The sequence below is a fragment of the Mauremys mutica genome, chromosome 9 (assembly GCF_020497125.1).
Source record: "Mauremys mutica isolate MM-2020 ecotype Southern chromosome 9, ASM2049712v1, whole genome shotgun sequence".
Lineage (NCBI taxonomy): Eukaryota > Metazoa > Chordata > Testudines > Geoemydidae > Mauremys > Mauremys mutica.
The window spans coordinates 49,798,502-49,931,123 of NC_059080.1; the positions used below are offsets into that span (position 1 = coordinate 49,798,502).

General features: G+C 46.6%; 5 protein-coding genes across 17 annotated transcripts in view; 2 read left to right on the forward strand and 3 right to left on the reverse strand.

The window, feature by feature from the left end:
* Positions 1 to 18,807: 18,807 nt before the first annotated feature.
* On the reverse strand, positions 18,808 to 46,050 carry RNF168 (ring finger protein 168). Of its 4 annotated transcripts, none has more exons than XM_045031211.1 (8): positions 45,905 to 46,050; positions 35,265 to 35,608; positions 27,358 to 27,434; positions 25,378 to 25,554; positions 23,018 to 23,142; positions 21,735 to 21,822; positions 19,949 to 21,018; positions 18,809 to 19,659 (listed from the first exon to the last, which is right to left on the reverse strand). In XM_045031211.1, exons 2-8 carry the CDS (start codon positions 35,563 to 35,565, stop codon positions 19,554 to 19,556), a joined length of 1,944 nt encoding a protein of 647 aa, XP_044887146.1. In that variant the 5' UTR covers positions 35,566 to 35,608; positions 45,905 to 46,050; the 3' UTR covers positions 18,809 to 19,553. The 4 variants fall into 4 exon arrangements, with proteins under 4 accessions (XP_044887149.1, XP_044887146.1, XP_044887148.1 ...); XM_045031213.1 differs by lacking the exon at positions 45,905 to 46,050 and adding an exon at positions 44,719 to 44,881; XM_045031212.1 differs by lacking the exon at positions 45,905 to 46,050 and adding an exon at positions 37,478 to 37,559.
* A 3,008-nt stretch (positions 46,051 to 49,058) lies between these two features.
* SMCO1 (single-pass membrane protein with coiled-coil domains 1) lies at positions 49,059 to 79,601 on the reverse strand. Of its 4 annotated transcripts, none has more exons than XM_045030368.1 (3): positions 79,481 to 79,601; positions 53,459 to 53,608; positions 49,059 to 49,940 (listed from the first exon to the last, which is right to left on the reverse strand). In XM_045030368.1, exons 2-3 carry the CDS (start codon positions 53,551 to 53,553, stop codon positions 49,517 to 49,519), a joined length of 519 nt encoding a protein of 172 aa, XP_044886303.1. In that variant the 5' UTR covers positions 53,554 to 53,608; positions 79,481 to 79,601; the 3' UTR covers positions 49,059 to 49,516. The 4 variants fall into 4 exon arrangements, with proteins under 4 accessions (XP_044886303.1, XP_044886304.1, XP_044886302.1 ...); XM_045030369.1 differs by lacking the exon at positions 79,481 to 79,601 and adding an exon at positions 66,761 to 66,794; XM_045030367.1 differs by lacking the exon at positions 79,481 to 79,601 and adding an exon at positions 53,807 to 54,435.
* Positions 66,892 to 85,382, reverse strand: WDR53 (WD repeat domain 53). 5 transcript variants are annotated; one of them, XM_045030363.1, is made up of 3 exons: positions 85,315 to 85,382; positions 79,481 to 79,976; positions 66,892 to 69,432 (listed from the first exon to the last, which is right to left on the reverse strand). In XM_045030363.1, the coding sequence occupies exons 2-3, from the start codon at positions 79,958 to 79,960 to the stop codon at positions 68,848 to 68,850; spliced, it is 1,065 nt and encodes a 354-aa protein (XP_044886298.1). In that variant the 5' UTR covers positions 79,961 to 79,976; positions 85,315 to 85,382; the 3' UTR covers positions 66,892 to 68,847. The 5 variants fall into 5 exon arrangements, with proteins under 5 accessions (XP_044886298.1, XP_044886299.1, XP_044886296.1 ...); XM_045030364.1 differs by lacking the exon at positions 85,315 to 85,382 and adding an exon at positions 84,736 to 84,783; XM_045030361.1 differs by lacking the exon at positions 85,315 to 85,382 and adding an exon at positions 84,672 to 84,736.
* FBXO45 (F-box protein 45) lies at positions 85,225 to 91,755 on the forward strand. The gene is made up of 3 exons (XM_045030365.1): positions 85,225 to 85,482; positions 86,962 to 87,318; positions 89,450 to 91,755. Exons 1-3 carry the CDS (start codon positions 85,225 to 85,227, stop codon positions 89,633 to 89,635), a joined length of 801 nt encoding a protein of 266 aa, XP_044886300.1. The 3' UTR covers positions 89,636 to 91,755.
* A 37,735-nt stretch (positions 91,756 to 129,490) lies between these two features.
* Positions 129,491 to 132,622, forward strand: part of NRROS (negative regulator of reactive oxygen species) — an 8,645-nt gene continuing 5,513 nt past the window's right edge. Inside the window, exons 1-2 of one of the 3 annotated variants that reach the window (XM_045029246.1) lie at positions 129,491 to 129,661; positions 132,244 to 132,367. In XM_045029246.1, the coding sequence (XP_044885181.1) occupies positions 132,260 to 132,367 (108 nt within the window). In that variant the 5' untranslated portion in view covers positions 129,491 to 129,661; positions 132,244 to 132,259. Of the gene's footprint in view, positions 129,662 to 129,947; positions 130,492 to 132,243; positions 132,368 to 132,622 lie in introns of those variants that run through there. The other 2 variants (XM_045029245.1, XM_045029247.1) reach the window with 2 other exon arrangements.

Below are 132,622 nucleotides of genomic sequence, written 5' to 3' on the forward strand. Positions count from 1 at the left end.
TTTGGTGGCCCCTAGTTCTTATATTATTGAAACAAGTAAATAACTTTTCCTTGTTCACTTTCTCCATACCACTCATGATTTTATATACCTCTATCATATCCCCCCTTAGTCTCCTCTTTTCCAAGCTGAAAAGGCCTACCCTCTTTAATCTCTCCTCATATGGGACCCATTCTAAACCCCTAATCATTTTAGTTGCCCTTCTCTGAACCTATTCCAATGCCAGTGTATCTTTTTTGAGATGAGGAGACCACATCTGTACACAGTATTCAAGATGTGGGCGTACCATGGATTTATATAACGGCAATAAGATATTCTCTGTCTTATTCTCTATCCCTTTTTTAATGATTCCTAACATTGTTTGCTTTTTTGACTGCCGCTGCACACTGCTTGAACGTCTTCAGAGAACTATCCACGATGACTCCAAGATCTCTTTCTTGATTAGTTGTAGCTAAATTAGCCCCCATCATATTGTATGTATAGTTGGGGTTATTTTTTCCAATGTGCATTACTTTACATTTATCCACATTAGATTTCATTTGCCATTTTGTTGCCCAATCACTTAGTTTTGTGAGATCTTTTTGAAGTTCTTCAAAGACTGCTTTGGTCTTAACTATCTTGAGCAGGTTAATATCATCTGCAAACTTTGCCACCTCACTGTTTACCCCTTTCTCCAGATCATTTATGGACAAGTTGAATAGGATTGGTCCTAGGACTGACCCTTGGGGAACACCACTAGTTACCCCTCTCCATTCTGAAAATTTACCATTTATTCCTGTAATTGCCGGGATCACCTCTAGAGCCCTTTTTAAATCTTGGCATTACATTAGCTATCTTCCAGTCATTGGGTACAGAAGCTGATTTAAAGGACAGGTTACAAACCATAGTTTCACATTTGAGTTCTTTCAGCATTCTTGGGTGAATGCCATCTGGTCCCAGTGACTTGTTACTGTTAAGTTTATCAATTAATTCCAAAACCTCCTCTAGTGACACTTCAATCTGTGACAATTCCTCAGATTTGTCACCTACAAAGGACGGCTCAGGTTTGGGAATCTCCGGGTATGTCTACACTACGGGATTATTCCGATTTTACATAAACCGGTTTTGTAAAACAGATTGTATAAAGTCGAGTGCACGCGGCCACATTAAGCACATTAATTCGGCAGTGTGCATCCATGTACCGAGGCTAGCATTGATTTCCGGAGCGTTGCACTGTGGGTAGCTATCCCGTAGCTATCCCATAGTTCCCGCAGTCTCCCCTGCCCATTGGAATTCTGGGTTGAGATCCCAATGTCGCAGGTGATTCTGGGTAAATGTCGTCACTCAATCCTTCCTCCGGGAAAGCAACTGCAGACAATCATTTCATGCCCTTTTTCCCTGGATTGCCCTGGCAGACGCCATAGCATGGCAATCATGGAGCCCGTTTTGCCTTTTGTCACTGTCACCGTATGTGTACTGGATGCTGCTGACAGACGCGGTACTGCACTGCTACACAGCAGCATTCATTTGCCTTTGCAAGATAGCAGAGATGGTTACCAGTCATATTGTACCGTCTACCATGCCATTGTAAATTGGCGATGAGATGACGGTTATCAGTCGTTCTGTACCATCTGTTGCTATCATGGGTGATCCTGGCTGGCCTCGCTGAGGTCGGCCAGGGGTGCATAGGCAAAAATGGGAATGACCCAGGGGTAAATAGTGAGGTAGCAAATGTCCCTGGGTCATTCCCTTCCTATGTTTTGTCTACAAATAGAGTCAGTCCTGCCTAGAATATGGGGCAAGTGTACTAGAGAACCAGAGAGCACAGCCGCTCCGTGTCAGAGCCCCAGAGATCCCGCAGAAATGATGAGCCTCATGCCATTCTAGAGGGTGCCCCTGCAACAACCCCACCCGTTGCTTCCCTCCTCCCCCAACCCTCCTGGGCTACCGTGGCAGTGTCCCCCCATTTGTGTGATGAAGTAATAAAGAATGCAGGAATAAGAAACACAGACTTTTTAGTGAGATAAAATGAGGAGGAGGAAGCCTCCAGCTGCTATGATAGTCCAGGCAGGACATTAAAGGGTAGGTAGGGAGAGGAGACCAGCCTTCCGCTGCTATGATAGTCCAGGCAGTACAGAATCTTTTCTTTATACATGACAGGGGAGGGGCTGATGGAGCTCAGCCCCCAGTTGCTATGATGAGGACGGTTACCAGCCGTTCTGTACCATCTGCTGGGAATGACCAGGAGTCATTCCTATTTTTACCCAGGCGCCCCCAGCTGACCTCACCGAGGCCAGCCAGGAGCACTCACGGGCTGATGACGAGAACGGATACCAGTCCTTCTGTAGTGTACCGTCTGCCACCGGGGAGAGGGGAGAGGATGGTGCTGTTTAGCTCTCCAGCACCCCGTCTACCAGCAGCATACAGTAGACATAGGGTGACACTGAAAAAAGGCGAGAAACTATTTTTTTCCTTTTTCTTTCGGGCGGGGGGATGAAGGACATAAATTGACGACATACACCCTGAAACACCTGGGAAAATGTTTTTGACCCTTCAGGCACTTGGAGCCCAGCCAAGAATGCAAATGCTTTTCGGAGACTGCAGGGACTGTGGGATAGCTGGAGTCCTCAGTACCCCCTCCCTCCCTCCATGAGCGTCCATTTGATTCTTTGGCTTTCCGTTACGCTTGTCACGCAGCACTGTGCTGAGTCCCTGCTGTGGCCTCTGGAGATTTTTTCAAATGCTTTGTCATTTCGTCTTCTGTAACGGAGCTGTGATAGAATAGATTTGCCTCCCCATACAACGATCAGATCCAGTATCTCCCGTACAGTCCATGCTGGAGCTCTTTTTGGATTTGGGACTGCATCGCCACCTGTGCTGATCAGAGCTCCACGCTGGGCAAACAGGAAATGGAATTCAAAAGTTCGCGGGGCTTTTCCTGTCTACCTGGCCAGTGCATCCGAGTTCAGATTGCTGTCCAGAGCAGTCACAAAGGTGCACTGTGGGATACCGCCCGGAGGCCAATACCGTCAATTTGCGGCCACACTAACCCTAATCCGACATGGCAATACCGATTTCAGCACTACTCCTCTCATCGGGGAGGAGTACAGAAACCGGTTTAAAGAGCCCTTTATATCGATATAAAGGGCCTCGTTGTGTGGACGGGTGCAGCGTTAAATCGGTTTAACGCTGCTAAAATTGGTTTAAACGCGTAGTGTAGACCAGGCCTCCCTAACATCCTCAGCCGTGAAGACTGAAGCAAAGAATTCATTTAGTTTCTCCGCAATGACTTTATCGTCTTTAAGTGCTTCTTTTGTATCTCGATCATCCTTCCCACCCCCGCACGACCTGTTCTGTCCTTCCGATATATTTTGTACACCAGAATGATTGTGTCCCATTGATTGTCCCCACTCCGCCAGGTTTCTGTGATGCCTATTATATCAATATCCTCCTTTAACATGAGGCACTCTAGTTCACCCATCTTATTATATAGACTTCTAGCATTTGTGTACAAGCACTTTAAAAACTTGTCACTGTTTGTCTGCCCTTTTCCGATGTGTCAGATTCTTGTTTATGTGAATGTTTCTTGTCTGATCTGGCCCATACTTTATCCTCTTCCATCCTCTCCTCCTGACTAAAACCTAGAGAATTCTCTATCAATAGACTCTCCTCTAAGAGAAGTCTCTGTCCAATCCATGTGCTCCTCTGCAGCAATCGGCCTTCCCCCATCTCTTAGTTTAAAAACTGCTCTGCAACCTTTTTAATGTTAAGTGCCAGCAGTCTGAATCCACTTTGGTTTAGGTGGAGCCCATCCTTTCTGTATAGGCTCCCCCTATCCCAAAAGTTTCCCCAGTTCCTAATAAATCTAAACCCCGCCTCTCTACACCATCGTCTCACCCACACATTGAGACTGGGATGGGTTGCAAGTGCTTTGGAGGATAGGATTAAAATTCAAAATGATCTGAACAAACTGGAGAAATGGTCTGAAGTAAATAGGATGAAATTCAATAAGGACAAATGCAAAGTACTCCATTTAGGAAGGAACAATCATTTGCATACATACAAAATGGGAAATGACTGCCTAGGAAGGAGTATTGCGGAAAGGGATGTGGGGGTCATAGTGGATCACAAGCTAAATATGAGTCAACAGCGTAACACTGTTACAAAAAAAAGCAAACATCATTATGGGATGTATTAGCAGGAGTACTGTAAGCAAGACACAAGTAGTAATTATTCTGCTCTACTCTGCGCTAATTAGGCCTCAGCTAGAGTATTGTGTCCAGTTCTGGGTGTCACATTTCAGGAAAGATGAGGACAAACTGGAGAAAATCCAGAGAAGAGCAACAAAAATTATTAAAGGTTTAGAAAATATGACCTATGAGGGAAGATTTAAAAAAGTTGGGTTTGTTTAGTCCGGAGAAGAGAAAACTGAGAGGGGACATGCCAGTTTTCAAGTACATAAAAGGTTGTTACAAGGAGGGAGAAAAATTGTTGTTCTTAACCTCTGAGGATAGACAAGAAGCAATGGGCTAAAAATGCAGCAAGGGTGGGTTTAGGTTGGACATTAGGAAAAACTTCCTGTCAGGGTGGTTAAGCACTGGAATAAATTGCCTAGGGAGGTTGTGGAATCTCCATCATTGGGGATTTTTAAGAGCAGGTTAGACAAACACCTGTCATGGATTGTCTAGATCAGACGTGGGCAAACTACGGCTCACGGGACCGTCCTGCCTGGCCCCTGAGCCCCCAGCCCGGGAGCCTAGTCCCCAGCCCCTCCCTCGCGGTCCCCTCTCCCCTATAGCCACACCGCCGCACGGGCCGCACTCTGGCCTGCCGCTCCCGCTGGGCAGTGTGGGGAGCGCAGTTGGCTTTGTCCGGGTGTCATGGCTGCGAGCTCCTCCTGCTGGTAAGGGAGTAGGGAGCAGGGGCCCTGGGGGGCAGTTAGGGAGGAGGGGGTGGTTGGATGCGGTGGAAGTTTGGGGGTGGTGGTCAGGGGATGAGGAACAGGGAGGATTGGGAGTCCCGGGAGGCCTGTCAGGGGGGAGGGGATGTGGATAGGGGTTAGGAGGGCAGTCAGGGGACAGGGAGGGTTGGATAAGGGAGTGGGATCCTGAGGGGCAGTTAGGAGCAGGGGGTACCAGGAGGGGGTGGTCAGGGGATGAGGAACAGAGGACAGTTGGATAGGGGGTGGGAGTCCCGGGGGGGCTGTCAGGGGGCATTGGTGTGGATAGGGGTTGGGGCAGTCAGGGGACAGGGGGGTTGAATAGGCAGCGGGGGTCCCAAGAGGGGGTGGTCAGGGACTAGGAGCACGGGGGGTTGGATGGGTTGGATGTTCTGAGGGGGGCAATCAGGGGGTGGTAAGTGGGAGGGGGCAGATAGGGGACAGGGGCCAGGCTGTTTGGGGAGGCACAGCCTTCCCTAACTGGCCCTCCATACAGTTGTGCAACCTTGATGTGGCCCTTGGGCCAAAAAGTTTGCCTACACCAGTGTAGATAATACTTAGTCCTGCCTTGAGTGCAGGGGACTGTACTAGATGACCTCTCGAGGTCCCTTCCAATTCTATGATTCTATGTTGTGAAGGCATAAAGTATAACTGGGTTCAAAAAAAGAATTAGATACGTTAATGGAGGATAGGTCCATCAATGGCTATTAGCCAAGATGGTCAGGGGTGCAACCAGATACACTGAGTGTGTCTAAACCTTTGATTGACAGAAGCTGAGAGTGGATGACAATGGATGGATCACCTGATAGCTGCAGTGTTCTGTTCATTCCCTCTGAAGCATCTGACATCAACCATAATACTTAGTCCTACCTTGAATGCAGGGGACTGGACTAGATGACCTCTCGAGGTCCCTTCCAATTCTATGATTCTATGACAGTTGGAAGACAGCAGACTAGGCTTTATGAACTATTGGTCTGGCCATTCTTATGTTGGTTACTCTCAGAACAGTTCACACCTCAGACCAGTTGCTCAAGGCTGCCTACAGACTCAGGGACACATCATTACATACAGGATGTCCAGGTCATGGTTTGAAGTGTTTAAAATATTTTTTTAAACAACCACAAAATCTAAACCCATTATTAAGTTAAGCACTGGAATAAATTGCCTAGGGAGGTTGTGGATTGGAGATTTTTAAGAGCAGGTTAGACAAACACCTGTCAGGAATGGTCTAGATAATCCTTAGTCCTGCCATGAGTGCAGGGGACTGGACTAAATGACCTCCTGAGGTCCCTTCCAGTCCTATGATTCTATGATTTTTTTTAATTGAACTTGAGATTCTATAATTAATCCGGTGATGAATCATAGAATATCAGGGTTGGAAGGGACCTCAGAAGGTCATCTAGTCCAAACCCTGCTCAAAGCAGGACCAATCCCCAACTAAATCATCCCAGCCAGGGCTTTATCAAGCCTAACCTTAAAAACTTCTAAGGAAGGAGATTCCACCACCTCCCTAGTAACCCATTCCAGTGCTTCACCACCCTCCTAGTGAAAAAGTTTTTCCTAATGTCCAATCTAAACCACCCCCATTGCAACTTGAGACCATTACTCCTTGTTCTGTCATCTGCTACCACTGAGAACAGTCTAGATCCATCCTCTTTGGAATCCCCTTTCAGGTAGTTGAAAGCAGCTATCAAATCCCCCCTCAATCTTCTCTTCTGCAGACTAAACAATCCCAGTTCCCTCGGCCTCTCCTCATAAATCATGTGCTTCAGCCCCCTAATCATTTTTTTAAAAGAACAGGAGTACTTGTGGCACCTTAGAGACTAACAAATGTATTTGAGCATAAGCTTTCGTGGGCTACAGCCCACTTCTTCGGATGCATGGAATGGAACATATATTGAGGAGATATATATATCACACACATATAGAGAGCATGAAAAGGTGGGAGTTGTCTTACCAACTCTGAGAGGCCAATTAAGTAAGGAAAAAACACTTTTGAAGTGATAATCAAGATAGCCCAGTACAGACAGTTTGATAAGAAGTGTGAGAATACTTACAAGGGGAGATAGATTCAGTGTTTGTAATGGCTCAGCCATTCCCAGTCCCTATTTAAACCTAAGTTGATTGTATCTAGTTTGCATATCAATTCCAGCTCAGCAGTTTCTCGTTGGAGTCTGTTTTTGAAGCTTTTCTGTTGCAAAATTGCCACCCGCAGGTCTGTCATTTTCGATTACCTCCGCTGGACTCTTTCCAATTTTTCCACATCCTTCTTGTAGTGTGGGGCCCAAAACTGGACACAGTACTCCAGATGATGCCTCACCAATGTAGAATAGAAGGGAATGATCACGTCCCTCGATCTGCTGGCAATATCCCTACTTATACAGCCCAAAATGCCGTTAGCCTTCTTGGCAACAAGGGCACACTTGACTCGTATCCAGCTTCTCATCCACTGTAACCCCTAGGTCTTTTTTCTGCAGAACTGCTGCCTAGCCATTCAGTCCCTAGTCTGTAGCAGTGCATGGGATTCTTCCGTCCTAAGTGCAGAGTCCAGAGACTCTGCATTTGTCCTTGTTGAACCTCATCAGATTTCTTTTGGCCTAATCCTCTAATTTGTCTAGGTCCCTCTGTATCTTATCACTACCATCCAAGCATATATACCACTCCTCCCAGTTTTGTATCATCTGCAAACTTGCTGAAGGTGCAGTCCACACCATCCTCTAGATCATTAATGAAGATATTGAACAACACTGGCCCCAGGACCAACCCTTGGGGCACTCCGCTTGATACTGGCTGCCAACTAGACATGGAGCCATTGATCACTACCCGTTGAGCCTGATGATCTAGCCAGCTTTCTATCCACCTTATAGTCCATTCATCCAGCCCATACTTCTTTAACTTGCTGGCAAGAATACTGTGGAAGACTGTATCAAAAGCTAAAGTCAAGGAATAAACACATCCACTGCTTTCCCCTCGTCCACAGGGCCAGTTATCTCATCATAGAAGGCAATTAGGTTAGTCAGGCATGACTTGCCCTTGGTGAATCCATGCTGACTGTTCCTGATCACTTTCCTCTCCTCTAAGTGCTTCAGAATTGATTCCTTGAGGACCTGCTCCATAATTTTTCCAGGGACTGAGGTGAGACTGCCTGGCCTGTAGTTCCCCAGATCCTCCTCCTTTCCTTTTTTAAAAGATGGGCAGTACATGAGCCTTTTTCCAGTCATCTGGGACCCTCCCTCCAATCACCATGAGTTTTCAAAGATAATGGCCAATGGCTCTGCAAACACATCCACCAACTCCTTTAGCACCCTCGGATGCAGCACATCTGGCACCATGGACTTGTGCTCGTCCAGCTTTTCTAAACAGTCCTGAACCACTCCTTTCTCCACAGAGGGCTGGTCACCTCCTCCCCATGCTGTGCTGCCCAGTGCAGTAGTCTGGGAGCTGACCTTGTTCGTGAAGACAGAGGCAAAAAAAGCATTGAGTACATTAGCTTTTCCCACATTCTCTGTCACTCAATTGCCTCCCTCATTCAGTAAGGGACCCACACTTTCCTTGACCTCCTTCTTGTTGCTAACATACCTGAAGAAAGAGAAAGTTACTCACCTTGCAGTAACTGAGGTTCTTCAAGATGTGTCCCCCTGTGGGTGCTCCACTCTAGATGAGGGTGCGTCCCAGCGCTGTCGATCGGAGATTTTCGGTAGCAGTGCCTGGTTGGGGCACACGCACCCAGATGGTATCTCCCGTCTAGTTGGAATCTTCCTGAGTTTGTGCGCCCCACACCCTCCTCAGTTCCTTCTCTACCATGGAGAGTCATCACAGTGCTCCAAAGTAGAGGGGAGGAGGGCGGGGAGTGGAGCACCCACAGGGACACACATCTCGAAGAACCTCAGTTACTGCAAGGTGAGTAACTTTCTCTTCTTCTTCGAGTGCTGTCCCTGTGGGTGCTGCACTCTAGGTGAATGTGTAGCAGTACCCACTATGGCTGGTGGGACTTTGGAGATGCGGCAGGGAGTACTGAAGATAGTACTGTATGGCCTACTATTGTGTCTGCCGTGGTGTCTTGCGTGAGGGCATAGCGTTTTGCAAACGTGTGTTCAGACGACCATGTAGCTGCTTTGCAGATATCAGAAATGGGAACGTTGTGTAAGAAGGCAATGGATGCCGACATGGCTCTAGTGGAATAAGTTCTAATGTCGTCGGGCGGTTGAAGATTCTTTTGACGGTAACAGGATCTGAAGCAGTCAGAGATCCACTTGGATAGACGTTGTTTAGAGATAGCTGTGCCTTTTGATCTTTTGGCAATGGAAACGAAGAGTCGTGGAGACTTGCTAAATGGTTTAGTCCTGTCTAAATAAAAGGCAATTGCTCGCCTGATGTCGAGAGTATGCAGGGTTGCGTCCTGCGGAGTTTTGTGAGGTTTGGGATAGAAAGTAGGTAAATATATAGGTTGGTTGAGGTGGAAGGTCGATACCACCTTAGGAAGAAATTTAGGATGTGGTCTCAAAGTGATCTTATCTTTGGAGAAGATTGTGTAGGGAGGGTGGGCCATCAGGGCACTCATTTCACCAACTCTCCTTGCTGATGTTATGGCAACTAGGAAAGCCACCTTCACGGACATATGGAGATGAGAGGAGGTAGCCAAGGGCTCAAATGGAGGTTGCATGAGAGCATGAAGAACGAGGTTAAGATTCCATGTAGCCACTGTTGGGTGAATTTCAGGGTAGAGATTTTGTAGACCAGAGAGAAAGCGTTTAATGGTGGGGTGTGTAAAGAGTGAGTACCCATCCAATAGTTCATGGAAGGTGGTAAGCGCCGCTAGGTGCACTTTGATGGAGCTGAGCGAAAGTCCGTCCTGTTTTAGTTTCAGGAGGTAGTCTAGAATGTTAGGGAGGGTCACACGTTGTTGGGTGCTAAATGTTTATGTGAGCACCAAAGAGCGAAACGCCTCCACTTCTGAAGGAAGGTTTTACAAGTGGAGTCTCTCCTATTGTGCAAGAGGACATATTGGACTTGCTCGGAACAGACTAGTTCATGGGTTTGGAACCATGAAGGAACCAGGCTGTGAGGTGGAGCTTTTGGAGCTGGGGGTGAAGGACTCGTCCGTTGTCCTGGTAAAGGAGGTCTGGCCTGTTGGGGAGAGCCCATGGGTGACGGGAGGACATGCAGAGAAGGTAGGGGTACCACGTCTGTCTTGGCCAAGCCGGGGCAATAAGGATGACCTGGGCCTTGTCGTCCGCGATCTTCCGAATAACCCTGTGTAGTAGAGGGATAGGTGGGAAGGCGTAGAGGAGGTAGTTGTTCCATGAGATGAGGAATGCATCCCCTAGGGATGCAGTCCCGAGTCCCGCCCTGGAGCAAAATGGGGCATTTTCGGTTTCGGGTCGTGGCGAAGAGATCTATTGACGGGGTGCCCCAGTGGGAGAAAAGCTGTTGGAGTACTGCGGGGTGCAGTTCCCATTCGTGTTCTGTCGAGAAGTGCCTGCTGAGTGCGTCGGCAGTAGTGTTGTGGCAGCCTGGTAGGTAGGAAGCGATGATCTGTATTCGATGTTGTATGCACCAATTCCATAGTCGAATGGCTTCCATGCAGAGGGAATGTGATCGGGCTCCCCCTTGTCTGTTTATGTAATACATACATGCTATGTTTTCTGTTAAGACTTGCAGGTATTTGTTCTTTATAAGGGGAAGAAAGTGAAGGCATGCTCTCCTTACTGCTCTGAGCTCTAAGAGATTTATGTGTAGATGCGTCTCTCATGCAGACCACCGGCCTTGTGCCCTGTGTTCCCCTAGATGTGCTCCCCAATCAATCAGGGAAGCGTCCGTGGTGAGCATGAGCATTGGGGATCGTTGCTGGAAGGAAACCCCTGTGCAGAGGTTTTCTGGACTTGTCCACCATTGTAGGGAAGTTATAACATTGGGAGGAGGAGTTAGCAGCATCCCTAAGGGATGTCTGCTGGGTTTGAAACTGGAGTTAAGCCAGCCCTGGAGGCATCTCATATGTAGCCTGGCGTGTTGAACCACGAAGGTGGTAGCTGCCATGTGACCAAGGAGCTGTAGGCAGATTCTTGCTTGCGTCCTGGGACGAATAGAGAGCGTGCGTATGAGCTGCGTGATAGAGAGAAATCTGTTGTATGGGAGCGAGGCCCTGCTCAGGGTTGAGTCGAGATGAGCTCCGATGAACTCGATCTGTTGCGTGAGTATCAGGGTGGATTTTTGGATGTTTATTTGGAGGCCTAGGCTGTGAAAGAGGGAGATGGCGAAACGCGTGGCTTGAAGTGTCTCGCCATAGGAGTCGCCCTTGATGAGGCAATCGTCCAGGTAGGGGAAAAGTGTGACCCCATGTTTGCGGAGGTGAGCCACAACCACGGCTAGGGTCTTGGAAAAAACTCTTGGAGCCATGGAGAGTCTGAAAGGAAGAACTCTGTATTGAAAATGATCCTGACCGATTGTGAATCGTAGGAAGCGTCTGTGAGCTGGATGAATTGATATGTGGAAGTAAGCATCTTGTAGGTCGAGGGCTGTGAACCAGTCCTCTTAATCCAATGCAGGTATTATTGTGCCCAGTGTGACCATCTTGAATCTTTGTGTCCTCACAAATTTGTTCAGTCGGCGTTGGTCTAGTATAGGCCTCCATCCCCCGGTCTTTTTCCGCGTTAGAAAGTAATGGGAGTAGAAATCTGTCCCTTGGTGTTGCGTCGGCACAGGTTCCACTGCGCCTCGTTGCAGAAGGTGAGCCACTTCTGTGCAAAGTAATTGCTCGTGAGAAGGGTCCCTGAAGAGGGACAGGGAAGGGTAGGAGGGTAGGATATAAAAGGGATGGCGTAACCGGTCTGAACTATTTCGAGGACCCAGCGGTCCTGTGTAATCCACTGCCAAGCATGTTGGAAATACTGGAGGCGGTGGCCAAATGGACAAGGAAGTGGTGGAATCAAGGGGTGGTCGTGCAGACCCTCGACCAACATTTCAAAACTGTTGTTTATTGCCCGGTGGACAGAAGGTGGTGGCTTGATTTTGATTTTGTCTGCGTTTGCGAGGTCTAGTACGATTCCTAGTTGTGTCGTATGGTCTGGATTGAGGACGATAATACTGATGTGTGCGTGGTCTTTGGTAGGGTTGGTATCGTTGTCTCCTGGGAAGAGATGGATGAATGCCCAGGGTGCGCAGTGTCGCTCTCGAATCCTTCATGGTGTGGAAGAGTTCATCAGTTTTTTTTCGAGAAGAGTTTGTCCTTATCAAAGGGGAGATCCTCCACTTTGGTCTGGAGTTCTTTAGGAATGCCTGACACAGAGAGCCATGAGGATCTGCGCATAACCACAGCAGTTGCAGTGGTACGGGCTGCTGTGTCCGCCGTGTCTAAAGATGCCTGTAGGGCCGTTCTGGAGATCAGTTGTCCCTCAGACAGGATTGATTTGAAGTCTGCTCTTCTGTCCTCTGGAATGTAGGAGGCAAATTCAAAAAGCTTATGGTAATTGTCAAAATCGTAGCTGGCGAGGAGAGCAGAATAGTTTGCAATCCTGAATTGTAGTGTAGAGGATGTATAAACTTTGCGGCCCAGGACATCAAGGCGTCTAAGGTCTTTGTCTTGCAGGGTGGTTCGATTTAGGGACTGTTTGGTCCTCTGTGCAACTGCATCGATGACAAGAGAGTTCGGTGGTGGATGAGAAAATAGGAAGTCTGCGTCCTTTGCAGGAACGTAGTATTTACGTTCGGCCTTCTTGCAAGTTGGTACTAGAGAAGCTGGGGTTTGCCAGAGAGTGTCAGCTGGCTCCATGAGTGCTTCGTTTATAGGGAGTGCGATTTTCAAGGGCGCAGATGGTTGAAGGATTTTGGGGAGTTTGTGTTGCGTCTCCTGAACCTCTTCTAAGGGGATATCCTGACTGAGTGCAACCCTCCTAAAAAGTTCTTGGAATTGTTTGCAGTTGTCCACGGTCTGTGGAGGTGAAAGGAGGATGGCTTCATCTGAGGCTAGTGGAGAGTTAGGATTAGGCGAGTCAGGATATGGTGCGTAGCTCCCAGGCTCAGGAGGGGGCTCAGGCACCCTGGAAGTGGATGGAGCAGGAGATTGAGGCACAGAAGGAGGATGATTGGTAGGAGGATGTTGCCACGGGTACCACTGAGGCCAAGGCATAGGGTAGGAGAACCCAGGTGCTGCCCACGGAGGGGCAAAGTAGGGAAACTGAGGATGCTGAGTTTGTGCCATGACCTGAGGTGGTAAAGGTGCCTGTGGAGGAGAAGCAGGAGGGGAGAGCTCCGCTTGTTGCTGTAGCTCAAGGTCACCGTCAGTGAAAGCCAGTTCAGGTGGAGAAAGTGGCGGTTTAAGAAAAGAGTCTTCTGTATCTAGGAGCGGAGAGTGAGGCTCAGGTGGCACTAAAAGGTCACTGAGTGAGAAACTGCTGCTCCTGCTCCCTAGGCTGAGCTAAGTCTGCTCTCCGCTCTAGCTCATTAGTAGGAGAGAGAGACAGAGAGTGTATTGCTGTATTGAGTGTAGAGGTGCCCTGCAGGGGGTCTGCTGCTGGTGCGCGGGTAGAAGAGTGGCTGGGTGCCAACACTCTTCTCGGTGCTGAGGCTGATCGCGCTGTCGGCACCGCAGCTATTTTCGCTGCTGAGGCAGAGCACGCTGGCGGGACTGCGGCCGCTTTTGGCGCTGAAACTGACTGCGCTGTGAGTACCGTTGTTAATTTTGCTGTCGGTGCCGAACACGCTGCTGGCACGGCGGCCGTTGTCGGTGCCGAGGAGGAACGCGGTGCCGGTGCTGTAGACGAGCGCAGTGCCGAGGAGGAGTGAGGCGTCCGCGCCACAGTTGTTTGCGGCGCTGAGGGGACCAAATCAGCAAGTACCCTCCCCACGCGGGAGGTCGGGTCTCTGCCTCTGTGCTCTGTCAGAGCCGTTGCTGAGGCATTAGAGGAGGCTGAGGCAGCTGTCTTTCCTGCTGTCAGCACAGAGGGTAGGGATCTCACAGGAGACCCCCTACCCTTGTTAGAGTCTCTTCTGTGAGACTGTTGTGCTTCTTGCCTCCACTCCAGGGAGGGGGAAGCGACACTCCCCACCGGTTCCGATCTGGCTGGGGAGCGTGTGGGAGCGGGTTCAACCTTTCCCGTCTCTGACAGTGGCTGCAGGGATTTTTCCATCATGATGATTTTGAGCCGCAGATCCCTGTCACGACGAACTCTTGACTTGAGGCTTGCACAATGTAGGCACTTTGCGGGGATGTGGGTGTCCCCGAGGCACCTCACACAATGTGAGTGGCCATCTGACCATGGCATGGAGTCCTGACAGGAGATGCATCTTTTGAATCCTGAAGTTCCTGGCATCATGAATTAGAGATGGCCGAGGAGAGTGAGACAAGCCTGAGGGGCTTTTTTTTTTTTAAACTAAGTAACTAACTATGCAACTATACTAAAGGAAGGGAAACAACTGGGAAGTAATTAATTATTTCTATGTTCTTTGTTACTGTTTCCTATAGAGACCAGGGAAGAGAAGGCAGCACTGCCCCGAGTCCCGTCTTCAGCCGAGGACGGTTGAGAAGGAACTGAGGAGGGTGTGGGGCGCACGCACTCAGGAAGATTCCAACTAGACGGGAGATACCATCTGGGTGCATGCGCCCCAACCAGGCACCACTACCGAAAATCTCCAATCGACAGCGCCGGGACGCACCGTCACCTAGAGAGGAGCACCCACAGGGACAGCACTCGAAGAAGAACCCTTCTTGTTACTCGTAACATCTTTTGGTAGCTGCAACTCCAAGTTTGATTTGGCCTTACTGATTTCACTCCTGCATGCCTGAGCAATATTTTTATACTCCTCCCTGGTCATTTGTCCAATCTTCCACTTCTTGCAAGCATTTTTTGTGTGTTTAAGATCAGCAAGGATTTCACTGTTAAGCCAAGCTAGTCGCCTGCCATATTTACTATTCTTTCTCCACATCGGGATGGTTTGTTCCTGCAATCTCAATAAGGATTCTTTAAAATACAGCCAGCTCTCCTGGACTCCTTTCTCCCTCATATTATTCTCCCAAGGGATCCTGCCCATCAGTTCCTTGAGGGAGTCAAAGTCTGCTTTTCTGAAGTCCAGGGTCTGTATTCTGCTGCTCTCCTTTCTTTCTTGTGTCAGGATCCTGAACTCGACCATCTCATGGTCACTGCCTCCCAGGTTCCCATCCACTTTTGCTTCCCCTACTAATTCTTCCCTGTTTGTGAGCAGCAGGTCAAGAAGAGCTCTGCCCCTAGTTGGTTCCTTCAGCACTAGCACCAGGAAATTGTCCCCTACACTTAAAAACTTCCTGGATTGTCTGTGCACCACTGTATTGCTCTCCCAGCAGATATCGGGGTGATTGAAGTCTCCCATGAGAACCAGGGCCTGTGATCTAGTAACTTCTGTTAGTTGCCGGAAGAAAGTCTCATTCACCCCATCCCCCTGGTCTGGTGGTCTATAGCAGATTCCTACCACGAGATCACCCTTGTTGCTCACACTTCTAAACTTAATCCCAGACACACACAGGTTTTTCTGCAGTTTCATACCGGAGCTCTGAGCAGTCATACTGCTCTCTTACATACAATGCAACTCCTCCACCTTTTCTGCCCTGCCTGTCCTTCCTGAACAGTTTATATCCATCCATGACAGTACTCCCGTCATGTGATTTATCCCACCACGTCTATTATTCCAATCACATCATAATTCCTTGACTGTGCCAGGACTTCCAGTTCTCCCTGCTGGTTTCCCAGGATTCTTGAATTTGTGTATAGGCACTTAAAATAACTTGCTGATCATCCCGCTTTCTCAGTATGAGGCAGGAGTCCTCTCCTCTTGTGCTCTCCTGCTCGTGCTTCCTCCCAGCATCCCACTTCCCCACTTACCTCAGGGCTTTGGTTTCCTTCCCTGGTGAACCTAGTTTAAAGCCCTCCTCACTAGGTTAGCCAGCCTGCCTGCAAAGATGCTCTTCTCTCTCTTCGTTAGGTGGAGCCCATCTCTACCTAGCACTCCTTCTTGGAACACCATCCCATGGTCAAAGAATCCAAAGCCTTCTCTCCAACACCACCTGCGTAGCCATTCGTTGACATCCACGATTCAACGGTCTCTACCCAGGCCTTTTCCTTCCACAGGGATGATGGATGAGAACACCACTTACGCCTCAAACTCCTTTATTCTTCTTCCCAGAGCCATGTAGTCTGCAGGTCATTCTTGGCAGTATCATTGGTGCCCACGTGGAGAAGTAGGAAGGGGTAGTGATCTGAGGGCTTGATGCGTCTTGGCAGTCTCTCTGTCACATCGTGAATCCTAGCTCCTAGCAAGCAGCACACTTCTCAGTTTTCCCGGTCAGGATGGCAGATAGATGACTTAGTCCCCCTGAGGAGGGAGTACCCGACCACCACCACCTGCCTCCTTCTCTTGGGAGCAGCGGTCGTGGGACCCCCATCCCTAGGACATTGCATCTTGTGCCTTCCTATCGGTGGAGTCTCCTTCTGCTCCCTTCCCTCAGATGCATCACCTAGTCCACTCTCCGAATTAGTACCTGTGGAGAGAACATGAAAATGGTTGCTCACCTTTATCTGCATTGCTGGCACATGGATGCTCCTTTTTCTTCTTCTGGAGGTCACATGCTGCCAAATTTCTTCACCGTCCTTGTGTCCCTGCTGCGCAGCCTGCTCTGATTCAGGATTCCAGTAACTAGGGCTTTAGGCAGGTACCTAGAGTGCTATGCTTCAGTGCAGACCTTGGAGGCCCCAGGCACATTGAGGCTAAAGGCCTCAAGCATACACCTGCCTCACCACATGTATCAATGGTGACACTTGGGCTTTAGGGGGATATGCTCAGAACTTCCACACCTCAGCAGGCCTACACATTATAGTCAGGGCTACAAGGCACAGGCATTATGAATGCAGTGTGTGCTGTAGGTGGCATAGGTGCTGAGAGGTATTGAGTTGGGAAGTGCTACAGGGACAGCAAGTGGTGCAAACGTTGTGGGTGAGGCAGAAGGTAGTAGTGTAGTACCTGTGTGTGGGCAAAGCGATGCCATGAGTCAGAAGGAACTGAAACAAAACACTGCAGAAGGTATTAAGGCATAGGCAGTTGGCCTTCAAATGGAGCTGAACTACCGGTGCCTCAGAGAGAAAAAGATACTTTGGAAGCTAGAGGAATTACGGCTGGTGCACGCTATGGAGAGCAGGAATCCAGTCAACATTTTGTTTTTAGAGAAACATTTTAATGTAGGAAAGGTTTAACAGCTTTGGGCAAAGGTAAGATTAGTAATAGAGTAAATACATATCTAATAAGTATAAAAATTGAAAGGAAAAATTAAGGGCTGGACTGGGATAGAATATAAGTTAGGGTATTTGATAAAGAAAAATATAGTGAGTGAAGGGTTGAGAAAGCAATAACCTGGGCAAAGTGGTGAAAGGTTTTGTTTTGGGTCTGGTGTTTTTTTGTTTTCAAATGTATCATCTCACTTATTGTCTTCATTAGACTGAAAAGCTCTTCTGGGAAAGTACCATTTATTCATGTAATGCTCATACCATGCTGCTATTATTGTCATAAACATCAGAAGACAAAAAGTCACACACAGGTTTTTGGCTTGTCCCACTGCTTATGCTTTCCAAAAATTATTTTAAAATGCTGTTTACACCGGGAGTTGTTTTTCAACCAGGGGTTCGTGGCCCCCGGGGGGGGGCTGTGATCAGGTTTCAGGGGGCCACCAGGCAGGGCCAGTGTTAGATTTGCTGGGACCCAGGGCAGAAAGCTGAAGTCCTACTGTGTGGGGCTGATGCCCAGGGCCCCCAGACCTGCCACCTGGGGCTGAAGCGTGAACAACTTAACTTTGTGGGGACTCCTGCGGTGTGGGGCCCCAGGCAACTGCCCTGCTTGCTACCCCCTAATGCTGGTCCTGGCTTTCATACGCAGAAAAACAGTTGTGGCACTGGCAGGCCATGGAGTTTTTGTAGCATGTTGGGGGGGGGCTCAGAAAGAAGGTTGAGAGCCCCTGGTTTACACCCAAAATTTAAACACAAGTATTTTTAGTCTTCTCTAGGAAAAAAATGGCCAAATAATTAATTCAAGCTACATAGTGATGAAAGCCATTTTAATTGATAGGGATAAATATTAGGGAGGGAGAGGAATTATTTAAGCTTAGTACCAATGTGGACACAAGAACAAATGGATATAAACTGGACACTAGGAAGTTTAGACTTGAAATTAGATGAACGTTTCTAACCATTAGAGGAGTGAAATTCTGGAACAGCCTTCCAAGGGGAGTAGTGGGGGCAAAAGACATATCTGGCTTTAAGACTAAGCTTGATAAGTTTATGGAGGGGATGGTATGATGGGATAGCCTAATTTTGGCAATTAATTTGGCAACTGATCTTTATCAGCAGGTAAGTATGCCCAGTGGTCTGTGACGGGATGTTAGATGGGGTGGGATCTGAGTTACTACAGAGAATTCTTTCCTGGGTACTGGCTGGTGAGTCTTGCCCACATGCTCAGGGTTTAACTGATCACCATATTTGGGGTCGGGAAGGAATTGGCAGAAGCCCTGGAGGTTTTTTGCCTTCCTCTGCAGCATGGGGCACGGGTCACTTGCTGGAGGATTCTCTGAAGCTTGAGGTCTTCAAGCCACAATTTGGGGACTTCAGTAACTCAGACATAGGTTAGGGGTTTGTTACAGGAGTGGGTGGGTGAGATTCTGTGGCCTGCATTGTGCAGGAGGTCAGACTAGATTATCATAATGGTCCCTTCTGACCTTAAAGTCTATGAGTCTATGATAGAAAGTCTGAAGAAACAGCAGCTGTATTGTGGCTTGGGAACGTCTCGCACTTAAACCATGAAAAGTGCTTGACCTTAAAGACTAAACTCAGAGCCAAAACACACAGTTTTCAGTTTTTGTTTTAGAATTTTTCGTTCCAAGTACACCCAAACTAACTGTTCAAACAAATGTACAGATCAAAATAGGATCCAAACATTTATTGTAATACTCATTCACTAGGAATGTGAATATACACAGAACAGCTTCATCAGTATTACTTTTACATTTAGGTTAACATTTGGCAAGTCCAAACAAAACAAAATTGTTTATTTTTGTTTCCTCACACTGCAAACAAATAGTAAACTGGGAGTTTCAGAGAAGTAACGAGGAGGCAGCAATGTGGGCAAATGAGAACCCTTCATCTATCATTTGTAGCCTGCAATAACTTCTCCTCACAGGCCTGAGGTTTCTCGCATTCTAGACAAACAGCAATTCAGATTAATTATAAAGCTCTGATATTATTTGCTTATTTGAACATAAATATTTAACAGGTATCAAAAAAGCAAAGCAGGAGGAAAATGGTTACTGACATAAAGGGATGATATCCTACAAAGATGACAAAAAGAAAGGGTAGTCTTATAACCAGACAAACCTGTAACAAACTGGGAATAAACCTAGTCCTTATTCACACTTGTTGATTCATTAATTATAATTTACTCCAAATTATAGTCTATCTTGACTTTTCCTCCCCCACCCCACCCTTTCTGGCCTGGTGATTTTGTATATTATATACTTTTAATGAAATTCAACATGTAGAAAAAGAAGTAATGCTAATTTAGCCAATATTTTCTATAGGAATCTAATTACAGAACTGTGAGAGGAAAAAAGTACAATAGACGTGGTTAACTGTCATATCTTCATCAGCCAACACAAATCAAGCATGGTGAGGTTTGAGTCCAACCCTTCAACATAACGCACAGCAGCTGTGCTGATGGAAGCCTGTAGTGCTGTAGCCCTGCAGTGAGCAAATAATTAAAGATACAGATTCATTCTATATTTAGTTACGAAATTAACTAAAACTGATAAGGTCTGGGGGAAAGGAAGGCATTAGAGGCTCCTTGTCTCAACAGCACTGTATAATTTTGAGTGCATTTATTCTCTAAAATGATCCTCCCTTAATACAATCAACTTAAAACTAGCTGTTTACAAGAAGCTTTATCTGATACAGGGAAGGATACCGCTTTATTTCCCATCCACCCCACTGTGCCTTCATAGTTCTATTGATCTTTTACTTTGAAACAGACCTCTTAAACATCTGAAGGATTGTCTTTTGTTTATTCTTGGTCAACAGTGATTGGATATCCTTTGAGTCACAGCTGTTGACACAGTTCAACACTTTTCCTCCTCTGACACTGGGCGATTTCATCTGGAGCTTGCTGGGAGGCTGCCAGTTCTCATTGTGGGAGCTTCTTCGCGGTTTCCGATGACTAATTTCAGCTTGGCTCTTGGGAGATGTCAAGTCACTTGCCATCTTATTACTACCTCTCCCAGTTGGAGATTCCTCCAGACATGGAGATGCTTTAGGACGCAGAAGGTACTCATCTGGAGAGCCTTTCTTTCGGTTTAATGTCTTTTGCTCCCTGTTTATCTCTCTCTGAAGTTGCAGAGCCAGGAGCCTGTCTTGCTCCTCTTGCTTATGCCTCTCATAAAGCTGCTTCTCCAAATCTATATGCATTTGCACACTAAGATCATTTACCTTCTCCTCTTGGTCTTCATAAGTTTCTGGAAAAGTTTTCCTCCTTTTATCAATCAAGCATGAATCAACTGCTGATTCAGTTGGAGATTCCTGAGATTTTCTTTTTGGTGTCTCCTTACTGTTCTGTAAGGCATTTTGTTTCTTTCCTTCAACTGAGCAGTTTGCAGCCACTTCCATGAGATTATGGGATGCATCCCTGTTCTCTAATTTGCCAGACGTCACAGAATCAACTGCTTCCTGAAGAGAAGAGCTAGTTTCTGCACATTTTTCAGAGTCTATGTTTTCTGTACATGTAGAGTTATCGTTTTCAAAGGCACTTCTGGCTAACTCTCCACTGGAAGAAGAAAGTCCAGGATCAGGCCTTTCCTGTTTTGTGACATTGCGAAGTGCATTTGTAATTTTATCTACCTGATAGTTTGCTCCTGACAGACCTTCCCACTCAATGGGATGAGACCCCACTACAGGAGAGGTATTTAAATAAGTCAGACATGATTCTAAAAATGAATCCTTAACATTTCTGTCTTGAACAGTGGAGACAGTTTGTGGAGACAGCGTTGGCATTTCCTCTCTATCCTTTTCTTGCCACATTAAGATGTCATCTTCAGTGCTATTATTTTCCTACAAAAAAGATAAGGCAAAACTGAAAACAAACCAATCAAATACAGCTTGGTGAAAAGTTAATCTTCCATAAACTTTTACTTCTGTTCAGAAATGTTTATTGTCCTCTGATAAGTTTTTATATAAATAGAAAATTTGATAAAATAAAAAGCAAGTTTCATTTCTGTTGGCCGCATTAGCTCCGAAAACTAGAGGGTATTAAGCTGGATTCTTTTCTGGCCTGTGCACCAACAGAACTATTAACCAAGTCACCATTGTATAATCCTTGTTGGGGATGATGCACAAGTCAAAAAGAATAGAAGCTTGCCTTCCAGATGCCATGTTGAGTTTGCAGTTAGAATATTTTTTTTGGTCAGAAAAGTAAATGTCTCATACATAAGGAGAAATTACTCCTGCTTAGCAGACCTCAACAGTGAATTTTCTGGCTCCAATACTTGGTATCAGAGAATCAGAATACATATTCGGATCTTGCAATTTTTCACAGAGTAACAAAAATATATTTTGCCTAGTCAGTGATACAGATTGGATGAAATGCTTTCTAAGGCCATTTCTAAAATTCTACTTAAATACAACCTTTACCTTTTTAAGATGCCAGTGTGTTCATTTTTATGGTTATAAATGTACTTCCAGTCTATATACCCTCAACAAAAAGAAAAGAACCTGCAGTTACTAATAAATAGTGCCATATATAACTTCAATATGGAGACATGGATTACCATAGAAAAGGAGTTATTCCTGCGTTTCTCTGCTTTTTTAGAGAGCGACGTTGGTACTGAGGCACAAGGCGGCTTTGGAGATAGATACCTTAAGGGGGGGAAAAAAGCATATATTAAGACAAAACTTTAAGCATCAAATTAAAGTTTGAGAGTCCTCCACATTTCTCTGAACCTTCAGATCAGTGTAGGTGAGTGTCCCACTATTATCTTCCACATTATCCTGGGCTGAAATACTCTAACATTCAGTAGATTCCAGTTACCATAGATTACTTAAAAAAAAAAATGGTATGCCAAAAAAGTAATGCAGTTCACCACTCGAATCTAAAGACTAAATGATAGCTTATTTTACAAATAAAAAATCATTTACCTATAGTCATTTTGAAGGTGATTTATTGCATCAACAAGAAACAAATGTTTGGCATTATACTTTCCAAGCCTCCTTGAAGCCATGAGAAATAGTTCATATTTACTTTAAAAGGCAACAGTGATTATGCAGTGTGGCTACCAGCCACAGCTGGAGGACCATAAAGGGTCATGTTCTCTGATCCTAACTGGAAGACTGGATGGCATACAAGTCTATAAGGACTGAATAACACTTCTCTGAAAAAGTGAACTTAAAAAAGAAAAAATGTTAACAGAAACTGATCTGCCAGGAACAGAACTAAAGTTGAGTAACAAAAGGGGCCACAGTGATAAAATTTAAAGAATATATCAACATAGAATAAATTCAGGTTAAGTAGGCCAATGAGACTACAATAGGATATCGAGGCAGAGCACAGTGATCTTAAAGTGAGGTTAAGAGTCGAAAGAGTCAACTATGCAAAGGCAGCACTTGTTATTCAATAGATCTATCTGAATGTGTCAAATCTGATCTGTTTACTGACATTTTCACTATTTGCATTGCAGCTGCGGGAGAACAAGAATGATTCTATTCTTGGCCATACATCAATAGAATTACTAACTGAGCTCCAACTGCAGAATCTCTATTGCTATGTCATCTCAGAGAAAAAAACAGCTTGACTTTCAGATTCAAGGTTGAATTTGCTCTCCTGACAATTACAAAATCCATCTTTTTATCTGTTACCTGAGCAAGTTTGATAAGGAAGTAGTTGAGAGAATCAACACAGAATGCCAGTGTGCTCTTTTACAGTGGTACTTTTCTAAGTTTAGAGTTTAGCCACACTTAGTTCTTTCCAAACTAAAAACCGTATTTCTCCTTTCACATGCTGTGTATTTTGTCGAAGTGTACCAACAAATCTTGGACAGAAAGCTGCATTACTTACCTTTGGATGTCTCCAGAGTTGCTTGATTTGTTTTTTGTCTTGCATGAACTAATTGGAGATGGGCCAGACGTGTGACTGTTTGCAAGTAAAGGAGTGCTGAACATGTGTTCATCGGTAGACTTGTTCTTTAATGCCAGGAAACATACAGAAATTAGACATAATTGAAAATAAGTGTGCTTCTGTAAACAGGTTTAGTTATTTGCATGAATTCTTTGGAGCAAACAATAAGTATAGATAGGGAACTGCACTCAGCATGCATTAAATTTATCTGTAGAAGCAGCAAAGAATCCTGTGGCACCTTATAGACTAACAGACGTTTTGCAGCATGAGCTTTCGTGGCTGAATACCCACTTCTTCAGATGCAAGTCACTTGCATCTGAAGAAGTGGGTATTCACCCACGAAAGCTCATGCTGCAAAACGTCTGTTAGTCTATAAGGTGCCACAGGATTCTTTGCTGCTTCTACAGAACCAGACTAACACGGCTACCCCTCTGATACTTAAATTTATCTGGAGGCAGTGGTATCAGGAGAAGAGTTTTTCATTAGTATTACCACAAAATGGCAGGTTATATCAAATACAACTGAGCTATGTACATCCCACATCTATATATTTTTCAATGGTTAGGATTCTTCTAAGTTACTCTCTCTCAAACACTGCCATTGCATTTTCCACTCCTAAGCACAGGCTACAGACATTAACCTCCTCCAAAAAAGCATTTTTTAAATGATGGGAAAAAGAGAGGAGCTCCTGGTATTCAAGAAGGTGGTTACTATGGAGGAGATTTTAAATCAACTACTGGTAAACACTCCAAGTGTATTTTAAAAGTGGAAATTTTTATTCTCTCCTCTTTTTTGTTGGATTTTAAAACTTAATGCTCAATAAGTTATTTAAAGCACTGAATATTTAATGTTGGGTTCCAATCTAAAATTTGAAGAATTTTTTTGAAATTCTTCATGCAACCCCCAAGGAGATTACATAGATTCCTGCAGCTCTGTCTGCTGGCCACTCAGGGAGGAGGAGCCAAGGCAAACTCAGAGTCTGCCTGGCAACCAATAGGGAGTGAGATGCCCCTCCCAGGGAGTTGAGGAGAGGGGAGAAGCATTTTGAAGAGGCGGGAGCCAGTGAGGGCCAGGGCAGGACTGGTTGTGTGGGGATCTGGTGAGTCCCAGGCCTGCAAGCAGGGTTCCCCCTGCGAACTGGCCTCTAGGGACCCGACCGCAGATCCCTCAGCTGGGTTTTCCTTCCCCACTGGTGATTCCCAATTGGTAGCATTTGCTGAGAAATTTCCCCAGCCAGGCTGGGTTCACCTCCAGCTCCCCTGGTGAGACTAGTCACCACGTGGTCAGCTCTGCTAGTCCAGGGAAGCTGCCTGCTGAGTATGTGACTAGAGGTTGGGCTAGGAGGCTACAGTTTGGATGTTAGGGTAGTTGTATAACCTACACCTTGAGCCCTGCGCCCCTTTGTGATGAGGGGAGATCCTAGGACCAACGCAGCCTGATTCCTGCTTGAGAAGGATCCCTGACAGCAGACAGCAGCCCCTCTGCAGAGGCTGAGGAGTCCAGCGTCATCTTCAAACCTGAAGATCATTCATGGAGTTCTTGAGTACACTGTCTTTACTTAGTTAGTCAGGGAATTTGTTTTGGGGACCCTCTACTCCCTGAACTGTGTCCTCAAGCCAGGGAGTAAGGGTTTGAGGATTTTATAACCTACTGCTTATTACACCTGTGGAGGGATTCACCACCTCCTCCCACTTGTGGGTCCTTTGGGCTGTACTGAATCCAGTCAGCCACACTGCTAAACCACTGCAGAGAATTTTATAGGTCATCAAAGGCCCCAGCAAAGTACGCGTACCAACATGACACTAATTTTACACTTGTTACATCAAGTCAAGGGTATTTTAAGTGTGGGCACCAGTGACCCTAAAAATAGTGTTTCACCCTGATATGTTGTATTTGTTGCCTGTTTAATATAATTGTTGTGTTGAATATATTTTTATGTGTTGTGTTATTTCTTGGAAGTCTTCAACTATCTGGCAAGTAAGTGGGGATTCCTCTGTAGTTAGAATTTTCCACCCAAGCTGCCCTGGTGACCCTGCCAGGAAGGAGCGAGGGGGGTGGAGGCACCACCAAATAATTTCATAACAAAAAAAGAAAATAGATTCACCCTGCTGAGTGGGTGGCAGAATCCAAAAAAACCCAGACCTGTCCATCAGAACCTGTAAGCGGATTGCCATTAAAGGAGGTAATCAGGTGGAGAGGGGCACTACATTCATAAGGATTTTTGCATATGCTCTGGAAGATATAAAGATCACTCACTTTGAGAAACACACAGTTCTAATGCCCCCTAGAGCCAAACTCACCAGATTGATACTCAGCTCCCATGCCAGCTCTTCATCTTGTTTAAGCTGTTCCTTCATCTCTCTTTGCCTTTCTTCTGCCAGCCTGTGCGCTTCTTCTTCCTCTGCTAACAGCCTTTGAATGTACTCCTCACTTGCTTTGCTCTCCTCTTGTTCATGCGCCCACCTCTCTGCCTTCACCTATAAGAGAAGTTTTTTAAAGATCTGAAATTTAATTTCAAGTGAACCTGCAGACAACACATTATTACACTAGAACCTATCTATCTTGCACTTCATTAATATGAACATCCCATAATTCACAAAAAGGCACTCTTCATATTTCTCAGCAAAAATTTAATAGCAGAGTGCTGTGAAACTTCACTATTAAGACTTCACTAATTTTAGCATATATACAGGATGCAATCTAGGATACTATTAAGTATTAAAGCTTCAGTAATCAAAAGAATTAAGTACACTAATGAGCTACCTTTTGGTTCTTACAAAACTGCATTTGTAAACTTGCTAATTTGCAAGATTCAGTGACTTGCAAAGGGTCTCCCAGTCAGTGTGAAAAGGTTATCTGCAGCGAGAATTCTCCAACTATGTGTATCTACAGAAAACCTTGAGAAAAACATGTGCCCTTGATACAACAGACTGGAAACCATCCATATTGCAATGACTGCGTGAAGCTGTTCATTCTCTCATACAGCTAATCATTTAATGCAGGGATATGGAAGACAGAATAGCACTCATCTCTTTCAATTCCTTTCTAACCCTTTAGAGCACTAAAAAACTCTAACATAGTAGGGTGGGTGAGTATGGCTCTCTTGATGCAATATACGGAGAACTCTAGTTATGGGTTAAAATCTTTTCTTCCTTTAGGAATTACCTCTCCAGACTCTCTTTCTCGGGAGATCAGCCAGCAGAAACCACTCCAGTCAGACTAAAGGCACTGTGTTTGTTCTGCATTACCAGGACTACAGACTGGAAAAGCTTGAACTATAGAGTGGAGGTGTAGAAGTGGCCCAGGGAAGAATATTTTAAGGTGCTCTTGAGTGTCTGACCCTGGCAAACCCTCGTAGGGCTCTGGGCCAAAGACCGGTGGAGTGGGAGGGCCCAGGCTCCCCTACCACCCTCTAACCACTAGGCACCATCTCTTTCAAGTGCCAGCCATTACAATCCTTCTCCATTCTTCCATTAATGCCAGCCTTGACATCCCTATAATCTCCTTCCAACACATACTGTAAGAGGAAGGTCGCACATGATCATTGGGCTCACTCAACTTCCTTATTGTCATAATGAAAAACAATGCAGCCATCAGGAAAAGGTGCTACAAGAGCATTCAGACATTGGTTCAAATTGAAAAATCTATAAGCTTTATTAGTACCATGTTTAATTCCATTTAGAAGGGTCCTAAAGTCGAGAGTAAAAAAGAAGCAAGTGATCAAATAATTCCTGCACTGAGCCCAACAATTTGTGGTTGAACAAGAATATATCTTTAGAGAAACATCCAATCTTTATTGAAAGATAAAGATTGAGAATTAGTCACATTCTCTGGTAAACTATTCCAATGGTCACCTACACTAACTTAAAATTGTACACCTTATTTCTTGTTTGAATTTGTATAGCTTTGACTTCCAGACATTTGATATCGTTATGCCCTTGTGTGCTAGATTAAAGAGCCCAGGGAGAGTATCAAATGTACTCTCCCTGGGTAGCTTCTTGTACATCATGATCAAGTCACCTCCAAACCTTCTCTTTAATAAGAAAAACTGAACTCGAGTCTCTCACTGTAAGGTGTGTTACCAAACCTCAAACCATTCTTGTAGCTCTTTCCTCCTCAATTTTCCATTACAGCACTAAACTTACGTTCTATTTTAAAACAAAGAGGAAAAAGTTATTCTAATTAAATAGTCAAATACTGGAGTCATTCTTTACATACAAGATTCAAATAAATCCATACTCAAGGCAGTTACTACTTTAAACAGGATTTTCTAGACTTACCTTGCTAATCTCCGCCTCATATTCTTGTCTCAGTTCCCCAGGCTTGCTTAGCTGATGCAGTGGTTGGGACATACAAACTAATCCACATCAAAAAAGAAGGGAGTGTGGGGAAAACAAAATGATCACTTTAAATAGCTCAGATTTTTATAGATTCTTTTCATACCACAGCCCATTACAATTTCATATTATCCTAGTTTAACTTAAACCTAAAACATGCAGAACACAACCATATCCAATACTGCACCTTAGCTCAATTGTGTCCACCTAGTGGGAACATACAGTATGTTCCAATTCGTTGAGAAAGCAAATGAATCTCTCAATCACTTCCAGCTTCCCTCACCCTCTATGAGAAAAATGACCAGGCTTCCTTACACTGTAGGATAGTGACACAAGAAATGTAAAGATCTTAAAAGCTGACCTTCAAAGGAAAAAAGAAAGAAAGAGTCTGTGCTCTCTTTTGTTCTTTATAGTACACCTCTACCTCGATATAACACAACTTCGGATATAACGCGGTAAAGCAGTGCTCTGGGGGGTGGGGCTGCGCACTCCAGTGGATCAAAGCAAGTTTGATATAACATGGTTTCACCTATAACGTGGTAAGATTTTTTGGCTCCCGAGGACAGCGTTATATCGAGGTAGAGGTGTATATAAAGACAGCCTGAAATGTGTGTTGCTTTGAAGCTATTTAACAGGATTCTCACTCTTGGGTGTAAACATTTTTGACAGGATAGAACTCTCAAAGCTCATGTGTTGCAGGGCTTCACCCTCACATATCAGAGGGAACATTCCCATCCTGGACTGGCAGTGATACAGTTCACTGGCGTCCTCAAATGTCAATTTCTTTTTCAAACAAATGGAAGAAATTTATCAATTCACAGCTGTACAAATAAAGCCACTCAAACTCTGATGGCAGTGAATGGACAAGTGAGATTCCTGTAAGAATATTATTTTCAGAGAAGCAAAATTAAGCATGTCTCCCTCCTTCTTGATGAAGGATATGATGCCCTGATTACTTGTTTGAAACTTCTGGGATATCAGGCTCTGAAGGTTCTCAGAGCACTCAGTACTGTCCTTATTTTGCAAACAATAATGTGCAGGTTTTATCAGTGCAGCAAGTTTATAGCATGTGCCTATAATTTTATTACTGCTTGATCTAGTGTGTATTGTTACTTTTTTTATTAAATGGGACATTTCTTGAGCTACTTACTTTCCAAAAGTAAGAGTCCTGTAATTTCCTTTTTTAAAGATACCATTATTATTATTTAAAGGTACCACTCTTGATTAAGTAGCTTAAGAGATGTCCCATTTAATAAAACATTCTCACTAGATCAAACAGTGATAACATTATAGGCTCCTGCGCAAACAAACCAATTTGATCTTTTTAAATAAAGAAAGAGAAACCAGGCCCTTTCAACCGCGTAAGGTAAATACAAATGTTTCAAGGATACTCTACCACAGGGGTAGGCAACCTATGGCACACGTGCCGAAGGCGGCACACAAGCTGATTTTCAGTGGCACTCATGTTGCCTGGGTCCTGGCCGCCGGTCCTGGGGGCTCTGCATTTTAATTTAATTTTAAATGAAGCTTCTTAAAAAAAACCTTATTTACTTTACATACAACAATAGTTTAGTTATATATTATAGACTTATAGAAAGAGACCTTCTAAAAACATTAATGTATTACTGGCACGCAAAACCTTAAATTAGAGTGAATAAATGAAGACTCGGCACACCGCTTCTGAAAGGTTGCCGACCTTTGCTCTACCATCACAATATATTTTCAAATTTGGCTCTCTCTACACTAATACTTTTATTCGCAAAACTTTTGTCGGGCAGGGGTGTGAAAAAAAAGAAGAAAAAAAAACCACACAACACTCTTGACCAACATAAGTGTCAGTGTGAACAGAGCTATGTCAGTGGGAGAGCATCTCCTGCTGACAGCTCCCGCCGCTTGTTTGGGGTGGTTTAATTATGCCGGCATACAGCAGCTACACAGGAGACCTTACTACTGTGCTGCTATAAGATCTATAGTGTAGACATGGCCTTTGGCTCAGCTAGAGAAAAGAGACAGAGTGGGATATGACAATATCAAAATTACAAACTATATGTTGTAATAGAATCCTGCTGTACTGCATTCCAGACAGCTGCCCTAATTTGGGAAAGGTGTATAATATCTTGCTGAAAGACCATCACTAAGCAATCTGGGGCCACTGACTCAGAACAAACACTATGGAACAATGGTCTCTACACAGACGGAGGGGCCCAAACATGAGAGTCGGATCTGGAGTTTCTGAATTTGAGCACATGGCACAGAGACAGAGGCCTTATTGAAGAGCTGGGTTTTGCTCCGTGCAAGGGGCTGACAACACATATGGAGGACTTACAGGAGAGGTGGCAGGCGGGACTCTGCCCAGCCTGAAATGCTGATGAACCATGGACTCACAAGAAGGAGTAAACTCAGACTAGGGGCAAGTGCATCTCATTACTTTTGTTATTTTCAAAGATATGTAATGCTCAAGTGTTTTAAGACTAAAAGTTACTGTGGCTAAGAAATTCCTTTGCTAAGCTTGTTTCCTGCCATGTTGTCTTTGAAGGAGTTAAACTGGAAGCTCAGAATACCCACAGTCACGGAGTGTGTGTAAGCAACTGGGAGCACAAGCAGTGCTTGATTACAGGAGGGCTTTGAGGGGGGGGGGGGGGAGGGAGTCGGCCTTACTAGCTTTTGAGGCTATCCCACTTCTGATTTATTCAAAGGCAGCAGGGCAGCTGTGTTTTGCCCCCTTACTTCTCCCTGAGTGGCCTGTAGCAGGGCTAGGAATGGCAGGGAGAGCAACAGCAGCAGGTGCTGCTCCCTATGGCAGGAGGGGGGCATTTCAAGGAGAAGAGACAGTCTACGGAGAGAATGCTGCTGGGAGAATGGGCCCCAGCACTACCACTTCATGGGGGCACCATGAATGTCCTCCGACCGCAGCTGGTCCTACTTGCCCAGGCTCAGCGCTTCACTGGCAGATCCCAGGCTCTGATGCCCTGCTCTGCAGAAGCCCTTTCACCCTGCCAGGAAGCACAAGGCACTGCCCAGTGTCCTGGCCAGCTACTTGGAAGAGATTGGCTCAAGCCTGCTGGGTCCTGTCTTGACCACTCTTCCTCCGGCAACAGGCTGGGGGAGAAAGATGGGAAAGAGAGTTGGGGGACTGGGTGAGCCCAGGGGGAAAGGGGACCATCCCTTTCTAGGAGCTCTAAATTGGGGAGAGGGCCCGTGGGATGGGAGGGGAGTCAGAGTGGAAGGAGGGCCAGAGATGGGAGTCAGGGGGAGCCAAGAGTGGAATAAGGAAGCTAGGGGGTGTTGGCTGGGATGATTTAGTTGGTGGTGGTCCTGCTTTGAGCAGGGGGTTGGACTAGATACCTCCTGAGGTCTCTTCCAACCCTGATATTCTGTGATTCTATGAAAAAGGTGGGAGGATGCAGGTTAAAAGCAGAGGCAAAAGGCAGATGTGGGTATAATGGTCAGTGGCAGGTAGAAAGGATGCTGTGGTGGGTGCAGAAGGGAGAGTTATTAGTGGGGGTGGGGGCGGAGGCAGGTGGGTAACAGATAGGGGAGATGGGGATTTAAGGGTAGGGCAGGAGGGCGAATTAGGAGTAGGGGAGGCAGAGGCAGAAGTTAGGGGGCAGTTAGGGGTAGGGAAGAGGCAGTTAGGAAGGGGAGGAGGCAGGGCAGAAGGCGGGGGCTAAAGGCAGAGGGGAGAAGACAGTTTTGCAGCAGCAGTAGTTTAGGTAAGACAATATGCCTATAGGCCTTTTCTTATTTTAACATTTTCACTCTGTTTACTTTGTTCCTTTGGATAAACACTTTGTTTTGAAGAAGCTGATTTGAATCGCTCCATTTACCTATTTGTCACTAGTCTTGAAGAGAAGTCTTTAGCAGCAGTGAAAACCTAGATGACCCTGCTAGAGCAGCATAGTTCGTAAACAGGGACGCTCTGACCTGGAGACCTGGTTTAACAACGGAATGACTTGCATGCAGGATTCCAGCCTAAGAGCAAGCCTCTCACTTGGAAGGTTGCCCATGGAAGCTCAGTGATAGGGGCCAAAGGTACAGTTCACCCTGAACCATGACAAGTATCCCATACCCTAAGCTGAAACAAATTTGTTTCATATCTCTCTGATTCAGAGATCACTCACATAAGGCTACCCAGGTTAGGATATATATCTGCAGATCCTCTTGTGGCAAAAAACCCTTTGATATCAGAGTATGACAACCAGAAAATTCCACAGGGTTCTCTCCAGAAAGTTGTGATAGTCATGACGTTTTCACATGAATAAAAAAATCTGTATAAAACAGTCACACACAGCCAGGAAAGCCAATTTAATACCAAGAGACAATCGGTGTTCCTGTTGCAGGCTTTACTTGGGGCCAGCAGGCCTAGTGGGCAGGCTGCAGTTCAACAGTTTTGGGATTCCCTTGTCAGGCAGTCTGAGGGCCTGGTTGTCAAGTTACAGTCCATCATTCCCCTGTGCTTCCTGGGTTCTCTCAGTCAGCCACCAGCGGAAGGAAGTGGTACCAAGGCCCTCCCTTTCCAATGGGAAAGTGGTGAGGAGGGAGTCTCAGACCCTCTTAGCCAATACACTAGACCAGCCTCCACTGGGCCACTTCCTACATCTCCTGTTCTCTCTTTGGCACGGGTGCAATCTCCACACACTGCTTCCCTCTCAAAGGGTTGCTCTCACAGTCTCAACAATTCAGATAATCTCCTGCTTTGAGCAGGGGATTGGACTAGATTACCTCCTGAGGTCTCTTCCAACCCTAATCTTCTATGATCATCTGGGGCTTCCCAGTTCACTGTCAGTGTCCAGTTGTTTCCTCTTCTTGGGGTGGGAGAGAAGGGAGTGAGGCCCCTGCCCTCCTGGTCAGCTCTTACTCCAGTCCAGACCTTTCCCCTGTAGATCGCTTTGTGCCAGAAGCTACAGGACCTTACCCCTGGGGGAATTCTGTGCCACTGTGCAATGCAGAGTTTTGCAGAAATTAATGTTGTGTGTCCAGAATTTCTTTTCACCCACAAAAATGGTCTGCAGTGCAGCTGGCTGCCACTGGGGTCCACTGGACCTGGCAGAGCCCAGCTTGCACATAGAAGATACTGCCCATCACAATCCCCTGAGCAACAAGTCTGTCTGCTGATATTTAAATACAGAAGAGGATATCCTCCAGGGAGATTTGGATGACCTTGTAAACTGGAGTATTAGTAATAGGATGAAATTCAATAGTGAGAAGTGTAAGGTTATGCATTTAGGGATGACTAACAGGAATTTTAGTTATAAGCTGGGGATGCACCAGTTGGAAGTAACGGAAGAGGAGAAGGACCTCGGAGTCCTGGTTGATCGCAGGATGACTATGAGTCGGCAATGTGATGTGGCCGTTAAAAAAGCTAATGCGGTCTTGGGATGCATTAGGCGAGGTATTTCTAGTAGAGATAAGGAGGTGCTAGTCCCGTTATACAAGGCGTTGGTGAGACCTCATTTGGAGTACTGTGTGCAGTTTTGGTCTCCCATGTTTAAGAAGGATGAATTCAAACTGGAACGAGTACAAAGAAGGGCCACTAGAATGATCCGAGGAACGGAAAGCCTGTTGTATGAAAGGAGACTTGAGGAGCTCGGTTTGTTTTCCTTAACCAAAAGAAGGTTAAGAGGAGATATGATTGCTCTCTTTAAATATATCAGAGGGATAAATACCAGGGAGGGAGAGGAATTATTTCAGCTCAGTACTAATGTGGACACGAGAACAAATGGATATAAATTGGCAGTCGGGAAGTTTAGGCTTGAAATTAGACAAAGGTTTCTAACCATCAGGGGAGTGAAATTCTGGAACAGCCTACCGAGGGAAACAGTGGGGGCGAAGGACCTCTCTGGCTTTAAGATTAAGCTTGATAAGTTTATGGAGGGAATGGTTTGATAGGATAACGTGATTTAGCCAATAGGTCAATAACGTGCGACCACTGGTAATTAGTACCGAGGGTCAATGTTGGGATATTGAAAGTCTTTTTCCTGAGTGTCTGGCTGGAGAGTCTTGCCCACATGCTCGGGGTTCAGCTGATCGCCATATTTGGGGTCGGGAAGGAATTTTCCTCCAGGGTAGATTGGCAGTGGCCCTGGAGGTTTTTCGCCTTCCTCCGCAGCATGGGGCAGGGGTCACTTGCTGGAGGATTATCTGCTACTTGAAGTCTTTAAATCAGGATTTGGGGACTTCAACAGCTGAGTCAAGGGAGAGAATTATTTCAGGAGTGGGTGGGTCAGCTTTTGTGGCCTGCATCTTGCGGGAGGTCAGACTAGATGATCATAATGGTCCCTTCTGATCTTAAGTTCTATGATTAGCAAAGATACTGAAATAATTCATTGAAAATCCTGAGGAAACCTCAGGAGTAAATAAAATCAACTGATGTCACTGAAAGCTTGCAGCCCTCCAAAACTATTTGGTTGGAACTTCTAAATTGAATGTGAAGTTGGAGGGTTAACACCCAAGGCTGAGAATCCTGATGATGGTGTCTAAAGAATTTTTTTCACCTTATTTTACCTTAGAAATATCAGGAATGTCAAGTTTGGTCTTCCCTGGTTTGACTAAAGAATTCATCATGGTTATCCAACACATATTGATCATAATAGAAAGGATTGGTGTGGATGGAGGAGAGTTAAATCATTGATATTAACCTTTTCTCCTAAATATTTTACTTAATTAGGCGTCAAAACAACTAAGTTTTAAACAGTCTAAGGGCAAGTCTACACTTAAAATGCTACACCGGTGCAGCTGTGCTGCTGTAGTGCTAAAGTGAAGATGCTCCTACACTGACAAGAGAGCTCCCCAAGGGAGGTAGCTATGTTGACGGTCGATATACCCAAGTTGCTCAGGGGCATGGATTTTTCACGCCCCTGAGCAACATAGTTATTCCGCTATAGGTCTGTAGTGTAGACCTGGACTAAATAAAAATCACTAACTCTCAGTTAACCATTTTTCACTTCCTTGTGATTGTGAGGTCAATCCTAGTAGTTGTCAGAACCTGGGCTCGAACAGATACCCACTGTTTTTGGGAAGCAGCCTAGGCCATCATGCCACACTGACACATTAGATTACATGGGAATTCACAGACTTGGAGGGCCAGCTTCCAGGGTTCCAAGACCTGCTTCCTGACTGGCCACAGGATCTTGACCCTGATTGGTTGGTGACTATATATAAACTTACTGCCTCCCTTTTGGCCTTGTCTGAGCAAGAAGCCATTGCCTGCTAGTTGCTACTCAGACCCCCCTGATCTTGCCTTGCCCCACCTGACCTCATCTGGCTGCCTCGCCCTGACCCCAGCACCCTCCTCACTGTACCTTCCCCCTGGATTAGATCTTCCAGCAATCCCTTGTGTTAACTCTGACCACCACTTGGGACTGCCCATTGACCTGGCCAACTCCCCGCCATGACAGTAGTCTATCCAGCAGTCTCCCAGGCTGTGCCTACTCTAAGAAAACTGGAACCTGGGGTCAGTAAAATGTAGACAGGGTTAAAAATACCCAAGCCATGTAATTCACACTACACTGGTGATCAAATAAAAAGACCGAACCACCATTTACAGCCTCCTCTATTACCATTACTGGTAATTTTCCTTGCATAGACAAGAGGCCCATTTTTTGTGTAAAAACAAATGTGCACTTTTGAAAAAACAAACATACATGTAGCTTGCCTTCTTTATATTTACATAAAAAAAGGGCACAAGCACATTTCTTTCCTTTGCAAATTACCTTTAATTTCCCAGATGATTCAATAATTTAGCTGCGCCAGCAATTACTTTATGATCTCACTTCATGACATCCAAGCTCACTAATACCAATTACTTTCCTACGGCACAAACAGATACAAGACAAATGACTTTTACTTACTGTTTTCTTCCAGATCCTGTCCATTAACTCTGCGCTGGCATTCTTCTGGGTAATTCTTTTGAATCCTTTCCCACAGTTCCCAATTGATAAGAGTATTTTTGCGGGCATTATATCGTGCCCAAGAAGAGACCCACCGGCGGCAAAAAGGACAGTACAGACTTGCCTTCTCTACTGTCAACTGGAAACAAGAGTTACAGAGTGTGTGGTTGCATGGCAGGGTCACTGGCTCCACAAAAATGTCCATGCAGATTTGGCAAAGACAGTCAGTCAAGGAAAGAGGAGCCTCAGATTTCTTTGACATTTTGATTCCAAGCAAAAGAAGGAGGTTAATGCAACATCAGTACCTGCAGTCAAAACAAAAACCACATTTCTTACTTGGTACTATCAAGAATACAATTTAAAACAGAGTTTAAAATGTTTGCTGAATAATGTAGAAAAAGGCTTGAGCTATCAAAATGTGTGCTTAATCAGCTATTTCTGTTCATCATCGCCAAGATTCCAGATTTGCAGAGTAAACTAGAAATCCTTCTCAATGGCATTTACCATCCTGAAATGACTAAGACTACATCAGCAATCCATGTTACACAAAATGCTTGGAAATGAACTGCAAAGTTTTGAACAAATCCTGAATGCTCTATTATAAAATTCCAAAATAGGGAGGGGAAAAATGTATGCAGGGCTTGAAAATTTACATGCATCCACTAGCTAGGGTGAAAAATACCTTTCCCAACACACCCCTTTTCCCCTACAAAGATATGCCCCTTGCAACACCACTTGTGGGATAGGGAGTATGCTTAACACGCAGGTGAGAAGACAAGCCCATTGGCCCTATTTCCCCAGCCATCAGTTCAAGGACAGGGAAGGTATTGGGATTTCTACCAGGGTGATTCCTTTAATTAAATGGCAGATGAAATTCAATGTTGATAAATGCAAAAGTAATGCATAGTGGAAAACAATCCCAACTACACATACAAAATGATGGGATCTAAATTAGCTATTACTAGGGCCCAACCAAATTTATAGCTGAGAAAAATGATTAACGGACTGTGAAATATGATCTCCTCTGTGAAATATGGACCCTAGCCAGCAGCTCCTATCCTGCGCAGGGCTTCAGATGCTAGTCCCCACTAAGGATTGAAACAACTTCCCCTCCAGGGCCGCTCCCAAAGAAGGTCAGATGCACCTCTGAGATTCTCCCCAGCTGCAGGAAGCTCCACAGCTCCAGCTGTTACACCCTCCTTCCTTTCCCAGAGGCTGCAGCTCTAGCTGTCACACACACACCACCCAGGGAGGCTGCAGCTCCAGCTGTCACCCCTCAGTGTGGAGACGCTGCAGCTCCAGCTGTCAGCCCGCCATGGGGGAGGGAAACTGCCGGAACCAGATCTATGGTAACTCATCCCCCAATACCCTGCAACCCTCACTTCTTTGCTGCTGCTGCTGGCGGCTTTAGAGATGGGTGCCCAGGCAACAGCCTTCCTTCAGAGCTGGGCAGCCAAAGAGGCAACACTCCTGCCAGCAGCACGGCAGAAGTAAGGGTGGCAATCCCATGATCCCCCTATAATAGCCTTGCGACACCTACTCCCTCCCTCCAACCGCCTTCTGGTTTTGGGACCGTTATGATTACAACACCGTGAAATTTTAAATACAGTAACTCTTTGCTTAATGTTGTAGTTATGTTCCTGAAAAATGCTATTTTAAGCAAAATGATCTTAAGCGAATCCAATTTCCCCATAAGAATTAATGTAAACAGGGGGAATTAGGTTCCAGGAAAAATATTTTCACCAGACAAAAATATTTTTTTTTTAATATATATTATATATACACACACATATGCTCCAAAACGTCTGTCAGTCTATAAGGTGCCACAGGACTCTCTGCTGCTTTTACATATACACAGTATAACTTTTAAACAATGTAATACTGTACACAGCAATGATGATTGTGAAGCTTGGTTGAGGTGGTCAAGTCAGAGGGTGGAAGAGGGTGGGATATTTCCCAGGTAATGTCTTACTGGTAAATGATGAACTAGCACGTGGCTGAGCCTTCAAGGGTTAACACACTGTTGTTAATGTAGCCTCACACTCTACAAGGCAGCACGAATGGAGGGAGGGGAGACACCATGGCAGAGAGAGACAGACACACACACACCTTGTATGAGAGAGAGATATGCATTGCCCCTTTAAGTATGCTGACCCCCATTCTAAGTACACTACCTTTTTAAGAAGATAAGCAAGTTGAGACAGCAGCTGCAGCCAGCAAGCTCCCTTGGTCCTGAGCCCGGTCATGTCCCTCCCCTGTTCTGTGAAGATGGAGTAAAGGAGCAGGGGGCAGGAGACTGATGGGGGGGGGTACACCCTGATATTAGCACCTCTCTTCCCCTCCTCTGCTCTCCCCCCGCCCACCGCACAGCAAGCAGGAAGCTCTTGGGAGCGGCTCCGAGGCAGCGGGCAGGCAGGAGCAGCACACAACAGCGGGAGGAGGTACAGCTGAACTGCCCGGCAATTGATAGCCTGCTGGGTGGCTGCTGCACAGGGAACTTAGGGGAGTGGGGCTGATAGTGGGGCTGCCAGTCCACCCTGGTTCCAAGCCCCCACCAGCTAGTTCCAAGGGGCTGCTCTTCTTGCAAACAGTGGACAAAGCTGGCGGCTGCCAAACAACGTTCCAAGGGACAAAGAGTCCTGTGGCACCTTATAGACTAACAGAAGTATTGGAGCTTAAGCTTGTGTGGGTGAATATCCATGTCGTTGAAGTGGGTATTCGCCCACAAAAGCTTATGCTCCAATACTTCTGTTAGTCTATAAGGTGCCACAGGACTCTGTAGCTTTTTACAGATCCAGACTAACATGGCTACCCCTCTGATACTTAACGTTAAGTAAAGCCTTTCCAGTTTACCTGAAACACATTTTTCAAAGAAATCACAAGTACATAATCAAAATTAAGCTAATATTGCTCATGGCACCTTCAACATTTGAGTATTTGCTAACAGAATATTTCTTTTTGCATCTGTATCCTAACGTTATAATTTTGTACACAGTTGGCAAAAGTATCACAATTGTTGCTTTGTGTTCACAAACTTGTGTCTTCCATTAGTCAAGGTTTCAAAGCATTGCATCCGCATGTCCTTTAAAAGTTGCTACTAGTACAGTAACTCCTCACTTAACGTTGTAGTTATGTTCCTGAAAAATGCAACTTTAAGCAAAACCATGTTAAGTGAACCCAGTTTCCCCATAAGAATTAATGTAAATGGGGGGGGTTAGGTTCCAAGGAAATTTTCTTCACCAGACAAAAGACTACATATATATACATACATATTGTGACAAAGTTCCTCCTCTACCTTGGTGGGTCCTGCGCTTATTGGTGGATTTGCTCGCCTCAGAGATTCACCATGTGGGTCAGAAAACAGCCCAGAGACCTTCCTTTCTGGTAGAAGTCACAGTCCAAGTTAATGCCTCCTGTGTCTGATCAGAAGTTGGGAGGTTTGTGGGGAACCCGGGCCCACCCTCTACTCCGGGTTCCAACCCAGGGCCCTGTGGACTGGAGCTGTCTAGGGTGCCTCCTGGTACAGCTACAACTCCCTGGGCTACTTCCCCATGGCCTCCTCCCAACACCTCCTTTATCCTCACCACAGGACCTTTCTCCTGGTGTCTGATAATGCTTGTACTCCTCAGTCTTCCAGCAATATGTCTTCTCACTCTCAGCTCCCAGTGCCTCTTGCTCCCAGCTCCTCGCATGCACACTATAAACTGAAGTGATGTCCTTTTTAACTCAGGTGCCCTGATTAGCCAGCCTGTCCTAACTGATTCTAGCAGTTTCTTCTTAATTGGCTCCAGGTGTCCTAATTAGCCTGCCTGCCTGAGTTGGTTCCAGCATGTTCCTGCTTGTTCTGGAACTGCCCCTGTTACCTTACCCAGGAAAAAGGATCTACTTAATCTGAGACTAATATATCTGCCTGCTAACACTCTCCTGTAGCCATCTGGCCTGACCCTGTCACTCACTCACTCACTATCTATATACACACACACAATAAGTTTTAAACAAACAATTTAATACTATACACAGCAATGATGATTGTGAAGCTTGGTTGAGGTGGTGGAGTCAGAGGGTGGAATATTTCCCAGGGAATGCCTTAGTGCTGAATGATGAACTAACCACCTTTGAGGGCTCAGCCGAGTAACACGTTGTTAATGTAGCCTCACACTCTATAAGGCAGCACAAAGGGTGGAAGGGGAGACAGCATGGCAGACAGAGACAGAAACACCTTGTGTATGTGAGAGAGAGAGATGTGTATTGCCCCTTTAAGTATGCTGACTTCACTCTAAGTACATTGCCTTTTTAAGTAGATCATAGAATCTTAAACTTTAAGGTCAGAAGGGACCATTATGATCATCTAGTCTGACCTCCTGCACAATTCAGGCCACAGAATCTCACCCACTCACTCCTGTATCAAACCTGTGTCTGAGCCACTGAAGTACTCAAATCATGGTTTAAAGACTTCAAGGTACAGAGAATCTTCCAGCAAGTGACCCATGCCCTGCGCTGCAGAGGAAGGCAAAAAAAACCCCAGGGCTTCTGCCAATCTGCCCTGGAGGAAATTCCTTCCTGACCCCAAATATGGGGATCAGCTAAACCCTGAGCATGTGGGCAAGACTCACCAGCCAGACACCCAGGAAAGAATTCTGTGTAGTAACTTAGATCCCACCCCATCTAACATCCCATCACAAGCCATTGGGCATATTTACCGCTAGTAGTCAAAGACAAATTAATTGCCAAAATTAGGCTATCCCATTACACCATCCCCTCCATAAACTTATCAAGCTTAGTCTTGAAGCCAGATATGTCTTTGGCCCTTTGCACAACTTTAAACAAGCATGTTCTCTAATTGATCAGCAATGTAACAATGAAACAATGTTAGCCGGGACGACTTTAAGTGAGGAGTTACTGTACAGGACCTCAGTTTTATTATCACCTAAAGTTAACCTTCAGTATTGTTCTGTGGATCAACAATGGTTCTTGCTCAAAAGGATAGTTTACTTGCATTCATCTGGTTGACTACCTAGGGCTAAAAAGCTGAAATGAAGTAATCAAAACTGAAAAGCCTGACTGGGTTGACTGGGTACATGTCACCTCAGGAGGGGATGCAGAGATAAAGTTTCTTGACACCTAAAATGACACCTTTCTTGGAGCAGTCCTGGAACCCACAAGATGAGAGGCAATTCTTGATTTAGTCCTAAGTGGAGCACAGGATCTGAACCGCTTGGCTAAAAGTGCCACTGGGGCTATTAAAAAAAAAAAGAACCAGTGAGAGGCAAAAAGGCATCCTTTAAAAAGTGGAATTTAAATCCTATTGAGGAAAACAGAAAGGAGCATAAACTGAATATCAGGGTTGGAAGGGACCTCAGGAGGTCATCTAGTCCAACCCCCTATTCAAAACAGGACCAATCCCCAAATAAATCATCTGGATTACTGTGTCCAGTTTGGGCCCCCTACTACAGAAAGGATGTGGACAAATTAGAGAGAGTCCAGCGGAGGGCAAGAAAAATGATTAGTGGGCTGGGCCACAGGACTTATGAGGAGAGGCTGAGGGAACTGGGGTGATTTAATTTGCAGAAGAGACGAGTGAGGGGGGATTTGATAGCCTTCAACTACCTGAAGGGGGGTTCCAAAGAGGATGGAACTAGGCTGTTCTTAGTGATGACATCACAGAACAAGGCGCAATGGTCTCAAATTGCAGTGGGGGAGGTCTAGGTTGGATATTAGGAACAACTATTTCACTAGGAGGTGGTGAAGCACTGGAATGGGTTACCTAGGGAGGTGGTGGAATCTCCATCTTTAGAGGTTTTTAAGGCCTGGCTTGACAAAGCCCTGACTGGGATGATTTAGTTAGGGTTGGTCCTGCTTTGAGCAGGGGGTTGGACTAGATAACCTCCTGAGGTCTCTTCCAATCCTAATCTTCTATGATCTTGGAGTCATTGTGGGTAGTTCTCTGAAAACATCCACTCTATGTGCAGCAGCAGTCAAGAAAGCTAACAGAGTTGGGAATCATTAGGAAAGGGATAGATAATAAGACAGAAAATATCACATTGCCTCTATATAAATCCATGGCACATCTGTATCTTGAATATTGCATGTAGATCTGGTAGCCCTATCTCAAAACAGATATTGGAATTGGAAAAGGTTCAGAAAAGGGTAACAAAAATTATTAGGGATATGGAACGGCTTCCATATGAGTAGAGATTAATAAGACTGGGACTTTTCAGCTTGGAAAAGAAACTAAGAGTGATATAATAGAGGTGTATAAAATCATGACTGGCGTGGAGAAAGTAAATAAGGAAGTGTTATTTACTCCTCATAACACAAGAACTAGGCATCAACAAATGAAATTAATGGGCAGCAGGTGTAAAACAAACTAAGGAAGTATTTCTTCACACAACACAGTCAACCTGTGGAACTCTTTGCCATAGGATGTTGTGAAGGCCAAGACTATTACAGGGTTAAAAAAAAGCTAGATAAATTCATGGAGAACAGATGCATCAATGGCAATTAGCCAGGATGGGCAGGGATGCAAACCATGCTCTGAAGTGTCCCTAACCTCTGTTTGCCACAAGCTGGGAATGGGCGACAGGGGATGGATCACTTGATGATTACATGTTCTGTTCATTTCCTCTGAAGCACCTGGCATTGGCCAATGTTGGAAGACAGGATACTGGGCTAGATGGACCATTTGTCTGATCCAATATGGCCGTTTCTACATTCTTAAGTGTAGAAGATAATCTGCCAGATCTGCTGGGCCTCTTTTCATTTTATGATATACAAGGAGAATATAAGAATATATAAGAACCTGAAGCATCCCTACACTACTATTAGAATAGCATTGGAAAGCACCTAGAACAGTGGTCCTCAAACTTTTGTACTGGTGACCCCCTTCACACAGCAAGCCTCTGAGTGTGACCCCTTTTATAAATTAAAAACACTTTTTTATATTGAACATTATAATAAATGCTGGAGGCAAAGCGGGATTTGGTAGTGGAGGCTGACAGCTTGCGACCCCCTGAGGGGTCACAACCCCCGTTTGAGAACCCCTGGCTTAGAAAGTCCATAGGTCTTTCTGCGGTACTCTCAGCTATTTCACTTTTGTATACACTGACAGGAGCAACGTATCGTGAGCCTCAAAGCTTCACATCATAGTAAATGTGAATTGTTACAATTGACTTAAGCCTCTTGAAGCTGGTGAAAGAAGCTTATACCAGTGAGCAAGGACACTGTCTCCTGTCATTTGATTCTTTGTTAAAGGAAACAGATTTTGTATATTTTTTGTAACAAACAGAGCTGCATCCAAGTTACCTGGCTCCATCATCAATTTCTCCTCCTATCTGTAATAACCTGCAAGACCCCAAATCTTTGACTAATTGCTCAGGTCAAAAGGACTAATAGAATGCTCAAAAAATGATGAGAAGAAAGGAAAAATAAGGTAGGAAGGTTGTGCAAAACCTTCCCTGATGTGATGCCAGTGCACTTGGCACTGCACAAAGAATGCAGCCCTGGCTCCATAGATTATAATCTAAATCAGACAAATAAATCAGCTTTGACTCAATACATAGTCTCAAAGAGGCACTGATTAAAAATCCAAAAGTAGAATAACCAATAGAAGGCTTCAAAGAAGACATTTTAAGGAAGAATCAGAAAACAAAGGGAAGTAGTTTGGCACATAAGGAGAGAGGAAGAATTTTCTGAGTAAATGGAAGCTTAAAAGAGAGGGAATACAAGGAAAAGCAAGTTGCTGTGCTGGGACTTGAAGAAAATAAGCTTGAACTTGATGCAGAATGTGAGAAAAGGACAGTGAACAGGGAAGTGACACAATCAGAGCAATGAAAAAAGTGTAATTTTCACAGTAGCATTTTATACAGACTGAAGGTGAACAAGGTGAAGTCTGGTGAGGAGTCTGTAGCAGATGATGCAAGGGATAACCAACATACGGACAAGATCTCTAACAGTAGGTGTTAAAGGATTTTAGAGATGCTGTAAAGCTTAGCTTTAAGGATACAGTTCCAAATATTTTGGGCACTGTTCATTTTTTTTAAACAGGATAAATAATTTTTATTTGATCTTTTAAGTGCAACCTGTATTTTATGTTCACACTTCAACAGTTGAGCAGATTTGTTGGTAACTATTCAACTGATTCATTTACAGAAGACAGGCTTTAAGAGGAGTCTATGCACATGTTGCCATTACAGTGACTGAACTATTCAGTGCCAGGATTCCTGAATAAATGGACTCTCTTTTGATGAATATTTAAATAGGCAAAGCAGGAGAAAAGCATTAGATTTAAAAGACGTTCTAGTTTTGGATTTATAAGGATTTTTCTATAAAAAGCACAGCTGTGTATCCAGTATGATGTTCAGATTTATAGGTGTAAGGCACAGAGTGCTGTGGTGTAAGTGCCCTTGAGGGCTACATTGGCATCTCACCAGCAGCTGGGGGTTTGCTCCCCATTCGCATTTTTCAGATGCAAGCACTTGCCTGTATTTTTGACCACATGAATAAGAATGGGGTTTCAGCAGTTACCCCTCACTACTCCTCTTGGCCCCCCTCCCATGCAGGGCCTCCTTCCCCCAACCTGCCCCTCACCTCCCAGTGAAGTAGGGTTACCAACTTTCTATTGCACACATTTGAACACCCTTGTCCTGCCCCTGCGCCCCACCCCTTCTCCAAGGTCCTGCCCCCAACTCACTCCCTCTCCTCCTCCCTCCCCCACTCATTTTCACTGAGCTGGGGCAGGGGGTTGGGGTGTGGGAGGGGGCGAGGGCTCTGGCTGGGGGTGCAGGCTCCAGGGTAGGGCCAGAAATGAGGGGTTCAGAGTGCAGGAGGGGGCTCTGGGCTGGGGCAGGGTGGTGGGACCAGGGATGAGAGGTTTGGGGTGCAGAAGGGGGCTCCATGCCAGGGGCAAGGGGCTCAGAGTGTGGGAGGGGGCATGGGCTCTGGGCTAGGGGGGTGTTCCAGGGTGGGGCCAGAAATGAGAGATTTAGGGTGCTGGAGGGGGCTTAGGGCTGGGGCAGGGTGTTGGGGGACAGGAGAGGGTGCAGACTCGAGAGGGGGGCTCAGGGCTGGGGCAAAGGTGCAGAAGGGGGCACAGGCTCCAGGAGGGAGTTTGGGTGTGAGACGGGGCTCTGGGCTGAAGTGCGGGAGGGGGTGTGGGGTGCAAGTTCGAGGAGGGATTCTGGGTGTGGGAGAGGGCTCAGGGCTGGGGTGTGGGAGAGGATGCAGGATATGGGCATGGGAGGAGGCTCAGGGATGGGACACGGGAGGGGGCTCAGGCTCCGGGACAGGGTAGGGGGTTAGCATATAGGGTGTGGGCTCTCGGAGGGAGTTTGGGTGCATGAGGGGGCCCAGGGCTGGGGCAGGGGTTTGGGATGCAGTAGGGGGTTGAAGGTGCAGGCTGTGGGCAGGCAGCACTTACCTTAGGAGACTCCCCAGAAGCAGCAACATGTTCCTCGGCTCCTGGGCATAAGGGCAGCCAAGGAGCTCTGTGCGGTGCACGCTGCCTCCACCTGCAGGCAGCACCCCCGCAGCTCCCATTGGCCATGGTCCCCAGCCAATGGGAGCTGCAGAGCCAGCGCTCAGGCCATGGCTGTCCCTCCACCTAGCAACCAGATGGACATGTCACCACTTCCGGGAGCTGCACAGAGCCAGGTAGGGAGCCTGCCAGCCAGGGCCATCCCTACCAATTATGGTGCCCTACACAGTCCGAGCACTTATTCCCCCCCCCCCCGAGGGTCTGGGCTATGCTCAAGGCCTGCAGGGCCAGAGAGGCAGGAGCTGTGGGGGGCCACTTTGGGGGGCTCCACAGGCCTAGAATGACCCAGGGATTAGCAGGGGGCCTGGCATGGACAGCAGGAAACAGAACAATCCGACCGCATCCTGCTCTGCTCCGCTCCCCCCACCCCAGCCGTGTCACTTGGGGGAGGGGGAAGGACCACCCCCCACACTCACTGGCAGCAAGAAGTGGAGCAACACATCTGGGAGCTGGCGGAGTGGAGAGCTGGGGCCAAGTTGCTCTGCTTCCTGCCGCTACTGGTGAGTATGGGTTGATGGGGGAAGAGGTGGGATGGGGGCAGGCCAGGGGAAGACTAAGAGGCAAGGTGGAGGGAGTTGTTCCGGGCCCCACACTCCCCTAGGACAGCCTTGTCCCTTGCACTGGGTGCAGCCCAGGGGGGTGAGGGGCAGCAGGGGGATAGGGCTGGCTGCTGGAACTTCTGCTGCCACATATGCAGCACCAGCTGCCTAGGGCACCATGAAATTTGGGGCAATTTGGTGCCCTAGACAACTGCATATTCTGCATATACCGAGAGATGGCCCTGCTGCCAGCCCTGCACCAATGGGACTTTTAATGGCCCAGTCAGCAGTACTGACCAGAACCACCAGGTCTCTTCTCAGCTGGGCTTTCTGGTCAAAAACCGGACACCTGGCAACCCTAGCAACTGCCCGGGACCCTCCCTGCCTATGCCCCCAGTGCAGGGGCCCAGGGATCCCCCCCACCCGCGCTCAGTGCAGGGGCCCAGGGACCTGTTACTCCCAGGAAGCAACATAAGCTGGGTCTGAGGCCACCACTATCCGCCGCCCCAGCGCTACGGCCCGATACTCACCGCCCGCCTGAGCCCGAAGCCGCCCTCACTCCTAACCCTCTCTCGGGGTCAACCAACTAACGTCATCACGTCAGGCGCGCGCGGCCCGCGCTTCCGGATCCCGCCGCCACCCGTCCTCCCCTGGCGCGCCGGAGGGCGGGAGCCGCGGCCTCGCTTCCAGAAGCGCCGCCCCGCACGGGACTGCGCGGCCCCTCCCCGCACGGGAGCGGTGAAGGAAGGGGAGGCCAGGCCAGGCCAGGGCTACTGAGGGGAAGGGCCGGGCTCTAGCCCCGCCCTCTGCTTGCCTGGCTTCGGGCGCCCAGCCCCGTAACGGGGCCTGGCCTGGCTGGCCCGGCCCGGTCCGGCCCTGCCCTGCCCTCGGCGGCGAGCGGAGACCTCTCATTTCAGGCAGGGCGGGCCCAGGAAAGGGAGCGCGGGGCTGACCCCGGCCGGCCGTGCCTGCTGCCGGGAGAGGCCAGGGCCACGCTGGGAGCTACCTGCTGGGGAGGCACGTTCAAACACGGCTCCTCGTTGACAGGGATTCCCCTTCCTTCACCCAGGCTGGGCCCTTAGCCTGCTCTGACACTGCTGGCCGGAGGGAGCGGGGGCCAGGCTATAGCTTGATTTTAGTCAGGCTTTTGTCGCAATCTCACATGACAGAATTAACTGACCAGGAAAACGTGGACTAGGTGAAATTACTATAAAATGGGTAACTGCTTGAAAGACCATACTCAAAGTGGAGTCATCACTGGTATGTTAACCCCCTTAACCCTAACTACAAGGAAACTCTTAAATGCCCCCCCCGCCCCATTAACAGCCACTTAAAGTATCATCTTTAGCTGGAATTAGAAACTTTTAACATTTGATGTAAGGGTATTATGATGATAATGCAAATTTTTAGACCCCATGCAAAAAAACCCTGGCAGATTACATTATTTTTCTGGTAATTGGCAAATCTTTAGAAAACCTGGCCAGGACTGTCAAATACTGGCCAGATGGTAACCCTACCTGCAGGGGTCAGGCCAGGGTCCAATACTATTCAATATTTTCATTAATGACTTGGATAGTGAAGTGGAGAGTATGCTAATGAAGTCTGCAGTTGAGACAAAGCTGAGGGGTTGCAATCACTTTGGAGGATGCACTTAGAATTCGGAATGAACTTGCCAAATAGGTAATTGATCTGAACTGGGACCAGTGCTATTCAACATATTCACTAATGATCTGTAAAAAGGGGTGAACAGGGCCATGGCAATGTTTTCAAATGACCCAAGTATTCAAAAATTTTAAGTCCAAAGCTTACTGTAAAGAGTTACATGGGGAACTAACAAAACTGAGTGACTGGGCAACAGAATGGCAGACAAGCTTCAGCAATGACAAGTGCAAATAATCTCAATCTCTCTCCCTTTATATAAAATGATGGCTTCTAAATTAGCTGTTACCACTCTAGAAAGAGATCTTGGCGTTACTGTGGATAGTTCTCTGAAAACTTCAGCTGTGTGCAGCAGTGGTCAAAAGGGCTTACAGAATGTTAGGTGCTATTAGGAAAGGAATAGAAAAGAAGACATAATATCATAGCACCAATATTTAAATCCATGGTGCATCCACACGTTTAATACTGTATCTAGTTCTTGTCTCCATATCTCAAAAGGGATATAGTGGAACTGGAAAAGGTTCAGAGAAGGGCAACAAAGATGATCAAAGCTATAGAATGGCTTCCATATCAGTAGAGCCTAAAATGATTAGGGCTGTTAAGATTAGAAAAGAGATGATGAAGGGGACATATGACAGAACTCTATAAAATAATGAACAGTGTGGAAAAAGTGAATAGAGGCATGTTACCCTTTCCCACAATACAAAAACCAGGGGTTAGGCAATGAAATTAATAGGCAGCTGGTTTAATACAAACATAAGGAAGTACTTTTTCACATAAGACACAGTCAACCTGAAGAACTCATTGCCATGGGATGTTGTGATGGCTAAAAGTATAACTGGGTTCAAAAAAGAACTAGATAAGCTCATGAAGGATATGTCCAGCAACTAGCAATGGCGATTAGCCAAGAGGGTCAGGGATATAACTCAATGCTCAGTGTGACCCTAAACCTCTGAATGCCAGAAGGTGAAGACATGGGTGGATCTCTCCAAAATTGCCAGTCAGAGTCAGGATACTGTGCTATATGGACCATTGATCTGATCCAGTATGGCAGTTCTTATGAAATCAACAAAATGACATTCTGTAAAGACAAGTGTAAAGTACTACCCTAAGGAAGGAAAAATCAAATGCACAACTACAAAATGGAATAACTGGCCAGGGTTAGTGCTGCTGAAGAGGATCTGAGGGTTATAGCAGCAAAGAGTCCTGTGGCATCTTATGGACTAACAGACATATTGGAGCATGAGCTTTTGTGGGTGAATACCCACTTCGTCGGATGCTTTTACAGATCCAGACTAACACGGCTACCCCTCTGAGGGTTATAGTGGATCATAAATTGAATATGAGTCAGAAGTGTGATGAAGTTGCCAAAAGGACTAATATCAGTCTGGGGTCTATTAACAGGAGTATCATATATGAAACACAGGAGGTAATTGTCCTATTCTAGTCAGCACTGGTGAAGCCTCAGCTGGAGTAGTGTATCCAATTCTGAGTGTCACTTCATAAAAGATAGGGATAAACTGGCGTGAGTCCAGAGGTGAGCCACAAAAATAAGAAGTTTAAAAAACCTGACCTATGAGGAAAGGTTAAAAAAACTGCACAAGTATAGTCTTGAGAAAAGACTGAGGGGGACCTGGTAAATCTTTAACTACATTAAATGCTGTTGTAAAGAGGATGGTGATCAATTGTTCTGCATCTCCGCTGAAGGTAGGACAAGAACTAATAGGCTTAATCTGCAGCAAAGGAGATTTTAAATTAGATATTAAGAAAAACTTTCTAGAGTAGTTCAATTCTGGAATAGGCTTTTAAGGGAGATTGTGGAATCCCCATCATTGGAGGTTAAGTACAGGTTGGACAGACACCTGTCAGGAATGGTCTAAAGTAGGTTTAGTCCTGCCTCAGGATGGTGGACTGGTCTTGATGACTTCATGAGATCCCTTCCAGTTCTATATTCCTAGAATTCTGTGAAAATACTGATTTTCCACAGAGCAGTACACACATTAAATGGTAAACCAAGGAGTTTTATTATAAGAAATTAGTGTTTGTTTCATACTACAGTTTACAGCTTTCATAGACATGCAATGAGAATACAAAGTAGAGCAAAGCAGATTTTATGCTGGAAAATGTTGTCATTTGAACTCTTCAGCATTATGCAAGTGTCAAAATATTTTAGCTAAGAGACAAGAATCTTTCTGTCCCTCCCAGCAGCCTCTGGCTACACATTTGCATGTACATACTGAGCTTGTATATGATGGTGATGAAAATCTTATATGACTGCTGTATTGATTCTGGGAATCTGCCTGGCTTTTCAGACTCATGATACACATTGGTGTGTCATGGTTCAGAGCGTTTGTACATATGGATCTGTGTGTTGATATACACATGCATGAGTATGTAATTGCATGTTTATGTAGGAACCAGTTTAGGTTGTAAGCTTGTTTGTCCTAAGTGGGCAAGGGAGTTTAAGAAATCTGCCACATAGGTTATTTTTGGACAAGGGTTGCTATCTTTTTTGGATCCGTCTGTGCTCTGCGAGTCTCTACCACCTGGACAGCACACAGCAGGCTCTGTCGAAGGATCTGGTTCTTCACCACCTTGGTTATCATCGTGCTGATATCACTGGTGTACTTTTGCCTCTGGTTAGCTGGGTAATACTGTGCTTCAGAGCAATGTATGATGAAAAAGGTGCATAGAGCTAAGACATCTCCTTCTTGCAGCCCCAGCATCTCCAGCACTGCTTCCCACACCAGTCTAATTCTCTGGTTCTTGCCTTTGCGCCTCATGACAGAGGCTAAGGTGGGGAGGCCTCCCGCCAGATCTGGCAGCTTCGCTCTGACACAGGAATGCAAGCAGCAAAGCATTTCACTGACATAGCTGTAGAAAAGATTTATCTCCACTGAAGTGAACCTGCCACAGAGATGGAGACAGAAATCACATCTCAGACAAAAATACTTCCCATATACTTCAGTTCATTCCCATTTAGTTAATAAGTGGAGAATTCTGGTGGTCTGTAACCAGGGCCGGCTCCAGACCCCCGCGCGCCAAGCGCGCGCTTGGGGCGGCGTCCCAGCGGGAAGGCGGCAGGCAGCTCCGGCGGACCTCCCGCAGGCACGCCTGTGGGAGGTCCGCCGGAGCCGCGGGACTGGTGACCGCTACAGCACCCCCCGTGGCGTGCCGCCATGCTTGGGGCGGCGGAAATCCTAGAGCCGCCCCTGTCTGTAACCCCAGCAATCCCTGGTAATGCAGCCATTACATCACAGTAAACCTTCTACTTAAAAGGCAAACACCCAGTTGTCATTTTCGTATCTGAAGGGGTGTTGTCAGGTTTCTTATAGTGTAGGTGAGCTTGAATTTGAATGAAAAAGTGGGTAGAATTTCCATTTCCCTGAAGTCATTGTTAAGGTCAATTTCAGGGATCACTAGTTCATTTTTCCCAATGTACTTTTTATAGCCTTTTACAGTTTGACTAAGAATCCTATTGCATCTAGGAAAAGAAAGAAAGAAAAAAAAATATAAAGCTCCTGTCCTGAGTTTAATTATTCAGCTGAGTCTAAGAATTAGTTGGTTGAAGGCAGCCTTTTGAAACAGATTCTGCTGCTGCAGCTGAGCTCTGACCAGATCAGTTACCACAATAAATGTCAGGTTTCAAAGTAGCAGCTGTGTTAGTCTGTATCCGCAAAACGAACAGAAGTACTTGTGGCACCTTAGAGACTAACAGATTTATTTCAGCATAAGCTTTCATGTTCCACTCTATGCATCCGAAGAAGTGAGCTGTAGCCTACAAAAGCTTATGCTGAAATAAATCTGTTAGTCTCTAATGTGCCACAAGTACTCCTGTTCTTTTTGCACAATAAATGTGTATACCTTAGATGTTTAGTGTACCTTTTCTAGTGTATACCTTAGGGCAGGTCTACACTAAGAATGGGGGTCGAACTAGGGTACGCAAATTCAGCTACGTGAATAGCGTAGCTGAATTCGAACTACCCTAGTTCGAACTACGTACCCGTCCAGACGCCGCGGAACCGAACTCCGCGGCTCCAAGGTCGACTCTGCTAACTCCAGCTGCCGAGGTGGAGTACCGGAGTTCGAACTAGCGCTTCCGGAGTTCGAACTATTTAGTCTAGTGTATACCTTAGACAATTTCCCTCTAGGCTTCCTGGAGGAAAAATACAAAAAAAAGTTTAAAAAGAAAGAAAAGATTGTTTTGCACTTGTGCAATAACACTGATCTGAACAAGTGTTTTCATAGAATCATAGGACTGGAACCTCGAGAGGTCATCTAGTCCAGTCCCCTGCACTCATGGCAGGACTAAGTATTATCTAGACCATCCCTGACAGGTGTTTGTCTAACCTGCTCTTAAAAATCTGCAATGATGGAGATTCCACAACCTCCCTAGGCAATTTATTCCAGCGTTTAGCCACCCTGAGAGACAGGAAGTTTTTCCTAATGTCCACTCTAAACCTCCCTTGATGCAATTTAAGCCCATTGCTTCTTAACCTCTGAGGATAGGACAAGAAGAACAATTTTTCTCCCTCCTCCTTGTAACAACCTTTTATGTACTAGAAAACTCATATCATGTCCCCTCTCAGTCTTCTCTTTTCCAGACTAAACAAACCCAATTTTTTCAATCTTCCCTCATCGGTCATGTTTTCTAGACCTTTAATCATTTTTATTGCTCTTCTTTGGACTTCCTCCAATTTGTCCACATCTTTCCTGAAATGTGGCACCCAGAACTGGACACAACACTCCAGTTGAGGGGCCATGCAGGGAAGAGGAAGTTCTCTCCCTCCCCAGCCGGCCAGGACTGGCAGCTCCTAGCAGCATGGGGAGATCAAACTCACCTCCACCCGCCAGGAGCCTCCTCTGACTACAGGAAGCTCTGTGGCTGCTGCCTTCAGAGCCCAGCTCTGCAGAGTGCAGAAGTGAAAGTGGTAATTTCGCCAGCTCCCTACAACAGCTTTGCGGACCCCACAACCCCACTTTGGGTCAGGATCTTCATCATTACCACACTGTGAAATTTCATATGTAATCTGAAATTGTGAAGTTGACCAATTTTAAAACTCTGGTTGTGAAACTGACCCAAAATGGGCTGTGAATTTGGTAGGGTCCTACATATGTTCTATTAAACTTAATACCACAACACCTAGAAGAAAAGAAAAAACATAGTATTTTGGGGACTATTCTGGTTTTGTTTGGGTTTTTAGTTGATGTTCAGCTCCTAGAGTAGTAGATAGTTTTATTTAGGTTTCTGCAGTATCAGAATCATACACCCAGTTTACTGATGGATAAACTGAGGTGCAGAGAGGTTAAATGACTTGCCAAGGTCACACAGCAAACCAATGGCTGTCCAGTGTTCTCACTCAGCTCCAGTTCCTGTTCTAACTAAAGGCACCAACTAAGGGGGAGAAGCTTAAGGGACGCTCCTCCTAAAGGGAATGAAAAGTTCTGAAAAGGATGTAGAATCTAATATTTTTGTTGTACTTGATTTTTCTCCACCAGAGCGATCCTGTTTCAACTAAAATCATTAGGTTCAAGTATGTGTTTTATGAAGTGCTATTTCTTTTTGTTGCAGTTATTGATATTAATGTGATATGCCTCCAGCTAAGCAATTTGCATTCATTTTTTAATGCAAATAATTTATTTAGGCCAAGATTTTCAAAAGTGGGGGGCCCAAATGTGAGCTCTGAAATCCATATTTATACCCCAATTCTGCAGAGGCTTAAGCATGTGTGTAATTTTACTCAAAAGTAGTCCCATTGAGTTCAGTGAGACTACTTATGTGCCTATAGTTACACACCTGTAAGTTTTCATAGGATCGGGTCAGAGGTACCTAAATAGCCTGTTTTTCAAAGCACTGTGCACTTACAGCTGCCACTGCTTTCCATGGGAACTGTGAGTAGTTCAGGATCTTTAAAAAAAAGCCTGTTATTTAGATGTCTAAATATGGTTATGGGAGCCTAACTTCAGGCACCAAAATGTGAAAGATTCGGCCTTATTTGCTAGCAGAACAAAACCAGGGCATTAATAAGATTCTGATTTTTGCTGCTTATAGTAGGACACAGTTATCTGAAAGGTTTTGAAAGAGCATTTGGTGTCTCTGGTATTCTTAGAAATGGTGTGGTGTTTTTAAAGATATAATAATATTTAGTGCATATTTAAAATTTCTTTAGAAGTTTTTTCACTTGGAATGGAATTTGCCTTGCATTTGCTGAGATCAACAAACTGTATTCTCTTGTGGTAAAAGGCAATTCAAAGCCACATCCCTGGATATAGAAAGAAAGTTGTATTCTTTTCACTCAGTGTAGCCTAAACCCATTCATCTTCACCTGCACATATAGAATGTTACACAAGTTTCTCAATTCTCTAGTCTCCCAGCTGATGCATGGAGGGGAAACTGAGCTGTTTTTTTTTCTTCTGTGGCTCACCTGTCCTCCAGTAAGGATATCCACATCTCATCCTCGCCCACCTGCTTCTCCAGAGTTTTATCCTGAAACTGCAGCTTCTGTGTCAGTTTCTCCATGGCAGAGTTCAGCTCTTTGAACTGAGTCTCCACATTCTGCAGCCTGTTTTCCACCCTGTGGAATATAAGAACCAGAGTCATTATTAGAATCAGCATATCTGAACTTCTGCACTGAAAGAGGGCACCACTTCTGCTGCATTATGACTAACTTCAGATCCAGTTTAAGATTCCTCCATTTTACCTGGAAGTCATTCTGACTCCTTTTGAAGGTGTTTGCCAGTTGAGCTTCAGTTGCTTGATGTAGTGTGGGTACCTTTAGAAGTAGTCATCACATAGTCTTCTTCAAAGACAGTCAAGGTTATCTGAATTAATGTATCAGACACCCTCATTCTTATCATAAGAGATTAAATATCTACTAATAATGACCTATGAAGCTCAGTCTAATCACATTGAGGGTTTCATTTTAGGACCCAATTTGATCCTACATAACACTTAAATCAGCCCTGTATAAAACCTACCACAAACATATAATAATAGCTAATACTTCAATAATACTATACTTAAAACCAGCCTTTTTCTTGCCTCCTTCAGTACTATGGCTGGTGACTTCCTAGTTCCTACTAACTCTCCCTACATAGGTGCTAGAACTAGGGGTGCTACTACACCTCCTGGCTTAAAATGGTTTCCATCATATTACATGGTTTATAGGGTGGTTCTATGGCTCTCAGCACTCCTGTCTCCCTATTGCAATGTTTTCTTTTTATAGGAACTCTTTTTCCCAGCATGCTTTTCTAGAGATGGCTCTTTAAATATGGCAGACCCAAGTAGCTGCAGCACAAAAAAGGCTATTTTGTAATTAGTAGCTGTATTGGTCTCTCTTCCAACTTATGTTTTTCCTTCTGATTTCTAAGAAAGTGGTATATTTTCATATTTCCTATGAATAATATAACTAAATGAGGTATCTTGATTTTGAAGTTTCTCCATGTGATCTCTATCAGAAAGTTTATATTATGAGGTGCTATTGTGTTGAACTTATGTCAAAACACGTGGAGGCAGGGAGCATGCTTTATACTCATTCGCTGCTGTTCTGTAGATGTAAAGGAGTGGAATATGCTGGTCACCATCCATTTTGATAGTGTTTCTCAAGAATAATTTAGGGTAATTTAGCTTAACTAAGATCCCAATTAAATTGCTCCCCTGACGTGCAACTTTTGGGTTTTTCTAGCATCTTGAAGATGTTGAAACACTTTAGACTGAAAGGTTTTTTTGCCTAGGTTTCATACAGATAACAAGAGATCCCGCAATGGGCCAAGTATTGATTCATTAGAAGTTCAGTTAACCTTGATTTATTTTTTTTAATGGAATGAACTTCAGGCTATCTTGAAAAACTGTCTATGGCAACTAACAGCTATTGAATTGCAAGACTCTGTTCCATAGCAGTGTGGTCCCTGGGTATTCTTACTCCTGTTTTATTTGTTTTACGATAATGCTGAGGAGCCCAAGTCATGGACCAGGACCCTATTATGCGAGGCACCGTATAAACACAGAATGAAAAGACTGGCCCTGCTCCAAAGAGTTTGAGATCTGTTGCATTTGGTGAGCTCCCTAGACTAAAAGTATAATTCTTTGCCTTACAAATATTACATTTCCTGGTCTATTTTTTCATCTTTGTCTGATGTTTTTGAAATGCCAAAATATCCAGTAATTTTCAGGTCATAGGATAATCTGTCTCTTTTCACTTTAAATCGTAGGAACAGTGGATACTCAAACCTATTAAGAGCTGATTTCCACCCCCTTTTTTCTGTAATATATAATGAGAATTTTTTTGGCAACTAACTTCAAATAACATTTTGCGTTAACCATGCTTACATCTCATTTTACTCCCTTGGGAGTATTCATAAAAGTGTAAACGCTTTCATATAAATGTTTGTCAAAAGGGAATTTTAGGCCAGTAACAAGATTTGTTTAATCACAAAGGAAATTTATTTAATGAGAAAATGAAATTCATGTTGGGCAGAAATAGAATTAGCTTACAAAGGTCAGTGTAACTCATGTCAGTAGCGTGGATCTTTGTCTCCTTCTAGTGGCTGGTTATCACACTTATTTCTTAATGTAATAGTCAGTACATCAGCTCCATAGTACAGGCCCATGCTATTAGCAGTGAAGGTTCAAGAGTTCAAACCCTACTTATATGAAGGTATCAGAGAACAGGAACAATACTATGATTTAAGTGACTAATCACACAGCTCACAGATTGGATACTCAAAGGAATATATGTCAGCAAACACTTTGTGTCACGGAGTCACCGGGTCAATGCTCTGGAACTACTCCATATGAAGCCAGTCAGGACTCTGGGGGAGCCTCCTCTCTCTGAGCATAATGTCTCCAGGGCAAGAAGCTTACACAGCTTCAACCTTTGTGGGTCTGACCTTGGAGCATTCAGCATCCTCTTCCACACTGTGTGCTTCCCACAGCGAGTCTGCCCAGGCAGGGCTCCTGGGGAAGCCAGAGGGCCCTGCATCTCAACTCCGCAGTCAGACGTGACTCTCAGCCAGCCAGTAAAACAGAAGGTTTATTAGTCAACAGGAACACAGTGTAGGAAAGAACTTGTTAGAACAGAAATCTGAGACTTTCAGCCAAGTGCATCTTGGTGGGGAAGGAAACCCAGAGCCAGGGCTCTGGTCCTCCCCCTGAATCCCAAGCCAGCCGAGACTGACTCGCTTCCAGCTGTCTGGCCCCTGCCCTTCCCATTGCTCCTCCTCTGGCATTTGTCTCGCTTCCTGGGCCAAGCGTCACCTGGTCGCATCCCCCTCCTGGGTCTCAGGTTATGAAGGGGCGGCTATAGCATTGGTGCAGGCAGCTGGAGTAGCCTCCACAAGTCACACCCCCTTATTCCCACCACCTAGACATTGGTGCAATACATAGGGAAACTGAGGTACACACAGCATTCATGCAAAACAGTAAGACTCACATAGAACATAACAAAGGAAAATCCCCACTTCGTCACACTTTGTCAACAATCTACAGCCTGAAACTTATTTAGGTAACATTTGTTGGAATACATGAGCAAACATATTTGTAAGAGTCAGTTTGTGGACAAGTCAGAGATAAAAGGCTGAGTGAATTATGCATTACAGATTGTAATGGCTCATTGATCGAGCTGGGTGAATGAAGATTCATGGTTTCTGTTTTCACAAACTTTCTTCTACATAAATGGTGAAAATGGCCAATAGATTTAATTATTGATGAAAATGGGTCACCACTGATGCAATAATTTCTCTCTGTTGCCTTTAATATCTAATAATGTTGCTTTAATATTCCTTGGCTTTTCCAGCCATTTTTGTTCTTGGGAGAAACAGCTCCCAGCCTTTAAGCTACTTATAGATGTTTTAAACCACCTTCAAGCCAAAACTGAAACATTCACAAGTGTCCGCTCTGAAAATGCCAATTCACACTGCAGTGACCACTTGAAATTATAAAGTGGTTTTACAATATTATGATACATGGAAATGACCATTCATTAATAAGAGCAAACCCCAGGAAAATTTTGCATCTTGAGTCTTTGGGGAATAGATCAGCTCTCACATTGCCTCAATATTCACTTTGCCAATGAAAATGTATTCCCCACTCATCAAAGGATGATGGTAGGTTATCTGACTTTTTAAATAGCTCACATTTCTTTGGGTTCCATTTAAAAAATAAGCATTATTACACTTACACAAACTGATGCAATTACAAATGTAGGCAAACATCAGGATGGCATCCACATATAGCAAACAGAAGAGAAGTCCATTAGTGGCTTTTAGAATGGGTAAGGAATGGTGTCCCTCGCCTCTGTTTGTCAGAGGGTGGAGATGGATGTCAGGAGAGAGATCACTTGATCATTACCTGTTAGGTTCACTCCCTCTGGGACACCTGGCATTGGTTACTGTCGGTAAACAGGATACTGGGCTGGGTGGACCCAGTATGGCCATTCTTCTGTTCTTAATGTAGGGCAGGATGGTCCTGTGTTTAAGACACAGGGCTGGCAATCAGGAAAACTTGATTTTGTTACTAACTGTGCCGCTAAACCTCTGTGATTTTGGGCAAATAAATTAACTTTGTGCCTGTTTTTAATGTAAAATGGGAGTAGTTATATTTCCTAATTTCACTGGGGTCTTATGGGAATGTATTAATAATTGCGAGGTACTCAGATTATAGAGTGATGAGTTTCTTTACTTTTTAAAAGTGGTAACCAATGAGGTTACTACTAAATTAATACCACCTCATGTCAATCTTGTTCTGTACAAGCACAAAACAAATCCTGATCCGTTACAAGAAAGCTTTTAAAACCTTCCTGCTGCTCTTCCTGTAAATATACAGCACTGCACTTAGAACACATCCAGTAAAAACAGAGCTCACATTCTTATGAAGGTTATTGAACACTATATAGAAAAAAGAGGCTTTTTAAAAATACGTTATTTAATGCTCATGGTTTTTCTTTCCTTGAGTTTAGATCCTTTCCAGAAAAGCAGACACCCTCATTTTTATTACTTTTAGAGCTAAGCTATAAATGTTCATATTCCCGGTCATCACTGTCACAAACTCATGTATAACACAATGTCCCACACACCACCTCCTTATCCTATTTTCATGACATCAACCATACACTTATGTCTTTCCTTTGCTTGCTCCTCACTCAAGACCTCAATTCTCCACAGGCTTCTAAACACCTGTCACTTTTACTGTAATGGGTAATGTTATTCACAGAACCATGGAACATCGGAATTTCCATACCAGTCAGACCTATAGTCCAGTGTCTTGTCTCCAGTAGTGATTGGTACCATGTTTCAGAAGAAGGGCAAAATTCCCCATAATGAACAGTGGCAGAATACCCCACTCTAAGGAAATGTTTCTTACCAACCCCATTATCTAGTGGCTGGTTTATGCCCTGAAGCATGAGGGTTCATAGCTCTATATAAATGTAAATGAGGTAAATAATTCCTGACCTTGTAAAGAGTTATTCACACAACTCACAGCAGATTCTTACACTTTCTACTGAAAACTTACTTGCTCTTCTCTTTCCACATCATTCTGTGTGTCTCTCTCTCTCAGCATGCATATTTCTCTGTATAGAATATATATGTTAAGACACACGGTCCTCAGTCCTGTTCTTAGATATACAGGGGCATGCCGCCTTTTCGCTAATTTGTTACAGCTGATTTAATAGTACAGTCAGTGATCTTGTGTAGCGGGAAGATTGAAGCACTAGTTACAGCACTAGTTAAATCAGAGAAACTGGAGAGCTCATGCTGTATTACCCAATTTTGCCAGTAGTGGCCACTGTGTTCTGTTCCTTTTGTTACCTCTTCCTCCCAACCCAACTCCACCTATATGTGTGTGTTCACGCACTTGTGTCCTGACATGTAGACAGTCTTTTCCCCAGAGATCTGACAATCTTCTTTGTTAATTGTCTCTATAGTGTCTAGCACAGTGGGGCATTGATCTTTGGGGTTCCTTTCCTAGGCACTTCCATAGTATAATGTGCATACAAATATGCAGATGTTGGGATATTAGAAATGTTAATTGAAATACTGCGTCCTAGCCACAATAATATATTTGTTTTACAGCAGCCACTTTTACTACAATATTTATTTAAGCAGATACCAGCTTTACACATACTCAAGCCTCCCTTGCTAGATAACATTTGCACAATAATGTCAGACCTGGGATTCCCGTATATATACTTGTTAGTAAAAAGGGACTATATTTTACCCATCTCCAGTAACTATAGGAGCATTTTCAAATCTTTTGTTTTCCCTTCCCTTTAATTTTAATATGAACTGTTAACTATTTAAATTAGAAAAATAGTCTGCAAATTAAAGAAAGTGGTTATATGTGACCAGGCAATTGATGAGAGACACAATATGAAGTAGAGTTTCCTCTGTGAGCTGCCTTCCTTCCTTTTTTGTCTTTTGAATCCACTGGGTTCTGAGCTCTTTGCTTCTAATGCAGGGGTCGGCAACCTTTCAGAAGTGGTCTTCATTTATTCACTCTAATTTAAGGTTTTGCGTGCCAGTAATACATTTTAACATTTTTGGAAGGTCTCTTTCTATAAGTCTATAATATAAAACTAAACTAAACTATTGTTGTATGTAAAGTAAATAAGGTTTTAAAAATGTTTAAGAAGCTTCATTTAAAATTAAATTAAAATGCAGAGCCCCCCGGACCGGTGGCCAGGACCCGGGTGGTGTGAGTGCCACTGAAAATCAGCTCGCGTGCTGCCTTCAGCACACGTTCCATAGGTTGCCTACCCCTGTTCTAACCTATCCTGAGCCTGGGCTCACCTAAAAACACTTGTTCAGAACTGGACCTTATCAGAACATTAGCATATGATTGAATATGGAAACATTAGAATTTCCTGCTGGCCCATAATCAAATTGCAACTTTTAATAAAAGAGATTATTTATGATTGGGGGTCAAGTGGTTGCATTCAGGCTGATGGCAAAGAACTCGTGCACTCGGGCCACAGGGTTAAATGCCTGCGAACTATACAAAGGCTTGTTCACAAAACAGATGGTTGGTTGTTTTCAGAGATAAAGGAGAAACAAGGAGACTCCTTGTGATCTGAGACCCATCAGCCTCTAAGTTCATGTTTATACCCCCTCTATTTCCCATAAAGAATTAAGAAACAAGTACAGGCTCATCTAATATACAGACCTGTCACTCCAGTAGTTGTTAGTTTCTTCCCTTGCCCTATCTTGCTATAGCCCCTTCCCAGCACAATGGAGCCTTGCCTTGTTCCTCCTTGTAGTACTAACACACATAGTCCTTTGTGACCTGTTTAGTGTCTCGTTCAGGGCGTGCAGAGATATGGCCTCTTTGGTCATCCTCATGGGGAACAAGAAGAGAAGAAATGCAATTTTAATAGGCTTGAATCTTCTCTCGTGGTCAGTCAGCAACAGCACGGACAGGAGATCTGACTTCTGCTAAAGGTCACTTTGCACTGAGGGCTTTTTATAGCCAGTACATCCAAATATAGTTCAGAAACACACAAACATATGTCCATCAACGTTACTTAATGAATTATGAATTTGGTGCAGCTCCTCAAACACAAACACCCCACTTATCTTTCTTTGTATATGAATTACTCTTATTTAAAGGTGATCTGAAAAGGGGCTTGTGCCCTGTTCAGCTTCTTCCTGATGTATTATTTTTATTACTGTAGCATTTATGCATGAGAACTCCACTGTGCTAGCTGGTGTACAAACAGAACAAAAATACCTGGCTTTTATATAGACAAGGTGGGTGAGGTAATGTCTTTTATTGGACCAGCTTCTGTTGGCAAAGAGACAAGCTTGTCTTTTGCCAATAGAAGTTGATCCAATAAAAGACATTACCTCACCCACCTTGTCTCTCTAATATCCTAGGACCAACATAGCTTCAACACCACTGCAAATTGCTTTTATATAGTGCTTTTCATATATAGCTCTAAGTGCTTTACAAAGGTGGTGTGATCAGCATCAGTTACACATGGGGGAACTGAGGCACAGAACAATGTCCCCAAGGTCACCTAGCAGGCCAGTAGCAGTGCCAGGAATAGCAGTCAGGTTCCTGGGGTCACAGTCCAGTGCTGTATCCACTAGACCACACTGCCCCAAAGAGCTTACAATCTATGTATCAGACAAGACACAACAAATGGGGAAATACGAGACAGTATAGGTCAGCATAATAGGCGGAGTCTCAACACATCAGCAGTCTAACTGCTGTCACGTTTTCTGTAGGCTCCATGACAAAAGGGAGTCTGACACAGATTTGGAGGATGAGAGATTTGTGGATGTTTACAGGGAGCTTCTCCCAAGTGTGAGGCATAGCACAGGAGAAAACACAAAGGAACTTTTTAGAAAATGAGACAGGTGGACAAGAGAGGCTGACATCATTGGCCAGCTGGGGATGGGTGTATAAAGGCGGCTTGAAATGTATTTACAAAACAAAGTGTGGCTTTACATCAAAAATGCACATACTATCTAGTTTGGAAAACTGACGACTGGAAATTTGACATCACAGGAATCAAAGGTTTATTACTGCACTAGTTTAACGTGAGTTGATTGCCAATCAACTTGTTAGCTAACATATTTGTCCATGCTACTCTGGACACTACAAACATTTAAGTGCTAGCAGACTAGCATCACTATATCTGAAGAAAGAGAGAAATGTGATTTTTTTATAATTTTTGATTAATCTCTGGCTCTCCTTTTCATCCTCAAACTGGAGGCTGGGCCCTACCATACCTGTCCCGCCAATGAACTGTAGTGGTGCAGAGAGATAGGAGGAGCCAGCATGGAGCTGGGTGAGTAAAGAGCCAGAAATGAACACAAATTCCTAGCCCTAACATTGTGCACCATTTCTTGCTCTTTTTCCTTCTCTCCTACCTGACTTTCATTACAATGTCATTTTCTTTCAGTTTTTCTCCCTTTTATTTAGTTATCTCTTGTCTCTCCTCATACCACTTTCCTACTCCCCACCTTATTTCTTGTTGCCCCTATTCCCATAGCTTCCTGCACTGCTATGAGAGACTTTAACTCTATTTTTTGAAGTGGTGAGACACTTCCTAATTGTTAAAAAGTTAATTCCAGAAGTGTGTTGACTGTCTTTCTGCTCAGAATATGAGGATCACAAAGATGAGAGCAGCACAAAGATTCCCACTGCCATAGAGATGATAAAATGCACATCTGACAGTAGGCATTACTTTATTGTCACCATGGAAATGTTTGAGTACTAAACATTCAAAAGCAGAGGATAAAAAACAAGATAAAGCATATACAATTGTAAGGAATCTTTTAATCTTTACTAATGCATAAGATGTGGCCCATAAGATGGGGGAGGGAACTCCAGTTTCTCGGGGGAGGGAACTCCAGTTTCTAGGAAAAGGCAGGTGTTAGTAATGGGAGATTCGATTATTAGAAATGTAGATAGCTGGGTCTGTGATGACCGGGAGAACCGTATGGTGACTTGCCTGCCTGGTGCGAAGGTTGCGGATCTCTCGAGGCATCTAGATAGCCTTATGTGTAGTGCTGGGGAGGAGCCGGTGGTCGTGGTACATGTAGGTACCAATGACATAGGGAAGGGTAGGAGAGATGTCCTGGAAGCCAAATTTAGGCTGCTAGGGAAGAGACTGAAATCCAGGACCTCTATGGTGGCATTTTCAGAAATGCTCCCAGTTCCACGCGCAGGGCCAGGTAGGCAGGCAAAGCTTCAGAGTCTCAATGCGTGGATGAGACGATGGTGTAGAGAGGAGGGGTTCACGTTCATTAGGAACTGGGGAAACTTCTGGGATGGGAGGAGCCTATACAGGAGAGATGGGCTCCACCTAAACCAAAGTGGAACCAGACTGCTGGCACTAAACATTAAGAAGGTTGTAGAGCAGTTTTTAAACTAGGAGATGGGGGAAAGCTGACTGCTGCAGAGGAGCGTGTGGATCGGACACAGACTTCTCTTAGGGGAGAGTCTGATGATAGAGTATCTCCAGGTTATAGTCAGGAGCAGAGGAATGAGAAGTATAATGTAAGGGCCGGATTAGATGATAAACAGTTACATAAAAAAGAATCTGGCACATCAGAAAAAGGCAGGCTAATAAACAGGGACAAGTTTTTAAAGTGCTTGTACACAAATGCCAGAAGTCTAAATAATAAGATGGGTGAACTAGAGTGCCTTGTGATAAAGGAGGATATAGATATAATAGGCATCACAGAAACCTGGTGGACTGAGAGCAATCAATGGGACACAATCATTCCGGGGTACAAAATATATCGGAAGGACAGGACAGGCCGTGCAGGGGGAGGAGTGGCACTATATGTTAAAGAAAGTGTAGATTCAAATGAAGTAAAAATCTTAAGCGAATCCACAGGTTCCATAGAGTCTCTATGGATAGAAATTTCATGCTCTAGTATAAATATAACAGTAGGGATCTATTATCGACCACCTGACCAGGACAGTAATAGTGATGATGAAATGCTAAGGGAAATTAGAGAGGCTATCAAAATTAAGAACCCAATAATAGTGGGGGATTTCAATTATCCCCATATTGACTGGGAACATTTCACTTCAGGACGAAATGCAGAGATAAAATTTCTCGATACTTTAAATGACTGCTTCATGGAGCAGCTGGTACGGGAACCCACAAGGGGAGAGGCGACTCTAGATTTAATCCTGAGTGGAGCGCAGGAGCTGGTCCAAGAGGTAACTATAGCAGGACCGCTTGGAAATAGTGACCATAATACAATAGCATTCAACATCCCTGTGGTGGGAAGAACATCTCAACTGCCCAACACTGTGGCCTTTAATTTCAAAAGGGGGAACTATACAAAAATGAGGGGGTTAGTTAGACAAAAGTTAAAAGGTACAGTGACTAAAGTGAAATCCCTGCAAGTTGCGTGGGCCCTTTTTAAAGACACCATAATAGAGGCCCAACTTCAATGTATACCCCAAATTAAGAGAAACAGTAAAAGAACTAAAAAAGAGCCACCGTGGCTTAACAACCATGTAAAAGAAGCAGTGAGGGATAAAAAGACTTCCTTTAAAAAGTGGAAGTCAAATCCCAGTGAGGCAAATAGAAAGGAGCACAAACACTGCCAACTTAAGTGCAAGAGTGTAATAAGAAAAGCCAAAGAGGAGTTTGAAGAACGGCTAGCCAAAAACTCCAAAGGTAATAACAAAATGTTTTTTAAGTACATCAGAAGCAGGAAGCCTGCTAAACAACCAGTGGGGCCCCTTGACGATGAAAATACAAAAGGAGCGCTTAAAGATGATAAAGTCATTGCGGAGAAACTAAATGGATTCTTTGCTTCAGTCTTCACGGCTGAGGATGTTAGGGAGATTCCCAAACCTGAGCTGGCTTTTGTAGGTGACAAATCTGAGGAACTGTCTCAGATTGAAGTGTCACTAGAGGAGGTTTTGGAATTAATTGATAAACTCAACATTAACAAGTCACCGGGACCAGATGGCATTCACCCAAGAGTTCTGAAAGAACTCAAATGTGAAGTTGCGGAACTATTAACTAAGGTTTGTAACCTGTCCTTTAAATCGGCTTCGGTACCCAATGACTGGAAGTTAGCTAATGTAACGCCAATATTTAAAAAGGGCTCTAGGGGTGATCCTGGCAATTACAGACCGGTAAGTCTAACGTCGGTACCGGGCAAATTAGTTGAAACAATAGTAAAGAATAAAATTGTCAGACACATAGAAAAACATAAACTCTTGAGCAATAGTCAACATGGTTTCTGTAAAGGGAAATCGTGTCTTACTAATCTATTAGAGTTCTTTGAAGGGGTCAACAAACATGTGGACAGGGGGGATCCGGTGGATATAGTGTACTTAGATTTCCAGAAAGCCTTTGACAAGGTCCCTCACCAAAGGCTCTTACGTAAATTAAGCTGTCATGGGATAAAAGGAAAGGTCCTTTCATGGATTGAGAACTGGTTAAAGGACAGGGAACAAAGGGTAGGAATTAATGGTAAATTCTCAGAATGGAGAGGGGTAACTAGTGGTGTTCCCCAAGGGTCAGTCCTGGGACCAATCCTATTCAATTTATTCATAAATGATCTGGAGAAAGGGGTAAACAGTGAGGTGGCAAAGTTTGCAGATGATACTAAACTACTCAAGATAGTTAAGACCAAAGCTGATTGTTAAGAACTTCAAAAAGATCTCACAAAACTAAGTGATTGGGCAACAAAATGGCAAATGAAATTTAATGTGGATAAATGTAAAGTAATGCACATTGGAAAAAATAACCCCAACTATACATACATGATGGGGGCTAATTTAGCTACAACGAGTCAGGAAAAAGATCTTGGAGTTATCGTGGATAGTTCTCTGAAGATGTCCACGCAGTGTGCAGAGGCTGTCAAAAAAGCAAACAGGATGTTAGGAATCATTAAAAAGGGGATAGAGAATAAGACTGAGAATATATTATTGCCCTTATATAAATCCATGGTACGCCCACATCTCGAATACTGTGTACAGATGTGGTCTCCTCACCTCAAAAAAGATATTCTAGCACTAGAAAAGGTTCAGAAAAGAGCAACTAAAATGATTAGGGTTTTAGAGAGGGTCCCATATGAGGAAAGATTAAAGAGGCTAGGACTCTTCAGTTTGGAAAAGAGGAGACTAAGGGGGGACATGATAGAGGTATATAAAATCATGAGTGATGTTGAGAAAGTGGATAAGGAAAAGTTATTTACTTATTCCCATAATACAAGAACTAGGGGTCACCAAATGAAATTAATAGGCAGCAGGTTTAAAACAAATAAAAGGAAGTTCTTCTTCACGCAGCGCACAGTCAACTTGTGGAACTCCTTACCTGAGGAGGTTGTGAAGGCTAGGACTATAACGATGTTTAAAAGGGGACTGGATAAATTCATGGTGGCTAAGTCCATAAATGGCTATTAGCCAGGATGGGTAAGAATGGTGTCCCTAGCCTCTGTTCGTCAGAGGATGGAGATGGATGGCAGGAGAGAGATCACTTGATCATTGCCTGTTAGGTTCACTCCCTCAGGGGCACCTGGCATTGGCCACTGTCGGTAGATAGATACTGGGCTAGATGGACCTTTGGTCTGACCCGGTACGGCCTTTCTTATGTTCTTATGTGACGGGTTCAGTCACAGAGACCTCCTTGAGACTGTCACCTGACGTGCTGAAACTACCTCTGAGCCCATTTTCCCTGCCAGCTTGGGACTCCAGAACCCTGTCTTGTTGAGCCAGACACGCTTGCCTACTGCAAACACAGACCCAGGTCTGAATCACGTCCCCCAAAAGCTGCAGACTTTAACCAAAACTGCTCAGCAGGTTTCCTATCTCCAGCAGCCAGACTCCCAGCGGGATCCAAACCCCCAAATAAATCCGTTTTACTCTGTATAAAGCTTATACAGGGTAAATTCATAAATCGTCCACCCTCTATAACACTGATAGATATGCACAGCTGTTTGCTTCCCCAGGTATTAATCACTTACACTTAATAAAATCACTTTTGTTTATGAGTAAGCATAAAACATAGGATTTAAGTGGTTTCAAGCAATAACAGACAGAACAAAGTAACAGGTTTCAGAGTAGCAGCCGTGTTAGTCTGTATCCGCAAAAAGAACAGGAGTATTTGTGGCACCTTAGAGACTAACAAATTTATTTGAGCATAAGCTTTCGTGGGCTACAGCCCACTTCTTACCAAGCAAAATAAAGCAAAACATACAAGTCTAAGCCTAATACATTAAGAAATTGAATACAGGTAATATCTCACCCTCAGAGATGTTCCAATAAGCTTCTTTCACAGACTAGACTCCTTCCTAGTCTGGGCCCAATCCTTTCCCTGGTACAGTTCTTGTTAGTTCCAGCTCAGGTGGTAACAAAGGGGATTTCTCATGACTGCAGCCCCCTTTTATGGCTTTGGCACAAGGCGGGAATTTTTTGTCTCTCTGGGTCTCCACCCTTCCTTCTCAATGGAAAAGCACCAGGTTTAAGATGGATTCCAGTACTAGGTGACATGTCCTGTGAGACTCCAAGTCTCCATTCTTTCCGGCCTGACTCTCAGGAACACAGGAAGGCTTACTAGTAAACAGCCATTTACAAGTGATTGATTCTGAAGCACCCTTAATGGTTTCCACTTAACATGTTTACATTAGTAACACAAGTTTATATCTTATTCTCCTAACTCAAGACATGGAAATGATACATTCATACAAATAGGATGAACATACTCAGTAGATAAGCGTTGTAATGATATCTTACAAGAGACCTTTTGCATAATGCATATTCCAGTTACATTATATTCACACTCATTAGCATATTTTCATAAAGCATATGGAATGCAACATCATGTACAGTGGATTGTTTTGGTAGCCAGAGGGGAATGTCTCCTAAGTATTTTAGTTATAGTCTGGCTCTTTTCTTACGATAAAAGGACAATCCATCTCTCCCATTATCTTACTGGTTGCCACCAAAAAAGCTTCTAATTGACAAACACAAATTAACTTTATTTTAGTAATGTCAGATTTAATACTTCAAAGTTCAGTGTTTTTGGCAAAGATTGCTCCTTTACATGTATAAACAATGAGAAAGAAATAATTTAATTGGTCAGATTCGTTTCCAAATAAACTTTCTGAATTATCTGCACATCCCATAAAGGCCGAGAGTTTATTAAATAACTTCAAAGGCACAGGATTCACATTTGGTCACCTCTCCCCCCCCTCCCCCCAATCTGTAAGCTAACAATCCACCTAGGGCAAGAGCCTGCTTTCCCTATTCATGCAAGGAGCCCTTGAAATTAGTAATACTATGTGTGTAAGGAAGACAGCAGCATTTGGCCCTCTGTATTTTTATTATACTCTGCATTTAAGTTATAAAATGCTCAACTTCACATTTTTCACAGCATATAGGGTTACATAGGATAGTCATACAAGAGCTAGCAGGAGCACAAGTAGCACAGTGATGGAGAAAGCTTTTATTGAAAAGATTTTTTTTCTTCTCTGACACATGAAATCAGAGGACAAGCCAAGTTAATAGCTGTTAACATTTCCCCCCAACATTTCTCCCCAATGTTGTTCCAGTCTGAAAGTCCCACTTAATGATGAACTTTAAATCAATTTAGCTATTTAACCCCTTCAGTAATTATTCTTAACTATATTAAATTAAAAATAGTTCAAACATGCTTGCAACCCGCAATTCAGTTGCTGCAGCTCAGATAATTACAGTATATGTCTAATTCAGGCCTAAATTGCCAGAAATGTTGAAATAGGGAAAGCAAAGAACTAAAGAGGTAAGGAGGCAAAGCAGGAAAATCAGTAGTTTTGTTATTGTGCAGGGGTTTTGGAGGACTCCAGTCAATTACACCTTCAGCAAAGCTTACCACAGCCATTGATTTAGTTTTTACAGAAAAGGCCACCATTTTTCTCTCAGACATTGTAAGACCTTCTTTCTTACAATGTTTGCAGACTGAAACATAAAATTTTACAACCTGCAACATGAGGCTGCAACACTGAGGTGTCTGCTCATTTCTGAGCCTGCAATTCCTCTCAATCCATTTCAAACAAAGTCACACCTATATTCAAGATGCACCATCTTCCGACCCCACAAGAAAATATTTACAGTGAAGATATGCCACTATTGAAAAAGATAAAGTATTGTTACTTATGTGCATAATGTGCCACAGCAAATTCCTGGCCACTTCTATACATGCATGAGAGTTGGGAATTATTTAAGCTACAGGAAGTTTACTCTCCATGGTAAAAAAGAGGAGAGTGCTCTGTAGGGAACCAGGTAGGCCAGCTCACAACAACCCAAAAAACTAGCTACTTGCCAAGATTTCCTTAAACAATATGTGTCTAGGTTTCACATATTCAGAGGATATACAGATATACAGCTGCTCTGATCGGCAACTAATACCTTCCTGAAGCCTTTGATATCTTCATATGAAATCCAGTTCACCTTCTCTCCATGTTCTATGCTTAGTTTTGGTAAAATTCTGGCATGTTCATTTGTAACCATTGCGTTGGGCTCTCCATCTCTCTTAGTGGAAGCTGGTGTTCTGGCCTTCCTCCTGTGGATGGATTTCACAGGACTCTTCAGTTGCTTCCCAGCTTCATTGCTGACATCCCACAGTAACACCTTTCCATCATTTCCTCCCGAAAGCAGCCAATATACTTCTGGTAGAAAGAGGACCTGTGACACCCCCAAAGTGTGACCCTTAAACCCCAGCTCCTGTTCAAACTTGACACCTGTTACCCTGAAGATCCGGATTTTACCGTCTTCACCTCCACAACCAAAGATGTTGCCACATGCTGCAACAGACAGAGAATGGGCTAGGGGAGGGTTAAAGAACTGGCCAGCTGATTGCTGTTCCGCTCCTTCTGCTTCGTTCTCCTGCAGGGTCATGGTCCACAGTGGGTGAGCCTTCTGTAGGTTCCACAGCATAACCTTCAAATCAAACCATAAAAAATGACTTAGCACTACAGCTGCTGAAACAGCCTTCCTTTGGATAGTTGAGACTCAACTCTCGAGAAGGTGGAAGTGGTGAAGAAACCACTCTGAATGCTTTCAGAGGCATCTGAGCAGCAGTAGCCATGACAAACTGACCGTTTTAACTATGTAACTGAAAAAGGCACAAACCAGTGTAATGGGGAATGAGAACAGAACAGACGCTTTCTCTGCCACCTTTGGTGACCCATTTTATTTCCTTTTCTGTAAATGGGGAGAACGCCTACTTCATAGCAGGGTTGATGACTTTTGTAGAAAATGCTGAACATATTTAAAACATTATATAAGAACTAACCAATTTTCATAACAACATACTAACAGTTCAGGGGAATCCAAGCCTCTGTGCTCTGGACCCCCAGGGTGTTTCAAGTTCCTGGAGCCTGAATGGAGTCCAGCCACTGCCCCAAATCTTTGAGTCCCTTGACCCTCAGGGGGCAGACCTTCTATCTGTCACCTCCTTCTGAGTGTTGGAACCTACTGTCCAGCTGCGTAAGCCCCTCTGGGTGCAGCACTGACCCTTCAGACCCCCTGATACTTAAACACACCCCTCTCCCAGAACTCGACCCAAAGTGTGAAGCTTCTGATTATATTTGAACTCTTCCAGGAGCAAAATTGTGAATACTTAACACATACTGGTAGAGAGGCTTTGCACTGATTCTAGCACAATTGCTCTTTAACAGATAAAGCACAGGAGGCCACAGATCATACAAAACAAACATGAAATGGCAAGATCCCTCACTTGCTAGCTTGCCCTTTCTTTGAGGTACCATCTGGGTCCAGGAAGGCATGGTGTTACAGGGTGAGTGCTCTCTCCCTCAGACTACAGTAAATGGCCCCCAACCCCAGCTGAGCACACCATCCTCTGCCCTTCTCAAAACTTCAGCCTCCCCCATTAGGTAACACCCTTGCCAGCTTCCCCACATGAGGGCAAACCCCTGTCAAGTGACTTTGTTGCCATGACTTCCCCCGCTAAGCAGCTCTTCTGGGCTAGGACTAGTCTTCTGGGCTAGGACCAGTGAGTAGTTTTCCTGTTATTGGGTAGTCCTAAGTAGTCAACTACCCTGTACTGTTGTTCTGCTCCCACCTTTGGAATTTTTAACCCAACATGGAAGCAAGTACACCATAAAGAAGTCAAAAGGCTGCATGTCCAAAATGGAGTTTGCAGCCTGACAGACAAATAGGGTTTGTAATTTCACACACAATCCATGAATTATATAGATATAGTCTCAGTTTATCACACCACAGTATTTGCTACCCTCAGTGTAGCATTGTGCTAGTGCATGAGAAGTGAAACTGACTAGAAACAGGCCAGTCTAGTTTCACTAGCCAGGCTGAGTAAAATATAAAAACGAAACACTAACAATTTTAACAGGTAGTGGCCCTTCAACAGTAACCTCCTAAATTTCCAAAACAGCACACAGGGATTTACCTGCATGGTTCCCATTATCAGCTGGGGGGAGGGGACCACAACTCAAATTCCATACTCACCTCACTGAATATTTGAGTTCACTTATTTGAAGAGACAATACAAGATGATTAGAACTGTTTCCTGTATTATCATCATCTGGTGAGAACACATCTCCAGATGATAAAATTTAGTAAGACTCTACCACCTTCAGAATCCCCATATTGAAATAAATATGCTTCCAAATGGGGCATTATTTGACTTCCAGTACTGCAAGTCAGAATTATGGATGAGCCACCAACAGGGTTAGTGTGTTTGTTAGGTGGTAATTCAAACAAATGATGTTACTGAGCTACAGGAGCACAAGGAAGCTTCAGAAACTGCAAAACATCTATTCTCTTCCTCCACTCTACTCTCAGCATGTGAGGGAAAAAGACACATAAAAGGACAAGACTCGGGCCAAAATTTTCAAACTTGGTGTGTAAAGTTAAGTGGCCTGATTTTCAAAAGTGCTGAGTGCCTACACCTCCCATTAACTTCAACTAATTTTTTGGGTACTCAGCACTTCTGAAAATTATTTCTCAAAGTACCTAAATATAGATTTAGGAACTTTAGGCAACCAGGTTTCCAAATCTTAACCATTGTATAAAAAAGTCAGCCCTCACTGAATTATGAATTCTAAAATTGAGATTTATAAAGAACACGACCACCTTAACTAGAACATGACAAATGTGACAGTGCTAGTGGAAATTACTATATATGCAGCTAAAGTCATATGAGGAACAATAAAAGTTGTTTTTTTTCCTCTCAAAACTTAGAGGCAAATAAATAAAAGAGCAGTGACCTGTAGAGATGGCTATGCCCATCCCAGGTGTATTCCATTCCTCAGGATATCCTGGAAATAGGCATCCAGTATCAGGGTTTGAACCTGAATGCCCTTATATACAAAAGTAGTCCTTTAACATCACGGGTCCTACTTGCATGAGTGAGTCTTTGCAGGACTACAACCTAATAAGCTATCAAAACCTGGGTATTGCAATGTTTGGAATATTGTTTGCATTAAGTTTGTATCAGTCCCCAGTGGATTATGCCTTCAAGAAAAAAAACAGACCCCAGAATCTCTATGCTCAAAGAATAACCTGAGTCATGTTTTACCATTAGAGGATTAGTAAAGGGTACATTGTCAAAGTTAGGGTTTACTCCCAAACTTACTTGCCTCCTATCTTTTTGCAAAGTCCTCGTGATTCAGTAATATTTAAATATTTCTTGTTAAAAAAAAATCTAGTCCTAAATAGTAAACTTAAAATAAAAGTTGGAATTTGAAGTGAGGTAGAGAAAGGACAAATTAAAAAAAGTAATTGATTTCATTTAAGCTTTCAAGAGGTTATTAAAACAAAGGAATAACACATGGAATTTTAAACAAACCCCTTGTTATCATTGTACGTACCAGTCATGTGTTTTTTACTAATCTGTACGAAATGTCAGAATAGTAGTATCAAAAGTTAGCACTTTTCACAAACCACTCACAAAGTTCTGTTTGCAATGTTTAATTGGTCCCCTGGGAAAAGTCAATATGCATAAAGAAAAACAATGATAGTTGATGTGGTGCAAGCTCTCTACAGCCACCTTGTCATGATTTATCCCCTTCTTCTTCAAGTGATTGCTCCTATCCATTCCATGTAGGTGTGCGCGCCGCGCGTGCACGGTTCTTCGGAACATTTTTAGCCTAGCAACTCCGGCGGGCCGGCTGGCGCCCCCTGGAGTGGCGCCGCCATGGCGGCGGATATATACCCCAGCCGGCCCGTCCGCTCCTCAGTTCCTTCTTTCCGCCCGTGACGGCTAGTAGGAACAGTGGAGTGATCTGCTTTCCTCCACAGCCTTAGCGTTCTCCGTTCGTTAGTGTATATAGTTATCATAGTTGTTAAGTTTTGTTAATAGTTCTATAGTTAGTGTTACGATAGTCATTAGGGAATTAGAGGGGTTAGCCCTCTTCTTCCGCCCCGGTGCGGGCTTATGCCCGGACCGGCGGGTTTCAAGCCCTGCGCGGCTTGCCAGCGGTCTATGCCGGTGAGTGACCCGCACGACTCCTGCCTCCGCTGTCTTGGAGAGGCACACCGGTCGGACAAGTGCCCCATTTGCATCGCTTTCAGGCCTCGCACGAGGAAGGAGCGGGACTCAAGGTTGAAACAACTCCTCATGGAGTCGGCCCTCCAACCTCCGGCACCAGCACCGGCGGCGCCAAAGACTGCCTCAGCTAGCAGCGCGCCGACCGCACCCAGCCGCCCCGGTGCTGATGATGCATCTCGGCACCCGGCACCGCTCCATCTCCCCGGGAAAGAAGCGCAAAGTGCCGAAGACGGTCTAGGACAAGCACAAGAGACCGTTAGCCCAGCCGCCTCCGACTGTAACGGTGCAGGCTGAGGCTGTGCACAAAACGTGCACCGTGCTGTCGACTCCGGCGCCGCAAGGCCCGTCGAGTCCGGCACCGCCCGGCTCCCCGGTACCTACCGAGGAGGAGCTGAGGCTGCCGTCCACGCCCGAGGCGTTCGCGACGGCAAGACATTTGATTGACCTTACCGCTGATGCAAGCGCTCAGCTGCCGGTGCCACCGGTGCGGACTCTCAAATCTATTGGGAAGCCAGTTATGATGCGCTCCCCGGGCCTCCGAGCTGATCGCAGCACCGCCGCCAGATCTCGGTCCCGATCTCGCTCACGGCACCGCTCTCCACCGCACCGGGCACGACGATCCATGTCGAGACGACGCTCCCTGTCTCCTCGCCGGTCGCAGTCCCGGTACCGCTCCCAGTCGCGGTACCGGTCGCACTCCCGGCGACATTCCAAGTCCCGGTCGCCGACTCGCCGGCACCGCACCAGGTCCGGCTCCAGGCACCGCGAGAGGCGTCGAGACTCACGCAGTCGCTCCAGGCGCCGCCACACGTGGTCCAGATCCGCATCCCGGCGCCGCAAGTCGCGCTCCCGGCGCCGCCGGTCGAGCTCCCGGCGCCGCCGGTCGAGCTCCCGGCGCCGCCCCACGCGCAGGTCCCGTTCGCCGGCTACACCACGTGACGACCGGCACCGTCCGTCGGCACCGCGGGGGCACTTTACTCCGGCACCGGACGTCCGCCCGGCCACCGCTTCGGCCCCCCCCGGCCATCAAGAGAGCCCTCAGTCGCTTCCCCTAGGGGCAGCGCAATTGACTTCCGGGCGGGGTCCCTCCCACCAGAACATGGACCTCAACAATGGGGATTTTGGGTGCCTTGGGCCGAACATGAACAGGGGCCTCCCCTTCCGCCGCGACAGCCAGGCTCGGTGCGCTCGGTACCGGTAGCCATGGTCAGCAGGCCACCTCCGTCCCCCACTCCACAGGCCGCCACTCACGGCACGCACTTAGAGCATGAAACACGGGCACCTATTCCCGCAGACACGGAGCAGGCACCGGAAGAAGTGCTACCGGGTCCTTCCTCATCCTCCTCCCCCGATGAGGCGGTGGCAGGGGCGTCACCGTCGGAGCCTCCGCCGATCGACCTCAAGGCTCACCAGGACCTTCTCAGAAGGGTAGCTAAGGCCATCAACCTACCCGTGGAAGAAGTCCAGGAGGTCGATGACCCCATCACGGACGTGGTGGGGGCGGAGGCCCCCGTGAGGGTGGCGCTCCCCTTCATCCGGACAATTCAAAAGAACAATGCCGCTATCTGGCAGTCGCCCTCTTCCGTCCCGCCTACAGCGCGCGGGGTTGAGAGGAAGTACTCGGTCCCCCCGAGGGGGTACGAATACCTTTACGTTCACCCGGCCCGGACTCTCTAGTTGTCCAATCTGTCAATGACCGGGAGCGACACGGACAGCCCGCCGCTGCGCCAAAGTCGAAGGAGTCCAAGCGCATGGACTTGTTAGGCCGGAAAATTTACTCAGCGGGCGGCCTCCAACTCCGCATCGCCAACCAAATGGCCCTGCTCTCGAGATATACATTCAACATCTTGGGCTGCCTAGGGAAATTTGCAGAGCTCACCCCGCAGGATTCCCGCCGAGAATTCTCGGCACTGCTGGAGGAAGGAAAGCTGGCTTCCCGAACCTTAATTAAGGCAGCGGTAGACGCAGCGGACTCGGGGGCCAGGACCATAGCGTCAGGGGTAACCATGCGACGCATTGCATGGCTTCAGTCCTCTACTCTGCCGCCGGAGGTCCAATACACGCTCCAGGACCTTCCTTTTGAGATGCAGGGTCTATTCTCAGAAAAGACTGATACCCGCATTCAGACCCTAAAGGACGGCAGAGTGGCGATCCGCACATTAGGAATGCACACGCCGGCCACCCAAAGGCGTTCCTTCCGGCGTCAACCTTATCGCCCCTTTCAACACAACCGACCTCGCCCGCCTAACAATAGGCGCTCAGCCCCCTTCCGCCGCAGACCATCGGGCGGGCGGCGTAATCAAGCCCAGGGATCGTCCAAGGCCCCTCAAGACCCAAAGACGGCCTTTTGATGGGACGCCCGAGGGCCGCTCACCACTCTCCAATCAGGATCCACCCCTTCTGTTTTCCGATCGCCTTTCCCGCTTCCTCCAGGCGTGGTCATCTATAACATCAGACAGTTGGGTCCTCAGCACTGTCCAATACGGCTACCGCCTACAGTTCATTTCGCCCCCTCCCTCCCACCCACCCTCCCTGTCCCTCTTCAGGGACCCCTCTCACGAGCAAGTCCTCTTACAGGAGGTCCAATCTCTGTTGAGCGTGGGTGCCATCGAGGAGGTGCCTCCCAGCAGGCGAGGCAGGGGATTCTATTCCAGATACTTCCTCATCCCCAAGGCGAAAGGAGGCCTTTGTCCCATCTTAGACCTCCGGGAGCTCAACAGATACCTGTGCAAGCTCAAGTTTCGAGGTATCTGGGGTCCATTATCCCTTCCTTGGATCCTGGAGACTGGTTTGCTGCCCTCGACATGAGGGATGCCTACTTTCATGTGGCAATCTACCCCCCCCACAGACGCTTCCTGCGCTTCATGGTCAACGGAGCTCATTACCAGTTCGCAGTGCTCCCCTTCGGCCTCTCCACCGCGCCGAGGGTATTCACCAAGTGCATGGCGGTCTTCGCCGCAGCCCTCCGCCGTCGTCGCATCCACGTCTACCCATATCTCGACGACTGGCTGATTCAGGGCCGCTCCCAAGAGCTGGTGGCGAATCAGGTGACCGAGATTCTACATCTGTTCCGGTCTCTCGGCCTGCTTGTCAACACCGAGAAGTCCCTCTTAGTTCCAGCGCAAAGAGTGGAGTTCATAGGAGCGGTCCTCGACTCCAATCTGGCCAGAGCGTGCCTCCCTCGCACTCGGCACGAGACGTTGGCCTCCCTCATTCGGGAGCTGCAGGCCTTTCCGACGACAACGGTGCGATCCTGCCTCCGCCTCCTGGGTCACTTGGCAGCGTCCACATTTGTGACCGCACACGCCAGGCTGCGACTTCGCCCATTCCAAATGTGGTTGGCGTCGGTGTACCGCCCTCATCGCGATCCCCTAGACATGGTGGTAACGGTGGCAAAGCCCGCTCTCCAGACGCTCACCTGGTGGCTGGACCCGGAAACGGTCTGCGAGGGAGTTCCGTTCCGCCCGCCTCGCCCATCAATCACCTTGACGACGGACGCCTCGGCGCTGGGCTGGGGGGCTCACGTAGGAGACCGACACACCCAGGGTCTCTGGTCACCCCAGGAGCTCTCCCTCCATATCAACGTCCGGGAGCTGAGAGCGATCCGCTTAGCTTGTCTCGCCTTTCGGGCTCACCTGCAGAACCGCTGTGTAGCGGTCTACACGGACAACACCACAGCCATGTTTTATGTCAACAAGCAGGGCGGGGCGCGGTCCTCCCCACTTTGCAACGAGGCATTGCTCCTCTGGGATTTCTGCGTAACCCACTCGATTCGCCTCGAAGCGTTTTTTCTGCCAGGAGCACAGAACACGTTGGCCGACCGCCTCAGCAGGTCCTTCGCCTCTCACGAGTGGTCCCTTCGCCCAGATGTGGCTTATTCCATCTTCCAGAGGTGGGGCTTTCCCCAGATAGACCTCTTTGCTTCCCGGTCCAACCGCAAATGCCACAGGTTCTGCTCCTTCCAAGGTCAAGCTCCAGGCTCCCTCTCAGATGCGTTTCTCCTGTCATGGACAGAGCCTCTTCTCTACGCGTTTCCTCCGTTTCCGCTCGTCCACCGAGTGTTACTCAAGATCCGGAGAGACAGCGCCCGCATCATACTCGTCGCTCCGGCCTGGCCGAGGCAGCACTGGTATACCCTGCTGCTCGAGCTGTCGGTTCGGGAACCCATTCCCCTTCCGCTGTGGCCGGACCTCATAACCCAGGACCTCGGCAGGCTTCGTCACCCGAACCTGCAATCGCTGCATCTTACAGCTTGGTTCCTGAGTGGCTAACCGACGCAGAGAGGGATTGCTCCGCAGCGGTGCAGCAAGTTCTGCTCGAAAGCAGGAAACCTTCAACGCGAACTACTTACCTCGCCAAGTGGAAGCGCTTTGCCCTCTGGTGCGACCAGAGAGCTATCAACCCTTTCTCGGCCCCCATCCAGACTGTCCTCGACTACCTTTGGTACCTCAAAGGTCAAGGTCTTGCAATCTCGTCCCTCAGGGTGCACCTGGCAGCGCTGTCAGCATTTCGACCAGCTATAGGAGGTCGCTCGATCTTCTCCAACCCGATGGTATCACGATTCCTTAAAGGGTTAGACCGTCTCTACCCGCAGGTGCGTCCTCCTGCTCCGACATGGGATCTTAACCTGGTCCTCGCCCAGCTCATGGGCCCACCCTTCGAGCCCCTCGCTACGTGCTCTCTCCTCCATCTTACCTGTAAGACGGCCTTCCTTGTGGCGATCACATCCGCCAGACGGGTCTCAGAGCTCCGCGCCCTGACGGCGGGTCCCCCATATACCGTCTTTCACGGGGACAAGGTACAGCTCCGACCACACCCGGCCTTCCTCCCCAAGGTGGTGTCGACCTTCCATCTCAACCAGGAGATCTTCCTCCCGGTCTTCTTCCCGAAGCCGCATGCCTCGCCTCGGGAACAGCAGCTGCATACCCTCGACTTCCGCCGAGCACTCGCGTTCTACATCGACCACACAAAGCCTTTTCGGCGTTCGTCCCAGCTTTTTGTGGCAATAGCTGACCGCATGAAAGGCGAGCCGGTTTCCTCGCAGCGGATTTCTTCCTGGGTGACGTCCTGCATCAGAACGTGTTACGAGCTTGCTCGCGTTCCCCCGTGCCGACTCACCGCACACTCGACGAGGGCACACGCCTCATCGGCCGCGTTCCTGGCCCATGTCCCCATCCAGGACATCTGTAGAGCGGCCACCTGGTCTTCAGTCCATACCTTCGCTTCCCACTACGCGTTGGTGCACCAGTCTCGAGACGACGCAGCCTTCGGCTCTACGGTATTACACTCCGCCACGTCTCATTCCGACCCCACCGCCTAGGTAAGGCTTGGGAATCACCTACATGGAATGGATAGGAGCAATCACTCGAAGAAGAAAAGACGGTTACTCACCTGTAGTAACTGGTGTTCTTCGAGATGTGTTGCTCCTATCCATTCCAATCCCGCCCTCCTTCCCCACTGTCGGAATAGCCGGCAAGAAGGAACTGAGGAGCGGACGGGCCAGCTGGGGTATATATCCACCGCCATGGCGACGCCACTCCAGGGGGCGCCAGCCGGCCCGCCGGAGTTGCTAGGCTAAAAATGTTCCGAAGAACCGTGCACGCGCGGCGCGCACACCTACATGGAATGGATAGGAGCAACACATCTCGAAGAACACCAGTTACTACAGGTGAGTAACCGTCTTTTTCTCCACACCAGACAGAACCTCTGAGTCTTGGCTAATTTAGGCTTTGGGTGATTTGACCTGTGTTCTGTTTCTGTTTGCTGAGGCCAGACTGAAGTTCTCAGCCACAACTATCCAAAGGCTGTCCCTCTCTGTCTTAGGCTAGTTGCTTCTTTTAGTTCTGCTGCCACTTCTCACACCACCCCCCTTGACAGAATACTTTTAATTCAGTGACACTCAGACCTCAGTGGTTCAGGAGCCAAATTAGTGATCAGTTATGACTCTTTTGGGTAATATAGTGTGAATTAATTATTTCATTTACTATAGTACTATATATTCATATTTAAACAGCACGATGGGAAATACTTTGGGTTTTTTATATATATATAAATAATTATCACAGCAAAATTAGTGACTAAGTATTATTTTATCAACTAAAATTGGTTAATAACATACTAAAAGTGCATCCTGATTGGTTAATAATGAAATCATAGTATTTTAATATGTGCTGAAAAAAGCCACAGGAGACGCATTAAAGAGCCACTTGCTGCTCGCGAGCCTCAGTATCACTGCCCTAATTCCTGCTTTCCCAACTCTTTTATAATAAAGGAAGGCAACAATAGAAACAATGTAACTGCTGTGCAGAAAACAGCATTATGAACATCCTTACTACACTGCTGGGGCCACATTAACTATCCTAGACTGGAAGAGAAGTACAGCAAATATCTAATTACTCGTATCTGGTTGATATTTAAGTTCTCTAGCCATCATCCACCATCTACTATAAAAATCACCTTCATGTCCAGTCCACAAGACACAAGGCTTTGAGGGCGCTGAGGTCGAAAGGCAACAGAGGAGCAGATGTTTGAATGCCTCCTCAAGGACCGGCTGACTTTCTTGTTTTCCAAGTTCATAATTTTTATTGCCCCAGAGTCATCTGCAGCAGCCAGGACACTGTCTGTCTCATTCACTGACAGGCAATTGATCTCTTCCTCATTCAGATGAAAGCATTCAACTGGCCCCTTAAGAGATCTGACATCCAACATGCTAATGGTTTCACCATGGGAGGTGTACAGCCTGCTGGGGTAGGTGGGAGAGAACACAACACAGGTGACATCATCTGCCCTTGGGAGCTGTATCTGTCCTAAACGAAACCCCTCTTCATTCCAGATTGTGAGTTCTCCTCTCTCTGCTCCGGAAGCTACCAGCCCTTCTTTGTTTACATTCAAGCACAATATAGAAGAGGAATGTCCACTAGTCCACTTGACTGCCATGATACTTCAAGGGAGTCTGTGTAGGAAAACAAGTTGATGTTAGGGAAGGGTTTTTCCTACTACAGTAAAAAAATTAAGAAAGCACACTTGGCTGACACAGTAACATGCACTGGATGAGATGCTAGTGTCCCTAAGGTAAAACGGACACCTGTATAGGTAAGCACATTAATTGGGACTTGGGCTCAAACCGTATTGATATTTTGCATCATCCTCTTGCTGCTCTATTGTGAGAAGTGCTGTGTCCGGTACATGAACTAAACTAAATCACCTTTTGCTAATCTTGAGTAGCTGTCTAGGTGGAAGTTACTTCAGCCCCTGCAGCAGGGACTGTCTTTTCATTATGTGCATATAGTGCTCAGCACAATGGGGTCCCAGTCTCTGACTGGGGTATCTAGGTGCTATCACAACACATAAGTTAAACTTTCTATTGCACTTACTGAAAAGAGTAGGGGGAAAATCTCAGGGCTTGTCTACACCCTCAGAGTAGAAGCAGTGCAGCTGAATTACTGTAGCACTTAGTGAAGATAATACCTACACTGACAGGAAAGTTTCTCCCATCTGTGTAGGTACTCCACCTCCCCGAGAGGCAGCGGCTATGTTGATGTGAGAAGGCCCCTCTGTCAACATAGCACTGTCTACACCAGGAGTTAGGTCTGTTAACTGTCATTCAGGGGTGTGGTGTTATATTCATAGAATCATAGATTATTAGGATTGGAAGGGACTTCAGATCATCTAGTCCAACCCCCTGCTCAAAGCAGGACCAATCCCCAACTCAAATCCCCAAATGGCCCCCCTAAGGATTGAACTCACAACCCTGGGTTTAGCAGGCCAATGCTCAAACCACTGAGCTATCCCTCCCCCCTAAGCTCCTAATGTGACCAAGCCTTAATATCCTAGCCAACACTCCCTTTTCATAAAACAAATTCTTATGTTCCAAGCTGTGTGAAAAGCTATAATTTAGAGCATGACTACTTCCTCTGACTACACAGTCACTGAACTGCTTTGTAAATCTCACAGATACCTAGAGTAAGAAAAACTGCTGTGTAAGACAAAGTTCTTTTTTTCCTAAACAATAAGCTTATTTTGATAATGGTGGGGTTTGCATGAAGTACCATCATCACTGTAAGCAGAACAATGAAAATAGTTTAGCTATATACAGCACTACCCACATAAGCAGAAAGGAAACATACAAAGATGAGATATGGAAAAACTGAAATGAAAAGTAAAAAGGACTCCACCAGGGTGAAGGCAGAATGATGTAAATTGTTGGATTTGGGAGGAACTGAGTTAATTGAGGGATGAAGTGAACAAGGTTTAAATTTAAGATCAGAATGCGAGAAAGTAACCTGTGGTTCAGAGCATTTGAGAGAGAAAAGGTTGAGGAACTTTCTTTGGTGCTTTTGCTGTTGAATTTTCAGGTAAGAGAGACCAGCATCTAAAACTATAAAAATGTGATGTGCAAAAAACTGTGTTCAGCATTTTTCTAAAGTTGCAGGAAGCCCCAACAGAGGAGGAACTCAGCACTTGTGTAAGCTAAAACTTTTTGCTTGTTTGACCCAACTGATAAGAATTAGGTCCTAAAGCATGGCTCCCACCAGTTCCCAGCTTTTTCTGTGTGACACCGCTGCCTGCAGTCTGCTGGTACACCTGTCCTGGAACCTCACTGCCAAATCCCCTCTATGGGCAAAGGAAGCCACTTTGAAAAAGTGTGTAGTTTCTTTAAAAAAAACCACCTTGCTAGTATTTAAAAACCCCCACATTTTTTAAAAATGTAGCTCAGTAAAATATTTTATATTTTAGTATAATAGGTTATAAAGAGAACTATAAAACCACACTGAATTCCTTATACATGGCATTTACTTTACTATGGAGATCCGTGGCTGGTCCAGACTTCCTAAGGCCTGAACTTCAGTAAATTTCAAGTTAGCTAATGTGCTTGATGACCATGTTTACCCTTATTAGTTGGAGTCATCAGCAAGTATGTCTAGGGCTCTGCTCCTGCAACTGGATCCACCTGGAAGGACACTGGCACCTATGAGAATCATATTGTAGGCTGGGGCCTAAAATTGTTGAGGCTTTTTAAACAGCTTTACATGTTATGGTTCAAACAACACAATATATTAAATATTTCAGCAATTTGGCATCCCAATCCAAATTGTGGTAAGAAGCATCGCCTCTATTTTAAGCCGAACATGATTTGTTCAAATTTTGTGGTGGAGGCAAGGATCAATGCTGTTATATATATTAATGGTTTTAAACTGTAAAGTCTTGGCAGGAGAGATTTTTTTAAAAATTGTACAGCACACAGCACATCTAACAAAGCTCCTTGTGTGCATGCAGAGGTAGGAAATGGCTGTAGTGCATTGCTTACAGTTGAGGGTGGCAGCCATAAGTAAAGCCCCCTGCTGGGGGGGGGGGGGGGATGACCAAGAGGAAGAGGGGGCAGCTATAGGCAAACCTCCCCCCTCCTCCCCCCATGGGATGGGTGAGAATACATTTGTGTGGAAGTGGCTGTAGACAAAAGCCAGTGGTGGTGACTGGGGATAAGGAGGGGTGTAGGAAAGTCCCAGGGGGTAAGCAGGAAGAGGGGTGGCTGTATGAAAGGACCAGGCAGGTATGGCTGGACAGAATACCAGGAAGACGGAGTGTTTGCGGGTGGCTGTAGGAAGGCCTGGGGTGTGAGATGACAACAACATGGGGGAGGTTAGTGGGGGGATGGTAGGGAAGGCCCAGGGGGAGAATTAGCGAGGGGAACGGGGACAGGGTGGCTAGAGAGAAGGCCTGGGCAGGATGGCTGGAGGGCAGAGGGAAGATGGCTCGAGGGGCAGGATGAGTGGGGTGGCTGAAGGGAAGGCCCAGATGAGGGAGAGAGGGCTGGAAGTAAGGCCTGTGGGGCGGATGGGGAGGGGGCGGGGTGGCTGGAGGGGATAGCTAACAGAAAGGCCCATGTGGGGGGAGGGAAATAGCTATAGGGAAGGAGCAGACTAGGTGCTCATAGGGAAGGTCCGGGCAAGGGGCCTGAAGGGAAGGCCTGGGAGGGAGTGCGCGGGGGACTGGAGGGAAGGCCGAGAGAGGATCAGGGGTGGCTGGGAGAGCAGGGAGGGATGAGCATAGGGGGCGAGGATCTCGAGGGACTGAGTGCAGGAGGGTGCGCGGAGGGAGGGCCCGGCGGGGAATGAGCTGGGGGGGGGGGACGGTGCGCGGAGGGAGGGCCCGGCAGGGAATGAGCTCAGGGGGGGGGAGACGGTGCGCGGAGGGAGGGCCCGGCGGGGAGAGAGCTGGGGGAGGGGAGACGGTGCGCGGAGGGAGGGCCCGGCGGGGAATGAGCTGGGGGAGGGGAGACGGTGCGCGGAGGGAGGGCCCGGCGGGGAATGAGCGGGGGGGGGCGGGGCGCGGAGGGAGGGCCCGGCGGGGGATCTGCGGGGGGGGGCGGTGCGCGGAGGGAGGGCCCGGCGGGGACTGAGCTGGGGGGGGCGGTGCGGGGAGGGAGGGCCCGGCGGGGAAGGAGGGGGGGGGGGCGACGGTGCGCGGAGGGAGGACCCGGCGGGGAATGAGCGGGGGGGGGGGGGGGGACGGTGCGCGGAGGGAGGACCCGGCGGGGAATGAGCGGGGGGGGACGGGGACGTACCGAGGAGGGAGGCCCCGGCGGGGAATGAGCGGGGGGGGGGGACGGTGCGCGGAGGGAGGGCCCGGCGGGGAATGAGCGGGGGGGGGGGACGGTGCGCGGAGGGAGGGCCCGGCGGGGAATGAGCGGGGGGGGGACGACGGTGCGCGGAGGGAGGGCCCGGCGGGGAATGAGCGGGGGGGGGACGACGGTGCGCGGAGGGAGGGCCCGGCGGGGAATGAGCGGGGGGGGGGGGGAGACGGAGCGCGGAGGGAGGGCCCGGCGGGGAATGAGCGGGGGGGGGGGGGACGGTGCGCGGAGGGAGGGCCCGGCGGGGAATGAGCGGGGGGGGCGGTGCGCGGAGGGAGGGCCCGGCGGGGCATGTGCGGGGGGGGGGACGGTGCGCGGAGGGAGGGCCCGGCGGGGAATGAGCGGGGCGGGGGGGGACGGTGCGCGGAGGGAGGGCCCGGCGGGGAATGAGCGGGGGGGGCGGTGCGCGGAGGGAGGACCCGGCGGGGGGGGTCGGTGCGCGGAGGGAGGGCCCGGCGGGGAATGAGCTGGGGGGGGCGGTGCGCGGAGGGAGGACCCGGCGGGGGGGGCGGTGCGCGGCGGGAGGGCCCGGCGGGGAATGAGCTGGGGGGGGCGGTGCGCGGAGGGAGGACCCGGCGGGGGGGGCGGTGCGCGGAGGGAAGGCCCGGCGGGGAATGAGCTGGGGGGGGCGGTGCGCGGAGGGAGGACCCGGCGGGGGGGGCGGTGCGCGGAGGGAGGGCCCGGCGGGGAATGAGCTGGGGGGGGCGGTGCGCGGAGGGAAGGCCCCGCGGGGAATGAACGGGGGAGGGGCGGTGCGCGGAGGGAAGGCCCGGCGGGGAATGAGCTGGGGGGGGCGGTGCGCGGAGGGAAGGCCCGGCGGGGAATGAGCTGGGGGGGGGCGGTGCGCGGAGGGAAGGCCCGGCGGGGAATGAGCTGGGGGGGGCGGTGCGCGGAGGGAGGGCCCGGCGGGGAATGAGCGGGGGCGAGGGGGACTGGAGGAAAGGCCCCGGGGACAAGCAGCTCCCACCGCGCCGCTCGCTCTCGTCCCTGCGGCGGGGTGAGGGGAGGGCGCGTTACCTCTAACCACACCAAACACCCAGCTTCCCCGTGTGACCCGCCTGTTCCGGCGCAGCATAATTACGTCATCACAAAGTACTTGTGCAAGTCCTCTGCAGCCAAACTAGCGTACGCTGCGGCGCATGCGCTTCCGAGATCCTATGCCAGCTCTACCCTTAACCAACATGGCGCTCGGGCTGTCAACCTCTCCTCGTACAAAGCAGCAGTGACAGCTGCTGTGGGGAATGCGGGGTGGGCGGTCTGGGCGTCGCTCACGGCGCTGTTCCCGCGGTAAAGTGCGGCACTCTGGACTCTCAGCTGTGCCCCTCCTGCCCAACCGCAGAGCTCACTTCCGCCCGCACTTGTCCTCAGTCGGGGGAGGGCAAACAGCTCGCGCCGCCCCCCACTGTACTGCCGGTTCCCGCGAGGCTGGCTAGTGCGGCGGGCGCCGCCTCGGGGGCTGGTACGGCGGCTCGCGCCGCCGGGGGGTCTCGCGGAGGGGGCGGCGGCGGCTGTTGCCGGCCGGCCGGCGCCGGGAGGAGGGGCGAGCGGCCGGTGCGCGCCGCCTGAGGCGATGGCGGCGGGCGGCGGCTGCGGCGGGGGCGCGGTGGGGGGCGCGGGCTGGCGGCTGCCCGGGCGGGTGCTGGAGCTGGTGTTCTCCTACCTGGAGCTGCGGGAGCTGCGCAGCTGCGCGCTGGTCTGCCGGCTGTGGCACCACGTCCTGCACGGCGACGAGAACAGCGAGGTGTGGCGCAGCCTGGCCGCCCGCAGCCTGGCCGAGGAGGCGCTGCGCACTGACATCCTCTGCAACGTGCCCACCTACAAGGGCAAGGTGAGCGGGGCCTGGCCGCAGGCTCCCGGCGCCGCGGGGGGCAGGGCTGGCGGCCCGTGCTGTGCGCCGGGGTCACGCCGGGGCCGAGTGGCCCCGGCCGGCGCTGTCCGCGCACCCGGGCACTGCAGGTGCTCAGGGGCGGCTCTACAAATTTGGCCGCCCCAAGCAGTCATGCCCGGGAGGCGCCCCCGAGCCGCGGGAGCAGCGGACCTCCCGCGGGCATGACTGCGGAGGGTCCGCTGGTCGCGCGGCTCGGCTGGACCTCCCGCAGCTGCGGGCGGTTCGCTGGTCCGGCGGCTCTGCGGGAGGTCCAGCCGAGCCGCGGGACCAGCGAACCGTCCGCAGTCATGCCCGCCGGAGGTGCACTGGAGCCGCCGGCCGAGCGTCCCCTCCGCAGTCATGCCTGCGGCAGGTCCGGGGCTCCGGTGGACCTCCCGCAGGCATGACTGCGGCAGGTCCGCCGGCCCAGCCTGCCGCCCCCCCGGGAAAGGGCCGCCCCAGGCGGGTGCTTGCCCCGCTGGGCTCTGGAGCCGGCCCTGCAGGTGCTGTCCCGGCCCCAGCGCTTCCAGAGCCGCTATCTACTCCCTGATCTCCACCTTCGCCTTGACAATGGAACTGGCCTGCGGAGAGCAGGTTTTCCTTGGCTGCGCCTCCCCCCCGCTTCCACCCCCCTGTTGGAGAATGGCAAGTAGATCTGGTGTTGCTGAATTGTCATCTTGCAAGGAAGGCTTGTTTTAAGCTGCCGCCATTGGTCCTGCCAGCTGTTCAAAGCAAGTCTGGTCAGCTGTGCTTAAAATACTCTGCACAGCCAGCAGGCTGGCTCCATTGCTGTGCCCTGGGAAGCTGAAATCGGGCTGACTATTTGAAAAATTTCCCTAATATAGACTGGGCTTTTAATTGCTTGTCTTACAGGTGCCCTCCCCTTGGTACCATTCCCCTCAGTCCTCTCTATTGCGCTCTGGCAGGGGCCCAGGTACTCTGGTTCGTTACTCTCTGGGGTCTTCAGCCAGTAAACCCACTATCCTGCGCATAGGTGCTGACTCTGTGGGTGCTCCAGGGCTGGAGCACTGATGAGAAAAAAATAGTGGGTGCTCAGCACTCACTGGCAGCCCCACAGATTAGCTTCCTCCCTTCCCCCACAACCCTCCTGCCTGCCTGCCACAACCAGCTGTTCAGTGGTGTGCAGGAGGCACTGAGGGGGGAGAGAGAGGAGCAGGGGCATGAAGAAGTGGAGGGGAAGGCAGGAAGGGTTGGAGATGGGAGCTTGGAGGAAGGGGTGGAGCGCGGGGGGGTCGAGCACCCCTTGGGAGCTCAGGAACTTGTCACCTCTGATCCTGCGTGCTTTTGCGTCTCTTCTACACTGTGGTTTTTTAAAAGTTTGAAATTTGGTGGAAATGAGGTGTAAGATGTTAACAAATTAATTCATTTTATGATTATTCCCTCCACTCAAAAATCCCATCTCTCTTTCTGTGGTTTTAGGTACGGGCCTTTCAGCATGCTTTCAGCACCAATGACTGCTCCAGGAATGTGTACATCAAGAAAAATGGATTTACATTGCACCGGAACCCCATTGCTCAGAGCACAGATGGGGCAAGGACCAAGATTGGTTTCAGCGAGGGTCGTCATGCTTGGGAAGTTTGGTGGGAGGGGCCTCTTGGCACAGTGGCAGTCATTGGAATTGCCACAAAACGGGCTCCCATGCAGTGTCAGGGCTATGTAGCACTGCTGGGCAGTGATGACCAGAGTTGGGGATGGAATCTGGTGGACAATAATTTGCTACATAATGGAGAAGTGAATGGCAGTTTCCCACAGTGCAATAATGCACCAAAATACCAGGTGAGTGAGACTAAGCACCAGCTAGAGAGGCTCTACGCATCTGTGAAGATCTGTCCTTCAGGAATTGTCGGTCTAGAAAAAGACTTCATTGCCTAATAAGCCACTGTTCTTTAATATGTCCCTTTTCTATTATAAAAATGTCTGTCTCCTAAACTGGTCTGACATTTACCTTATTATCTTCTTTCTAATTTACTGGTTTATTTTAGATTACATCACTGTATGGTGTACAGATTCTGGATCCTACGTTGTCTCCTCCAGTTAGAATTAAATTAATCTTGTACCTTTCTTTTCTTAAATCTTATCTGATATTATCCTGCATTCATACAGTTCATTGAAAGGCAGCAACCTCTTTTCTAAAACGTACTAGAGCATTCTAAATGTTTTAACCAGGGATTTGTTCACTACTAACAGGGCTGTGTTTGATAAGCATTATGTCTTTTTGGTGCATCCCAGCGTTAAGTGTGCTGAGTCTAGTCAGTAATTGGATAGGAATTCTCCAAGGAAATCCTGAGTGATGCAGAAGTGATGTTTATTCAATAATTGATATTCTTAGAGGGGACATCTTTTGGATAAGACATAATATTGATGTTCAGATAACTTGCCATAATTAAAGAATGTGTGGCACTTCCCCCCCCTAAAATAGTGGTATTTCGCTTTGGCCAAATTCCACTTTTGGGTAATGACATTCTGCTTACTAGATTTTCTGACAGTACAGCTTCAATTGAATACACTATAATTCCCGACTTACACTGTTATGTAGTGTTGTTGTGTGATGTTCCACTTCAGCTATGGCTGCATTTTAGTGGGTGAACATTGTTTAATTTATATTTATATACAATATTCCTAAGTCCCCACTCTAAGTAAAGTTAGCTGTCTGAGTGGTATAGCAAACATGATCTGTATAATGGCACTTAAATTTAAAAAATTGCACTTTTCTCTGAAACATGTATCCATGATTTTTTATGAGTAAAACATAATATTACTGTAAAGATCAGAGAGACTTTTTTCTGTAGTTAATTTTGTGCCTTTGATAGCACTATGTATAGTCACTCTACCTATTTACTTTGTGTGGTCAGTTTCCCTTGTTTGGGTCTTTCACACCCTAACAGGAAAGGAGGGTGGGGAAGAACTTAAAACTATAGCAATGGTCATGGAGACTTAAGGATATCGCATAGACAAAACTGCTTTGATCTTAGTTTTTAAATTGACTTGATTTCAAGTTGATGTCTCTTTAAAGTATGCTTGAATTAAGTAAAGCCTGTGAGATCTTTCTTTTCATAAAATAAATACTAAAAAGTATACATTCTTAAGTGCCCTCTTACAAGTTAGAGGTTAAAGGAGACTACATTTGAGGGTGGCTTGATTCTTCCACAACATAGAAGCTTGTGTAATATCATGTTACTGCTTGCTGTTGGGAGCTGTGTACTTATTTAAATTTAAAATCATGCTCTAGGTAAATTAACTGACATGCAATATCATGTTTATATGCTGATCTGTGATTCTCCTGGTGCAGTCAATGTTTATTACTCTCATATATATTTTTTCTTTTGGCAAAAACAAATGGGAAAAGTCTACACATAGTTTTGAAATTTCCTGCTCTATCAGTAAATAAGAGTGTAATGCTGATGTTCAGAGTGCATGCTTGGCAAAAAAAGTGTTTTAGTTCACATGGCATACAGCACCTACTTTCTTAAAACCAGTTCTGTGGCTTTAAAATCTCTCTGCAAAGGCTTTACCTATTTATCATAATGAAAGCTATATTCAGAGTCAGGGGAAATACAGGGTGGAGGCCTCTACAAAATAGCCACATACTGCAGAACACTGAAGTAGATATAATGCAGTGTATTAATTCTTACTGCCAGATCAGTCACATGTGAAGAGTCACATTTGGGATATTTAGCATTGTGATTGTTAACTTGAAATTTTCAGTACAGCTATACAGAATCTTGCGAGCATCAGTGAAACTGACATTCCCACAGAAAAATTAATTCATTTTTATTGAGAAACAGAAAAATGCCATTCTCTTAAGGTCTCCTGTTCTACTGTCTATGTGCTAACATTTATTTTATTTCCCTTTTAATTGGTCTCCCTTTGAATATTGCCTAACTCTTCTTCCTATCTCCGTTTGCAGATAGGTGAGAGGATTCGAGTCATCTTGGACATGGAAGACAAGACATTAGCTTTTGAGCGGGGCTATGAGTTCTTGGGAGTTGCATTCAGAGGATTGCCAAAGGCCTGCCTATATCCAGCAGTGTCTGCTGTGTATGGTAACACAGAGGTGACTTTGGTCTACCTGGGAAAACCTCTAGATGGATAACATTGATTGTTTCATTGGGACATCAAGATGTGGAAGATCTGGAGAAGAAATCTGCACGTTGGTTAGAGGGAAAGATGAACTTGAAATAAAGTGTGGGTGCGTGTGCAAGAAACATCCAGGAAAACAAAGAATTGTGATCTGGAGAACCAGCCATACTGCAGGAATTGTTACATTTCCTTTTTCTATCAAACCAGAAAAATCCTCAGGGTTGGAGTTGGTTGATTGGGCAGTTCACACATGCATGTTGCAACAGATTTCATTGCTAAGATGTCTGTGCGTGATCTCAAATATGTACGGAAAGATTTGATAGACGTGCTTGAGAAAACTAACCTGAGAATTTGTAGGTAGCGTGTTTTGTGAAAGACTCCCATTTTAAAACTGTTCCTTCCGGGCCAGTGTGGCTACCAGAGGGGAGAGAGTCTGGTTGGGTTTTATTTATATTTTTTAACATATTGAGAAGCATGGTCTGCCTGGACTGCACTTCTCTTATACAATGAGATATAAAATTTGTGCAGCTATTTTTAAGTGTATTTTAAAGGTTGTATATACCGAATATGTAAAAAAAAAAAAAAGTCCTGTTAAACAGAACAAAAGGTTGGCTTCTTTCTAAACTGGGATATAATTTCTTAAAGGAAAAACCACTACATGGCATCAGAACAACCTCTGTTGAGAGATAGACAACATGCATGCAAGTGTTATAAAGCATCTTGGGATGCTTTTGTGGAAGAAGGTGCTACATAGGCTCATTTGGATGTAGAGAAAGTTTCCATGGCTAGAGCAATTTTTGTTTTTCCTGTGACAAAAAGAAGCCCCCCATGAGTTTTATTATGCCACAAATCCTGATCCCTATTAACAAGGGAATGCAAACCTATTTCATGGGTTGATCTTCCTCTTGATGCAGAAAAACTAATTCATCTTTAAGAAGTCATAAAGTTTATAATATTGTAAAATGAGGCTTTCAAAGTAATATGAAAAACAATGTTGAACTTCCTGGGTCTAGATTTTATTTTTCTGCTAAAATGTTTTACTAAGGATTCAAGGCTTCCTTTTATTTGACTTAAATTGAGTGTTTAAAAGACAAACAACTCCCCAAATATCCAGGTATGGGCTCTGTCTACCTACAGCCAAGAGTAGTAAAACTCTCACCGCCCTCTGACAGGAATTCTGGATCAGGTCTACTGTGTGGAGTTTTCACCCATTTCATTTTTCTAAAAACTATTTTTCACAAACTTGTCAGCATTACAGTACTCATGGAATCTGGTATCACAGCCTTCTCAATCAGTTGTGTCCTAAGGAAGTAGATGTAGGTGCTGTAGCAGCTACTTTCCACAGAGGCTGAAAGCTCAACAGTGGTCTAGGAAACTGCCAGCTTCCACAATGAAAAATGCAAAGTTAGCCTCCAACCTGGCAATAACATCTTAACCTCTAAGCCCTGAGGCCAGCCCTTGGTACTAAAATTTTATTTCTTTTTTTGGTTTGTTTCTCCAAGCTACACAGAGCTATCTTAACTTTTTTCAGGATTATTATTTTAGGGAAGGGGAAGGGAAACATTTGTACAAATTCTTAATTTGTCTGTGCTAGAGAATCTGAATCATGTAATCTCAGGCATATCTTTTAATTATCTGTGTATGGGCATGAGAGGAAATTCTTAAGTTATTGATTTCATTTTTTTTCTGTTATCTGATTAAGCCAGGGGAAATGGTACAGGTAGTTGTCTGGGGTGCTGTTGAAGAACTAGGTTTTGGAATGCTTTTTACATAATACATAACAGGGTTCTGCCCTGGAACAGACTCTGTTGTTGCTACTTGAAGGGTTCTAAAATATTTATTTGTTTTATGTGTAGTCTGTTACGTAAAGGGAATATCTGTTGAGGTCAGTTTCTCTTGTTTGTTTTTGAAAACAAAATGAACATTAAGAAATGAAAGACCTTTTAAAACATGGAACTGAAACATGGAACAGTTGAATGAAGTGAGACCTGTAGATGTGAAAAACTTTTAGAAAAATCTAATTGTTACAAACATTTACTATTTGTACTAGATTGTAAACTATATATCAATACAGCAGAACATTATGGCATCAATTTAAAAACTGTCCTAAAATGAAAGAAAAACTTCTGTTAGGGCTAGTCTACACTTACCGGGACGGTCGACGCGGCGAGTTCGACTGCTCGGAGTTCGAACTATCGCGTCTGATCTAGACGCGATAGTTCGAACCCCGGAAGCGCTAGTTCGAACTCCGGTACTCCACCGCGGCAGGAGGAGTTGCCGGAGTCGACCTTGGAGCCGCAGAGTTCGCTTCCGCGGCGTCTGGACGGTAAGTAAGTCGAACTAGGGTAGTTCGAATTCAGCTACGTTATTCACGTAGCTGAATTTGCGTACCCTAGTTCGACCCCCGAGCTTAGTGTAGACCAGGGCTTAGATTAATGTGCTTTTTAAATGAGTCTTGGAAGGCGTGGCCTCTGCACTTGTTTATGGAATCCAAGTATATATAGCTAATCCCAAGAACTGTTCCAGAGAATTTTGTTCATGAATTAGGTTTCACTTTTCTTTTTCAGGTAATGTCATGCCCTCCTTCCCTATAAATTAGAAGTGGTGGAAGCTGAACATTCCTTTCCTTGGAGGGTGGGGGGTGGGAAACATCTTGCTTATGTAAACCTGTTATAACTTATTACTGGAGACCAATGCTAGTTGTACAAAATATTAAAATAAACTCTGCTACAACATAAAAGGAAATGTTTGTGTATTGTTATAACAGCATTCAAGGCATGTTGGTGGGGGAGTTGAAGTAGCAATTTTGAGAGTGTTGAATTGGAGAAATTTCATTAAGTTCAACTGCCAAAAAGGTGAGGCCGATAGTGATTGATTTCTGCTGTTTGATTTGTAGTGTGGGCATTTTAAAAAGAGAGAGCCCCTGGCCAATGATTGTAAAGAGTTTGTAACTCAATGGTATGTATATGTGCTTGTGTACTCTGAAACACAGGAAATCTCACAGGTGATTTTGACTCAGTTGAGAGCGCTCTCCCTAAGAGCCAGAAAGATGTTGGTTCAAGTTTCATACCAGGAGATGAGTTGATATTTATTGCTGAGACTTCACTGCAGTGTGTGCAGTGTGCACAGAGAGTTCTTTCTGCCACTCTGTGGCTCTTGATGTGAAAGTTAAAGGTTATGGGTACCTTTAAGGAGAGTGAATAAATGTTTTCCCTCTTAATAAGAGGCTCCAGAGCAGGGGTTCTCAAACTTTTTTTGCTGGGCCCTCCTTTGAAAATATTTCAGGCTGTGATGACCCCCTAAAGTTACCATATTTCAGGTTCCCAAAGAGAGGACCTGCTGGAGGTACAGGGGTGGGGAGCGGGATAGCTCAGTGGTTTGAGCATTGGCCTGCTAAATCCAGGGTTGTGAGTTCAGTCCTTGAGGGGGCCACTTAGGGATCTGGGGCAAAAATTGGTTCTGCTAGTGAAGGCAGGGGGCTGGACTCGATGACCTTTCAAGGTCCCTTCCAGTTCTAGGCGATTGGTATATCTCCAATTATAAAAAACAAAAAAAAAGATACAGCAGCCACCGCTCTCTGGCCACCTAACTCTGAAGGCAGCACTGCTGCCAAAAGCAACACAGAAGTAAAGATGGCAATACCATATAATTCCACCCTTACTTCTGCACTACTGCTGGTAGTGGTGCTGCCTTCAGAGCTGGGCACCTGGCCAACAGCAAGGCCGTCCCTACCCATACGCAAAGTACGCAGCTGCGTAGGGCACCAGGAACTTTGGGGCACCAAATTTCCTGGTGCCTTGTGCAGTGCTGCTCCAGCCCCTGCTCTGCCTCTTCCCACCCCGCTCCGCCCCTCCCCAAAGCCCCTGCCCTCCTCCGCTCTGCCTCTGCTCCACTCTAGTCCCACCTCTTCCCACCCCTGCTCTGCCGCAGCCCCACCCCCACTCTCCTGAGGACTGCTGCAGGGCCAGGCCTGCACTCACCAGCAGCGAGAAATGCAGGGACCTGACCCCAGCCACACCGCTGGTGAATGCTGGGGGGCGGTTCCCCCTACCCCCCAAGCCAGTCCCCCCCCCCCACAGAGGCCTGCCCCCCCCCGCCCTGTGAGGGGGTTGTGTAGGCCCCCAGAATAGCTAAGGATGGTCCTGGCCAGCAGCCACCACTCTCCAGCCACCCAGCGCTGAAGGGAATGCAGAAATAAAGGTGGCAATACCAAGTCGTGAACATGGGTTCATATTTCAAAAATCTGCCCAGATGGAGATTGGAGGACCAAAAAAGAGGTCATGTCCAGGAAAACCTGGATGTTTAGTAATCCTACTTTTAGATGACCAATAAAACATGGCAAAAGGGTGGGTCTTGTGACCCCCCCTACAATAGCCTTGTGACCTCCTTTTTGGTCGGGACCTCCAGTTTGAGAAATGCTGCTCTAGAGTGAATGGGGATGATATTTGTTATTTATATTACAACAGCTGAATAAAAAAAATTGAGGCATTTTTACCACTTTTAACTTATCACTCAAAGTTAGGAAAATCTGTTGTCCTTTTATTTTGAGTAGTGTAAATTTGTGGCAAGAACTCGTCCCTTATTTTATGCAGGAGGAACAATCATCAAGGGGATGTTTGTTCATAGAGATTTATCACCCTGCTGACACTCATTTCCTTTCAGATCTTACCCTGGACAATTGACTTTATGGCAAGTGCACTCATTAGAAAAAGATTTTAGGAGTAATACATTCTCTCACCCATGACTGGTAAGCATTTTGCTATTCAGTACTATACAAACATACTTATTTGTGATGTCTGACGAAGTGGATATTCACCTATGAAAGCTTATGCTCCAATACTTCTATTAGTCTATAAGGTGCCACAGGACTCTTTGCTGCTTTTTACATACTTATTTGTGGCTTTCTGATTTTTTTGCTCATCATTCTTAAAATGATACACTTACTAGGTAGTATCACTAGGAATGGAAGATTTAAGGAGCTATGCCATTATCCCCAAACTAACTTTTCTCTATTATAGATGCTGCTTTTAAAATGGTTTAATTTGAGGAAACTTGTCCCAAATGAAAAGTTTTATGCTCTTTGGTTCATTACATTAGTGAAATATAGTCAGGCACACTAATGTTGAAAATAAATCTATAATCAAAAGGGGTGATTTGGATTAACCGTTGGTAAGTAATTATGAGACCTCCTTCATCCTTCTATGTTTTTGGATTTCAGGGAATATAAAGATATAACAGAAGGTAAGACCTAGTGGTGGTGCTGGTTACTTGAGCTAACTTTTGTTATGAAGGTACATGTTCTGTGGGATTTGTGGCTGCTTTTGGATGCTCACTTTGCAGAAGTACCCAGATTAACTTTTCTTTGCCTTCGGCTAGAGTATTGGTGGCTTCTTTTAGATGTGGATCTTGCCACAGTCATCTGTAGCACCTCTAGCCTGGGTTACACTAATTGAGGCTACACTTGCTGACACTTTTGAGTATTCTTCTAATAGAGAATGCAGTTCCTTGTTTGTTACTGGTGTCTTACTTGTGGCGCATATTACATGGTTTTCCATGGGGCACCCTTACTTCCAGTTTACAGAGGCAGTTCAAGGTGTATTTGACTCAAGGCTCTTCATTTTTCGGGTCCTGGTTAGGATCAGAGAGATGGTGTCAAGGGAATCCAACTGAAATCCAACTTAGGTGAAATAACTTGGTGTGTATTTTTGTATAGGTAGTGGCCTCTCAGTTCTTGAGCTCCTCCTTGGTCTGAAAGGGCCAGTATTTGAAGGTCTTTAGGGCAAAGCCTGTCAGTTTACTCAGATTTTCCCCTGAAGGAGCAGTTTAGTGGGGAAGGAGTTCCATTCTATTTTGGAGGAGTAGGAACAGAATTCTTTCAGGATCATGAATATTTTATTAATAGATTTGTGACTTCTAGGTACCCATCTTGCTCTGTCTATCGGGGGGCTGTGCACGTCTTATAGACCCAGTATCAGGTGGCGATGCAGGGGCAGCACCAGCGGGCTGGGCCCTGCTGCTCTGGTCCAGCTCCGGGCAGAACCTGGAAGCACAGGCTGCACCCAGCGGATTGGCACCGGCACGGAGGCTCCCAGCTGAGAGGATCCCCTGTTTCTCTGTGACTGTCGGGGGGGGGGCAGCCCCAGCCCCAGCCCCAGCCCCAGCCCTGCTCTCCTGGCAAAGTCCCTGGCCAGGAAGAGTGCTCATGCTCAGGTACCTCACCGGCAGGCAAGCCGCCGCCTGGCCTGTGTCTGTGGCACAGAGCCCCAGAGCTGGGTGGACATGTGGGAGGGGATAGGCTGCCAGGGAGCTGGGGGCAGGGGCGACTCTAGACATTTTGCCGCCCCAAGCATGGAGGGTCCGCTGGTCCCGCAGCTTCAGCAGACCTCCCGCAGGCACGCCTGCGGGAGGTCCACTGAAGCTACGGGACCAGTAGACCCTCCGCAGGCAAGCCGCCGAAGGCACCCTGCCTGCCGCCCTAGCAGCAACTGGCAGAGCGCTCCCCCACGGCTTGCCGCCCCAGGCACGCGCTTGGAGCGCTGGTGCCTGGAGCCACCCTTGGCTGGGGGTCTGGCAGGGAATCACTGTCTGCTGTATGGGTGACACTCCAATGCTGTCAGATGCTCTTCTGCTTTTCTCTCTATCACCAGGACAGGTGCTCCTTGCACTCAACAGAGACCACAAGATATATATATATATATATGGAGATATACCTATCTTATAGAACTGGAAGGGACCCTGAAAGGTCATCTAGTCCAGCCCCCTGCCTTCACTAGCAGGACCAAGTACTGATTTTGCCCCAGATTCCTAAGCGGCCCCCTCAAGGATTGAACTCACAACTCTGGGTTTAGCAGGCCAGTGTTCAAACCACTGAGCTATCCCTCCCGCTTTCTGGAGGTGCGGGAAGGGGTGGGATGCATTAGTCTTCCTTCTCCTGCTTCCCACAGTGTAACTGAAGTTCTGTTTGCTTGAGTAATTAGTGGGCAGATTCTGGTGTAATATGATCTGTGGAAGTAATCTATTAGTGCATTGAAATGATGATCCGGTTTGTCGGCATATATTTCCCCACCATTCTTACAAATGGCACGGGATTGCTCCCAATGAAAATTATTTGTTTGGTTTATCTTGAGCACTTGATACAACTTGTGCATAATCTGTTTCATTATAGCTTCCTCTATTTGTGTGTCTTCACACCACAACAGAGGAGGGAAGGGTTTTAAAAAATAGGAAAATATGGCTGTCAAACTACAAAAATCGTCAGAGTGACTTGGTGAGTGGAATAAGTGGAACTACTAAGTTTCTTGTTATAACTAATTAAATTCCAGCTTGTATCCCTTTTAATAGTCAGGTATGATTGGCTCAAAATCTGGGTTTACAATATTGGAGATGTTAAGTAACTAGTAAACTGACAGGGATACACGTTAGCCCGTACCCTGGGGAATTCTTAGTAAGTCAGTTCTTTGTAAATCACAAATAGTCATTTTTAATCCTCTCAGGGAGAGTACAATATCTTATGGCTCTGCTGGGCCCCACTAATGAAGAATGAGGAGAAAGTCATCTAGTATATTTCTGCTGTAGGAAACAAAGAACTGACTTTTTGTTTTTCCTCACTGTAACAGGGTGCTGGCTCGGAGAAACAAGCCAGGCCCCTGTTAGCCCTGCTCCAGAGGAAGAAGGGTATTAGTTGGGCTGGCTGAGGGGCTATGCCCGAATTACCAGAGTGGATCCACCTGCAGGCCTGGGTAGCCAGCCTGCCCTATAAAACTGGCTAAGAGACAGGAAGCAGGGGGAGACAGGAAAGGGAGGAGTGTGGGCTCTAGATCCCGGCTGGTGGGAAGTTAGTAGTCTCCCAGAGTGTTGGTCTCTGTAAATATCTGTAAATAATAGGTGGTAGGAAAGGACACAAACAGTAAAAGGACGCGGGTGCTGCACTTCAGTTGGTCTCTGACTGTGTTTGTGGAGGGGCCGGGAGCAGGAACCGCTACATTCACCAAGAAAAGTGGCTGTAAGAAATTGGGGAAAAATATACACAATGAAACTAGATGAGTTTTTTGGGTCACATTTCAATGTTTGCAGTGCTCATTTCAAGGCAGATGCAACATTAAATATTTTGTAAAGAAAGTAAAGCTGGTTTTAGAGCCTTTATTAATTGTAGAACATTAGTGCAGGCACACTGGTTCTAGACCAGAGGTTCTCAGGACAAATTTTTTGGTGGCATCAGAGTGCGGCCACCAACTCTTGCTGTTGGCCACTCTCACACTTTTTCTTAAAATATTTAACTATCTTTAGGAAAAAACAAAAAAATATGCACATATACATGTCCAAATCATTGTAATTTATGTATTGCTAGCTAGTAAGTCTGCTGTGAAAAGTGATATTAACAAACATACAAGTATCACTTTTCACAGCAGCCTTACTTAGCCCTCCCAAGCCTAGGGACAAATTAATCCCTGGATGGGGAATCGGGGGAGGTAGTGGGGGGCTGGAGCCTGAAGCCCCTCATCGAGTCTGGGGCCTGCCACCGCACAGCTGGAGCCTGCGGATGGAGCCTGAAGCCCCTTGGCTGGAGCCTGCTGCCCTGCCACCCCAGGGCTGAAGCCCAAAGCCTGAGCCCCATCGCCCCTGGGAAGGTGGGGAACTCACTGGCTGCCTGGTCCTCCCACGTTGTGACCCAGGTGTCTCCAGAAGGGTCAGGACCCAACCCTGCTGGAAACCAACACCAAGGCGGTGCATCCAGGAGCAACAGGAAGATGGAAGAGGCTGCTACTTTGCCTCCTCCCCCCCGACCCCCCCACCCCCGATCACAGCCCAGGAGGCTGTGACCGCAAGAAAAGCCCCTGGTGGCCTCGTGCAGCTACGGTGGCTGCATTTGAGAAATGCTGCTCTAGACAACTTTTGTCTTCTACAGACAGTGATAGGTTTTGAATAGCAGAGACCTGAAAATGGCAACGTCCTTGCAGCTGTGAGTGGCTGCACATAACTCTATGTGGGAGTTGTAGGGTGATGTGGTCATTTCAAAGTGTAAAAATGTTTGAGCATTGCTGATATAACGGCAATAAAATGTAATGGGCATTTTTATAACAAATGGTGATTACAATTTAAAGAAATTACATGTCGTTTCCATACTTTTACCTAGTTATCTCTGATAACTAGTTTGTTTTTGTATTTATTCACCATTTTAATTAAGGCCTCAAAATAGAGTTGACTTCTATTAAGATTGTTGCTACTTGTCTTGGCAAATTGTCTTTGGAAAGTTGCTCTGTCAGACAAGCTGACGTTGTCTGTGACTTAATGTAATAGCATAGGTCATTCAAAGTCACTTTATCCCAGTGGTTCTCAAACTTTTGTATTGGTGACTGTAGCAGGGTGGACCCTGCTCTGGGGTTTTAAGGGGTTAAAAGTGGCCTGACAGAGCTGAGCTGATTGGGGAAGTGGCTACAGCTGGGGGCCACGCCCCAAACTGAGGAGCAGGGCCTTATAAAAGGCAGGGAAGCTAGGAGCCCAGACAGTCTCTCTTCTGCCTTCAGAGAGAGATGGGCCTAGCTGCTGGGAAAGAGAGACCAGGTACCTGAGTGCAGCAGGGCTGGGGAAGGCTGAGGAGCCGGGGAGCTCCAGCCTAGAAAGCCCCAGGCTGCGGCCTAGGAGTGGGCCGATAGGTACTGTGGGTTGCAGAGGGCGGCCCAGGGGTAGGACAAAGCAGCAGGTCCAAACCCTCCTTGCCAGGGATGAGTTGGCTGAGACTGCAGTCTGTCCCAGAGTGTGGGGCTAGACAATGACTGGCAGTAGCCATACACTGAGGCAAGGTAGGGATAGAGGGTGAGGGTTACCTAAGGAGGGGAGACCCAGAGAGACGGGGGTTATTGCCAGGGGGCAGCACCCCAGAGAAAGGGGCACCGGGTCTAGGAAGGGACACGGGGGCCAGACGAACAGGTGGATCACCGGCCTGCAGAGGGCGCTCCGGCGCTGGACGGAGCTAATTCCATGAGTCACCAGCAGGAGGCGCCGCAGGGGTGAGTACCGCCCCGTTTACAGTGACCCTTTCACATAGCAAACCTCTGAGTGCACCCCCTTTATAAATTTAAAACACCTTTTAAAATACATTTAACACCATTATAAATTCTGGAAGCAAAGCAGGGTTTGGGCTGGAGGCTGACAGCTCGTGACCTCCCATGTAATAACCCCGTGATCCCCTGAGGGGTCCCAAGCTCCAGTCTGAGAACCCCTGCTTTATCCAGACATTTTCTGGCCCTTGAAGTGTTTCATTTTCTGGCTGGGCTGTTCTGACTAGAGCTTCCCGGGAAATCTAGTGTTGCAAAATATAGGTTGAGTGACTAAGATAAAATGGGTTTAGGCCAAGGTGGCTTAATTTACTACAACTCTAACTTTATACAATATAATCTTCTTTTCCTCATTGCTATGGTATTTGGACACTTAAACTAATGAAAATTAAACTTATCATGAGTACAAAAGCTACCCCCAAGGCTAACTCCATTGAATTCTGCCTCTGTAACTCACTGCCTTCACCTACTGTGACCTGAAGAAGAGCTCTGTGTAATCTTGAAAGCTTCTCTCTTTCACCAACAGAAGTTGGTCCAATAAAAGCTATTACCTCACTCAGTTTGTCTCTGTAGTATCCTGGGACTAACATGAGTATGACAACACGGTCCCTCTGTGGGATGGAGAACTCACACTTGTGCTCTGATAGGTAGACTGTTAGGGAAAATAAATTCCCCAGTTGAGAGTGCTTCTATGGCCTGACCAACTTTGGGATACTTGTCCTGGAGGGGGAAGGTCTTTTGATTGTAGAGAAGGAGGTGGTACTGCGAGTTAATGTTGTTACTCGTATCCATGAACAGTAATGGATATGGTAAGACACTGAGACTGGGAACTGTTTTAATAAATGGACATGTATCAACATGTAAACAAACCTTCCTCCATTCCTTCTTTCTGCCAGTTGTTATGCTCGTCTTCTCTGGACTGAGCATCTGCTAGTTCTCTTTTGCTCACTCTGTATCTTGGTCAGATGATAAATAAAGTAGGGAACATGGTCTTTCTGCTATAAATATCCGTCATACACTGGCTGAAACCGTTATACCTGGATGGATAAAAATCAATGATTTTTTTTCTTTTTAAATCCAAAAAAATCAGATTTTTTTGATAAAATGCTTTTTGAGGAAAAATCCAATCTAAAGATAGATACATTATAGCTCAAAGATATCTCATCATGGAATAGGGATTATAAATTCTAATTCTAAAGTATGAGACAATAGATTCATGTAATGTTTAAGAAGTTTTGTAATTGAGTTCCAATAGTTCATGGATTAGGGACCCAATCTTATGGGGTTCCAGGGACTTCTGTATAGATTATTTAGGTTAATCTTTCTATCTACCCAATTGGACTCAGTGCTCAGTCTAGAAGATACTATCATTGATGCTTAGTTTTGCGGTTCTCAAACTGTGTCTCCAGAGATAACATGCCTGTTAACAGCAAAAATGTTTTAAAATAAATAAATATAGAGGTGAGAAATAACAGACCTCAACCCTATTGTCCCTCTGCAAATTTGTGTACGCAGAGTCAATCCCTTACCTCTCTCAAAGTGCAAAATTTCTACAAGTTCAATGAATAGAAAATTATTGAGGGCAGAATAGATCTGGACAAGGAGAAGAAGTCTGGAGATAAATGTGAGGAAGGAGGAACAGTCAGTAGAAACAAAAGTGAAACTGTTTGAGCAGCATATTCCGGAAGTCTTGAGGTCTTTCTGAGCGTAGCCTTCATTGATTTGAGATCTACCATACCATTCTCTCACTAGAAGGGAAAACCTATCATGGCAGCAGGCCGTAAAAGAGACCCAGTTTGGGAATATTTTAATGAGGTTCCTCTACCTTTGGGTAAGACAGGCATGTGTGCAAAATGCAAACAATGCAGCAAAGAAATGCAAGGCCTGGTTGCCTGAATGAAACATCAAAAGAAGTATTCCTTCTCAGGAGGAAGCTGTGTTGAAGATGATGAAAGGAACATGTCTGAAGATGCAGGATCTTCAGGTTGGTCATCTTTTTTTTTTTTTCCCCATACTTCTTTCTTAAGGACTGCCTGTCTTCCTTCTGGACTATTCTTGAATTCTCATGTTTGAGCAAAAAATATAGTTGTTACTCTATGGTACTATCATTTTAGATGCAGTTGTGATGAAAAAATAAATACCTGAAATAAACAGATCTTCCTTTTATAATTTCACCTTTAAAGTAGTACTGAGTGTCAGTGAATGCAATGAGTAATACTAAATGAGCAGTATGGTAATAATTAAATAACTTCATTGACTTATTTTGTTTAGGAGAATCCATCCTCAACATACAGGATTCTGAAGACTATCCACCTTCAAGATCACTATCATTTTCTATAGTTTCAGAGTTATCTGCCAATGACAGTATTTCAGTCACACCATGGATGTCACATAGCCACAGTATATCACCTGTTGCAAAAAGAAAATACAATCTCCATCATCCAGAAACAACCATAGATAAGTTTGTGATAAGAACCAGCAGATTACAAAAAGAGGTAATTGATGAAAAAATTGCCTGGTTTGTTTATGCAACAAACTCTCCTTTCCGTATGATTGAGAACCCACACTTCATTAACATGGTTCAGTCATTAAGACCAGGGTAGAGTCCACCCAACAGAGCAGATGTTGCAGGCAAATTGCTGGATAACATGTACGAAAGAGAGAAATTGAGCAGTGTGCAAAAGGTCTAGAGGGTAAAATTGTTAACCTGAGTCGTGATGGGTGGAGCAGTGTCCACAATGATTCTGTTCTATGTGCTTGTGTGACAACAGAAGAAGGGAACGTCTTCCTTACAGAACCAACTGATGCACACACAGAAGAATACTTACAAAAAGTAGCAGTAAAAGCTATAACAAACTGTAGGAAAAAAATACAAATGTCTAGTATGCAGCTTGGTCACAAACAATGCTGCAAATGTATCCAAGATGAGAAGAAATTTTTTAGAAGAGAGTGAAGAGAGTCCCAAGCTAATAACATACGGTTGCAGTGCTCATTTGATGCACCTCCTAGCCAAAGACTTCAGTGTTCCAGAAATAAAGGCTAATGTCGTTGAAATTGCAAAATACTTCCGTAACAACCACTTTGCAGCAGCTGCTCTGAAAAAAGTGGGAGGAACCATGTTAACTCTCCCACAAGATGTGGGATGGAACTCAGTAGTGGATTGTTTTGAGCACTATATCAAGAACTGACCTAATCTGATGACAGTTTGTGAGCAAAATCGTGAAAAACCAGCTGGCACTGTCGCAGACAAAGTTCTCAACATTGGGCTTAAGAGAAATGTTGAACACATGCTGAGTATCCTGAAGCCTATTTCTGTAGCCTTGAACAAAATGCAGGGAAATAGCTATTCTATTACTGATGCTGTTGAAATTGGGAAGGAACTGGGTGAGATCTTAAAAAAGAGAAATATGCAATGACAGAGTTAAATCACAAGCATTAAAAAATGAATGGGACAAGCACTATCTCCAGCTCATTTTCTTGCAGATATTCTCGGTACTCGGTACCAGGGTCAAACCTTAACTGTTGAAGAAGAGGAGTTGGCTATGACATGATCATCCAGCAATTATCCCTCCATAATGCCAACTATACGGTAATAAACTTCAGAGCTAAGGGTGAACCATTCAAGAAATATGTTTGCTGATGATGTGAACTGGTGGAAGTCACTTAAGCACTTGGATTTCAGAGACTGTTGAAGTGATAATCTCACTTTTAACAACATTAGCTGCTTCTGCCAGTGTAGAAAGAATATTTTCTTCCTTTGGACTAATTAATTCCAAATTGAGAAATCGTTTGGGACCTGAAAAAGCAGGAAAGCTTGTTTTTCTTCTCCAAATTATGAACAAACAGGAAAATGAAGATGAAGATGAAGATGACTGAAGATGAAGCTGCAGAAGCCAATATTTTAAGTTTTTCATGTTGAGCTGGCTGACAGTCGATTTATTTAAAAAACATTTCATTTAACTATTTTAGTTAAAAACAATTTTAACAAAAGCAAACCTGATTTTAAGAAACTTCAATGTTTAACTACATTCAAAAATGCATATGCTTGTTTTGTTAAAAATACTATATATTTGCTGTTGAAGAAAAAATCCAGAATACATAACGTTGTTGTTTTAGTTAAATAAAACAATGTAAATGTCTGTCTGGTGATGTTCTCCTCCTAATACAGCATGGCAAGATAATGCTCCAAATATTAATGATTAACCTGTTGAATTGGAGATATTTAAGAAGTCATTGGGAGGTGAACTATCTGCTTCAATTACCTTGGTAAATGAAATAACCAATCAATCATTTATTTTCTGATATAGCTGTAAAACTAATCTGAAAAATTTTCAAAATAAAACACTTAAAAATGTATAGTGTGTACCTTCTAAAAATGAAACCTACATCTATCTCTGAGTTGTGAAGAATATGTATTAAGATTATAACAACCAACAAGAATGCACTTTTATGTAGAAATCATGATTAAATCGAGTCTTCCTGACTAGTGTTTTAAATCACGATTAAAATCAATTTGATTTAAATCAAATCCGCCCTTCTTGTAACTTGTAGTTTAATAATCTTGGGACATTGTGATGTCTCCATGCTCATAGGGTCAGAAGGGTCATCTAGTTTACCCCATGCCAAGATGCAGGAATTGTTGTGTCTAAAGCATCCAAGACAGCTGACTATCCAGCCTCCTTTTGAAAACCACCAGTGAAGGAGCTTTCACGACCTAGGCAATCTTGATGCTGTATGGTTATATCCTCTTTGGAACTGCATTTGGTTCTTCTGCAATGTAACTTTGTTCTGTGAATCCATTAGCAAAATTACTATTCTCTTGTTGAAATCTGCTTTGATGCTTTTTAAATCTCAAGGTCAAGCTTTTTAAAAGTGAGAGCCTAAAGTTAGGCTCCTACATCTATATTTAGGCTCCTAAACATACAGCCTGATTTTTCAGAAGTGTGCTGTGCACCCAGCAGCTCCCATTAAAATCAGTTGGTATAATTAAAAAGGGATTGGGGGGGATTAATGCAACACCAATATTTTGAGTTGCATGAGAGAGTCATTTTTTTCCTGTAGCAATGTTGAATTTGCCACTTTGTCTGCTCATATTGTATGTAGCATTGTATGATCATGCAGTAGGATAATTTCTTGTTAACACCTGTCCCCAAGGGTGCAAAGTTAATGTTGCTATGGGAACCTTTGCTCTGAATTTCCTGAATTTTGTGCAGCTAATCATTCTTAACCTGGCATTCTCTTTATGCAGTATTTTTATAGTTAATTTCCTCCTTTTTTAAAAAATGCATTTATCTGAGTTGATTAAAAATAGGAAAATAGTTTTTACACATTTATTTGAATGAATGTTCCTGAAGCTTGGTTGAGTAGGATTTATTTCACTTAAACAAGCCCCTCTTTGCTGAAATGTATGAATTGAAAATGTTCAAAAACCAAAATTCTCCATGACTGTAAAGGGGAGAGTTTGGTCAAATGAAATACAACTTCTGTCTTACTGTCACAGTTGCAGGGATAGCTGCACCTCTATTTGCTTTCTGGCTTCTTTCTTGGACCTCTTGCCCCTAGTTGTCTCAGGGTACGTCTACACTACCTGCCAGATCGGCGGGTAGCGATCAATCTATCGGGGATCACTCTCCCATCGACTGCTGAACTCCAGCTTGGCGAGAGGCAGAAGCAAAGTCAATGGGGAAGCAGCAGCCGTCGATCCCGCGCTGCAAGGATGCAAAGTAAGTGATTCTAAGTCCATCTAAGGCCTGGTCTACACTATGCGTTTAAACCGAATTTAGCAGCGTTAAACCGAATTAACCCTGCACCCGTCCACACAATGAAGCCCTTTATATCGATATAAAGGGCTCTTAAAACCGATTTCTGTACTCCTCCCCGACGAGGGGAGTAGCGCTGAAATCGGTATCGCCATGTCGGATTAGGGTTAGTGTGGCCGCAATTCAATGGTATTGGCCTCCAGGCAGTATCCCACAGTGCACCATTGTGACTGCTCTGGAAAGCAATCTGAACTTGGATGCACTGGCCAGGTAGACAGGAAAAGCCCTGCGAACTTTTGAATTTCATTTCCTGTTTGCCCAGCGTGGAGCTCTGATCAGCACAGGTGGCGATGCAGTCCCAAATCCAAAAAGAGCTCCAGCATGGACTATACGGGAGATACTGGATCTGACCACTGTATGGGGAGACAAATCTGTTCTATCAGAGCTCCATTACAAAAGACAAAATGCCAAAGCAATTGAAAAAAATCTCCAGGCTATGATAGACAGAGGCCACAGCAGGGACTCAGCACAGTACTGCGTGACAAGCGTAATGGAAAGCCAAAGAATCAAATGGATGCTCATGGAGGGAGGGAGGGGTTACTGAGGACTCCAGCTATCCCACAGTCCCCGCAGTCTCCGAAAAGCATTTGCATTCTTGGCTGAGCTCCCGATGCCTGAAGGGTCAAAAACATTTTCCCAGGTGTTTCAGGGTGTATGTCGTCAATTTACACCCTTCTCCTCCCCCACCCCGAAAGAAAAGGGAAAAAAATCGTTTCTCGCCTTTTTTCAGTGTCACCCTATGTCTACTGCATGCTGCTGGTAGACGGGGTGCTGCAGCGCTGAACACCAGCATCCCCTTTCCGGTGGCAGATGGTGCAAAATGACTGGTAGCCATCGTCATCATCAGCCCGTGAGTCCTCCTGGCTGGCCTCAGTAAGGTTGACCGGGGGCGCCTGGGTAAAAATGGGAATGACTCCCAGTCATTCCCGGCAGATGGTACAAAAGGCTTGGTAACCGTCCTCATCATAGCAGCTGGAGGCTGAGCTCCATCAGCCCCCCCCCCACTTTCATGTCTAAAGAAGACTGTGTACTCCCTGGACTATCATAGCAGCTGGAGGCTGCCTCCCCCTCATTTTATCTTACTAAAAACTCAGTGTTTCTTATTCCTGCATTCTTTATTACTTCATCACACAAATGGGGGGACACTGCCACGGTAGCCCAAGAGGGTTGGGGGAGGAGGGCAGCAACAGGTGGGGTTGTTGCAGGGGCACCCCCTAGAATGGCATGCAGCTCATCATTTCTGCGGGATCTCTGGGGCTCTGACCTGGAACAGCTGTGCTCTCTGGTTCTCTAGTAGACTTGCCCCATATTCTAGGCAGGACTGACTATTTTTAGACAAAACATAAAGAAGGGAATGACTCCCCGGGTTGTGAAACAAAGGCTTAAAGATCTACCACGTTCAAAAAGTTGCTGTATCTGATTTTTAATTTGTTTTAAAAAGCTCTAGATAAATATTTATATGCTAAAATTAATATCGGCTAGGACGTTTTTTGTTTTGTGGACTGAATGCTGTGCTCATCACACCCATTTTCAGTTTATTCTAGTTCCAACAGCAGAGGGCAGCAAGTTACCAAACAGATCAGAGAAGGCTAAGAAGCCGGAGCTGTGGGGAGGAGGGGAAGAAACCATGAAGCATTCACCAAAGCCAACCTCAAAGCTTAACCAGTGTAATGTGGCATGTACCGCTACACTCGTTCCTTCTCCACAAAATTTTTTTTTCTTCCTTTTACACTCTGGGTTGCAGAGAATAGTAACTTCACATTAACCTAGAAGTGTTTGACACCAGGCATAATGTCGCATCAGAGTGGAGCTTAGAGCTAAATTATGGTGTTTTGTAGCCTGCTAAGTTAGCTTTCTTTTGGTTGAGGATTTCATTTTGTTTTACACTAGAAAAAATAATTTAAAAGCAATAATTCCCAATGTAGAGCCAGATTAAATATTAACTAGAGAGAAACAGGGTAGTATGAAATTTGAGAGTGGTTCGCTGTTAAGTGTAAAGCTATGCTACATCCCGCTTCTTGCTTTGCCTTCAGTTCTGAACATAATCTAGCCAGATCTTACAGTGTTCCTGGGATGTGATGTCTATTGACTGAGAGATTAGGTTGCCGCTCTTCTCTGAGCACTATCCAGCAGATCACATCATCTCATTTTGCATGCATTTTTGATCAGTGTGGCTGTTTGAGCTCTCTACTTTTTCTTCTGCCATTTGCATATGTTAACTATTCAGTACTCTATGGCTAAGTGACAAATAGACACTAGAACCCAAACAAGTAACAGCTTTGTTTTGATCTTCTTTCAGGTATGACATCAGTGGCTGGCTCTCCAAGACACTACAGGGGCCATGTCATACTGCTTTAAAAAAAGAAGAGGGCAAAATTGCAGAAGTTCACAGGGTGACTGGTATTCCTGGCCATTTTTGTTATGATAAAGAGTGCGTCAAATAAAATATGGTGTCTCAAGTTCATCCTTTTAAAAAATAGTAGATTGGCTTATCTTGATTCTGTGGAAGTTGATTTCAAAGCAGCATGTGAGAGGGTGTGACACTGAGGGTACGTCTACACTACGGGATTATTCCGAATTTACATAAACCGGTTTAACAAAACAGATTGTATAAAATCGAGTGTGCGCGGCCACACTAAACACATTAAATCGGTGGTGTGCGTCCACGGTCCGAGGCTAGCGTCGATTTCTGGAGCATTGCACTGTGGGTAGCTATTCCGTAGCTATCCCATAGTTCCCGCAGCCTCCCCCGCCCCTTTGAATTTCCGGGTTGAGATCCCAGTGCCTGATGCGGCAAAAATCATTGTCGCGGGTGGTTCTGGGTAAATGTCGTCAGTCACTCCTTCCTCTGGGAAAGCAACGGCAGACAAGCATTTCATGCCTTTTTTCCCTGGATTGCCCTGGAAGATGCCATAGCATGGCAATCATGGAGCCTGTTTCGCCTTTTGTGACTGTCACCGTATGTGTACTAGATGCCGCTCACAGAGGCGATTCAGCAGCGCTACACAGCAGCATGCTTTTGCTTTTGCATGATAGCAGAGATGGTTATCAGCCATATTGTACCATCTACCATACCATAAATTGGTAATAAGATGATCGTGGCTACCAGTCCTTTTGCACTGTTCCATTTGCTGTTGTCATAAGTGCCCCTGGCTGCTCTTAGCCAGGGGCGCAAAAGCCAAAATTGGGAATGACTCCCTGAGTCAATCCCTCCTTTTTGGTATCTAAAAATAGAATCAATCCTGCCTAGAATATGGGCAAGTGTACTAGAGAACCACTGTATCAGAGAACCAGAGAGCACAGCTGCTCTGTGTCAGATCCTGCAGAAATTATGAGCTGTATTCTATTCACAGGGGGTGCTCCTGCAACAACCCCACCTGTTGATTCCGTTCTTCCCTCAGCCTTCCTGGGCTACCGTAGCATTGTCCCCCCACTTGTGTGATGAAGTAGTAAAGAATGCAGGAATAAGACACAGTGACTTGTTAGTGAGATATGAGTGGAAGGCAGCCTCCAGCTGCTATGATAGTCCAGACAGGACAGTAAGGAGTGTGTAGGAGAGGAGCCCAGCATCCCTCTGCTAGTTCAGGGGCAATTGAATATTTTCTTTACACATGAAGGGTGGGGGCTGATGGAGCTCAGCCCCCTGTTGCTATGTTGACGATGGTTATCAGCCATACTGTACCATCTACCAGGAAAAATTAGGACCAGGCGCCCTTGATCGACCTAACAGATGCTAGTCAGCATGGTTACCAGTCCTTTTGCACTGCCCCATGTGCCAATAGGCTGATGATGAGGACGGGTACCAGTCATTTTGTACCATCAGCCATCCATAGCGTGGGGGGAGCAAGGATGTTGGTGTTGAGTGCTGCACCATCGCGTCTATCTGCAGCATTCAGTAAAGATAGGGTGACATGTAAAAGAGTCAAGAGAGGATTGTTTTCCCTTTCACTTCTGGGGGTGGGTGGGGGGGTGCGTAAATTGCCTAGCTATGCCCTGACCCACCGCGGACACTGTTTTTGACCCTAGAAGCATTTGGAGCTCAGCCAAGAATGCAAATGCTTTTCAGAGACTGCAGGAACTGTGGGATAGCTTGAGTCCTCCAGTCCATGAGCGTCCATTTGATTCTTTGGCTTTCCGTTACGCTTGTCACGCAGCAGTGCGCTGAGTCCCTGCTATGGCATCTGTCTGGAGATATTTAAAAAATGATTTTGAATTTCGTCTTCTGTAACGGAGCGCTGATAGAACAGATTTGCCTGCCCTTACAGCGATCACGTCCGCATCGTCCATGCGGGAGCTCTTTCTTTATTTTGATTTTTAACTGCATCACCACCCGTGCTGATCGGAGCGCCACGCTGGGCAAACAGGAAATATTCAAAAGTTCGCGGGGCTTTTTCTGTCTACCTGGCCACTGCGTCCGAGTTCAGATTGCTGTCCAGAGCGGTCAGTGGTGCACTGTGGGATACCGCCCGGAGGCCAATACCGTCGATCTGCGGCCACACTAACCCCAATCCGATATGGTAATACCGATATTAGCGCTACTCCTCTCGTTAGGGAGGAGTACAGAAACCGGTTTAAAGAGCCCTTTATACCGATATAAAGGGCCTCTTAGTGTGGACGGGTGTGGCATTAAATCGGTTTTACACTCCTAAAACCGGTTTAAACGCGTAGTGTAGACCAGGCTTGACTGCCTGAGGTGGAGGTGCTGGGGCAAAGGAGGGCTTTAGAGAGTGAGCACATCTAACTTACTTTCTCAACCTATTCTAATAACTTGATTTTTAATCCACCATAAAATCCTATTTGTCTGACACAATGTGGCCATCTTGGCCAAAGTGGATAGGTTGCTTGGGATGTATATAGGTCTGTGGGAGGACTCGCTATAATACTTTCACTTCCCTTAGCATTAATGACTCTCTTCTCCTAAAGAGAAGTGAGACCTAAGGGCTGGTGTATATGGGGAAGATGACCAGAATAAACTGTTCTGCTTCGTGAATTAAGCAAAATGGGAAAAAGGCACTCTTATTTTGGAATAAGAGTGTCCACACAGGGAGCTATTCTGCAATAGCTATTCTAGTCAGTTTCCCCAGGTAGACAAGCTCTAAGTGCAGGAAAAGGGTATATGTGACTCTGCAGATGGGAATTGCTATTTTGCCAGACTTGCATTGCTGAATGATGTAATTACATTTTGATTCTTGATATTTTAGTATTCAGAGCGTTGCAAATTTTATGTTAGAAAAATTAACAATGTGTTCCTGCACTAGCATAAATGCTAGCATAAACGGGGTTCAGGAGTTGTTACCACTGTTGTGAAAAGCTGCACTGAGCAGTTTTAGATCACAGTGATAAAAATGCCTGAACTCTGTCTATACTAGCACTTTCACCACTGCTGGAAAATTGATCAAAAATTTTCTAGTGTAGATGCATGCAATCAGAGACCAAAATATAGGATGCAGCAGATTTCCTCTGAATTTTTCCTCAACTCTGGGTAGACCAGGAAAGAGAGTGTATTATTTTCTGTCCTGTACCTTTAAAAACTAATGTATTCATATAAAAATGAATTACTAACTGCTGTCTAGATTAGAACATCTAAACTTCCAGTACACCTTACTTTGGTTCACAAGTTATAAGGAAGTGCAAATACTTACATTCCTATATTAACGGAAAGCTAAGGCATGGTTAATACATTTAATGTTTGAAATTCTGGGCTATCTAGTCCTGTTACATGCACTAGTCTAACAAATGGGGCAGGAAATTCATCTCAGTTTGTCACATTCTTATGTTAAGGGATTGGGTTTTGCCTTTCTGAGAAAAGTGGGAGCTTCATCCGATAGAACCAGGGGATTCCTTTGTGCCTCTGCACTGATTGGGATGATTTAGTTGGGGTTGGTCCTGCTTTGAGATGGGGGTTGGACTAGATGACCTCCTGAGGTCCCTTCCAACCCTAATCTGATATGATTCTATGATTGCTGACCACTCTTCCTCCTTCCAGCCTGTGGCTGGACTGATAGGGGCTACTCTGTTGATGGCTGGCCCTACAGCTCCCACTGCCAACGGTGTGATGGGGAAAGGATGAGTAAGTGAACACTAGCAGAGGCAGCATTATCTAACTTGGAAAAGTTCCACATGGGTCGGGTATATTTATGGGGAAGGAAATGATGTCACCTCTGTGGATCTCCTCCCTGACCCACTTCCTCCTCATTTACATTTCAATTTGTGTTCTTGGAAAAAGGAAGGAAAGATGCCACTGAGGTAGCACTGCCCTCTTCCGAGTCTCCCAGGCAGGAAGGGATCTACTGAGTCGCTGGACCCTGCAAAGCGGTATACCTATCCTTTTCACATCAGTCGGTAAAGCAGATGTGGCTAAGCCACTGACCAGCACACACCCGAATGCTGCTGTGGTCCTTGAAGCTTGGTTTTGCTTTCTACTAAGACCTAAATCTGACTTCCTTCTGATTTCCTTGTGGAACTCTTGCTGCTTTTATATGGGAAGACTTGAAGGGTTAGAGGGTGAATCTAGTCTGAGACATGACTGTAAAAATGGTATTGTGGGGCTCTGTCTGTCTCTGTGATCCCAGATCAAGTTTGCTCTGTTATGGATATGACTGGTTCAGTCAGAGACCCACTTGGGACTGTCACCTGATGTGCTGAAATTACTTCTGAGCCCATTTTCCCTGCCAGCTTGGCCTCCAGAACCTTGTCTTGTTGAGCCAGACATGCTAGCCTGCTGCAACACAGACCCAAGGTCTGAGCCATGCCCCCAAAGCTGCAGGCTTTAACTGGAAATAGCACAGCAGGTTTCCTATCTCCAGCACCCAGACACCCAGCTCCCAATGGGATCCAAACCCCAAATTAAATTTATTTTACTCTGTATAAAGCTTATACATGGTAAATCCATAAATTGTCCGCCCTCTATAACAATGATAGAGAGATATGCACAGTTGTTTGCTCCCCCAGGTGTAGTAAGAGGAGGTCCTGGGATATAAACCTTGGTATCAGAGGCCCAGTATGAGGCCTAAGGCCTGAACTAAAGTAATGGTCAAGACTTTGCTAACAAAAAGCAAAGTTAAGCTGTGAGCCAGAGGTAGGCCCTGCTCACAGAAGCTGGCAAGGAAAGGGCTGATGCTGCAAGAAGATACGTACCTAAAAGGTACGTAACACTAGATATCAGAACATTCACATACTTGCACATTCCACACAGATAACAAGGAACAGGCTGGCCCATCCCAATGACAGGGGCAAAAGGGTAATATGATGGATAGAGTTGTTTTGATCGAACCAACATGTACAAGGTGAGAGGCAGCACCTTGCTACGTAGAAGGGCTGCACCTCAATACGTCAGGAGTAATGTGTAACTTGTTTGTACCTGTGTATAAGAATGCATCCCTGGGGTGGTGTCTTTGTCCGGCCGAGGAGGAAGTGGAAAGTCCCGCCACTGACTGAGCCGAGTCCATTGACCGTGGGCGCATATTCGTAGTATGCCCTGAGTTAGGCTCAGAAACCTACAGGGAACTATTATTGTGTCCAATATGGCAATAAACCTGGTTGACGTGCCTTCGTACCTTACTAGACTCTGTGGTCATTGGGGGTTCTCTTCGGGTCTGCTGTGTCAGCTATCTGCAGAGCTGGGGCAGCACACAGAGGGAGCACACGCACGCAGCTGAGTGATATCAACAAGGAGAAAGCAGAGCACCACACCGGTAGCACTGTAACAACACTGGTGATCCCGACCGCTGATCTGGTGAGTAAGCAAACCTGCCGTGGTAAGAATCGCAATCCAACATGGCAGCAAACCTCGAGCTAGGGAGCCCCCTGATCCCCTCCCTTATGATCCCCACGGAGTTTGATAACTCTTGGACCTGCTGGATTGCCAGTAAGGGGGGTCCATATGAATTTAAAAAAGAGAGTGGGGAAACATGGACTGGCATATGTAGAGCAGTGGTAGAAACCGAGGCTCTAAGAAATAGTAATAAAAGTAAAAAAGCAAGAATTTTGCAACTCATGTCTATGGCAGTGAGATGGCTTAGACAGCATGCTGGCCAAACAAGTAACAGAAAAAACAGGAGAAGTAGAAGAGGCAACCCGGGCAGTCGAGCACTGGAAAGCCCAAGCTCTTTTAGCAGGGCAACAGGCAGTCCAGACTCATGATATGCTCGAGCAAGTAAAGCAGGAAAATAAAAAATTGGAGACAGCTGTAAAAAACCTGCAGAAGCAAAAAGTGCCGTCCCCTGGTGTTCAACGCTCTTCAGGTGCTGTTACGATGCCTGAAGAATGGGGACAGATGTGGAAAAAGGTGGCCCTAGTAAAATTAAAAGGTGTCTTGTAAGATATCATTACAAAGCTTATAATCTACTGAGTGTGGTCATCCTATTTGTATAAATGTATCACTCTTGTATCTGAAACTAGAAATATGAAATATAACTCTGAGGGCCTATTGTAATTATGCAAAGTGTGGGCCATTAATGGTGGTTTGGAATCTTGATGGCTCCCATCAACCAGGACAATTGACTGTGGTTGGCTCTGTTTGCAGGCAGGCTTTCCTGTGAGTCAGGCTGGGAGGAATGAAGGCTTGAAGTCTTACAGTGACATGTGATCATGTCACTTGGACTGGAATCCATCTTTAACCTGGGGTCTTTCCATTGAGAAGGAGGGGGTGGGAACCCAGAGAGGGACAAAGGATTCCTGCCTTATGCAAAAGATATATAAATGGGTGGAACAGAACAAAGGGGGCCATCATGAGGAATCCCCTAGCTACCACCTGAGCTGCAACAAGAGCTGTACCAGGGGAAAGAATTGTGACCTGTCCTGGAAGGTGTCCAGTCTGATGAAAAAACTTACTGAAGCATCTCTGAGGGTGAGATTATCTGTATTCAGTTTGATTAGACATAGATTTGCGTGTTTTATTTTATTTTGCTTGGTAATTCACTTTGTTCTGTCTGTTACTACTTGGAAGCACTTAAATCCTACTTTCTGTATTTAATACAGGAGTCATGAGAAAACCCCTACTTACCACCTGAGATGTCTGCTGGAACTAACAAGAACTGTACCGAGGAAAGGATTGGGTCTAGACTAGGAAAGACTCTAGCCTGTGAAAGAAGCTTATTGGAACATCTCTGAGGGTGAGATATTACCTGTATTTAGTTTCTTAATGTATTAGGCTTAGACTTGCGTGTTTTGTTTTATTTTGCTTGGTGACTTACTTTGTTCTGTCTGTTATTACTTGAAACCATTTAAATCCTACTTTTATACTTAATAAAATCACTTTTGTTTATTAATAAACCCAGAGTAAGTGATTACTTTTTTTATTAATAACCCAGAATATGTATTAATACCTGGGGGTAGGGGAAACAGCTGTGCATATCTCTCTATCAGTGTTATAGAGGGTGAACAATTTATGAGTTTACCTTGTATAAGCCTTATACAGGGTAAAATGGATTTATTTGGGTTTTAGACCCCATTGGGAGTTGGACCTCTGAGCTTTAAAGACAGGTACACTTCTGTAAGTTGCTTTCAGTTAAGCCTGCAGCTGTTAGGGGACGTGGTTCAGACCTGGGTCTGGGTTTGTAGCAGGCAAGCATGTCTGGCTCAAACCAGGCAGGGTACTGAAGTCCCAGACTGGCAGGGCAGGAAAGCAGGGGCAGAAGTAGTCTTGGCACATCAGGTGGCAACTCCCCGGGGGTTTCTGTGATCCAACCCATTACACCCACCCCTCCTTCTAAATGGAAAAGTACCAGATTTAAAATGGATTTCATTAACAGGTGACATGGTCACATGTCACTGTAAGACCCCAAGTCTCCATTCCCCATGGGCTGGCCTACACGTACACAGGAGGGCTTTCAAGTAACTAAGGCCATTTACAGCTGTTTGTTTCTGGAGCACCCTTAATGGCCTCCACTTAATATGTTTACATCGCTGTTACAAGTTTATATCTTATTCTCCTAACTCCAGATATAGAAATAATACATGCAAACAAATAGGATGAATACATTTAGTAGATAACAAGCTTTCTAATGACACCACACAAGGGGTTTTTCGTGTAAAGCATATTCCAGTTATGTCATAAGCATATTTCCATAAAGCATATGGATTGCAACGTCACAATGGAGTCCAACCGTATTTTTTCCCAACTGCAAACTTGTCTTGGATTTTTTGCTGCTTGTACACGGTCAATCAATTAAAAACAAAACAGTTCTGTGGGTAAAATGATACCATCGGTGATGGCCTATGCGTTCCCATTGCCTTCAGTAGGTGTGCCAAGGTGTTAATGTAGAAAGGAAGTAAACAACTACAATGATGCACAAGAAAGGATAGAACCTATTTCCTGCTCTCAGCTGTGCTGGTTTTGCAGGGCTGGTGGGAGTGAAAAGCAGTATGTTGTTGTTAAATGATTGACAGCTTATAGCTCATTTGGTTAGGGGCTAGACAAACATGGGAAGATGCAATCCCTGCTGCAAAGTAATAATCTAAAAAAAGACAAAAGTCAGATAAAGAGTGAAGGACATTTATTTATTTTTTACTCAAGCCAGCAGGTGTGACTGAATATACATGGAGCAGCAATGAGCACTTTTCAGAGTAGAAATGTACTTTAAATCGGAAGGTAAAGGATTAATGACTTCTTTAAACCTTGACCTTCAGACCTTGGACTGTAGTTTTTCCCAATGGCAAACCCCTCAGAAGAAAGAACTATTGATCCATGAGTTGTTGGAAGCTCCGGAAGCAAAACTGAACACACAGAGCATTTTCTCCTCTGTAAACATTGAGATTTGTTGTATTAATGGGGTGAAAAACATGGACAATAAAATAGGTGTAACAGGGTCAATCTAGCTGCATGTGAACAGAGATGCAATCACAGGACAAGATGGCCACTGTGGTCCCTGTTCAGGCTGCATTGGTGAAGCAAGTGCTTAAAACTGATCATAGACTGAAATCACTGGAGCAGTTAGCCCAGATTTAGAACAGTCTGAATACTGGGGATCCCTGAAAGCTCTGAAACTGGAGACATTTGTAGCACAAAGTTCCACTCTGGATAGGCGTAGAAGTATTAGCACATGTTCAGCAAAGAGGCTTGGAGCAAGGAAAAAGCACTGTTGGATAGATGAACAAAGAGAGAATTCTGGCTGCAGCCAGGGGAAAAAAGACACTCTGAAGTTGCTGGGATTGCTAGAGCTCAGTTTAGACAATTAAATAAGTTTTTCTTGGAGAGGGATATCCCTGTTCCCTGCAAAGCTCCAGATAAAGTGACAAGTCCCTGATCCTGCAAAGACTTCCATGTGTAAAGTTAAGCAAGTGTGTAAGTCTTTGCAAGATCAGGGACTTAACTCTTTAATTTTGGGGACTTGGACTCCCATTTAGTAAATGGACAAGATAAAAAAAGAACAAGGTGGTAAATAAGGATCCTGAGACAGTCAGCCAGGAGGTAGAACAGTACCAGAACTCTAACTTAACATCAAGCCATTATTTAGGTCTAGTTTTAACTGTTTTCTCTTAGCTAATGAACAACTTCTTGTTAAATTTGTTTGTATGGGAATATGGTTTAGAGAAAGTATATTTAAACCCATAATTCATTTAACAATACATCTGGCACCTGTGATTAGAAGTGTTTCCAGCTTTGGAAAAAAGGTGGAACTTTGGTTTCTTTTTAAGATATATCTCTTAATAGTGTTACTTAAAATGATTTTATGGAGTCATATTATATCACGAGTAGAAGTATTTTATAAACAATCTCCTTTCCTTAGTGCTCAGATACTATGGTGATGGGCAGCAATATAGATAGGCTTATTGTTGGAATGTAAAGTGATGAGTTTTACGATGCATTGTAATAAGTTATGCTATTTTTCCTCTAAAAGATAGCTCAAAGTGAAAAACCTTTGTATTTAAGGTTAATTATAGAAATATTAATTTGCTTACATCAGTCACTAATAAATAAAAATGTGATGTAGATAAATTGAAGACCAACTTTGATTTTTTTGTTTTCATTTGGATGTTTCAAAACGTGCAAATGATGGTGAATATATTTAATATAGTTTTTGACAGAAAAAGCCTTTCCCCTCTCTATAGTAACTCAAAATTACTGAGTTTTGGTCAAATTTACTTTGGATCAGAATTAAGATGGGGAAAAAATAGGTGGTGATAGTTTCCCAAACTCTGCCTACGTCACAAACTTGGCCTCCTTATTATGCCAAGATAAGATAATACAGTAGATATGCAGATCTTCATAATGATTGTTCCTCTTTCTTGCAGGCTCGGATCTCAGTAGTAAAATAGTTACCAATACGGACATTAAAATGATCAGTGTTTGGTTTCTGAGTGAGTATCCTATTGAGGTATGAGAGATTTCAGGTTTTCAGAAAAATTGTTCTAGGCTGTCTGCAGACTCTGGCAGATATCACTGCCTCAAGTAACACTTGGATCACGTTTTGAAGGGTTTTTTTTACAACCGTAAGGGCTAGAAAACATCGTTTTTAAATGAAAGCTAAAATTCTAGACCACAAGATAAGGGCCCCAATGCAAAATATTGAGTGGCCAACCAGATCCAGCGTGACAGCTGTCTTTGAGCTGGAATCAAACATGAAAGCAGGGATCTACAATGGGTACTGTTGGAACTATACAGCATTTCCAGTAACTAAAAACAGTTTCTCTCAAGTCTAATGAGATGCTGCTTTAAAATCCTTTTTCTTTGTCTCTGAAATGTCCCAGGATCTTCAGTATCATAGAAGATTAGGGTTGGAAGAGACCTCAAGAGGTCTAGTCCAAGCCCCTGCTCATGGATCTGTCAGTTCTCTTATTCCTTCAGCTTTATCCACAGCCAGTTGATAGCTGGCAAAATGCAAAATGCCAGTTGCCAGTTGCCAGCTAGAACCTCGAGACATGCCCATAATGTTTTGGATCACTCTAAAGGCTCTTGTGCTATTCTGTTGGACTTCTCATGGATTACACTGTTCTCAGTACTGAAGTCAATTTGTGAGTAGATGTGGCTTGTCGATAAACATTTCTGTGCATCTAGCTCTTACTTAAATGGGGAGATGCTGATCTGCTTTTTTTGCAGCAGCTACTTGAACTATGGGTGACCCTTACTATCAGAGGTTCCACTTTAGAAGAAATCATGTTCCATACAGGAAAGAAAATAACACATTGAGGCCTGCTAATCAGCAAACAAGGGGCTGCTTCTCATCCAGCCACTTTCTGTTGCAGTTTTACCACCCTATCTGCCTCCTACTCAGCGGTCTTGGTGGGTACCTCACCACAGTGTGATCACTGGGATGTATGCCAGGAAATTCAAACTCCACTATCGATTGGGGTTGTGGTTTCCTGATCTGTTTTAAGCTAGAATTCTGGTAGCTCAGAAGATGTGAAAGCCCCAAAGAACTTGAGTGTGGAGCACATCAAAAGCAGACTATGACTAGTTTTCAACCCTGTTCAGCGCTTGTGTAACTCAGAGCAGCCCATGGTCTTTGTCGAACACTGAGGCCTCTATCACAACCTCTGGTACTTTAAACAACAGATGTGTGTCTCTTTTCCTTCTTGATTTCTGTTTTTAAAACTTCCTTGAAAATGAAGGAAATGAAACCACAGAACACTGTGTTAAAGTGACTGGAGGGACCTGACTTATACCAAAAAAGAAACAAAATTCAGAGTAAAGGCAATAAAACAAACAACGCCCCCCCCCCCAACTTAGACACATGCTCTGGCTTAAGCTCATTGGCAGGAGTTTTGAGAGACCAAGGTACAATCCAGACCAGTGAGCAGCTGTTTCACCCCTGCCCTGCAATCTTGGATGCCTTACAGTGCTCCCACCTGGGCCGCTCACAAACAGCTTGCCAGCATGCAGGTGTAACACCAACAGACCCTGGTCATCGGCGGGCAGCATCAAACCTGGGACCTATGGAGTTAAATGCATGAGCCTCTACTGCATGAGCTCAAAGCCAGAGGGCTAGTAGCTAAGGCTGTAGAGCAGACTCGTTAATCTCTCTTTCTAAGTGGTCTCCGTGCCACTAGATGGGACAGAACACCACACCCCGGAGGTGTGTGGGTTACATACTTCCCCTAGCTGAGGAAGCATGTCCCGAGCTTCAGCGACTTCCCAGTTAAAATCCTGGTTGAGCCTCCACTTGTAACACCTACGGACCCCGGTTGTCGGGATTGAATCTGGGATCTTTGGAGCTAAATGCATGAGCCTCTACTGCACGAGCTAAAAGCCATATGCCTATTAGCTAAGGTTATACAGCAGACTCATTAATCTCTCTTTAAGTGGTCTCAGTGCCACTAGATGGGACAGAACACCACACCCAGGAGGTATGTGGGTTACACAAGCCACTCCCTGAATGTTTCTGTGTAACTGCAGCCTGCCAGCTGCACCCTGGCTCTCACCAGCCTTGGTTACACTGCAGGGTGACCCCAACACACCCTGAGTCTTAGATTTCCCCCCAGAGATGTATGTCCTGTACTGCCCAGTCTTCTCCTGGACAATATAGGTTATATTAGATCTGTTATTTCTTTAAAAGGAATCATAGAATCATAGAAGATTAGGGTTGGAAGAGAGCTCAGGAGGTCATCTAGTCCAATCCCCTGTTCAAAGCAGGACCAACACCAACTAAATCATCCCAGCCAGGGCTTTGTCAAGCCGGGCCTTAAAAACCTCCAAGGATGGAGATTCCAACACCTCCCTAGGTAACCCATTCCAGTGCTTCACCACCCTCCTAGTGAAATAGTGTTTCCTAATATCCAACCTAGACCTCCCCCACTGCAATTTGAGACCAGTGCTCCTTGTTCTGTCATCTGCCACCACTGATAACAGCTGAGCTCCATCCTCTTTGGAACCCCCCTTCAGATAGTTGAAGGCTGCTATCAAATCCCCCCCTTACTCTTCTCTTCTGCAGACTAAATAACCCCAGTTCTTCTTCGAGTGATTGCTCCTATCCATTCCATTGTAGGTGTGCGCGCCGCGCGTGCACGGTTGTTCGGAACATTTTTAGCCTAGCAACTCCGGCGGGCCGGCTGGCGCCCCCTGGAGTGGCGCCGCCATGGCGGCGCATATATACCCCAGCCGGCCCGTCCGCTCCTCAGTTCCTTCTTTCCGCCCGTGACGGCTAGTAGGAACAGTGGAGTGATCTGCTCTCCTCCACAGCCTTAGCGTTCTCCGAATTCTTAGAGTATATAGTTATCATAGTTGTTAAGTTTGTTAATAGTTCTATAGTTAGTCCATAGTTAGTGTTACGATAGTCATTAGGGAATTAGAGGGGTTAGCCCTCTTCTTCCGCCCCGGTGCGGGCTTATGCCCGGACCGGCGGGTTTCAAGCCCTGCGCGGCTTGCCAGCGGTCTATGCCGGTGAGTGACCCGCACGACTCCTGCCTCCGCTGTCTTGGAGAGGCGCACCGGTCGGACAAGTGCCCCATTTGCGTCGCTTTCAGGCCTCGCACGAGGAAGGAGAGGGACTCAAGGTTGAAACAACTCCTCATGGAGTCAGCCCTCCAACCTCCGGCACCGGCACTGGCGGCGCCAAAGACTGCCTCAGCTAGCAGCGCGCCGACCGCACCCAGCCGCCCCGGTGCCGATGATGCATCTCGGCACCCGGCACCGAAGACCCGGCACCGCTCCATCTCCCCGGGAAAGAAGCGCAAAGTGCCGAAGACGGTCTCGGACAAGCACAAGAGACCGTTAGCCCAGCCGCCTCCGACTGTAACGGTGCAGGCTGAGGCTGTGCACAAAACGTGCACCGTGCTGTCGACTCCGGCGCCGCAAGGCCCGTCGAGTCCGGCACCGCCCGGCTCCCCGGTACCTACCGAGGAGGAGCTGAGGCTGCCGTCCACGCCCGAGGCGTTCGCGACGGCAAGACATTTGATTGACTTGACCGCTGATGCAAGCGTTCAGCTGCCGGTGCCACCGGTGCGGACTCTCAAGTCTATGGGGAAGCCACTTATGATGCGCCCCCCGTCCCCGGGCCTCCGAGCTGATCGCAGCACCGCCGCCAGATCTCGGTCCCGATCTCGCTCACGACACCGCTCCCCGCCGCACCGGGCACGGCGATCCACGTCGAGACGACGCTCCCCGTCCCCTCGCCGGTCGCAGTCCCGGTACCGCTCCCAGTCGCGGTACCGGTCGCACTCCCGACGACGTTCCAAGTCCCGGTCGCCGACTCGCCGGCACCGCACAAGGTCCGACTCCAGGCACCGCGAGAGGCGTCGAGAGTCACGAAGCCGCTCCAGGCGCCGCCGCACGCGGTCCAGATCCGCATCCCGGCACCGTCGGTCGAGCTCCCGGCACCGTCGCTCGCGCTCCCGACGCCGCAGGTCGAGCTCCCGGGGCCGCCGGTCGAGCTCCCGGGCCCGAAGGTCAACCTCCAGGGGCCGTAGGTCGAGCTCCCGGCACCGCCGGTCGACCTCCCAGCACCGACCCGCACGCAGGACCCGTTCCCCGGCTACACCACGTGACGACCGGCACCGCCCGGCGGTACCGCGCGGGCGCTTCACTCCGGCACCGGACGTCCGCCCGGCCACCGAGTCGGCCCCCCCCTGGCCATCAAGAGAGCCCTCAGTCGCGTCCCCTGAGGGCAGCGCCATTGACTTCCGGCCGGGGTCCCTCCCGCCAGAGCAGGGACCTCAGCAGTGGGGATTTTGGGTGCCTTGGGCCGAACATGAACTGGGTCCTCCCCTTCCGCCGCGACAGCCAGGCTCGGTGCGGTCGGCACCGGTAGCCACGGTCAGCAGGCCGCCTCCGTCCCCCACTCCACAGGCCGCCGCCCACGGCACGCACTTGGGCCATGAAACGCGGGCACCTATTCCCGCAGACACGGAGCAGGCACCGGAAGAAGTGCTACCCGGTCCTTCCTCATCCTCCTCCCCCGATGAGGCGGTGGCAGGGGCGGCACCGTCGGAACCTCCGCCGCTCGACATCAAGGCGCACCAGGACCTTCTCAGAAGGGTAGCTAAGGCCATCAACCTACCCGTGGAAGAAGTCCAGGAGGTGGATGACCCCATCACAGACGTGGTGGGAGCGGAGGCCCCCGTGAGGGTAGCACTCCCCTTCATCCGGACAATACAAAAGAACAATGCCGCTATCTGGCAGTCGCCCTCCTCTGTCCCGCCTACGGCACGCGGAGTTGAGAGAAAGTATTCGGTCCCCCCGAGGGGATACGAATACCTTTATGTTCACCCGGCTCCGGACTCTCTCGTGGTCCATTCTGTTAATGACCGGGAGCGACACGGACAGCCCGCCGCTGCGCCAAAATCGAAAGAGTCCAAGCGCATGGACTTGTTAGGCCGGAAAATTTACTCAGCGGGCGGACTACAACTCCGCATCGCCAATCAAATGGCCCTGCTCTCAAGATATACATTTAACATCTTGGGCTGCCTAGGGAAATTTACAGAGCTCACCCCGCAGGATTCCCGCCGAGAATTCTCGGCGCTGCTGGAGGAAGGAAAGCTGGCTTCCCGTACCTTGATCAAGGCAGCGGTAGATGCAGCGGACTCGGGGGCCAGGACCATAGCATCAGGGGTAACCATGCGTCGCATTGCATGGCTTCAGTCCTCTACTCTGCCGCCGGAGGTCCAATACACGCTCCAGGACCTTCCTTTTGAGACGCAGGGTCTATTCTCAGAAAAAACTGATACTCGCATTCAGACCCTAAAGGACGGCAGAGTGGCGATCCGCACATTAGGGATGCACACGCCGGCCACCCAGAGGCGCTCCTTCCGGCGTCAACCTTATCGGCCCTATCAGTACAACAGACCTCGTCCGCCTAACAATCGTCGCTCAGCCCCCTTCCGCCGCAGACCATCGGGCGGGCGGCGTAACCAAGCCCAGGGATCGTCCAAGGCCCCTCAAGGCCCAAAGACGCCCTTTTGATGGGACGCCCGAGGGCCGCCAACCTCTCTCCAATCAGGATCCACCCCTTCTGTTTTCCGATCGCCTTTCCCACTTCCTACAGGCGTGGTCATCTGTAACATCGGACAGCTGGGTCCTCAGCACTGTCCAATACGGCTACCGCCTACAGTTCATCTCGCCCCCTCCCTCCCACCCACCCTCCCTGTCCCTCTTCAGGGACCCCTCTCACGAGCAAGTCCTCTTACAGGAGGTCCAATCTCTGTTGAGCGTGGGTGCCATCGAGGAGGTGCCTCCCAGCAGGCGGGGCAGGGGATTCTATTCCAGATACTTCCTCATCCCCAAGGCGAAAGGAGGCCTTCGTCCCATCTTAGACCTCCGGGAGCTCAACAGATACCTGTGCAAGCTCAAGTTCCGAATGGTAACCTTGGGGTCCATTATCCCGTCCTTGGATCCGGGAGACTGGTTTGCTGCCCTCGACATGAGGGATGCCTACTTTCATGTGGCAATCTACCCCCCCCACAGACGCTTCCTGCGCTTCATGGTCAACGGAGCTCATTACCAGTTCACAGTGCTCCCCTTCGGCCTCTCCACCGCGCCGAGGGTATTCACCAAGTGCATGGCGGTCGTCGCCGCAGCCCTCCGCCGTCGTCGCATCCACGTCTACCCATATCTCGACGACTGGCTTATTCGGGGCCACTCCCACGAGCTGGTGGCGCATCAGGTGACCGAGATTCTACATCTGTTCCGGTCTCTCGGCCTGCTGGTCAATACCGAGAAGTCCCTCTTAGTTCCAGCACAAAGAGTGGAGTTTATAGGAGCGGTCCTGGACTCCAATCTGGCCAGAGCGTGCCTCCCTCGTACTCGGCACGAGACGTTGGCCTCCCTCATTCGGGCACTGCAGGCCTTTCCGACGACGACGGTACGATCCTGCCTCCGCCTCCTGGGTCACATGGCAGCGGCCACATTTGTGACCGCACACGCCAGGCTGCGACTTCGCCCATTCCAAATGTGGCTGGCGTCGGTGTACCGCCCTCATCACGATCCCCTAGACATGGTGGTAACGGTGGCAAGGCCCGCTCTCCAGACGCTCACCTGGTGGCTGGACCCGGAAACGGTATGCGAGGGAGTTCCGTTCCGCCCACCTCGTCCGTCGATCACCCTGACGACGGACGCCTCGGCACTCGGCTGGGGGGCTCACGTAGGAGACCAGCACACCCAGGGTCTCTGGTCACCCCAGGAGCTCTCCCTCCATATCAACGTCCGGGAGCTCAGAGCCATCCGTTTAGCTTGTCTCGCCTTTCGGGCTCACCTGCAGAACCGCTGCGTAGCGGTCTACACGGACAACACCACAGCCATGTTTTATGTCAACAAGCAGGGCGGAGCACGGTCCTCCCCACTTTGCAACGAGGCATTGCTCCTCTGGGACTTCTGTGTAGCCCACTCGATTCGCCTCGAAGCGTTTTTTCTGCCAGGAGCGCAGAACACGTTGGCCGACCGCCTGAGCAGGTCCTTCGCCTCTCACGAGTGGTCCCTTCGCCCAGATGTCGCTTATTCCATCTTCCAGAGGTGGGGCTTTCCCCAGATAGACCTCTTTGCCTCACGGACCAACCGCAAATGCCACAGGTTCTGCTCCTTCCAAGGTCAAGCTCCAGGCTCCCTCTCGGATGCGTTTCTCCTGTCATGGACAGAGCCTCTTCTCTACGCGTTTCCTCCGTTTCCGCTTGTCCACCGAGTGTTACTCAAGATCCGAAGAGACAGCGCCCGCATCATACTCGTCGCTCCGGCCTGGCCGAGGCAGCACTGGTATACCCTGCTGCTCGAGCTGTCGGTTCGGGAACCCATTCCCCTTCCGCTGTGGCCGGACCTCATAACCCAGGACCTCGGCAGGCTTCGTCACCCGAACCTACAATCGCTACATCTTACAGCTTGGTTCCTGAATGGTTGACCGACGCAGAGAGACATTGCTCCGCAGCGGTGCAGCGAGTTCTGCTCGAAAGCAGGAAACCTTCAACGCGAACTACTTACCTCGCCAAGTGGAAGCGCTTTGCCCTCTGGTGCGACCAGAGAGGTATCAACCCTTTCTCGGCCCCCATCCAAACTGTCCTCGACTACCTTTGGTACCTGAAAGGTCAAGGTCTTGCAATCTCGTCCCTCAGGGTGCACCTGGCAGCGCTGTCAGCATTTCGACCAGCTATAGGAGGTCGCTCTATGTTCTCCAACCCGATGGTATCAAGATTCCTTAAAGGGCTAGACCGTCTCTACCCGCAGGTGCGTCCTCCTGCTCCGACATGGGATCTGAACCTGGTCCTCGCCCAGCTCATGGGCCCACCTTTCGAGCCCCTCGCTACGTGCTCTCTCCTCCACCTTACCTGGAAGGTGGCCTTCCTCGTGGCAATCACTTCCGCCAGACGGGTCTCAGAGCTCCGCGCCCTCACGGCGGGTCCCCCGTATACCGTCTTTCACGGGGACAAGGTGCAGCTACGACCACATCCGGCCTTCCTCCCCAAGGTGGTGTCGGCCTTCCATCTCAACCAGGAGATCTTCCTCCCGGTCTTCTTCCCGAAGCCGCATGCCTCGCCTCGGGAACAACAGCTGCATACCCTTGACGTCCGCAGAGCACTCGCGTTCTACATTGACCGTACGAAGCCCTTTCGGCGTTCGACCCAGCTGTTTGTGGCAATAGCCGACCGCATGAAAGGCGAGCCAGTTTCCTCGCAGCGGATTTCTTCCTGGGTGACGTCCTGCATCAGAACGTGTTACGAGCTTGCTCGCGTACCCCCGTGCCGACTCACCGCACACTCGACGAGGGCACACGCCTCATCGGCCGCTTTCCTGGCCCATGTCCCCATCCAGGACATCTGTAGAGCGGCCACCTGGTCTTCTGTCCACACCTTCGCCTCCCACTACGCGTTGGTGCAGCAATCTCGAGACGACGCAGCCTTCGGCTCTGCGGTATTACACTCCGCCACGTCTCATTCCGACCCCACCGCCTAAGGTAAGGCTTGGGAATCACCTACAATGGAATGGATAGGAGCAATCACTCGAAGAAGAAAAGACGGTTACTCACCTGTAGTAACTGGTGTTCTTCGAGATGTGTTGCTCCTATCCATTCCAGACCCGCCCTCCTTCCCCACTGTCGGAATAGCCGGCAAGAAGGAACTGAGGAGCGGACGGGCCGGCTGGGGTATATATGCGCCGCCATGGCGGCGCCACTCCAGGGGGCGCCAGCCGGCCCGCCGGAGTTGCTAGGCTAAAAATGTTCCGAACAACCGTGCACGCGCGGCGCGCACACCTACAATGGAATGGATAGGAGCAACACATCTCGAAGAACACCAGTTACTACAGGTGAGTAACCGTCTTTTCCCTCAGCCTCTCCTCCTAAGTCATGTGCTCCACTGGACTCTCTCCAATTTGTCCACATCCCTTCTGTAGTGGGGGGGGGGGGAACTGGATGCAATACTCCAGATGTGGCCTCACCAGTGCCGAATAGAGGGGAATAATCACTTCCCTCAATCTACTGGCAATGCTTCTACTAATGCAGCCTATATGCCGTTAGTCTTCTTGGCAACAAGGGCACACTGCTGACTCATATCCAGCTTCTCGTCCACTGTAATCTCCAGGTCCTTTTCTGCAGAACTGCTGCTTAGCCAGTCAGTCCCTAGTCTGTAGCAGTGCATGGGATTCTTCTGTCCCAAGTGCAGGACTCTGCTCTAGTCCTTGTTGAACCTCATCAGATTTCTTTTGGCCCAATCCTCTAATTTGTCTAGGTCCCTCTGTATCCTATCCCTACCCTCCAGCATATCTACCTCTCCTCCCAGTTTAGTGTCATCTGCAAACTTGCTAACCATCCTCTAGATCATTAATGAAGATATTGAACAAAACTGGCCCCAGGACCAACCCCTGGGGCACTACTCTTGATACCAGCTGCCAACTAGACATCGAGCCATTGATCACTACCCGTTGAGTCCGACAATCTAGCCAGCTTTCTATCCACCTTATAGTCCATTCATCCAATCTGTACTTTTAAAATTTGCTGGCAAGAATACTGTGGGAGACCATATCAAAAGTTTTGCAAAAGTAAAGATATATCACATCAACTGCTTTCCCCATATCCACAGAATCAATTATCTTATCATAGAAGGCAATCAGCTTGGTCAGGCAAGACTTGCCCTTTGTGAATCCATGCTGACTGTTCCTGATCACCTTCCTGTCCTCCAAGTGCTTCAAAATGGTTTCCTTGAAAACCTGCTCTATGCTCCCCGGCATAGAGCAGTTACACTGCAGCCCTTACAGTAGCGCAGCTGTGCCATTGTAAGGTCTGTAGTGTAGACATAGCCTTAGTCATGATTTCAGCTTGCGTTTATAACTTCATACATAATTCTGCTACATGCGTTGTGCCATGATATTATTTATCAGCAAGTTATGAGTTTTTAAATGATTCCTCACAAAACATGCCTTGTGCAAAAATTATTACAGTGTGTAGAGGGTGTGAACACAGCAGTATATTCTGTCACAGGACTTATTTATGGAAGAGGAGAGCAAGTGGGAAAGGGAGCAGTAAGGCTCATTTTCTTTCTCTGCTTTCTTTTGTCCTAAAGTGCTAGAGATTTGCTTTGTGCCTCCTTGCAGTGTAGAACTACTTGATTGATTAAAAATGCATTAAAATGCATGGCAGAGAATGTAGTTAATAAGTCTTCCATTTGTGCTATGTGAGAAACGAACTGAAGATGGCCTTCACCACCACTACATTGCAGATATTTATAACAAGGGCCCCTGTATTCCATGACAACATATATTACATCCCTTGCCGCAGAATTCTGCTCCAGAATCTCCTTTTGTATTTTTAAAAAATTGTTTCTAACTGTAATTGTTGCAGAGAGCCTTAAAAATATGAGCCACTGCAGTGCTGTTTTCCTGATTCTGCAGCCAGCCTGAAGCTATCTTTGCGAGTGTTGCAAACTTTCCCATTACCCCCACTGAAGTGTTAGCTCTGAAACCTAATGATGCCAACATAATGTAAGCACTGTTAATTTTTTTCTGTACTGATTGTTTTTGCAGAAAGCACACGGCTGATGTGCTTATCTCACAATCCCAAACTGCCTCCTCTGCCAAAAGTTCCAATTTTCTTTATGCTGCAGCCCAATCTCCCATCATGGCAGAAGTTAATACAAAGCTCTGCAGAACACTGAAAATTTAAAATGTGAGGATGGCTTAAAATAAATATAATTTAATATCAAAGAAAGTAACACAGGGAATGCTGCACTGATGGTATTAGCATTTTCGTACTGAATTCCATAAAAAATTCCATTTTTAATATTTAAATGAAGCTGCCACCGAATTTCCAGCTGCCATGCTCAATGCTATAGAAACCTTGGTCTTTGGGGGCAGAATTTGGGTACATGGGATCGTCTTTATAACAGAATTCCTAGGACTTGCTTTTAGAACTCTTTAAATGAGGCTCTGAGCTGGCCCATTGGTCTGGTGTGACACGACCATGCCCGAGGTGCAGATTTGATTCCAGGTCCTGGTCTTTTGCTCCCAAGCTCAAGGGCTAGGATTGTTAGAGGCTGGGTTCATAGCCTGTTGGAATGAATGGACTCCCATTGACTTCAGTGGGAGCTGGATTGGGTCCCTCGTGAAGGGACTGCTCCCCATAGTTTGATAGTGATCCTTGAGTTAGCCTGCCCGAGGAGTGGTATTGATTGGCTCTGCAGAGAATATTCCTCAGCCAGAAAGATGGTCATCACAACATTAAGAAGAAGGTTACATTGGAATCAGGGAGAGGGGGTAACCTTTGAGCACTGCAAAATATGGGAATGTTGTGTGTCATTCTGTATATAGACTGCAAGTTCTTGTAGTGGGACAGCTTTAAAATGGGCTCCAGGTTGTCTGATCAGAGTGAGACTGTGATGTCTTTGCTCTCTAGTCCAAACAGAGAAGCCCTGATACAAACGTCATAGCAGACCACTCATACAGTCTGTCCCCAGAAATGGTCCCAAAGCAATTAAAACGAGTTCAGCTAATGGTTTCATAGCCTGGACCTGGGTTAGTTCCTCCCCTCACCCCCGGTTCCTTCTTGTTTTTAATTGACTTGCATGTGCATGACCCTTGGGTAAGTGCTGATATCAGTAAGCAGAGTGGCTTGCAGCTAACTCTGCAATCCATGTGACTGCAGTTTCCGTTAGTTCGTTCCGCAAGATCTGAAATTAACCTGATGCTAAGTGAGAGGAAGAAGAAGAAGAAAAAAAAGGCTGCAGCTAACATTGCCTTTTGTGAAGCAGCTGAGCGAGAGCAGGAGGGCGGCTGTGTGCAGCATGAGTGCCCGCGATCTGTGCACGCTGCCCCGAGCGGTGAGTAACCCCCAAAACTGGGCTCTGCGCTTCGCCCTGTGCAAGAGAAAGTTCAGGGATGGGTGCAGGGGAGGGCAACGGTCGGCAAGAAGCTCCCAGGTGGGTCGTCGTTACTACAGCCATTGCACCCGGGGTTTACTGTGTGCGCGCGTCTGGGAGCAGGGAGCGTTCCCAAGCGCTGTGTGCGGCGAGGTGCTGCGGGCAGGCAGCAAACTCCTCCAGTGCAGGGGCTCGGCGGGGACCGGGGCTGTGCCGGCGGGGACCGGGGCTGTGCCGGCGTCGGGAAGGCAACGCCCGCAGGTTCGCTCGCTCGCTCTCGTGGTCTCCCTTCGGAATCGGAGCGCTCAGCACCACCCGCGCCGGGTGTGGAGGGGGCTGCAAAAGCCACCCTTTGGCCCCCATCCCAGGCCGGGAGACACGGAGCGGGGAGGGCTGTCGCTGGAGGGAAGAGGGTTAATGCGGGGCGGAGAGAGCAAACACGGCGGCTGCCGGAGAAAGGCTGAGTCAGAAAAGAGAGAACCTCTGAAAAGGGAAAGAGTTGGAGGGTAAAATGCATCGAAATGTTTAATAAAAGTGAAATGAGGTAGAAAAATCAGTGTGAAGGAAACAAGGCCGCTGGAAAAGGCTGAACTAAAGATGCATCAAGGTTGGTCTGTTTTAGGTTTCAATACCGCATCTGTTCCGGTGGTATCGCGGCACCGCTCGAGGCATGGAGGGCCAGATCCCCAATTGCTGCAAATGGCAAGTGGAGCTACACTGAGCTCCGCCAGCTGAGGATCTGTCCCAGAGGAAATATAGAAAGAAGAGTGGGGAACCCCCAGGGAGGCGCAGTAAGAGATCTCTTTGATAAGGCATTGGCTTTATTCTGTTTGAATCTGTGATTTAGTGGTGGTTTGCCTGGTGGTAAAAACAAAAATTAAAAAATCTGAAAATTGCCCCACGTGTGTCCAAGACTCTAGATCTAGCCACTTCAGCTGCCAGAGAGACTCTTCCATTTCTTTAGTTCACAGGTCTGAAAACCCTGCTCATAAAGTGTGAATTGTGAGTAGTGTAATCAAGGTCTCCTGGCATGGTTGCCTTAGCTTTATCATTCTTCTGCATGCAAATGTTATAAACTCTGATGCCATGAATTGCCATTATTATCTGATTTCACTTGATTGAAAAGCAGCAAGTTCCATTGGACTCCTTCACTGGAACCTTAATTTAGGACTGAATCTTCAGGGGAGTTCAGGGCTTAGTTTCTGTTGGAGTTGTGGGTGCTCAGCATGGCTAAAAGTCAAACCCCTTGTTTGCTGGTAAGACACATAAAGAGAACATTTGATGCATGAGATTTTGCAACTGATAATATAGAGGGAAACTTCTTTATGAAACGTGTCAGTTAATCGATGTGGGCAAAGAGCTATTCAATTAGATGCTGATGTTCCTTTAAAAAGGATTTTCACATCCCAGCATCAAAATGTAGCATATTTCTACACACATTGTCATCTACTCTATTAAACTCTGTATGGATTTGTGTTCTGTATATTACACCAATGCCAACAGCCCCCGCTGAGCTCAGGGTCCCATTGTGCTTGGTGCTGCACAGAACACACACTGAGAAACTGTCCCTGCTCCAAAGAGTTCAGCCTCAGATCCTCAAAGGCATTTAGGTTCCTTACTTCAGTTGATTTCAGTGGGAGTTAGGTGCCTAAATACTGTTGATTATCATGTTAAAAGATGTGATAGACAATGGGTGGGAAAGGAAACAGAGTCACAGAGAGGTAAAATGACTTGCCCCACGTCACAGGCCCCGAGTCCCAGTAGAGTGCCCTAGCCACTGGACCACACTGTCTCTCAGTGTAAATGGGTGTGAGTTTACCTCTCTATTAGCATTAGAGAGCCTCCTGAGTGGCTTAGACATTGGACTACAGAACCACAGAATTAACCTGCCCTATTCTTACCCCAGGGGCTGGACTGTGCAACAGAGACCATCTTGTTGCAATAAACCTCAGAGTAATTAATAAAGTTGGGGCCAGAAGATGCCTCCAGTGCAGGTTTTCCTGTATAGGACTCAAACTCCAAGGGACCAGTTCCCCAGTGCATTGGAACGGCACTGGACACACTGGGAAAGGGGAGACACAAGTGGCTTTACTCCCTAGCTGGAGCCTGGGGCTGAGTTTGCCCCCCAGAGGCATGTTATGCTGTCTTGTAATCACCCTCTAGGAACCGTTAAGTCAACTGAGAGACACTGAAGCCCAATGTGCTCCACCCACATCTCCAGTGTCATCCTTATGCCATAGTGCAAAGGGTGCTCCAGTGGGGCATTAGTCCCACACTGTATAGCTAGATCTGGTAAGGGCAGTGGATCCAACACCAGTGTGAGGAAAGTGCTGCCTAGAAAATGTTTAGAGCCCAAGTCTGATCTTGGGCTGACAGAGGATCTAAAATCCCGGGTCCGTGTAAGAAGGTTTGGGAGGCAGAGACTGTCTCGTCTTATGTTTCCTGGGAAATCCTTTGGTGTGCCAAAAATAATCATGAATGAAGGGGAAAAAAGCAGAGCAGATCTTTCAAATGTGTCTTATCTTTGATTTCTGTCTTTGCAGGACCGTTGCTGTTGAGATGGAGTCAGTGTTTCTCAGTCTCTCCCTGAGTCTAGTCTTTATAGTAGCAGGATGGGGAAACAAGACTGGAGTGGCCCTGGCAACATATCACAGGACCTGCAAACTAGTGAGTCCTCTTATGCAAATCTGTGAACTTGTTAATTGTTCATTTCTTGCTGCACACTGCCTTGAGAAAAGCAGGTGTATACTCTGAGTATGTACTCTAGAGGCACTGGCAGTGACTGCTCAGTGTAGGCCCTATTCCATTGTTTTCATTCTAGCCTATGACTTTCACCATCAGGCTGCATTTTCCAGACTTGATCTCAGCCCACAGTTGTTGCGTTTTTTTTAAATGTGAGCAAAACCTGGTTTGTCATTTTTG

Coding starts and splice junctions, on each gene's coding strand:
- RNF168 (XM_045031211.1), bottom strand. CDS start 35,565: ATGTCAAAGAAATCTGAGGCTCCTCTTTCCTTGACTGACTGTCTTTGC. Junction 25,555..27,357: donor ATGAGGCGGAGATTAGCAAG/GTAAGTCTAGAA, acceptor CTTCTCTTATAG/GTGAAGGCAGAGAGGTGGGC. Junction 23,143..25,377: donor GGGAGCTGAGTATCAATCTG/GTGAGTTTGGCT, acceptor CTGGCATTAAAG/AACAAGTCTACCGATGAACA.
- SMCO1 (XM_045030366.1), bottom strand. CDS start 53,649: ATGCTGATTCTAATAATGACTCTGGTTCTTATATTCCACAGGGTGGAA. Junction 49,941..53,458: donor ATATCCTTACTGGAGGACAG/GTGAGCCACAGA, acceptor TCTCTGTGGCAG/GTTCACTTCAGTGGAGATAA.
- WDR53 (XM_045030363.1), bottom strand. CDS start 79,960: ATGGCAGTCAAGTGGACTAGTGGACATTCCTCTTCTATATTGTGCTTG. Junction 69,433..79,480: donor CTTGTGGACTGGACATGAAG/GTGATTTTTATA, acceptor TTTGATTTGAAG/GTTATGCTGTGGAACCTACA.
- FBXO45 (XM_045030365.1), top strand. CDS start 85,225: ATGGCGGCGGGCGGCGGCTGCGGCGGGGGCGCGGTGGGGGGCGCGGGC. Junction 85,483..86,961: donor TGCCCACCTACAAGGGCAAG/GTGAGCGGGGCC, acceptor CTGTGGTTTTAG/GTACGGGCCTTTCAGCATGC. Junction 87,319..89,449: donor ATAATGCACCAAAATACCAG/GTGAGTGAGACT, acceptor CTCCGTTTGCAG/ATAGGTGAGAGGATTCGAGT.